Source organism: Triturus cristatus, chromosome 12 (assembly GCF_964204655.1).
Source record: "Triturus cristatus chromosome 12, aTriCri1.1, whole genome shotgun sequence".
Classification (NCBI taxonomy): domain Eukaryota; kingdom Metazoa; phylum Chordata; class Amphibia; order Caudata; family Salamandridae; genus Triturus; species Triturus cristatus.
In genome coordinates this window covers 714209815-714353993 of record NC_140595.1, presented here as the reverse complement: position 1 = coordinate 714353993, position 144179 = coordinate 714209815, and positions in this window count along the sequence as shown.

Sequence of the window (144179 nt, the reverse complement as noted above, 5' to 3'; positions counted from 1 at the left end):
CAGAATCTGCACAGCACCTTTAAACCCTGCCAGTGAATTCATGCTACTGTGCCCTTACAAATGCCGGTGACACACAACAAACACACATGTACCTACCCCCTTCCGGCTGCTGCTTCGCCTGTAGGCGCCTCTCCAGGTCTGGAAAGACCACCGGCAGCACACGCCTGTGGAGGTGGTTCAGACGGCGGCGGCCGCGGTTCTTGTGGCTCTCAGGTGAGTCCCCCAGCAGGAGCCGTGCAATCCTCCGCGTCCAGCACCGGATATCCTGCCAGCGTTTCCTCACCTGGGACAGGCTCCGCCTCCGACCATCCACACCCCTCACTGCACTGACGGCGGTCAGCCAGATCTGCTCCTTGGCAGTGGCGCCTACCTGTGAGGAAGAACAAGTGACACCACATCAATACACCAGCCACATGTCACAGAGAGACATATGAGTACAAATTAGCTGGATACAACAAGGCATGTCATGCAGTCAACGCATTGCACCTTTGTCATAGGGACATCATGCCCTGGTGAGGGAAAAAGCAGTACGTGCCATAGTGGGTACACAGGTGGAATGATGGCAATGTCACAATCAATGATCAAGGCTCACACTGTGCATCACACCCACCCCTCCTGTCTCAGGGCACTGCTGTTAGTGATAGGCCCCCACCCCTCCTGTCTCAGGGCACTGCTGTGAGTGATAGGCCCCCACCCCTCCTGTCTCAGGGCACTGCTGTGAGTGATAGGGCCCCACCCCTCCTGTCTCAGGGCACTGCTGGGAGACATCAGGCACCCCCCCCTGGTACCCCTCCGACAGTACATGGCATGTATGTCACACCAGGACACAATGCCTGAAGTCACAGTCACAACAGAGGGAGAGTCTGTGGCAGTGGCCTATGCACTCACCTGATACCCTGGTCGGCCATACAGCATGGAGTACTGTGGGAGGATCACATCCAGCAGAGCCATGTTCTCCTCCAGGGTGAATGGCTGTGTCCTCTCCACAGCCCTTGACATGGTTCCAGGGAATCAGTTGCAGCAGCTGGGTCGACGAATGCAAAGATGTGCAGGCAAGTACTCCCTCATGGGACCTGGCTGCCTTATATGTGCCCTTCTGCCCAGTCTCATGCACAGGAGTACAGAGTGATTGGTCACTCACATTTGCATCCTATGTTTCCACCAATCCCTTCAAACCTAGCAGTCTGTGGGTTCTCTATCGGTTTCATTTTCCTGCATGATGTCAGCCCCACAAACACATTGCAACAAAGTAGAAGAATTCCAACTGACTTCTGCTGTGCACCTTCCAGAACAAATTCGAAATTTGAACGTGGTCTCCATGACAACCAGCATGCATGTAGGCCTTAATACTTGTCCCCTATGTAATTTGGAGCATCACACACAGGTACGGTGCGTTTCGGGGCCCTAGGGCACCCCAAATGCATGGCAACGGCCCGTACATGCATGCCTACGTTCACAATCACTATGGGTCTGCACGCGTATGCGTACTCGTAGTGGTACGGCCCGTACACTCGCATGTACGCTCACTATCACTACGAGTACGCATATGCGTGCAGACCCATAGTGATAGTGAGCGTAGATGCGTGTGTACGGTCCGTACCACTACGGGTACGCATACGCGTGCAGACCCATAGTGATAGTGAGCGTAGATGCGTGTGTACGGTCCGTACCACTACGGGTACGCATACGCGTGCAGACCCATAGTGATAGGGCCGTACACACGCATCTACGCTCACTATCACTATGGGTCTGCACGCGTATGCGTACCCGTAGTGGTACGGACGATACAAATGCCTGTACGCTCGCCATCACGATGGGTACACATACGGCAGCACTCCCACAGTGATTTGGGAACATACACAGGCCCTCTTAGCAGCAGTACGGCGGTTTTTACACATCACAGTGGTGATAGGCGACACACAGGTAGGAATAGGGCGGACATACTTGTCCATGGATGGACATACTTGTCCATGGATGGACATACTTGTCCAGGAATGGACATCAAGGCATCGTCTGTGCATTACTACATGTGTGGGGCACGGGTGTGACAGGCTGTGATGTGGAACATGACTCCTGAGTGGAGAAGGCACCAGATGTATGATGAGATGTGTATAGGTGTACTGTGTGACGGTGCAATGTGTGCCAGGCATGCCCTTGACTCCTTTGACATGTGTGCATGTCGTACTGCGCACTTGGGGTGAGCGTCACTGGCATGGCATGGACACCAACACACGGAAGTGTCCCATGATGCCCGGTACAGGGGTCATGACACATGACTTGTCACTACCCACAGTGCACAATGTGACTATGTCATTTATGTGTCCTGGATTTTCATCAGGTTGATGTTCTAGCACCCTCAAAAGCTGCAGCCGTTGCAGCAACCAACATGTGTCTGTGTGTAGATTGTCATTGCACACTGTTCCGCACACCATGCCACATGTGTTATCGGATGTGAGGTGCACATGTATGCATGGGACACGGAGTAGCGTGACAAGGCCATGTCAGCATCCTCACAAGGAATGTGTGGTGAGTCATGACATGTGCTCCTTCATGGCAAGGTGTGTGGGCTGGACTAGTGTTATGTCATGTGACCTGTGGCTCCAGTGTTCCGCTACCAGTCTCTGCAATCGGCATCCTACTGCTGCTGATGTGTGGGCGTATGTCACTCCTGTCTTGCGTCTGGCTGTTCAATTGCACTGGGACACAGCTATTCCCATGGCGTGGCATGGGGAGGTTCTCAATCTCCGTGTGTAGCTGGGTCTTGGTAGGAGGGTCACCTGGCAGCCATGCGTGTCCTGGGCATGTAGCACATACCTGACTCCCTATGTGGCATGTGTGTTTTGCCAGATTTACATGTGCTCAGTAGACATGAGTTGTTGTCGTAGTGCACTCACTCTTCCTTGTCACTTCCAAATTACTGCAGAGCGCCGCCTCTTGCCCGAATAATTCCAGACTTGGCTGCCATGCAGGAGAATGACAGGATCCGGCTCTACCGCTTCACCCAACCGTTGATTCTGGAGCTGACGGCGAGACTGGCACCACACCTGCAACCGCAGCACAGGTATCCTACGGCACTGACACCACAGCTGAAGGTAATGGCTGCCCTACATTTTCTTGCCACGGGTACCTTCCAAAATACCATAGCTCATGTTGGTGGCATGTCCCAGAGCATGTTCAGTGGTGTGCTGCATGATTTCTTAGAGGCCATGTTGATTCACCTGGATGACTTCATAAAGTTCCCAACCCCTGAACAGATGACTGAGGTCAAGCGTGGATTCTATGCCCTGGGAGAGATGCCCCATGTCATTGGGTCCATAGATGGGACACATGTAGGTTTGGTACCACCACACGCACGGGAGGTGGCGTACCGCAATCGGAAGCACTACCACTCCATCAATGCCCTTGTGGTGTGTCTGTCCAACATGGTGATTTCACATGTCTGTGCTCGTTTCCCAGGATCAGCACACGATGCCTACATCATGAGGCGTAGCGGGATGCCTGATATGATGATGCAGCTGCGCAACGAACGGGCATGTGTTGTTGGTGGGTACAGTCTGTCTGTCCTGTATTCTGTATAGCCGACCAGCACGACCGCTTCGCCAGTTCTAACGATATCCATGTGCATTCCATGTAGGGGACGCTGGCTATCCCAACATGCCTTGGCTGCTCACACCTCTCCGCAACCCCATCACGCCGGCCCAGCTCCGCTACAACACCGCCCATGGCCGGACAAGGCGAGTGATAGAGAGGACGTTTGGCATGCTGAAGAGCCGATTCCGGTGCCTCCACAAGACCGGCGGCGCACTCCCATATGCCCCGGCGAAGGTTTGCAAGATCTTCATGGTCTGCTGCATGCTGCACAACATGGCAGTTGAAAGAGCTGTGCCACTCATCCTGAATCAACATGACGAGGACCATCCACCCGTGGAGGACGAAGGGCTTGGCAATGGGGCTAGTGATGTGGAGGATGTGGAGCCGCAAGAGGACATCCGGACTCGGCTCATACGCGACTTCTTTGCTTAGTGGTGAGTACCAGTGTCTGAGTGTGCACGCCTTGGTCCCCGTGTGGCATGTGTTGTGATGTGTGTCTCCACCTGCATGTATGGCACGTGAGTCAGAGGTGTGTGTGGGTGTGTCACTGGAGTGATGGTGGCAGTGATGGTAGTATTTCCCCAGTCATAATTGTGACCTAGCATGTTGTCATCCATACATGTGTCGAGTAAATGCACATGCAAGTGGCTGTGCTTTTTGTGGCTGACTTCTTGTGTGTCTCTCTTCCCCAGGTACCTGCGCATGCCATCTGCTGGTTGCATTGTTGTGGCACTGCTATTCCTCATGGACATGGCATCGTGGGCTGACTCAGCGTTACAGGCACGGACACGTTTGGAAGTCTCCATGGGGTAAGGGATGCATCTGGGGTGTATTGGGTGTGGCAGTTGTTCACGATGTGTGCACACTGCCCCTGTCGGGGTTTGGTTCATCTGCAGACATGTCGCATCCCCATGGGACACGACATGCAGCTGGGTACACCTGAATAGATGGTCTGCCTGGTTGACAGTCATCAGTGATGGGATAGTGGATTGTGATGATGGCATCAATGTGTGTGACACTGCCCTCGGACACATACGGTTAGCATTGGCTTGACATGGCGTGGGACTTCCACATCAGCGGATCTATGGTGTATGGCAGGCTCTCCGTGTGCAGCTGTGGGTATTTAGCTGTTAGCCGACGCTTGTGTGCCAGTACCATGGCTATCACGCATTTGTGCTGCAGAAGGGGGGTGCCAGTGTTGGACCCACATGTCACTCCACATGATGTGTTCATCTGTACTTCGAGTTGGCTCTGCAAACCCGAATACATGACTAATAAAGGTGTCCCTATGCCTCCAAGGTGCCTCTTCTCAGTCAATGCTGGTGTGTTGGCACGGTGCATCCTGCATGTCTGGCATGGTATTCCCTGATTGTGGCTATGTGTCAATGTGTCGAGTGGCAAGATGCACGCCGTGTGTGTGGCCTGAGACTGTGTATTGGGCATGATGTCCATGACTGCGTGGGTATTGTGACATGTGCCATCCCCATGCATCCAACGTTGGCCAGGCCCCCATTCTCTGCATCCACCGGACTCAAGCTTGCAGGACATGGTTCTGCCACCTGTCTAGACATACCTGGGTGCCCCCCAGGACACTGGACTGGATCCCTGACCTGTGCGCATGACTGTTGGTGTACTCAATGTGTGTGTCAGCACGGTTGTTCGGCCACCCCCTCAGCTGGTTGTGCCCATCACGGGTGTGTATGGTGCTCCATGTCTGTCTTGCCTAATAAACTGTGACCCATGTGTCCTGTGCCAGACTCAGGCCCCAGGGTGTGGATGGTTGAAGAGAAAAGATGACTCAGGCATGTTTAGACTTTACAACACACATGTTAGGTAATAATGCGACCAGCAGGCATCTACTCTTAATAGTGTGATTTATTATTGGGGGGGGGGGGGACAAAGTGAGGAGCTTTCCGGGATTAGGGAATCCAAAGTTCAGTAGGGGAGTTGGTGTCCTTGCCATTGGAAATCCTCAGAGTCCATGCCACAGTCTTTGTCAACATTGGTCAGCCAGTGACCAGCAGGGCCATGTGGCAGAGAATGTCTCTTCATGCTGTGATGCTGTTGCTCCAGTGGGCCAGGTGCCAGGCCAGGTGTCCTGGGAGATGGTGATGTAGCGCCGACCCTCACGGTCCTTTCCGTGGACGACCCGGCCTCCTGCGGGGAACCTCAGCAGCAGCCCGTGATGACGTCTGGGATGCTCCGTCGGATGTTTCCTCCTCCTCCTCCTGGACCCTCCCTGTGGGTGGTGATGTTCTCCGCCTTCTGGCACAGGGAGGGTCGGCCATGATGTCGGCCATCCGACGGAGTGTAGCGTGAATCCCCTCGAATGCCGTCACTTGCTCAGCCTGTCTGTCCTCCATCCTCCGTTGGTGTTCCAGTAGACAGGCATGTTGCTGGGCCTGCTGTGCCTTGATCCCCTCGAGGACGGACACAACCTGGGCCATGCCCGTGGTGTCCTCCCGGTATGTGTCCAGGATGTTACGGACATGGGACAATGCCGGATCCCCAGCCAACTGGTCAGGCTCGCGCCTCCGCCGTCCTCCACTCCCACCACCCCTGCCCACTTGCGCCTGGCCTGCCCATGTGGGCACATGGGGTCTCCGGGACCCCTGAGGGGTGGCATTGGCGTTGTCGCCTGCCTCCTCCTGGGTGCCCGGGACACCGTGTCCCTCCTGGCGAGCCTGGCTGCATTGTGGTGTTGGGGCAGGGATCCTGGGTGTCTCCTGGGATGTGGCAGGAGTGGGGGTGGTGGTTGGCACAGTTGTACCTGACGCAGGTGCTGCAGGTGGTTGGACACCAGAGGGGCCAGGTCGGTCGGGGTCGTCCGCAGAGTGGTGAGAGTGGTCGCTGCCGGTGGGATCGGGCTCCTGCAGATCCAGGTCCTGTGAGTGTTCCCCCCCAGTGTTGGGGGTGTTGGGGGGTGCACCACGACGTTGACCTGTGTGTGAGAGAGACAATGTTAATTTTGGTCCATGCAACATCCATGTTTCATCATTTTCAAAGTTGACACATTTCCTCTTGGAATTAGGATCTGTCTTGCATTCCACTCACAGTGCACTTGTGCATGGGTGTGTCCCTTGGCCACCACTTTGGCCCCTTTAACTATGTGTGGCACAGTCTTACTTGCTGCGTCAAGTGTGACTGCAGTCAGCAGTGGAGTGTGCAGGTGTGGCGAGCCATGCATTTGCGCCTTCCTTGTAGCACTGTACATGTGCACATGGAGTGGATCCACACACTTATATGATCCAGGTAGCTGTCCTTGTGCTCGTGTACAGGTTGTGACATGGCCCTGCGTTTTGGCATGGTGAAGAGGGGGGGTTCAGGCACTGGCCACCCTTTTCTACATGCACGCAGTCTACCTGCTGACGAGCAGCCATTCGCACACGCCACACGGCTAATTTGCTCTCCCTGTGTCTCGCTCCATCTCTGTCCCCCTCTCCCTCCATTTCTGTCCCCCTCTCCCTCCCTCTCTGTCCCCCTCTCCCTCCCTCTGTGTCCCCCTCTCCCTCCCTCCATGTGTCAGCCTCCTCCCTCTGTCCGTCTCCCTCCATCTCTGTCCCCCTCTCCCTCCATCTCTGTCCCCCTCTCCCTCCCTCTCAGTCCCCCTCTCCCTCCCTCTCTGTCCCCCTCTCCCTCCCTCTGTGTCCCCCTCTCCCTCCCTCCGTGTGTCAGCCTCCTCCCTCTGTCCGTCTCCCTCCATCTCTGTCCCCCTCTCCCTCCATCTCTGTCCCCCTCTCCCTCCCTCTCAGTCCCCCTCTCCCTCCCTCTCTGTCCCCCTCTCCCTCCCTCTGTGTCCCCCTCTCCCTCCCTCCGTGTGTCAGCCTCCTCCCTCTGTCCGTCTCCCTCCATCTCTGTCCCCCTCTCCCTCCATCTCTGTCCCCCTCTCCCTCCCTCTCAGTCCCCCTCTCCCTCCCTCTGTGTCCCCCTCTCCCTCCCTCCGTGTGTCACCCTCTGTCACCTCGGCCCAGCTTCCTGGGCACACACTGTTAGCAGATCTTTGAGTGGCCCTTGGCTTGTTGATGTGAGTTTGTTTCTGATCTCCAGGCACCCATTTGGTGTGATGTGTGTCTGTGCGCTGCTGCTGTGGTGGTGTGTGCTGCCACTCTTTCACAATGTTGGCTGTTCATTAGCTGCCGTCATGTGCAAACCAGTGCCTTCACCCCCATGTGTTGATGCAAGGCGTCCGGCATTTGCTGGCAAGTCATTCCTGTGTTGGGACACACTGTTTGTCTGGCTGTGACCTAGGCCATATGGGCAGAGGGCATTGTTGTCTGCTTTGGAGTCGCACTATGTGATTTTTGGTGCCCAGCCTCCCGCCATCCGGGTTACCGTGTCATGTGTTGTTGTCTTCTGTGGCCTGTGACTTGACATTGTCCAGCTGGGTGCATGGGGCATGGTGGCAGCAGTGGCATGTGCCTGCTCATGGGGTGTGGTTGAGTCATGCGATGGCTTGTGGTGGTTGCGTGCCTGTTAGTGATTTTGGTTGTGGTTGCAGTTCCCCCCATGTGAGGTGCGTTGTTTGTGTACTCACCCGGGTCTCGGAGTCCTTCTAATCCTTCGACTGCCTCCACCGGCAGTATGGCCATCACCCTCTCCTCCCAGGGATGGTACTGTACGGGTCTGCGGGAGGGCCCTCCTCCGGTGGCGTTGGCCTGGTCGTGTTCCTCCTGCCTCTTGGCTCTGACCCTCCTCCGCAGATCGTACCACCTGTTCTGGCATTCCTGCTTGGTCCTCCTGGTGTCCGCAACAGCATTCACAGCATCGACGATGGTCTGCCACATGGCTGTTTTGGCTGCCAGGCTGGTGCTTCTGACCAATGTTCCAAAGATCTGTGGCTCGACTCTGAGGATTTGATCAACAAGGACCTCCAACTCTCGGTGACTGAACTTTGGATTCTTGGTAGTGGGCATGGTGAGGGGTGTGGGTGGGGATGGTGTGGGTGTGGGGGGTGTGTGGATGTTGGGGGGGGTGTGGATGGTTGTGTGTGTGTGTGAATGTGATGAGAGGGTGTTTGTGAGGGTGGTCGTGTGAAGGTGTGCAAGTGTAAGGTGTGGTGTAGCTTGTAGTCTGGTTCTGTGGTGTCTGGCAGCAGTGAGTCTGTTGCAAAGGCTCATGGTTTGTGTGTGTGGGCCCTTTTTATTAGTCCATGGGTGGGTGTGGCAGTGTTTGAATTTTGGGTGGGTGTGTTATAAGGAGTGGTGGTGTATTGGGCCTCTGTTTGTTTTTGGCAGTTGCAGGTCAGTGATTGTGTTATTTTAGTGGTTGTTGGCCATGTTTAGTGGCTTTGTGCCTTTCGAATGGTGTATTCTTGTGTTGTTTTGTTTTATCCTGGTGTTGTAAGTGCGTTTTGAGCGTGTGTACGGTGTGTACATGGGCCATTTGGTTGTACGGTGATGTCCTTGTGTGTGGCTTTGTACGACTCGTACATGCGGTTGTGATGTTGGGGCATGGGGTGCACTCCGTACTTAGGAGGTTGTGTTGGGGGTGCGCCAGGAACTACTGGGGTGTACATAGACGGTGGTACGACACGTACTGGGGTGGGGGTACGACTGGAACGTACTGGGGTGTAGGTACACGGGGGGTATGACACGTACTGGGGTGGGGGGGTGTACATTGACGGTGGTACGACACGTACTGGGGTGGGGGTACGATTGGAACGTACTGGGGTGTAGGTACACGGGGGGTATGACACGTACTGGGGTGGGGGTGGGGCTCGAACGTACTGGGGTGTACATAGACGGTGGTACGACACGTACTGGGGTGGGGGTACGACTTGAACGTACTGGGGTGTACCTAGACGGGTGGGGGTATACATACACGGGGGGTACGTGTCGGACGTACGGGGGCTGGGGGGAGTGTTGGGCGCGTATGCGGGCACATGTCTCCATGGTTGCTATTGGAGTTCGGTGCAGACGGTGTTTTTTCCATACGGTTGTACGCTCGGATGCACGGGATGGATCGTGATTCCTCGGTCGGACTTGGCTTTTCACGTTTGTAAGGTAAATCGTCCGAGGACGTGTCGGACACATTTTCCGACCCGAGGACGTGTGGGGAATGATTCCCAGTGCGGTTCATATGGACTTTTTACCATGCGAATCGTGATTGCCAGTTCGTACGGCACTTGTACTATTCGTACGGTAAAAAGACCCGATACGAGTCGTACGGGGACATTTTTTACCGGATCGTGATCGGCACCTAAGTGTAGAATATGCCACTAACATAAGTTTTGCACATCAAATAAAACTTCTAACAGCCCTAGCTTATGTACCAACCACAGATGTTGCAGAACATTACAATCTTTTATTAGAAAGTCCATTCTACAAACAAAATGAAGTAAAGTTATCTCCCCTGTTAGATTATTTTGAGGATACCTGGGTGGGGAGACTACACAGATCAGGCCATAGACGTCAGCCCAAGTTCCAAATACCTTGGTGGAATGTATATGTAAGTACACTCAACCAACAAGGCAAAACTAACAACGCCGTCGAGGGCTGGCATAATGCATTCCTAACTTCTACTGGGAGAACAACTCCAACACTACAAAAACTACTAAGTGCCATACAAAAGGAACAAAGTTTCCAAGAATTAAGAATGCAACAATCTGTCCTACAATTAAAACCAAAACAGTCTAGACAAACTACTCAAATGTATAATTACCTACAACAACAGGTACAGCTATACCCATCCACAAGAGGACTTGAGTACTTAAATATAATAGCTCAAACTCTCTTCTAAACCCTTTCCTAAATATTAACCCACAATTCTACTAAAACAACTATCACAACATAAATAAACCACTTTATTATATCACATATTTAATTATGTGGTCTAAAATATATAAATCAATTATATGGACATATATTTAGACAACATAATTAAACAAACCAAGTACACAACAACAATATTAAGGTGCCGATTACGATCCGGTAAAAACCGGGTACGAACCGTCGGTCGGAGCGCATTCTCCGTCCGACTCGTACCCGGTTGTAAAACATTACAAACATGGAATTACGATTCGCACGGAAACACCATTTCCGTACGAATCGTAAAAAACACCGACCGACGAAAATATGCATACGAATGTGATCCGGGAATGCTGCGACGTGATGTTGGGACGCTTCTAGGCAGCGTTTCACGACCCAGGAATTACGATTCGAACCGACAGCAGTCCGGACGGCAATATTTTCACGGCACCCAAAAAGTGCCGCAAATGCGAAGTACGGCGCGAAACGACCAGAGTAGGTGGCCCGGTAAGCGACGTACCCCCCCAGCCCCCGCATGTACGCGCCGTACCCCCCCCAGCCCCCGCATGTACGCGCCGTACCCCCCCAGCCCCCGCATGTACGCGTCGTACCCCCCCCCAGCCCCCGCATGTACGTGTCGAACCCCCCCAGCCCCCGCATGTACGTGTCCAACCTCCCGTGTATGTACACCAGAGTACGTGTCGAACCCCCCTGTGTATGTACACCCGAGTACGTGTCGAACCCCCCTGTGTATGTACACCCGAGTACGTTCGAGTCGTACCCCCTCCCGTGTATGTACGGTGCGTACCCCCAGCACGTAGCACTGGAGGTACGCACCGTATATACACGGGTGGGGGTACGACTCGAACGTACTCGGGTGTACATACACGGGGGGTTCGACACGTACTCGGGTGTACATACACGGGGGGTTCAACACGTACTCGGGTGTACATACACGGGGGGGTTCGACACGTACTCGGGTGTACATACACGGGGGGGTTTGACACGTACTCGGGTGTACATACACGGGGGGTTCGACACGTACTCGGGTGTACATACACGGGGGGGTTCGACACATACTCGGGTGTACATACACGGGAGGGTTCGACACGTACTCGGGTGTACATACACGGGGGGGTTCGACACGTACTCGGGTGTACATACACGGGGGGTTCGACACGTACTCGGGTGTACATACACGGGGGGGTTCGACACGTACTCGGGTGTACATACACGGGGGTTCGACACGTACTCGGGTGTACATACACGGGGGGTTCGACACGTACTCGGGTGTACATACACGGGGGGGTTGACACGTACTCGGGTGTACATACACAGGGGGGTTCGACACGTACTCGGGTGTACATACACGGGGGGGTTCGACACGTACTCGGGTGTACATACACGGGAGGGTTCGACACGTACTCGGGTGTACATACACGGGGGGGTTCGACACGTACTCGGGTGTACATACACGGGGGGGTTTGACACGTACTCGGGTGTACATACACGGGGGGGTTCGACACGTACTCGGGTGTACATACACGGGGGGTTCGACACGTACTCGGGTGTACATACACGGGGGGGTTCGACACGTACTCGGGTGTACATACACGGGGGGGTTCGACACGTACTCGGGTGTACATACACGGGGGTTCGACACGTACTCGGGTGTACATACACGGGGGGGTTCGACACGTACTCGGGTGTACATACACGGGGGGGTTCGACACGTACTCGGGTGTACATACACGGGGGGTTCGACACGTACTCGGGTGTACATACACGGGGGGTTCGACACGTACTCGGGTGTACATACACGGGGGGGTTCGACACGTACTCGGGTGTACATACACGGGGGGGTTCGACACGTACTCGGGTGTACATACACGGGGGGTTCGACACGTACTCGGGTGTACATACACGGGGGGTTCGACACGTACTCGGGTGTACATACACGGGGGGGTTCGACACGTACTCGGGTGTACATACACGGGGGGTTCGACACGTACATGCGGGGGCTGGGCGGGGTACGGCGCGTACATGCGGGGGCTGGGGGGGGGTACGGCGCGTACATGCGGGGGCAGGGGGGCGTACGGCGCGTACATGCGGGGGCTGGGGTGGGGGTACGGCGCGTACATGCGGGGGCAGGGGGGGTACGGCGCGTACATGCGGGGGCTGGGGGGGTACGGCGCGTACATGCGGGGGCTGGGGGGGGTTCGGCGCGTACATGCGGGGGCTGGGGGGGGTACGGCACGTACCGGGCACCTGTTTGGACGTCTCCATGGTTGTTATAGGAGTTCGGTGCGGACGGTCTTTTAACCATACGGTTGTACATTCGGACGCCCGGGACGGATCGTGATTCCCCGGTCGGACTTCGCTTTTCACGTTTGTACGGTAAATCGTACGAGGACGTGTCGGACACTTTTTCCGACCCGAGGACGTGTGGGGAATTATTCCCAATGCGATTCGTATGGTCTTTTTCCCATGCGAATCGTGATTGCCAGTTCGTACGGCACTTGTACGATTCGTACGGTAAAAAGACCGGATACGAGTCGCACGGGGAATTTTTTTACCGGATCGTGATCGGCACCTAAATATATAAGGTTTGGCCACCAACAATAAAAATATTTAAATGAACTTACCTGTGTAGTTGCTCCAATGGGATAATAACATTCCTTCCAAATAAATCCAGGGAGTTCAAAATCCATAGGTATCCAAAACAAAATCCCAATAAAATGTAAAAATACAACTGTTTATCGAAAACAACGTCTACTCAAAAAAACGACTATCCATTAACCATAAAAATCCCGAAAAATATTAAAAAGGAAAATAACCGCTCCTGGAAACCCGAACAATAAAGGAAGTGTAAAATAAACATTAGTAAACACAACTAATACACACTTCCTTTAAAAAAATATAATGTGTTTGAATCCGACGAAAATATCTTCTCCGTAAAACCTACAAAAGAGAAACAAACATTCCCACCCACCCACAAACACACAAAACGCACCTAAAAACATCACTACAAACGTTATTCAAACACTATAAAACTTTAACACACCGAAATAACAAAACACTAACAAAGCCACAAACACGGAACACAACGTAAATTATAAAACCGTATACAAACTATTACTAACACCCTAACTTCTAAAACATCAATCAATACACACTTATTACAACATTACTACTTCCACAAAACACTTAAAACTATTTAATAATAAAGAAAATAACTCTTACCTTCTCAAACGCGAAACAGCTCCGGACTGCGACCTGGATTCGACCAAAATAACCCAAAACAACAGCGAGCGGTTACAAAATAAAAGACCCAAACAAACATAACAACTAAAAAAATACCAATAAATGGCCTAACTATTTATTTAACATTACACATTACTTTAAAAATTAGTAAAACATTAGAATAAAATACTCAAAAAGAATACCTAATTTTTGTCTGTATGTGAAAATTATTTAACGTATAAAAATAAATATAATAAATAAAATATTTTTATTAATATATCAATAAAACAGTATATATTAACAAAATAAATAGATGAACATGATATAATTAATATAATGTATCTACAACATACCAAAAAAATATTTAAAAAAATACATATTCTAAAATGTAAACAATTTCAATATTAAATATATAATATAAATATTAATAATTAAAATATATTAGTCATATATTTCAAAACATACAATTTATTATAAATTCAAATAAATTATAAAAAATTTCCGAGTACACAATATAAATTTATAAATATTATACAGCTATAAAAATCTGATTTTTAAATTTTTATTTATTTTGTGTGTTCATATATTCATGTCCAAAATATACATTAAACAAATATATATCCATTATAAAAAAATTATAACTATAATACAAATGTTAAATATTAATTATTTTATTACATGTTTATTTCAATAATTTAATTATTAGAATATGCGTAATAATAAACAAAATTTTCTCTCGAATGAATATACATTCCAACAACTATAAAATAAATATTATTTTCCTTTCTACTATTTAAAAAAAAAAATTGGAATTTGCATTCTAATATAACTTCTATCTTTTATCCAACCAAAACTAAAATCTACAGATTTTTTGTAAATTAAATCCAATAAATTTAACTATTCCTATTCAACTCTATAATTAATTCTAATATTTGCTATTTACCAAACTTAATTAACATACTACTCCCACTACATACTGAACTTAATTAATTTACTATTCTCAGTCCAATCTATATTTAATTAGGGTAGATGCTGGACACTGAACTTAAATAATTTACTATTCCCACTCTAGTCTATATTTAATTAAGATAAGTGCTGGACACTGAACATAATTAATTTACTATTCTCACTCCAACCTATATTAAATTAGAGTAGGTGCTGGATACTGAACTTAATTAATTTACTATTCCCACTCCACTCTATATTTAATTAAGAAAACTGCTGGACACTGAACTTAATTAATTTACCATTCTCACTCCAACCTATATTAAATTAGGGTAGGTGCTGGACACTGAACTACATTAATTTACTATTCCCACTCCAGTCTATATTAAATTAAAATAAGTGCTGGACACTGAACTTAATTAATTTACTATTCTCACTCCAACCTATATTTAATTAGAGTATGTGCTGGACACTGAACTTAATTAATTTACTATTCTCACTCCAACCTATATTTAATTAGAGTATGTGCTGGACACTGAACTGAATTAATTTACTATTCCCACTCCAATCTATATTTAATTAAGATAAGTGCTGGACACTGAACTTAATTAGTTTACTATTCTCACTCCAAACTATATTAAATTACAGTAGGTGCTGGACAATGAACTTAATTAATTTACTATTCCCACTCCACTCTATATTTAATTAAGATAAGTGCTGGACACTGAACTTAATTAATTTACTATTCTCACTCCAACCTATATTAAATTAGGGTAGGTGCTGGACACTGAACTAAATTAATTTACTATTCCCACTCCAGTCTATATTAAATTAAAATAAGTGCTGGACACTGAACTTAATTAATTTACTATTCTCACTCCAACCTATATTTAATTAGAGTATGTGCTGGACACTGAACTTAATTAATTTACTATTCTCACTCCAACCTATATTTAATTAGAGTATGTGCTGGACACTGAACTGAATTAATTTACTATTCCCACTCCAATCTATATTTAATTAAGATAAGTGCTGGACACTGAACTTAATTAATGTACTATTCTCACTCCAAACTATATTAAATTACAGTAGGTGCTGGACAATGAACTTAATTAATTTACTATTCCCACTCCACTCTATATTTAATTAAGATAAGTGCTGGACACTGAACTTAATTAATTTACTATTCTCACTCCAACCTATATTAAATTAGGGTAGGTGCTGGACACTGAACTAAATTAATTTACTATTCCCACTCCAGTCTATATTAAATTAAAATAAGTGCTGGACACTGAACTTAATTAATTTACTATTCTCACTCCAACCTATATTTAATTAGAGTATGTGCTGGACACTGAACTTAATTAATTTACTATTCTCACTCCAACCTATATTTAATTAGAGTATGTGCTGGACACTGAACTGAATTAATTTACTATTCCCACTCCAATCTATATTTAATTAAGATAAGTGCTGGACACTGAACTTAATTAATTTACTATTCTCACTCCAAACTATATTAAATTACAGTAGGTGCTGGACAATGAACTTAATTAATTTACTATTCCCACTCCACTCTATATTTAATTAAGATAAGTGCTGGACACTGAACTTAATTAATTTACTATTCTCACTCCAACCTATATTAAATTAGGGTAGGTGCTGGACACTGAACTAAATTAATTTACTATTCCCACTCCAGTCTATATTAAATTAAAATAAGTGCTGGACACTGAACTTAATTAATTTACTATTCGCACTCCAACCTATATTTAATTAGAGTATGTGCTGGACACTGAACTTAATTAATTTACTATTCTCACTCCAACCTATATTTAATTAGAGTATGTGCTGGACACTGAACTGAATTAATTTACTATTCCCACTCCAATCTATATTTAATTAAGATAAGTGCTGGACACTGAACTTAATTAATGTACTATTCTCACTCCAAACTATATTACATTACAGTAGGTGCTGGACAATGAACTTAATTAATTTACTATTCCCACTCCACTCTATATTTAATTAAGATAAGTGCTGGACACTGAACTTAATTAATTTACTATTCTCACTCCAACCTATATTAAATCAGGGTAGATGCTGGACACTGAACTAAATTAATTTACTATTCCCACTCCAGTCTATATAAAATTTAAATAAGTGCTGGACACTGAACTTAATTAATTTCCTATTCTCACTCCAACCTATATTTAATTATAGTATGTGCTGGACACTGAACTGAATTAATTTACTATTCCCACTCCAATCTATATTTAATGAAGATAAGTGCTGGACACTGAACTTAATTAATTTACTATTCTCACTGCAAACTATATTAAATTACAGTAGGTGCTGGACAATGAACTTAATTAATTTACTATTCCCACTCCAGTCTATATTTAATTAAGATAAGTGCTGGACACTGAACTTAATTAATTGACTATTCTCACTCCAACCTATATTAAATTAGGGTAGGTGCTGGACACTGAACTAAATTAATTTACTATTCCCACTCCAATCTATATTTAATTAAGATAAGTGCTGGACACTGAACTTAATTAATTTTGCTATTCTCACTCCAAACTATATTAAATTACACTAAGTGCTGGACAATGAACTTAATTAATTTACTATTCCTACTCCAGTCTATATTTCATTAAGATAAGTGCTGGACAGTGAACTTAATTAATTTAATATTCTGACTGAAATCTATATTTAATTATGGGATTTGTTAAATTCTAAAATATATTTAAATTTTCTAAATATTTTTTTTTTTAATTAAAAAATATATAAACATTTTAAATTAACTTCCCACCCTTATCCCCTATAACCCAACATTCCGCTCCTAAAATTATTTGTAACATTCTAAATTAAAGTTACAATTTCTAATTTTTTTAAAAAAAAATTAACAAATATATAAACATTTTTAAAACACTTCCCACCCTTATCCCCTATTAACCAATATCCCACTCCTAAAATTATTAGTAAAATTCTTAATTTATTTTACAATTTTTAATTTTTTTTTTTTTTAAATTAACAAATATATAAACATTTTTAAAACACTTCCCACCCTTATCCCCTATCAACCAACATGCCGCTCCGAAATATATTTGTAAAATTCGAAATTTTATTTACAATTTATAAATATTTTTAATAAAAAATTAACAAATATATAAACATTTTTAAAAAACTTCCCACCCTTATCCCCTATAAACCAACATCCCGCTCCTAAATTTTTTTCTAAAATTCTAAATTTAATTTACAATTTCTAAATAAATTTAAAAAATTTTTAAACAATTTATAAACATTTTTAAAACACTTCCCACCCTTATCCCCTATAAACCAACATCCCGCTCCTAACATTTTATTTAAAATTCTACATTTAATTTACAATTTCTAAATTATTATTGTTTTTAAATTAAACAATATATAAACATTTTTAAAACACTTCCCACCCTTATCCCCTATAAACCAACATCCCGCTCCTAAAATTATTTCTAAAATTCTAAATTTAATTTACAATTTCTAAATAAATTTAAAAAAAATTCAAACAATATATAAACATTTTTAATACACTTCCCACCCTTATCCCCTATAAACCAACATCCCGCTCCTAATTTTTTTTTCAAAATTCTCAATTTAATTTACAATTTCTAAAAATTTATTTTTAAAAATGTACAAATATATAAACATTTTTAAAACACTTCCCACCCTTATCCCCTATAAACCAACATCCCGCTCCTAAAATTATTTTTAATATTCGAAATTTAATTTACAATTTCAAACTAAATTTAAAAAAAATTCAAACAATATATAAACATTTTTAATACACTTCCCACCCTTATCCCCTATAAACCAACATCCCGCTCCTAAAAATATTTTTAAAATTCTAAATTTAATTTACAATTTCTAATAATTTATTTTTAAAAATTTACAAATATATAAACATTTTTAAAACACTTCCCAACCTTATCCCCTATAAACCAACATCCCGCTCCTAAAATTCTTTTTAAAATTCTACATTATGGTGCCGATTACGATCCGGTAAAAAATTTCCCCGTGCGACTCGTATCCGGTCTTTTTACCGTACGAATCGTACAAGTGCCGTACGAACTGGCAATCACGATTCGCATGGTAAAAAGTCCATACGAACCGCATTGGGAATCATTCCCCACACGTCCTCGGGTCGGAAAATGTGTCCGACACGTCCTCGGACGATTTACCGTACAAACGTGAAAAGTCAAGTCCGACCGTGGAATCACGATCCATCCCGTGCGTCCGAGGTCACAACCGGATGGAAAAAACACCGTCCGCACCGAACTCCCATAGCAACCATGGAGACGTGCCCGCATACGCGCCGACCCCCCCCAGCCCCCGTACGTACGCGCCGACCCCCCCCAGCCCCCGTACGTACACGCCGACCCCCCCCAGTCCCCGTACGTACGCGCCGACCCCCCCCCAGCCACCGTACATACGCACCGACCCCCCCCAGCCCCCGTACGTACGCGCCGACCCCCCCCAGCCCCCGTAAGTACGCGCCGAACCCCCCTGTATGTACACCCGTGTACGTGTCGAACCCCCGTGTACGTTCGATTCGAACCCCCCGTGTACGTTCGAGTCGAACCCCCCGTGTACGTTCGAGTCGAACCCCCACCCGTGTACGTTCGAGTCGAACCCCCCGTGTACGTTCGAGTCGAACCCCCCCGTGTACGTTCGAGTCGAACCCCCACCCGTGTACGTTCGAGTCGAACCCCCCGTGTACGTTCGAGTCGAACCCCCACCCGTGTATGTACGGTGCGTACCCCCACCCGCGTACGTACAGGGGCTGGGGGGAGTCGGCGCGTACGTACGGGGGCTGGGGGGGGTCGGCGCGTACGTACGGGGGCTGGGGGGGGTACGGTGCGTACATGCAGGGGCTGGGGGGGTACGGTGCGTACATGCGGGGGCTGGGGGGGGTACGGTGCGTACATGCGGGGGCTGGGGGGGGGTACGGCGCTTACCGGGCCACCTACTCTGGTCATTTCGCGCCGTACTTCGCATTTGCGGCACTTTTTGGGTGCCGTGAAAATGTTGCCGTCTGGACTGCTGTCGGTTCGAATCGTAATTCCTGGGTCGTGAAACGCTGCCTGAAAGCGTACCGACGTCACGTCGCAGCATTCCCGGATCACATTCGTATGTATATTTTCGTTGGTCGGTGTTTTTTACGATTCGTACGGAAATGGTGTTTCCGTGCGAATCGTAATTCCATGTTTGTGAAGTTTTACGACCGGGTACGAGTCGGACGGGGAAAACGCTCCGACCGACGGTTCGTACCCGGTTTTTACCGGATCGTAATCGGCACCTTAATTTACAATTTCTAAATTATTTATTTTTTTAAATTAAACAATCTATAAACATTTTTAATACACTTCCCACCCTTATCCCCTATAAACCAACATCCCGCTCCTAAAATTAAATATACATTTCACATTTTAAATAAAACTTACTAATTAAATTTTACAATATATAAAAAAAATTAATTAACTTTTTTAAAACACTCCCCACCCTTATCCCCTATAACCCAACATCCCGCCCCTAAAACAATATAAATATTTCTCATATTATATACATTTTAACTATTTATACAAACAACTTCAAAATATTTACTAAACACACAATGACGATATTTTCACATGTCGATATTATTACTAACGATATTACTTACTTCGACATATAAGTAAAAAAAAAAAAAAACAATATTTTTCACATCGATATTAGCTATTTCGATATTTTGTATATTCGATATTTTTGACTCGATATTTATGTTCCTCGATATTAAAAAGTCGATATATAGACTGCTCACCTATTTCCATACCAAGCGCCTCTTCAGTTCGCGCATCCCCTTTACATACAACATGAATATGCCAAAACACTCTTCTGTTGTGTCAGCACAGAATGAGTAACATAACGTGTTCCTCTGTTCCTTTGGTGAAGCGTTTGATGATTACATGCCCAACATCACGGAACACTGCCCACGTTGGAGGTAGGACTTCCCACCTCTGAAATAGAACCAATATGGTGCGCTTGCACCCAGCGTTTAAGAAATAATGATATAAGCAAAATCAAGTTTGTGCTCTTGCACTCAGCATTAGGAAATCTGTTGAAATTGGAACCACGGAGGTGTGGCTTGCACACCGCGTCAGACAATGCCTCCGTTGGCGAAACGAAACATCAAGATCCCCCAGAAGGTGGTGACTACGTCACCCTTACCGCCCTTCACGCAAGGTCCAACCGGATCAGACTCCTGGACGAGGTTATCTCTGCAGCGTCTCATCGGTGCTCAGAATTCGCAGCACCGAGCGATGCCTCCGCCCAGCCTTAAGACTTCTGGGTAGGCGCATCATTATCCTGCGCGTGCGCCTACCCGGAAGTTCGTCTGGGATTTGTAGTTTATTCGGGCGATATCGCGCGTGCCATGACGTCCTCCGCCGCGCTCGGAGAACATGACAGGGACCCGGAAAGATTGCCTTTTTGGAGGATGACAGAATACCTAAAATTCTTGCTAGAGCTCTGAGAAAAATTAGGGAGCTTTGAAGAGTTTGAAGAATCTCAGACTTTATGGCTTTGACTCTTGATAAAGAACGGTGAAGAGTGGCGCTTGAAGAATTTATTATAAATCCTAAGAATTCTATCTGCAGTGATGGAGATAATATTAACTTTTCTTTGTTGATAAGAAAACCCAATTCTGATAGAATAAAACAAGTGAGCTGTAGTTGGGATTGAAGAGTCTGTAGGTTTTGACACATCAGAAATATAGGGACTCAATAGATAAGAAAGATCCCTCGAGGTCTGAGGTATGCAACTACTGGTGTCATTCATTTTGTAAAGCACCATGGTGCTGAAGAAAGACCAAAAGGAAGGGCGGAGAAACAATATGGTGCCGATCACGATCCGGTAAAAAATTCCCCCGTGCGACTCGTATCGGGTCTTTTTACCGTACGAATCGTCCAAGTGCCGTACGAACTGGCAATCACGATTCGCATGGTAAAAAGTCCATACGACCCGCACCGGGAATCATTCCCCACACGTCCTCGGGTCGGAAAATGTGTCCGACACGTCCTCGGACGATTTACCTTACAAACGTAAAAATCCAAGTCCGACCGAGGAATCACGATCCATCCCGTGCGTCCGAGCCTACAACCGTATGGAAAAAACACCGTCCGCACCGAACACCAATAGCAACCATGGAGACATGTGCCCGCATACGCGCCCAACACTCCCCCCAGCCCCCGTACGTCCGACACGTACCCCCCGTATATGTATACCCCCACCCGTCTATGTACACCCCAGTACGTTCCAGTCGTACCCCCACCCCAGTACGTGTCGTACCACCGTCTATGTACACCCCCCCACCCCTGTACGTGTCGTACCACCGTCTATGTACACCCCCCCACCCCTGTACGTGTCGTACCACCGTCTATGAACACCCCAGTACGTTCCAGTCGTACCCCCACCCCAGTACGTGTCGTACCACCGTCTATGTACACCCCCCCACCCCTGTACGTGTCGTACCACCGTCTATGTACACCCCCCCACCCCTGTACGTGTCGTACCACCGTCTATGAACACCCCAGTACGTTCCAGTCGTACCCCCACCCCAGTACGTGTCGTACCACCGTCAATGTACACCCCCCACCCCTGTACGTGTCGTACCACCGTCTATGTACACCCCCCCACCCCTGTACGTGTCGTACCACCGTCTATGAACACCCCAGTACGTTCCAGTCGTACCCCCACCCCAGTACGTGTCGTACCACCGTCAATGTACACCCCCCACCCCTGTACGTGTCGTACCACCGTCTATGTACACCCCCCCACCCCTGTACGTGTCGTACCACCGTCTATGAACACCCCAGTACGTTCCAGTCGTACCCCCACCCCAGTACGTGTCGTACCACCGTCAATGTACACCCCCCCACCCCTGTACGTGTCGTACCACCGTCTATGTACACCCCCCCACCCCTGTACGTGTCGTACCACCGCCCATGTACACCCCAGTACGTTCCAGTCGTACCCCCACCCCAGTACGTGTCGTACCACCGTCAATGTACACCCCCCACCCCTGTACGTGTCGTACCACCGTCTATGTACACCCCCCCACCCCTGTACGTGTCGTACCACCGTCTATGAACACCCCAGTACGTTCCAGTCGTACCCCCACCCCAGTACGTGTCGTACCACCGTCAATGTACACCTCCACCCCTGTACGTGTCGTACCACCGTCTATGTACACCCCCCCACCCCTGTACGTGTCGTACCACCGTCTATGAACACCCCAGTACGTTCCAGTCGTACCCCCACCCCAGTACGTGTCGTACCACCGTCAATGTACACCCCCCACCCCTGTACGTGTCGTACCACCGTCTATGTACACCCCCCCACCCCTGTACGTGTCGTACCACCGTCTATGAACACCCCAGTACGTTCCAGTCGTACCCCCACCCCAGTACGTGTCGTACCACCGTCAATGTACACCCCCCACCCCTGTACGTGTCGTACCACCGTCAATGTACACCCCCCCACCCCTGTACGTGTCGTACCACCGTCTATGTACACCCCCCCACCCCTGTACGTGTCGTACCACCGCCCATGTACACCCCAGTACGTTCCAGTCGTACCCCCACCCCAGTACGTGTCGTACCACCGTCAATGTACACCCCCCACCCCTGTACGTGTCGTACCACCGTCTATGTACACCCCCCACCCCTGTACGTGTCGTACCACCGTCTATGTACACCCCCCACCCCTGTACGTGTCGTACCACCGTCTATGTACACCCCCCCACCCCTGTACGTGTCGTACCACCGTCTATGAACACCCCAGTACGTTCCAGTCGTACCCCCACCCCAGTACGTTCCTGGCGCACCCCCAACACAACCTTCTAAGTACGGAGCGCACCCCATGCCCCAACATCACAACCGCATGTACGAGTCGTACAAAGCCACACACAAGGACCAAATCGTACAACCAAATGGCCCATGTACACACCGTACACACGCTCAAAACGCACGTACACAACAAGGACAAAACAAAACAACTCAACAATACACCATTCGCAAGGCACACAGCCACTAAACATGGCCAACAACCACTAAAATAACACAATCACTGACCTGCAACTGTCAAAAACAAACAGAGGCCCAATACACCACCACTCCTTATAACACACCCACCCAAAATTCAAACACTGCCACACCCACCCATGGACCAATAAAAAGGGCCCACACACACAAACCATGAGCCTTTGCAACAGACCCACTGCTGCCAGACACCACAGAACCAGACTACAAGCGACACCACATCTTACACTTGCACACCTTCACACGACCACCCTCACAAACACCCTCTCATCACATTCACACACACACACAACCATCCACACCCCCCCCCAACATCCACACACCCCCCACACCCACACCATCCCCACCCACACCCCTCACCATGCCCACTACCAAGAATCCAAAGTTCAGTCACCGAGAGTTGGAGGTCCTTGTTGATCAAATCCTCAGAGTCGAGCCACAGATCTTTGGAACATTGGTCAGAAGCACCAGCCAGGCAGCCAAAACAGCCATGTGGCAGACCATCGTCGATGCTGTGAATGCTGTTGCGGACACCAGGAGGACCAAGCAGGATTGCCAGAACAGGTGGTACGATCTGCGGAGGAGGGTCAGAGCCAAGAGACAGGAGGAACACGACCAGGCCAACGCCACCGGAGGAGGGCCCTCCCGCAGACCCGTACAGTACCATCCCTGGGAGGAGAGGGTGATGGCCATACTGCCGGTGGAGGCAGTTGAAGGAGTAGAAGGACTCCGAGACCCGGGTGAGTACACAAACAACGCACCTCACATGGGGGGAACTGCAACCACAACCAAAATTAATAACAGGCACGCAAACACCACAAGCCATCGCATTACTCAACCACACTCCATGAGCAGGCACATGCCACTGCTGCCACCATGCCCCATGCACCCAGCTGGACAATGTCAAGTCACAGGCCACAGAAGACAACAACACATGACACGGTAACCCGGATGGCGGGAGTGTGGGCACCAAGAATCACATAGTGCGACTCCAAAGCAGACAACAATGCCCTCTGCCCATATGGCCTAGGTCACAGCCAGACAAACACTGTGTCCCAACACAGGAATGACTTGCCAGCAAATGGCGGATGCCTTGCATCAACACATGGGGGTGAAGGCACTGTTTTGCACATGCCAGCAGCTAATGAACAGCCAACAGTGTGAAAGAGTGGCAGCACACACCACCACAGCAGCAGCGCACAGACACACAGCAGACAAAATGGGTGCCTGGAGATCAGAAACAAACTCACATCAACAGGCCAAGGGCCACTCAAAGATCTGCTAACAGTGTGTGCCCAGGAAGCTGGGCCAAGGTGACAGAGGGTGACACACGGAGGGAGGGAGAGGGGGACACAGAGGGAGGGAGAGGGGGACTGAGAGGGAGGGAGACACAGGAAGATGGACAGAGGGAGGAGGCTGACACACAGAGGGAGGGAGAGGGGGACAGAGAGGGAGGGAGAGGGGGACACAGAGGGAGGGAGACACAGGAAGATGGACAGAGGGAGGAGGCTGACACACAGAGGGAGGGAGAGGGGGACACAGAGGGAGGGAGACACAGGAAGATGGACAGAGGGAGGAGGCTGACACACAGAGGGAGGGAGAGGGGGACACAGAGGGAGGGAGACACAGGAAGATGGACAGAGGGAGGAGGCTGACACACAGAGGGAGGGAGAGGGGGACACAGAGGGAGGGAGAGGGGGACAGAGAGGGAGGGGGACACAGGGAGATGGACAGAGGGAGGAGGCTGACACACAGAGGGAGGGAGAGGGGGACAGAGAGGGAGGGAGAGGGGGACAGAGAGGGAGGGAGAGGGGGACAGAGAGGGAGGGAGAGGGGGACAGAGAAGGAGGGAGACACAGGGAGAGCAAATCAGTCCTTTGGTGTGTGGGAATGTCTGCTCGTCAGCAGGTGGACTGCGTGCATGTAGACAAGGGTGCCCAGTGCCAGAACCCCCCCTCTTCATCATGGCAAAACGCAGGGCCATGTCACAACCTGTACACGAGCACAAGGACAGCCACCTGCATCATATGAGTGTGTGGATCCACTCCATGTGCACATGTACAGTGCTACAAGGAAGGCGCAAACGCATAGCTCGGCACACATGCACACTCCACTGCTGACTGCAGTCACACTTGACGCAGCAAGTAAGACTGTGTCACACATAGTTAAAGGGGCCAAATTGGTGCCCAAGGGACACACACATGCACAAGTGCACTGTGAGTGGAATGCAAGACAGATCCTAATTCCAAGAGGAAATGTGCCAACTTTGTAACGGATGCAACATGGATGTTGCATGGATCAAAAGTAACATTGTCTCTCTCACACACAGGTCAACGTCGTGCTGCACCCCCCAACACTGGGGGGGAACACTCACAGGACCCGGATCTGCAGGAGACCGATCCCACCGGCAGCGACCACTCTCACCACTCTGCGGACGACCCCGACCGACCTGGCCCCTCTGGTGTCCAACCACCTGCAGCACCTGCGTCAGGTACAACCGTGCCAACCACCACCCCCACTCCTGCCACATCCCAGGAGACACCCAGGATCCCTGCCCCAACACCACAATGCAGCCAGGCTCGCCAGGAGGGACACGGTGTCCCGGGCACCCAGGAGGAGGCAGGCGACAACGCCAATGCCACCCCTCAGGGGTCCCGGAGACCCCATGTGCCCACAAGTGCAGGCCAGACGCAAGTGGGCAGGGGTGGTGGGAGTGGAGAGCGGCGGAGGCGCGAGCCTGACCAGTTGGCTGGGGATCCGGTATTTTCACATGTCCGTAACATCCTGGACTCATACCGGCAGGACACCACGGGCATGGCCCAGGTTGTGTCCGTCCTCGAGGGGATCAAGGTCCAGCAGGCCCAGCAACATGCGGAGCTAATAGCCTGTCTACAGCTACACCAACGGAGGATGGAGGACAGACAGGCTGAGCAAGTGACGGCATCCCAGGGGATTCACGCTGAACTCCGTCGGATGGCCGACACCATGGCCGACCCTCCCTGTGCCAGAAGGCGGAGAACATCACCACCCACAGGGAGGGATCATGAGGAGGAGGAGGAAACATCCGACGGAGCATCCCAGACGTCGTCACGGCCTGCTGCTGAGGTTCCCCGCAGGAAGCCGGGTCGTCCACGGAAAGGACCGTGAGGGTGGCTGCTACATCACCATCTCCCAGGACACCTGGCCTGGCACCTGGCCCACTGGAGCAACAGCATCACAGCATCAAGAGACATTCTCTGCCACATGGCCCTGCTGGTCACTGGCTGACCAATGTTGACAAAGACTGTGGCATGGACTCTGAGGATTTCCAATGGCAAGGACACCAACTCCCCTACTGAACTTTGGATTCCCTAATCCCGGAAAGGCCCTCACTTGGCCCCCCCCCCCAATAATAAATCACACTATTAAGAGTAGATGCCTGCTGGTAGCATTATTACCTAACATGTGTCTTGTACAGTCTAAACATGCCTGAGTCATCTGTTCACTTCAACCATCCACACCCTGGGGCCTGAGTCTGGCACAGGACACATGGGTCACAGTTTTCTAGGCAAGACAGACATGGAGCACCATACACACCCGTGATGGTCAGAACCAGCTGAGGGGGTGGCCGAACAACCGTGCTGACAGACACATTGAGTACAGCAACAGTCATGCGCAGAGGTCAGGGATCCTGGCCCGTGTCCTGGGGGGCACCCAGGTACGTGTAGACAGGTGGCAGAACCATGTCCTGCAAGCTTGAGTCCGGTGGATGCAGAGAATGGGGTCATGGACAACGTTGGATGCATGGGGATGGCACATGTCACAATACCCACACAGTCATGGACATCATGCCCATTACACAGTCTCAGCACACACACACAGCTTGCATCTTGCCACTCGACACATTGACACATAGCCACAATCAGGGAATACCATGCCAGACATGCAGGATGCACCGTGCCAACACACCAGCATTGACTGAGAAGAGGCACCTTGGAGGCATAGGGACATCTTTAATAGTCATGTGTTTGGGATTGCAGAGGCAACTTGAAGTACACATGAACACATCATGTGGAGTAACATGTGGCTCCAACACTGGCACCCCACTCTGCAGCACAAATGCGTGATAGCCATGGAACTGGCACACAAGTGTCGGATAATAGCTAAATACCCACAGCTGCTCACGGAGAGCCTGCCATACACCATACATCCGCTGATGTGGAAGTCCCACGCCATGTCAAGACAATGTTAACCGTATGTGTCCGAGGGCAGTGTCACACACATTGATGCCTTCATCACAATCCACCATCCCATCACTGATGACTGACAACCAGGCAGCCCATCTATTCAGGTGTACCCAGCTGCATGTCGTGTCCCATGGGGATGCCACATGTCTGCAGAGGACCCAAACCCCGACCGGGGCAGTGTGCACACATCGTGAACAACTGCCACACCCAATACACCCCAGATGCATCCCTTACCCCATGGAGACTTCCAAACGTGTCCGTGCCTGTAACGCTGAGTCAGCCCACGATGCCATGTCCATGAGGAATAGCAGTGCCACAACAATGCAACCAGCAAACGGCATGCGCAGGTACCTGGGGAAGAGAGACACACAAGAAGTCAGCCACAAGAAGCACAGCCACTTGCATGTGCATGTACTCGACACATGTATGTATGACAACATGCTAGGTCACAATTATGTCTGGGGAAATACTACCATCACTGCCACCATCACTCCAGTGACACACCCACACACACCTCTGACCCACGTGCCATACATGCAGGTGGAGACACACATCACAACGCATGCCACACGTGGACCAATGCGTGCACACTCAGACCCTGGTACTCACCACTAAGCAAAGAAGTCGCGTATGAGCCGAGTCCGGATGTCCTCTTGAGGCTCCACATCCTCCACATCACTAGCCCCATTGCCAAGCCCTTCGTCCTCCACGGGTGGATGGTCCTCGTCATCTTGATCCAGGATGAGGGGCACAGCTCTTTCAACTGCCATGTTGTGCAGCATGCAGCAGACCATGAAGATCTTGCAGACCTTCGCCGGGGCATATGGGAGTGCGCCGCCGGTCTTGTGGAGGCACCGGAATCGGCTCTTCAGCATGCCAAACGTCCTCTCTATCACTCGCCTTGTCCGGCCATGGGCGGTGTTGTAGCGGAGCTGGGCCGGCGTGATGGGGTTGCGGAGAGGTGTCAGCAGCCAAGGCATGTTGGGATAGCCAGCGTCCCCTAAATGGAAAGCACATGGATATCGTTAGAACTGGCGAAGCGGTAGTGCTGCTCGGCCAAACAGAATACAGGACAGACAGACTGTACCCACCAACAACACATGCACGTTCGTTGCGCAGCTGCATCATCATATCAGGCATCCCGCTACGCCTCATGATGTAGGCATCGTGTGCTGATCCTGGAAAACGAGCACAGACATGTGAAATCACCATGTTGGACAGACACACCACAAGGGCATTGATGGAGTGGTAGTGCTTCCGATTGCGGTACGCCACCTCCCGTGCGTGTGGTGGTACCAAACCTACATGTGTCCCATCTATGGACCCAATGACATGGGGCATCCCTCCCAGGGCATAGAAACCACGTTTGACCTCAGTCATCTGTTCAGGGGTTGGGAACTTGATGAAGTCATCCAGGTGAATCAACATGGCCTCCAAGAAATCATGCAGCACACCGCTGAACATGCTCTGGGACATGCCACCAACATGGGCTATGGTATATTGGAAGGTACCCGTGGCAAGGAAATGTAGGGCAGCCATTACCTTCAGCTGGGGTGTCAGTGCCGTAGGATACCTGTGCTGCGGTTGCAGGTGTGGTGCCAGTCTCGCCGTCAGCTCCAGAATCAACGGTTGGGTGAAGCGGTAGAGCCGGATCCTGTCATTCTCCTGCATGGTGGCCAAGTCTGGAATTCTTCGGGCAACAGGAGGCGCTCTGCAGTAATTTGGAAGTGACAAGGAAGAGTGAGTGCACTACGAGAACAACTCATGTCTACTGAGCACATGTAAATCTGCCAATACACACATGCCACATAGGGAGTCAGGCATGTGCTACATGCCCAGGACACGTATGGATGCAAGGTGACACTCCTTCCAAGACCCAGCTACACACGGTGATTGAGAACCTCCCCATGCCACGCCATGGGAATAGCTGTGTCCCAGTGCAAGTGAACAGCCCGACGCAAGACAGAAGTGACATACACACACACATCAGCAGAAGTAGGATGCCGATTGTAGAGACTGGTAGCGGAACACCGGAGCCACAGGTCACATGACATTACACTAGGCCTGCCCACACACCTTGCCATGAAGGTGCACATGTCATGACTCACCACACATTCCTTGTGAGGATGCTGACATGGCCTTGTCACGCTACTCCGTGTCCCATGCATACATGTGCACCTCACATCAGATACCACATGTGGCATGGTGTGCGGAACAGTGTGCAATGACAATCTACACACAGACACATGTTGGTTGCTGCAACGGCTGCAGCTTTTGAGGGTGCTACAACATCAACCTGATGTAAATCCCGGACACATAAATGACATAGTCACATTGTGCACTGTGGGTAGTGACAAGTCAGGTGTCATGACCCCTGTACCGGGCATCATGGGACACTTCCGTGTGTTGGTGTCCGTGCCATGCCAGTGACGCTCACCCCAAGTGCGCAGTACGACATGCACACATGTCAAAGGAGTCAAGGGCATGCCTGGCACACATTGCACCCTCACACAGTACACCTGTACACATCTCATCATACATCTGGTGCCTCCTCCACTCAGGAGGCATGTTCCTCATCACAGCCTGTCACACCTGTGCCCCACACATGTAGTAATGCACAGACGATGCCTTGATGTCCATTCCTGGACAAGTATGTCCATCCATGGACAAGTATGTCCGCCCTATTCCTACCTGTGTGTCGACTATCACCACAGTGATGTGTACAAACCGGCGTACTGCTGCTAAGAGGGCCTGTGTATGTTCCCCAATCACTGTGGGAGTGCTGCCGTATGTGTACCCATCGTGATGGCGAGCGTACAGGCATTTGTACGGTCCGTACCACAACGAGTACGCATACGCGTGCAGACCCATAGTGATAGTGAGCGTACATGCGAGTGTACGGCCCTCTCACTATGGGTCTGCACGCGTATGCGTACTCGTTGTGGTACGGACCGTACAAATGCCTGTACGCTCACTATCACTATGGTTCTGCACGCGTATGCGTACTCGTTGTGGTACGGACCGTACACTCGCATCTACGCTCACTATCACTATGGGTCTGCACGCGTATGCGTACACGTAGTGGTACGGACCGTACAAATGCCTGTACGCTCACTATCACTATGGTTCTGCACGCGTATGCGTACACGTAGTGGTACGGACCGTACACTCGCATCTACGCTCACTATCACTATGGTTCTGCACGCGTATGCGTACTCGTTGTGGTACGGACCGTACACTCGCATCTACGCTCACTATCACTATGGGTCTGCACGCGTATGCGTACACGTAGTGGTACGGACCGTACAAATGCCTGTGCGCTCACTATCACTATGGGTCTGCACGCGTATGCGTACTCGTTGTGGTACGGACCGTACACTCGCATCTACGCTCACTATCACTATGGGTCTGCACGCGTATGCGTACACGTAGTGGTACGGACCGTACACTCGCATGTACGCTCACTAACACTACGGGTACACAGACCCATAGTGATAGTGAGCGTACAGGCATTTGTACGGTCCGTACCACGACGAGTACGCATACGCGTGCAGAACCATAGTGATAGTGAGCGTACAGGCATTTGTACGGTCCGTACCACTACGTGTACGCATACGCGTGCAGACCCATAGTGATAGTGAGCGTACATGCGTGTGTACGGTCCGTACCACTACGTGTACGCATACGCGTGCAGACCCATAGTGATTTTGAACGTCGGCATGCATGTACGGGCCGTTGCCATGCATTTGGGGTGCCCTAGGGCCCGGAAACGCACCATACCTGTGTGTGATTCTCCTAATTACATAGGGGACAAGTATTAAGGCCTACATGCATGCTGGTTGTCATGGCGACCAGGTTCAAATTTCGATTTTGTTCTGGAAGGTGCACAGCAGAAGTCAGTTGGAATTCTTCTACTTTGTTGCAATGTGTTTGTGGGGCTGACATCATGCAGGAGAATGAAACCGATAGAGAACCCACAGACTGCTAGGTTTGAAGGGATTGGTGGAAACATAGGATGCAAATGTGAGTGACCAATCACTCTGTACTCCTGTGCATGAGACTGGGCAGAAGGCCACATATAAGGCAGCCAGGTCCCATGAGGGATTACTTGCCTGCACATCTTTGCATTTGTCGACCAAGCTGCTGCTACTGATTCCCTGGAACCATGTCAAGGGCTGTGGAGAGGACACAGCCATTCACCCTGGAGGAGAACATGGCTCTGCTGGATGTGATCCTCCCACAGTACCCCATGCTGTATGGGCGACCAGGGTATCAGGTGAGTGCATAGGCCACTGCCACAGACTGTCCCTATGTTGTGACTGTGTCTTCAGGCATTGTGACCCGGTGTGACACACATGCCATGTACTGTCGGGGGGGTACCAGGGGGGGGGTGCCTGATGTCTCCCAGCAGTGCCCTGAGACAGGAGGGGTGTGTGCAGAGTCCTCCCAGCAGTGCCCTGAGACAGGAGGGGTGGGGACCTATCACTAACAGCAGTGCCCTGAGACAGGAGGGGTGGGTGTGGAGTCCTCCCAGCAGTGCCCTGAGACAGGAGGGGTGGGTGTGGAGTCCTCCCAGCAGTGCCCTGAGACAGGAGGGGTGGGGACCTATCACTAACAGCAGTGCCCTGAGACAGGAGGGGTGGGTGTGGAGTCCTCCCAGCAGTGCCCTGAGACAGGAGGGGTGGGGACCTATCACTAACAGCAGTGCCCTGAGACAGGAGGGGTGGGTGTGGAGTCCTCCCAGCAGTGCCCTGAGACAGGAGGGGTGGGGACCTATCACTAACAGCAGTGCCCTGAGACAGGAGGGGTGGGTGTGGAGTCCTCCCAGCAGTGCCCTGAGACAGGAGGGGTGGGTGTGATGCACAGTGTGAGCCTTGATCATTGATTGTGACATTGCCATCATTCCACCTGAGTACCCACTATGGCACGTACTGCCTTTTCCCTCACCAGAGGATGATGTCCCTATGACAGAGGTGCAATGCGTTGTCTGCATTACATGCCATGTAGTAACCAGCTATTATGTTCACATATGTCTCTCTGTGACATGTGGCTGGTGTATTGATGTGGTGTCACTTGTACTTCCTCACAGGTAGGCGCCTCTGCCAAGGAGCAGATCTGGCTGACCGCCGTCAGTGCCGTGAGGCGTGTGGATGGTCGGAGGCGGAGCCTGTCCCAGGTGAGGAAACGCTGGCAGGATATCCGGTGCTGGACGCGGAGGATTGCACGGCTCCTGCTGGGGGACTCACCTGAGAGCCACAAGAACCGCGGCCGCCGCCGTCTGACCCACCTCCACAGGCGTGTGCTGCCGGTGGTCTTTCCAGACCTGGAGAGGCGCTTACAGGCGATGCAGCAGGCGGAAGGGGGTAGGTACATGTGCGTTTGTTGTGTGTCACCGGCATTTGTAAGGGCACAGTGGCATTAATTCACTGGCAGGGTTTAAAGGTGCTGTGCCCATCCAGTTTGCCCAAGTGTAGCGCTGCGCCCCTGCCACCCTTCCCCTCCTTGCAATGTGTTCCCTGGTCTGTGTGTAGTCACTCCTTCACAAGGTAATGTAGGCTGGCGCTTTGTCCACGAGAACAATGACTGTAGCATCATGGGTGGTGGTGGTGGGTAACAGGTTGTGGGACCTTGCCTGTGAACTGTCAAGTTCACTGCATGTGGGTTCCATGTCAGTTGGCACTGATGCTGGCTCCAGACATGGGAGTTGGTCTCTCATGTGTCATGCCTTACAGCGCGCATGTCCTATGTAGTGGCCTGTGACATGATGTGCATGAGTGTGCGCTACGCATAGTGCAGGGATGGTGACGTGTGTAGCAGTCATTCCCATTCAGCCATTCAGTAGCATGTAGTTGCGTGCCCAATACTGTCCCCTGGGGCACCTTATCCTCAGTGTTGTTTGTGTCATCATCAACGTGGACACTCTCACTGTCTACAGCGTAGGTTGTGCTCTGTGCCATTGTCCCCTGTCACCATGTATATAGACGTGCTATTATGTACAGGTGTCCACTGTGCAGCCTGACCTGATTGTCCCTCTTCATACTCACAGTTGCCAGTGCCTGTGTGTCTTGTTATACTCATCTGAGGATGGGCACTGGTACCTCATTATTTGTACAGGCGCACCTTTGCTGTTTTGCGTCCAATCTAGCCTTTTGCCTGCCACTGTGTTTATCACCCAGACTATGAGATGTTGGTGCCACCTGTGTCTCAGCAATTAGCATCGTGTGGGGGTTGCTTGGGGCGGGCAATGCCTATGTGTCAAATCCTGATTCCTAATTGCTGGGTCTGGACAGTGTGTGATGTTACTGGACACACACGCAAGGTGCAGTGACCGAGTTATGTTGGGCATGTTTGCAGCATTACCTATGCAGCATGTGTCTCAAGTTCATGGATATTGTCCCTGGTCATAGGTATTTTCACAAACGCTGTGTGGTGCAGAGGCAGTGCAGGATTGTCCCCAGGGCCTGGGTGCTATGTCAGACTCCGTTTCCTGTCATCAGCTATTGTCTCATGCTCTCCATGGTATTTCAGTGGCATGGTGGCTCAACCAACTGTGTTTCATGCCCTACATCGGTACCTTGTTTTGCAGATGTTAGGGATCTGCCTCTTCAGGCTATGCAATGTTGACTATGTAGATTGGACTCATGTGACAGATGTGTACAGGTGTCTGATTAATTTCTGTCTCTCCACCCTGCCCACAGCATCGTCGGGGGACACAGAGGGAGACATGGACACGGACCAGGCGGAGGGACCGAGCACCAGTGGCAGCCGTGACATCGGGGCTGGCACATCGAGTGGGACAGAGGCGGAGGATAGTGTGGCCGAGGACCTGTCGACTGGCACATCAGACTACGAAGCTGACAGGTCCGAGGAGGATGTCTCAGAGTTGGCGGAGGCTGCACCAGCAGCTGACAGTGGAACAACACCTGCCACCGCCCCCTCAGTTCCCACCAACCGCCTCCCACTTGCTCGTGTCCCTTCCCAGCGTGCCCGGTCACCGCATGTCTCCTTCCTGCCAGGCACCGCACCCCCTGCCCCTGTCTCCACTGCTGCCGCCAATGCTGAGTCCATGGACATCCAGCGGCAAATGCAGGTTGGTCAGGCTGCGATCCTGAATGTACTCCATTCCCACGGGAAAACCCTCACCAACATCGAGGCATTCTTGGAGGGCATTCATTCTTTGCAGGCTGAGCAACGCAACTTGCTGAGGTCCCTAGACTCCACACTGACTGCAGCAGTGGGTCTCCTGCAGCGCGACCTCCCCCCACCTACCCCTGCCCCATCCACACTTCCCACTTCCATGCCTGTCCCACGTACACCCAGACGTCGGCATGCACCCACCACAACAGACACAGGCACCACACCAGCAGGGAAGGTCCACCGCACTCCTCCTGACACGCACACACAGGGTGAGATAGGCACACCCACTGGGTCGGGGGGCAAACGTGTGACACGCAGCCAGAGTGGGAGTCCGCATTCCACACAATCCACTCCCTCCAAATCCCCTCCCCTCAGCTCTCCTGGCCACATCTCCCCCAAGGACTCCTTCATGGCCGCTCTGTCCCTGAGCCCCACAGTTACGCCACCACGCAAGCGGTCAAGGAAGTCCTCGGTCAGGGTGGTTGAGTCTCCCCCCCTGTCTCCACCCTCCCCCGGTGGCGCTGCAACCCATCCCTCTGAACCCCCCCCCTCCTTGGGGCCTGAGGTCACTTCGGGTGCAGGGGACTCCCTGGAGGACCTTGCTAAGGTGTGTAGTGCCATCCTGGCCTCCGCCTTTGGCCATGACACACCCCCTGTGGTTGAGTCCTCCATCCCTGCACCCACAACGCCGCCCCTTTGCCCTGATGTCCCTGCGGTGCCTGTTGCTTCCCCCCCCCCTGATGCCCTCACCAGTATGGAAGACGATGGCATTTGACTGTGCAGGCAAGGTAGGGGACACACATCCCACTGTGTCCCCCATGCAGCTGGGAATAATTGACTGCCCTATGGCCTTTGTTGACTTTGAACTGCCGTTGATCCACGGACATTGTGCTCATGCTGATTAAAGCTTATTTTTTTTTCATTATCACACTCCTGCTATGGTGGTATTGGTGTTGGTGGGGCTGCTACATTGTTTTGGGTGGTGTTTAAGGCTTTGGGTGTGTGGGATTTGTAGTAGTGTTCTGCTCTTTGGGGCCACCCTAGGATCTGTGTGCCATCACAAGGTGTTGGCTAACTTCCTTAGGTCATGTCAGCAGTTACTGCATGGTTCAATTGTCCCAGGGTGTATTCCTTCCTCTGTGTACCCAGTTTCTTCCCTGCAGGGTGTTCCCAATGTTTAGCGCAGAGCTGTGTGTACATGAGCTGTGTGTGTGACGGAGCCCTTCTACTTTGGCCATGCATGCATGGCCATGTCTCCACCTGCAACAATCGTGGCATCCTTGGTGATCACTGTACTTGTGTGTGGAGTCAGTTGACATGAGTTCATGGGGACATGTTCCCTTGTAGGCAGTATGGATGTGGGTAATTGTGGCATCACACACATGTGTTACACCCCTCCTGGGTGTGGACACTGCTGGGAGGACTCTGCACCCACCCCTCCTGGGTCTGGACACTGCTGGGAGGACTCTGCACACACCCCTCCTGTCTCTGGGCACTGCTGGGAGGTGTCTGCACCCACCCCTCCTGGGTCTGGACACTGCTGGGAGGACTCTGCACCCACCCCTCCTGTCTCTGGGCACTGCTGGGAGGACTCACCACCCACCCCTCCTGGGTCTGGACACTGCTGGGAGGACTCTGCACCCACCCCTCCTGTCTCAGGGCACTGCTGGGTGGACTCTGCACACACACCTCCGATTTCTGGATATGTGCGCTTGGCACATACACGGTGGGGTTACGCACACTGCATTAGAGGTGAGGGTACGTGTCTACTGACACTGGTGTGGTGGGGGTACGCTCCGTACGTCCGCGGGTGTGGGTACGGGTCGTACTTACACTGTTGGGCAGGGGGGTACGCTCCTTGCATTCGTGGGTGGGGGTTCGAGTCGTACTTACACTGTTGGCATGGGTGGTACGCTCCGTACGTCCGCGGGTGGGGGTACGGGTCGTACTTACACTGTTGGGCTGGGGGTACGCTCCGTGCGTCCGCGGGTGGGGGTACGGGTCGTACTTACACTGTTGGGCTGGGGGTACGCTCCGTACGTCCGCGGGTGGGGGTACGGGTCGTACTTACACTGTTGGGCAGGGGGGTACGCTCCTTGCATTCGCGGGTGGGGGTACGGGTCGTACTTACACTGTTGGGCAGGGGGGTACGCTCCTTGCATTCGCGGGTGGGGGTACGGGTCGTACTTACACTGTTGGGCTGGGGGTACGCTCCGTACGTCCGCGGGTGGGGGTACGGGTCGTACTTACACTGTTGGGCTGGGGGTACGCTCCGTACGTCCGCGGGTGTGGGTACGGGTCGTACTTACACTGTTGGGCAGGGGGGTACGCTCCTTGCATTCGTGGGTGGGGGTTCGAGTCGTACTTACACTGTTGGCATGGGGGGTACGCTCCATGCATACGCGGGTGGGGGTACGGGTCGTACTTACACTGTTGGGCAGGGGGGTACGCTCCTTGCATTCGCGGGTGGGGGTACGGGTCGTACTTACACTGTTGGGCTGGGGGTACGCTCCGTACGTCCGCGGGTGGGGGTACGGGTCGTACTTACACTGTTGGGCTGGGGGTACGCTCCGTACGTCCGCGGGTGGGGGTACGGGTCGTACTTACACTGTTGGGCTGGGGGTACGCTCCGTATGTCCGCGGGTGGGGGTACGGGTCGTACTTACACTGTTGGGCTGGGGGTACGCTCCGTACGTCCGCGGGTGGGGGTACGGGTCGTACTTACACTGTTGGGCTGGGGGTACGCTCCGTACGTCCGCGGGTGGGGGTACGGGTCGTACTTACACTGTTGGGCAGGGGGGTACGCTCCTTGCATACGGGGTGGGGGTAGGGTCCGTACATATCCGTCCCCACGCTATGTGATGTTTGTGCGGCCCGTACCCAGGCCTTTGCCACGTGGGTGCGATCCGTCCCGCCATTGTTGGGGTGACGTGTGTGGGCGTGGTCCGACTCGTACCCACGCTCTTCAGGCGTGGGTACGGGACGTACCTGTCTGGTTGTGTTGCCGGTTCGCGTGGTGACGGACTTCCGTTGTGGCGGTCGCTGGATTATCAGGACACGCCCCCACCCCCTCGTGGTGACCAGGGCATGGGAGTCAGGTATGTCCAGGCCATGTGTAGTGTGTCACTCATGTGGTTGTTTTGTGGCCTGCCCTGGTAGTGCCATCCCCACCCCACCCCACTTTCCCCCCTCCCTTAGTTATTCTGACCTTCTGCGGCGTCTGCGTCGTAACCTGTAGAGGAGGTGTACTGCTATGAGGGCAGGGATGACTCGTAGGTTCGGGTCCATGTCTGTCCGTCGCGTACTGGTACTCCTTGCTCGCGTCGTCCTGTCGCGTACGGGTCCTCCTTGATCGCGTCGTCCTGTCGCGTACGGGTCCTCCTTGGTGGCGTCGTCCTGTGTGTCCGTCACGTACTGGTCCTCCTTGTTCGCGTCGCCGTCTGTCCGTCGCGTACTGGTGGTCCTTGTTCGCGTCGTCCTGATTTTCCGGCAGTTTTTGGGTGCCGCAAAATATTCACCGTGCGGGGTTACGTCGGTGCGAATCGTGATTCCTGGGTCGTGAATGGCTGGCTGCGTGCGTCCCGACGTCAGGTCGGCGCTTTCCCGGATCGCATTGGTAGGTGTTTTTTGTTCGGTCGGTCTTTTTTACGATTCGTACGGTAATGGTGTACCCGTGCGAATCGTAATTCCATGTTTGTATATTTTGACGACCGGGTACGCGTCGGACGGAGAATATGCTCCGTCCGACGGTTCGTACCCGGTTTTTACCGGATTGTGATCGGCACCTATGTCTGGACCTGCCATTGAAATTGAAGACATTTTCCGCAGCTGTAATGGATGGGAATTGTAAGGTATGCATCCTAGAGATCTATCCTGACCATCCAGTCATGCTGATGTCAGGAATCCATGCGGTGAAGAATAGTTTCCATTTTGAAATGGCGGTATACCAAAAGTGATTGAATAGTCTGAGATTGATGACGGGTCTCAAATTTTTGTTTTTCTTTTAAACTAAAATGATGGAACTGAAGTGTTGTTTTGCACGTTTTTGTAGTAAAGTCTGTATTTCTTGTAAGATCATGTTTTCTCTGGAAAACTTTGAAGGAGGAGAAAACATAGCTTGGAAAGGCTTTGCTGAGAGGTCTAGAACATAACCTTGTATTGTGTTTAAAATCCAAGGGTCTGATGTTAACGTTTGCCACTTTGTTAGATAATATAACAGGCGACCCCTTCCAGAGGTTGGCCAGAACAAAGACTTACCTGTCTGTGCATTAACTCTAAAGCTCATCTGTCTCCTACCTCGATAACCTCTGCCTCTTTTGGGAATAGAATTGAGACTTGTAATCTTAATAGGAGGAGTAGTAGGAGTTATTGTTGTTGTAGGAGCCTCTGTAACCCTGGTGGCGGTACTTACGGCTGGTAAAGTGGCTCCTGCTTCTACCTGCCCTTGCAAAAACCCATTGGAAAAATGCCTTTTTAAGGGATTGATGTGACTTATCAATAAAAGTTAAAGCAATACCATATTTACTGAGCTCTCTTATAAAAGAGTCATAAAAGCAAAATTTCTTCCGTCCTGATACATGGGTTTAAAGAAGCCAAACTAGCACACTTAGGATCCATGTTGAGTAGAAGACCCTTCCCCCTTTCATAGGTAATGGTGGAGTTAGCATTGCCTAACAGGTTCTCTGAATCCATAACGATACTTCCAGATCCACAGAATCATTTTCCAATCTAGCTGCTTCTGCTATATCAAAGATGCTTGCCATTGGCCCAATAATATCAAGCAGCTTTTCCTGGCCGGTAGACCAGGCTTTGTCCAAACCTTTGCGGTGTTGTTTTCCAAACTTGGTAAAGAAAGTGAGTAATGTAGGGTAAATTGTGGGAGTGGAAGTAATATTAGAGGGTAACGAAGCCCTAGGACATTCTGATTTCAGTTTGGTTCTGGTTTATTTGTCTAAGGCTAAGGACAGTCTAGAAGAAATGTAATTTTCAACATGTTCAGCAGGAGACCATTCAGTTGAGTTAGTATGGAGTATAAGACCAGGATCAAACCTAGGGATGCTTCTCCGTCTAAGATATTTCTTGCCACAGAGAGATCGGAGGGAGAGGACAGAAGTTTGGATTTTTTGGAAGGAGTGAAGGAAAAGTATCAAAGGTCTCAAAATTCTCTTTATCGTCATCAGTGTCCTTATCCCCCATATCGTCAAATGTATACATAATTTGAGAAATTATAACATTTAATGAGTTTTTGTGTGTATTTTTTATTTTAACTTTGCTTTAGAAGGTGTCTTAGAATTCCCCTCCTTGATTGGAGGCCTGGGATGAACGACCTCATCCATGTGTGAGGAAACCTCGATAGTCAATAGTGCAACTTGGGGAGAGGAAGAGTCTGAATGCACCTTCTTTGACAACTTAGGTAATGCAGTGGCATTGTGTTTCTGCTATATGCGCAACATAGGTGTTAAATGTCTTTTGCATAATATTAACTACAGAATGTTCAATTTGTTTGCCATTTTAGTCATAGAGACTGTCACAGCCCATTCAACAGAGGAATCGATACATTAATTGAAATAATTTTTAAAAGTTTCCCCACCCTTGTCATTATCCTGGGAAATGGGAGAACTGTCAAGCTCCATGTTAAAAGAACAACCAAAATCAGCAGATCAATAAAGAAACCAGAAAGAAGGGTGTTAAAAGTATAGGAGTGCGTGGAACCAGCCGGTTGCTCCCAAAGGGCGTGTATGTACAGGAAGAAAGTGAGGGAGCCTCGAGCATCTGAGAGAAAGCCATGCCCCCGGAGAGTGGCTAACAGGCAGTGAGAGGAGACCTCGGACCGAAGCTGCAGAGAGGTGCGTGTTTCCCCAGATATCATAATTACCGGCACTAAGAACCCCGCTGCAGGTGGCACAAACAGCACAGAAGGCCCTAAACAGCAGGGAGGCACAACAATAGAACGTTGCAGAAACAAAGCAACGAGTGACACAAATTAATGACTGTGCCACAGATATGGCGAACGTGTGTCGAGTGCAGCAAGGAAGTCTGTCGAGGGTGTACGAGACGCCTGGAAGGACAGCAATGACAATGGGCCAAAATAGTAAGGCTAGGAACTATACACATACTATTTAAGGCAAATATACATAATGATAACCAACATATCAAGTAACAGAAATATATTTAAGGTACTTATTTTGACTGCGAGCAGCAAGAATAGAGAGGGCTGTTCGCAGTCATGCAGACTGATATGGATGTTACTGTTACCCCATTGGTCGGTAGTCATTCTGTTTGTTATCCCATTGGCTAGTCTTTCCTATGCCCTATGGGATTTGTAGTTTTGTTTGAGTTTCTTGACTGCTGCTATTAATAAAATGCAAGATTAGACAAGCATAATAGGAGCCTCTGGTATTGCAATAAAATTGAACCTAGAGACATATCACTTGTATCTTATCCCGTGTTATGAAAAAGCACATGTATGGAGTTGAAGAACCAGAACCTTTTGGACCTGTCGGCGCAGGGTACGCCTTAATCTCCTGGGTTTCTCCTGCTCAGCTACACAGAGACACGGGACACTCTGTTAGGCGTTAGAAGATCAGATTTATTAGCTGCAGCTAGTACAGTTGTCCCAGAAGTACACAAGGTAGGTTCTCAGGAGACTGCCACTTCACTCTGTGGCGCACAAACTTTTATACCATATAGATACTATATACATTAACCAAGTATACACCCAGCAAATACAAGAAAGAGCCAATAAGGAAAGTTGGAAAATAGGACAGAACCAATAGGAGAGATTTGAAAACAAAAGTGTCAGATGACTCGAAGAAACCTTTCCTCCAACTGTGTTTGTCACCCCTCCCTCAAACTAATTTATTAACGGATTTGTAACAAACTTGCAGGTGGCGAGATGCGTTTGTGTGTGTTGGAGGACAGTTGTGAAACGAGAGAATGCTAGCAGAGGACAGTGAAGGCCAGACGAAAAGATAAAGTCGGAAGAGAATAGTGTGAACCAACAGATAGTTGAGACGGGGATTAGAAAAACCAGACAGGGATTAGTGTACTCGGCCAGACCTAACACCAGCTTTGCAAATAGAGGCAGAAAGACCATTTTAACACGAAGCTGCAGAAAAAGCAAAATAGACTTTGTTCGGCGTGCTGCCTGAGTGATGGCAACACAAAATGGCGGCAGAACACAAGATGGCGTGTCGCTTCGATCACGATCGAAAATCGAAGTTCCTCAGAGTAGGTGGTCAGCCTGGCTAGTTCAGTTAGTAGCGCACAAAACTCTTAATGTCAGGGTCATGGGCTGGGCACATGGACATTATTTTTTTACAGTTTACATATAGTTTTGATATTTCTTGTTTGTCATTGTTTATTAAAGCGTGCATGACTCCTAGATTTATGAGGTTATGGTATCTCAAAATGGAGAATCTTAAATATGAGGAATAAGAAAAGTAATGTCACGGAGCAGATGGAATCTGCGGGCAAAGCAGAATGTATTCTAGTACAGACAGCCTCCAGCCCGTGTCACCACTGCTAGCTGCTTGACTTAGAGGTATGAAATGAAGCCCTTTATCTTCCAGGCACCGATGCAGAATAGAAAGTAAACCTTGCACTATTCAAGGAGAGTGGGAATGGTAAATATGACAATAATAGTGTATTTATACATGAAATTAGTAGCACTGTTGAACGTGGATCCGTGTTTACGAGTATGTAATGTCCAGAAGAACATCCACGGAAAGTGGGTGAAGAACTGTGGGTAAGGTTGTGCAAGTGCCTGATGGGACAAGGGCACAGAAGAGAAATCACAGAATGTAGAGTGTTAAAAGCAATGAACTGGAAATATAAAGGCAGACATCATGACACTGAGCTGTGGACTGGCCTTTTATCTTGGTGGAATAGAAGCAGGCCCATAACCAGAAGTGGATTTTTTTGGGGCGTGTCCCTTTGCTATTAGCAAACATTAAAACCTTTCTCTTTTAATGCATTCTTTCCCAAATACTGGTTACACTACCAAATACCAACCACGTGAATACCGGGATACAAGAGCATCGAGGACATAATATTTAAAGGTAAGTGCCAATAGGGAAGTATAGATTTACGACTCCTAACTCCACATTTGCATACCTTGAATGTATATAAATTTCATAGATACACTTATGTGGAGCATGGTATAGAAATACTATACTGACTTACCTGCCAATATATTCTATTCAATATTCTGTCCTTGATATTCTGTGCCATCGATATTCTGGTTTCAATATTAAGGTGCACACCGTGTGATTCTATGTGAAGGAATACCTGAATTTTCTAAGATACATACTACATCATACGCAATCATCTTTTCACAGTCCAAATTTAAATCCTATCAATTTGTTGGGATTTAAAGTAGAATAATGCAAAGTTGTAAAGAAGGCTGACTCACAGCTCTGTGGATTTTCTAAGCTGTGCAAGCTTTTTGTAATACTAAGTTTATCAAGTTATTATTTATAATTGTTTTAAAAATAAGAATACACTGACCTCTGCTCAGAACCCTCCCTCCGCACCTCTTACCTGTTGGTGAATGTCCAACCTTCAAACTCACATTTGTTTTGCTGAAGCGTGTCCTAGCTGGGACATTTTGCATCAGGAAATCATCACACCTGAAAGGCCCAAAAGGATATATACTTCCTCACATACATTTAGTAAATTCATCTGCTTCTTAAGCATGGAGTTTCCAAATTCTGAACAACTTTGTAATTGAGGTTTTAGTTTGACTCACCACTAGTTTTAAATAACCTTACAGACAGCTGAGAAATTAGCGGGAAACAGTGTGTTTTAAACATTTTAGGGATGCAACTGGGGTGAAAATTAAATAGAATTTAAATGTCATTTCCCATGGGAAGTTGGTTCTACAATGAATTACACTATAATGTTGATACAAAAGATGGATAGTTAAATAACATTTCATCAAAACTACATAGTCATGAAGAAGGCTCCGGCATTGGCATACACACCTCATAGTTGAAGGCAAGTTCTGCAAAAATTGTGGTAGAAATGGAGACCATTGTTAGAAATTTACCTTCAAGACAGGTAGGCATGGTAGATGATTGTGCGAGCCAAGGATGGCTCCATTTGAGGCCTGTGGCCTGAATAAGGACACTAGCAGCAGCACTGTCTCCAATGCTCTGAGTGGTGGTTTCACAGTTTGAAACTAGGACCCTACTCTGTGATATTATCTCTGTTTGATGCTGCTTGCATGCTACCTCCCATTTGGATGGTGCAGAGTCCTCCTCTTCGGGAATTATGGACATTTTCCACTCTTTGACATGCAGTAGACGTCTTGCATAGAATCCTCAAGATGGCACCCTCTATGTGGCTAACAAATCTTGGATTAGCATGGTCATTTTTGAGTGGTGAATGCAGAAAACATTTAAGCCTGCCATGTGTACTAGAAATAGAAACAATTCTTGCAGAGAGAATGTTTGGCATGAGGCCTGCATGGAGTTTGTGTTGTTCCACTATGCAGAACTCTGAAAAGTGACTTAAAAACTCTGCTGCGCTACGCAGAGTTCTACATGTGGCGGAGTGCGTGCCAATTCCTGTCTCTCCTGCTCTAACTTTTTCTATTTACTCTCCTTTCTCTTAATCTTCTTTCCTTTTCTAGAACATCTGCTCTCTATATTCTCTTTTATCTTCTTTGTGGTTCTAAATATCTTTTATTCTCTCTCTAGCCCTCTTCTTTTGTGAACGTGATTTCCACAGCCTACGCAACATTCACACTACCTGTGTGTGCACCCTACACACTGCTTGCCACAATATGGTGTATTGTTTTCCCAACGGGATTTCCAGAGCCTACGCAACCTTGCCGCAATACTGTGCACCGTTGTTCTGCGGAAGTGATTTCCATGGCCTACGCAACATTCAAACTCCCTGCCTGTGCACCATACAGACTGCTTACACTAAGACCACAGTGTTCCTACTATATCCTCTTATACAATTATTCTGTTTTTTCCCCCTATGCCTTTCAACTCAGTCACAAAATGGCTGCCAACACTTCCTATTTTCAACAGTTCACAGCCAATGAGCCGGACGCTCGTGCTCGTAACACCTCAGCCAATCAGATGTCAGAATTCTCAAATATCGATATCTGTAAATTTTGATATTCCTCTAAAACGTCTGAACGGACTTACCCCATTTAAACAAAGGCGTGCTTTCTGGAACAAGACCTCTCTCCATGCCAAATGTGGCATAATTCCGTTCAGCAGTTTGACCTATAGCCTTGTCTAAAGTTTCCTATGGAAATTGCATGGAGAAAACACGTTTGGGGACGCCCTTTTTTTCATCCCCCCCCCTTGATGAATCACCCCCAAACTTTCAACATAGGAGCTGATATGAAAAGAGAAGTTTTTGGGAAATTTTCATAAACATTTGTCAAACAGCGCCAAAGTTATAAGCAAATCAAAAAACGCTTTTCCTATGGAAACGTTGTCCTAACTATAACTATCTACTGGCGACTGCCAGTAGATAATATATATTAAATATATTATCTACTGGCGGTCGCCAGTAGATAGTTATAGTTACAACCTAGTTTCCATACTTTGGCGCCGGTTGACGAATCATCGCGAAATTTTAAAAACTAATGGGGCGCTCCGCTCAGCTCCTACCCTGAAAGTCTCGGGGTGATTCGTCAAGCGGGGGCCGAGAAAAAGGGGGTGTCCCAAAACGCGTTTTCCCCATGCATTTTTCCATAGGACCTTTAGTCGTAGCTACAGCCCGAACGGCTGAAGAGAATTACGTGAAATTTGTCAGAGAGGTAGCCATAAGGTCAAGGAAGTGCCTTTTGCAGGTCTGGTTTAAATCTGTTCAGTATTTCCTGAGAAAATAGCATTTAAAAGCATATCAATATCTATACGCGCGCACCGTGCACGCACGGTGCGCGCACCCTGCCGTGCGCGAGCCGAATTCTGATTGTTTGTTAGATGTCGGTAAACATTCGAATCGGTCGAAACCAGGAAGTGTCGGCCGCCATTTTGTCTCTCGCAGTCTGAGGGGGTGAAAAAAAAGGTGGAGAACGTGAAAAGGGGGCAGAGTGGACAGTTCCTGACCCCCTAGCCTTGGTCAGGGGGTCACAGAAGGACCCCCAAGGGAGAAAACATTTTTTTTTATTTTTTTTTAAATCACGAGGTGCGTGTACCGCGCGCGCACGGCACGCACTGCGAACCGTGGGTGCTCGGTGCGCGAAGTGCACCGAGCGCCCACAGAGCGCGCACGGTGCGGGCACCGGGCGATTTAAAAAAAAATAAAAAATTTCACGGTGGTGCGCGCACAGTGAAAAACCTGAAAAAAAAAATTAATAAATACATAACTTAGCATTTAAAAAAACGTACAAATTCACTGAAAAAACCATAGGTTTCACACACGTTATAGTTACGAATTAGCAATTAAAAAACCTTGCAAATTCACTTAAAATACCATAGGTTTCACACATGTTATAGTTAGCTGGACATTTCACTCGTAAAAAAACAATGAAATTCCCCCGTTATAGTTAGTGCAGGCAACTATAACTCACGCGACCGCAATCCTCTGCTGATGACGTCAGATATCACATCACTGATGACATAAGTGTCTTTATGAAAAATAAATATTTGTAATATATGTATAGCTAAAGATTAATGGAAGAAGACATGGGTAAATAAGTGTCTAAATACAGTGATGTAATAGCTGACGTCATCAGCAGAGGATTGCGGTCGCGTGAGTTATAGTTGCCTGCACTAACTATAACGGGGGAATTTCATTGGTTTTTTACGAGTGAAATGTCCATATATTCTTCCATTAATCTTTAGCTATACATATATTACAAATATTTATTTTTCAGAAAGACACATCTGTAATCAGTGATGTAATATCTGACGTCATCAGCAGAGCTAACTATAACTCAGGCCCCCGCAATACACTGTTGATGACATCACACATTACATCACTCAAGACATGGTCAGTGACATCACTGATGACATCTCAAATGACATCACTGATGACATCATCCACTTAATCTCTGATGCACCTACTCACACCCTAATAAAACCTTTCATACACCCACTCTAAAATACAGACTACCATTCTCAAAACCTTAAACACACCAATACCAGTTAGTACATACCCACTCAATGATTCCTAGGTCTACACACACATCCACTCACTCACCCACTCACTCACCCATACTGTCACTCATACATGCAGTCACTCATTAATACAGCCACTATTATATGCACTCATACACACATATAGACACTCACACACCGCCACTCACCCATAGAGTTTCTCACACACCTAGTCAGTCACCCAAAGATTCAATAACAATGCCATTTACTCACCTATACAGTTATACACACACCACCTCACTTATTCATACAGATACTAACACATACTTATTCTCTTATACAATCACTGACCCAAGCACGCACTCATCCATACATCCACTCTAACAATCACTCACTCTCACATAAGTCATTTATATACTCCAAAACTCACATATACTGCCATTCACATATGCAGTTACTCACACATATACCACTGAGACATCCTCTCACTCACCAATGCAGCCATATGCACACTCACTCATCAATACAGCCCCTCACAGATGCACTCATGAGTCCATACACTCAGTGAATCACCCACTCACGCATCCATGCAGATGGTCACACAACACACAGGCACTCAGGCACCCATACAGGTATTCTGACAACCAATCAATAACTAGGGGTGGGCGGAATTTGCGGAATTAACCTTCGCAAATTATCGCGAGAATGTTTAAAATTATCGCAAACAAGCAGAAATATCGCGAAGATGCGGAAGTTTTTTTCCGGCATGTTCGCGAGATTTTCTGCATGGTTGCGGGTCGCCAACTTACCCATGTGGTTGCTTGCGGGCGCGGCCATCTTGTTTTGAGTTGTTCTCGCGGTGCATGATCGCGAGAAGAAAGACGTGATCGCGCGACGCATGACGTCACTGCGGGCGCGAACTGTCGCGAGACAGCGCAAATGGCTAAAAACAATACAACATCTCATGGAGAACGCGACCGGATCAAGAAAACTTGTCGGCGAACGCAGGGATTCAGGTAAGGCGATCGCGCGCGCGCGAGAATGTATCATTTTACAGCGCGAGCAAGAAACAAATTATCGCCAAGCTGCGGAAACCGGAATTTTTGACATTTTCGCGCTCTCCGCGGAACGCAAAAATGTCAAATTATCGCAATTTCCGCGAACGGAACGAAATTTTTGCCCAGGCCTATCAATAACCCATATAGACACTCATGTACCTATTCACCAACCCCCTACACACCAACAGACAGGCTGATATAGACTTTCACACAGATTATTCACTCACCCATACATTCACCCAGACACATATAATCACTCACTTATACAGTCAGTCACACACTGACTGAATCATCATATATATATCACATTCTTAAACATTTTAGAAACACTCACAATCACTGGATGATGTAATCAGTGATTTAATTTGAGATGTCATGAGTGATGTCACTGACAATGTGATGAGTGATGTAATATGTGATGTCCATCAGCAGTGCATTGCAGGGGCATGAGTTATAGTTAGCTCAGCTAACTATAACGGCAGAATTTATCTGGTTTTGTCCGAGTGAAATATCAGACTAACTATAACGTCCCTGAAACCTGTGGTTTTTTCAGTGAATATCTAACGTTTTTTAAATGCTAATTTCTCACTATAACGTTCCTGAAACGTGTTTTTTTAGTGAATTTTATAGATATATGTATTGAATGTCCTTTCACTCTTACAAGGAAGGAATCAGCACTCATGTTGTAGTTTGGAAGTATTTAATCTGCAAAGGACGAGTTCCACGCGTTTCTGCTCGTCCGAACCTTGATAATGATACCAGATGTCTTTGTAGCTTCCTTATTTAAATGTACAAATGCCTCCAGTTGCCAACATTAACAAAGAACTACATATTACAGTAATCCAAAAAGCTGGCGGCCATATTGGCCTGGTTACAATGCGAAAATTCAGGAATTCATACAATAAAGAAAAGAAAACAAGTTTGATATGCACACACTATCATTTCAGCATATCTTGTCTGTGACCTCTGTACCTGTATGTTCGTCAACGTGACTTGTTCATAATAAACATACTTACGATTGCAAATATCAACATAAACAATGGACTGCACATTTTTTTAAAGTGAAAGGCTATCTGCCACATTGATCTGGACACTTTGCGTATTATAATGGTTTTTACACAAAAGAAAAGAAAAAAAGGGGTGTTAATATACACACACTATCACTAAATAAAGTTCTAGCAATTACAGTTCCATTCCATTCACAGCTCATTTGAGATCTCATGAGTGATGTCATTAGTGATATCACTGACCATGTCATGAATGATGTAATATCTGAGGTCAGAAGCAGTGCATTGCGGGGGCGTAAGTTATAGTTAGATCAAGTAACTATAACTGCTGAATTTCACTAGTGTTGTACGAGTGAACTCTGAGTCTAAGTATAACGTCCCTGTAATCTTTGTTTTTTCAGTGAATTTCTAGGTTTTATTTTACGTTAAGTAAGATGCCTATCACAATGGATAGTGGGGGGTTCAAAGCAGGGCCTGGCCTGGCATTGTGCTGCCCCAACCAAGCTTGCAGCTCCTGCCTCCCCTCCTCCTTGCCATCCACTGTCCACGTCCATGCCCCAACTCCCTCATTAGAGCACTTTGTGGCCGTTGTTCTGCCACTGGCCTTCCCACCTTCTCTGAACAGTTAGCTTGCTGCCCCATCCACTTACTCCCTACCCTCTGTTGTTTGAATCCATGCACTAGCCTCAACCCCCCTGCCATGCATGGTCTAATGTGCTGCCACTACCCTCCATTTAGCATGATGTCTCAGTCCACTCTCCCTGCCCTCCATTTCCCAATTATATGCCCAATCATTGACCTTCTGCTTCGCCTCTGTGCTTAGCTTGCTACCCCTACTCTCTTTTCCTGCCCTCTGATGTCTGTGCGCATGCCCCTGCTCCATCCTTTTTCTGTTCTGTTGAGCTGCCACTCCCCTCCCACCTGCCTAGCATTGTTAGATGACTGCAACATGTCTCTGCCACCTACACCCTGCCTTTCTAAATACCATGCCCCTATCCCCTTCCTCCTGTCCTCCATTGTCCATTTTACTGCCACATCCTTCTGCCCTCCCTGGTCTGTTGTGCTGCAACTGCTCTTCTTGCCTGCCCTGCGTGGTCTGTTTTGAGGCCCCTTCCCCTGAACTCTCTTGTCTTTGCCCTGCTCCTACCCCTCCCTTCTATCCTCCATAGTCTTTTGTGCATGCCTCATCCTTCTTGCCCATCATGGCCATTGTCCTGCCACTAACCTTCCTGTTTGCCATGCATGGTCTTCTGTGCTGCCACGGCTCCTCCCACCTTCTCTATGTGGTCAGTTAGCTACCCCTGACCCCTCCACCTTCCTTCCATGCTCTGTGTGTTTGTCATTATAGTCTCACTGTTGCCCTCCATAGTGTGTTGTGCTTCTAGTGCCCATCCTGCCTGACCTCTATGGTCAGCTTGCTGCTCCTGCCCTGCCCCCTTGCCCCCTTGCCCTCTTCCCTCTGTTTTCCTTGTATAGACCCCTATTCCCTCCCTCCTTGCTTGTCTGTTCCATTGTAACGCCCCTGATCCCTCCCTCATGCCATTTATGGTCCGTTATGCTGAAGCTTTCTCTCCTGTTGGTCCATTATGGTCAGCTTGCTGCCATTGCATCTTTCTCCTCTGTTCTCTGTTATCTATGTGCATGGTCCTGTCCCCTCCCTATTGCTTTCCATTGATTGTTGTGCTGCACTGCCGTCCCACATGCCCCATGTGGTATAGTGTGCTGCTGCAAACCCTGATGCCTGCCCTGTAAGGTCAGTTTGGTGCACCTGTCCATGTCCCTCCTGACCTCTGTAATTGGAGTCCATGTCCCTACCCCAATTCCTCCAGCCTTCCATGATCCAATGTACCATACTTGCTAATATTTTGAACTTGGTAAGAGGGAGATTTTGAAAATAAACTGGGGAATTGGTTTCCTCCATTGACTTACATTGAAAAAGAGGAGCTTGTAGACAGGAGTCAGATAAAATAAAGCCCATTTGGGCTTAAAAACATTGTGCTTTTCCTGGCTGAATCTGGTCTGTTGGAAAATATGGTTGTACTACCACTGCCTCTTCCTTCTGCCCACAATGGTCTATTATATTGCAACAGCCTCTCTTGCCTGTCCCGCATTGTTGGTTTGTTGCCCCTGCCCCCTTTCCACTGCCCTCCATAGTCTTTTGTGCTGCCACTGCCCTTCCTGCCTGCCCTGTGTGGTCAAATTGTCACCTCTGCACCCTCCTACCTGCCTTCAATTTTCCGAGTACATGCCTCTAACCGTTGTCTCTAAACAGTATTCTAATGAACAACTAGATTACTAACATTCTATATTCATTACAGTGTGGCACAACCTGATGTCATCTTGATGTAATCAAAACTATAATACCTAAATCATTTCCTTTAGAAAGTATAGAAATGAGAAGGTTTTATGTGCATCGAAATTATGGTTAGTGCTCTAAAAAACCAAAATGAGGACATATTTTCTGGGTCCCCAAATAGCGACAAAGCACTTTTAAATTATTTCTTATCTTTATGGGTTTTTTTCCAATTGACCACTTGATTAAATGTTTTACTTCTAGAGCTGCAGACTTTGCAACTTGGGAACCAGGTTGGAGTTTCTGCTTCAGTTTAACATTTTGCGATTCTGGTCAAATCTCTTAATCTCCCCATGCCTACAACCAAAATGAAGTTATCCTTGTCTGATATAACCAATGCTCACATAAAGCACTCCAATGCCTGACCAGTCTGCTCTATATAAAACTTCAAAAAAATAAAAAATAAAAAGTGTTTTCCACACTTCTGTCATTGGGCCATACGTGAGCTGCATCTGGGTGATATATGTGCTACATTTGGGCTCCTTTTTCTCTGGTGGACATCTTCGGAGACTTCATTTCACTTCAATAAACTTTATTCGATCTGATTTAGAAACATAGATCATAAAGGAGTACATAAAACAGTAAATCCTCTTTCTTAATACAATACAATGAGAATTAATTTAAACCAGTAGGTAAAAAGGGTGTTACAAAGCCCGACTCAGAGCAACTTCAGTTTAACAGAAAAGTATGGTTCAATGTTTCGCAAGATCAATCTCAAGTACTTCTTGCAAAATACACAGAAAGAAGACGCGATGGAGAAGGATGGAAGTCAGATGACGCCGCCGATAAGGTAAGGTTATTCAAAAATTGCTTTTTTAATGTATTTAATACTGTGGGCGGGAGGCGGGTGGGAGGCAGGCAGGAGGCGGGATGTGCGTAACAGAACTATGCTGAGAGTGTGGAGATTGGTTTCATCTCCGTGCCTCTCTGCGTAGGTCCCTTATGCACATTACGCCCACCCTTAATATTTGTGCTACATTTGGGCTCTTTTTTCTCTGGTGGCTATCTTGGGAGACTTATTTGTTATGAAGTTTCCTAATTTTCTCATTTGCTGCAGTCTCCTCAGTAGGAAATGCCTTCAGTTTTTTACTTTGATTCCATCAAGAAGGCATTCAGATGTGTCACACATTTGCCATACATTCAGAATTGTAACACTCTAGTTGCTCATTATATCACTGTAGTAAAGCTATTGCTCACCAGGGAGTTAATTGGAAGTCTGGTGCTGGTATTGAAAGTGCATGTTTCAGTGTGCATGTCAGAATGTTTTAATGAACTAGAAGAGGATTTGAGAAGTCTCTTAAAATGTGCCCTAATATTTCTTTCGGCAGCACTAATCATAATTTCTATGGCAGAATGAACCCCCTCCTTTTGTTCCTTTTTAAATTATATGTTTTAAGTGTTACTGAGAATGTCAGACTTCATTCTCATATGTCTGAGAAAGATAATGTGAATTTTACAGAAAATATGCTCTCATTTTAGCTTCTGGAGCACCTTCCAAACCTCTATGGGAAAAGCATGAGAAAATAGTTTTCTCTCAAACATGACCCATGATATCCCAGCAGAAGGCTTTTTCACAGGGTAAAATCACTTAGAACACACCACAATTACTAAAATTAGTATGGTACCATCAACCAAGGATTTATAATGTAACTAAAGTCTGTTATCACAATTTATACGATCTCCTTTTGGTGACCCTCAAAACCTTCCATTCGCTACAATGCAATTTAATGGGGTGCTTTCATGTATAGTGGTCCCAAAATGGCTGCCAACACTTCTTGGATGAAGTGCTGACAGCCAATTAGATCTCACAATGTAATGTGTATTTAGGCTCCGCCCAGATATATACATTTCTTTTTCCTTTAATATTTAAAAAACAAATTAATGGATTTAGACCATTTAAGGCAAAGAGTGCACTCTGGATCAAGAGCTACCTTTCTGCCAAATTTGATGTTATTCCGTTCGGCAGTTCAGGCTGTAGCCGCAACAAAAGTTTCCTATGGAAATTAACATCGAGAAAACACATTTTGGGACTCCCCTTTTTTCTCGGCCCCCGCTTGACGAATCACATTGCAACTTTCAAGACAGGACCTGACCGGAGCACCCCATTAGTTTTAAAAATTTCGTGAAGGTTCATCAAAGGGCGCCAAAGATATTGGCAAAAGAAAAAATGCTTTTTGAATAGAAACAAGGTCCTAACCATAACTACATCCTGGCGACCGACAGCAGGTAATATAAATATATATATTAGTCCGAACTGCTGAATGGAATTACACCAAATTTGGCAAAAAGGTAGCTCTTGGTTCAGAAAGCGCCCTTTTTTTAATGGTGTAAATCCGTTCAGTAGTTGCTGAGCAAATAAAAAAATAAAAATATCAATATCTGAGCACCGAGGAGAAGTTGCGACTCCCGGGCACGAGCTTCACTCTGACTGTCTGCCAACACTCCAAACGAGGAAATGTTGGCAGCCATCTTGTTAGTCGGTAACCGAGTCACAAGAAAAGAGTTAAAACAAGGTGAAAAACAAGAAAAGGGGGCAGGGTACAAACACCCTGACCCCCTAGGCCTGCTCAGGGGGTCCCACAAGGACCCCCAGGGCCAAAGAAAGCATTTCTTTAAAAAAACAATCTGCCGAATTCACACTGGGTGCGCAAATCCAAATGACAAAATAAAAAATAGATGAAGCTGGGGCTCCCGGGTGGGCTAGGTCCTGGGGGCCTGCTAAATTATGTTGCGGGGGCCCCCGCAGCCCCGGGGACCGCCACCTCCCCGGGGCATAATGCAATAAGGGCAGGGGTGCCTCGCAGGACCCTCCAAGCCCTGGGGCTTTCTTAAAATTAGGGTTGAGGGCCTCACATGCCCCACCAAGCCCTGGGGCCCACCACCTCCGCAGAGCTTTGAATATAATTAGTGTGGGGGGCTCGAGCCCCCCCACACTGCCCCAGGGACCACCACCTCCCGGGGCTATATAAATTAAGGGAGGGGGCCTCACGGCCCCGCTCCTGGAGCCTTTGATGGCCCTGGGGACCGCCACCCCCTAAGGCCAGCTCCTGCAATGTCCCGGGGTGCCCACCCCCAGGTCATTGCTGATTGCTATCGCAGGGTGGTAGCACACCTCTCGCCCTGCCATAGCAAACACTGCTTTGGTTTTTGGAAGTGAGCTTCCAAAACCAAAGCAGAATTGCTTTTGCACAAGGATAGCTGCATGTCAGCAGCTCCCGTTGTGCAAAAGAAATGCCGGATCCCACAGCAGACAGGGAGCCGGCGGGACCGCGGGGGCATTGGGGCTCCCCTCACCGTCCCCAACGGTGAGGCCAGGCTCCGAGAGATGGGGTCCCCAGGGCCAGAAATGGCCCGGGAGGGGGCCCATCGGCACCCTCCAAATATTTAAATAATTACATTTAAAAAAGTCTGGCCATGCCCCGGGGGATGGAGTCCCCGGGTCCGAAATTGTCCTCGGGAGGGGGGCCACTCAGCCCCCATCCTGATTTTTTCAAAACAAATTTTATAAAAAAGGTTCAGGCCCTGGGGGATGATGTCCCCAGGGCCCCAAAAATGGAAAAGAAGGTGGGCCACTCAGCCCCCTTTGTAAATAAAAATACTTTTTTAAAAGCCAGCATCTCACCGTAGGCCACGCCCCCTTTCTCCACCACTCTGCAAACGCGCCCCCTGAAGGATAAAAATATACTGCAAAGGGATCATCCATGTCCTATATGTATTGCTAGCTCTTCCCCACTGTTGAGCCCATATGGAATTTTAGTATTGAGCTTAATTATGTATTTGGATTCGGTGATGCGTAATAGTTTCTCTCTGTCCCCACCTCTAGGATGTTGTACTGTTGTGTGTAGATTTAGATTCCGTATATAGGTTTCCTGATTTATGCCCTTATATGAGTACAATTCATATTGCCCTTATTTAGGCATAGAAAATCCAGCCCTTATTTAGGCATTGTCCATGCTAACCAAATACACGCATGGTCTTCTACATTCATCAATCCACGTCACAACGAGTTCTTGGAAAACCAGACTCTTAAGCCTTTAGGAATTTCCCTTGCTTGGATATTGATTTCTCCAAGAACACATTTAGAATGCATGAACATCTATTCCTTAGGGGTTCATTCATGACGTTTCGATGCCCGACTTTTACGTCAATACAGGCATTCCTAAACACCTTCAAGGTATAAATATACCTGCACTTGCCCTGGCAAACCACGGTTCCGGTACGGTCCAGTTCGACTGCCTTCTTGCGGTTCACAACAGCAAGTTTGGAAGGAGATCGAGTTCCTGCCTTATGCACTGACCAGACGCTGTCATCCTCCTTGCAGAGAATCCAGCTCCAGTGTTTCTGACTCCCCTTGCGGGGTGTTAGATATCGAGTCCTGGAAAGAGATTCCAACCTCACACATTCTAAGGTATGGAGCAGACTAGAACTTAGAGAAACTTTTGGCAACTCTTGGCAAAACTAAAACTATAGCTAGCTATACTTTAGAAAACAGCACCTACTTCTTACCTCATACAACACTTAGGTTAGGTATACTGGGGTAGAACTATTTAGAAGCATCAGATGAGTATTCACATTTTAGCCTGTTATTTATGTATGTATTTTATGAATATATGTCATATCTACAAACCATGCTATTGCAGTATTATTTTATCTTACTGCTAACTCTGTACATATTGTACTTCGCATCCTGTCTTACGATTGTAGCAATTCATATCTCTTGCATGAGAAATAAGACTGTTCAATAAACCCTTTTCATTGAAACGCCCATCTCTCTATTTCTGTGCAACTCTGTAGAAACGAAGCATGCACGATTGACTGAGTAAAACTGTTATCTAATGTTTCCACGGTTCTGAGATTGTTCCGACTCTATGGGAAACAAAGTTGTCATGTTATGCGGTTGTCTGAAACTAATCCCTTCTTGTATATTCAAGAAGTTTCTAGTGACCTCTTGAGTTAGCTGGTACACAAGTAATTAAGTTTAATGTACTCGATAGAGACATACTGACCTCAGTCCTATGTCAAAACTATAGTGTATATTATTCCAATACGCAGAGCCTATCAGGGTTATAGGAACTACACTACAGTACGATTCTATCCACCCTGAAGAAAACAATGAGATTACTGATGCTTTGATGTTTCTCCTGAAAATGTCTAGCGACAGGGAAGCTGAAATCTCCATTGGACACTGCCCTCATATGTTGTAAAATTCGGGTCTTGAACTGTAGCTTCGTACTGCCGATATATCTGAGGCCGCATGGGCACTTTAAGGCACAAATGACAAAATCACTGGTACAGGTTATAAACTTGGTGATTTGTTTGGTCTTACCATTGCCTATACTGTATTTCTTCCTGCTACTGCTGTACCTGCAGGCTTTGCACGTGTTACACTTGACAAAACCTCTGGTGGTTCCTAGCCATACATATAGGACATGGATGATCACTTTGCAGTACATTTCCATCCTTCAGTCTCAGAATGTAATATCACCAGTATTCCTGTTTTTAATCACTTTCACATTTTATTAAGGGGACATGGAGCATGGGTTGAGTTGTACGAAGCACTATCATATAAACTACCAGCAATTGATCAGTGGCATGCTCTTATGTGAATTATATTGGTCTTGCATTCCACTATATGTAGTTATCACGTGAATTTTAATGTGATTTAATCTCCTGTGCATCAATTTTTTATTATCCCCTTATCATTTACTATTACTGATTCTTTTTGCACTGTAATTCACACCACCGTTCACCATACCACAATATGCTGTGCACCTGATTCCACTCATGGTTGTCGCTGAATACAGAATATCCGGGAAATGAATTAATTGTCAACCCCCTTCAAAATGGTATATTGCAGGAATGGCATGCATAGAGGGTACATTACCCAGGCTTGTTTAATCATGATTATTATGTGCTTTTATATGGACTATGGAGTTGGATTTTATTCATGAGTTCTCGGGTACATTACCCTAAATTTGATTAAATCAACTAAGTATAGTTTTCTATACATCATTTATTGTTTGGGGTCCATTACCCGTGATGACAAAGTGTTGATTTCACGACAGTCTGTCCAAATGCGGATCGATGATTAGCTGTCAGTTCTGCAATCGCATTAGATACGAATATATGAATATATTCTGACACATGATTTTAAAATATCCACCATGTATTTATTTTTATGTTGCAATGATTAAGATATTTATTTGTTTATTTGAAACTTTATTGCACATATAACAATATGAATGCATTCGCAGTATGTCTTCACTTTCCATTAACGGTGCTCCCGTATTTCTATGGGAGATTGCGCACAGGTCACATACTTGAGAAAGGCTTAGCAGAAACGCGTTGTTTTTGGACACAATAAATCTTTTGTGCTGTCCTTTGGTGTGCCGCTTATTTCTTTTGGGATTGCCCAGAGAGATTTACTACATATTCATTAGTGGTTGGTGCTGCCGCTGCTGGCACCTGTGTCGTATATAGGAGGATTGGCTAAGGGCTGCAACTTTCCCAGTATTGATACAAGCCGTTCCCGCCGCTCCTGAACTAATCACCTGGTAAAGAAACTGAATGGGTAAGCGGGCGAATTGGGGGTGGTTGGCTGGCTGTCTAGATTCCTTGTCGGAGGGTGGGGGTTCAACACAACTCCTCCACCTGTCCACATAACCGCATACGCTGCCGCTTGATTGTCTTTTCATCGGAGCTGACACAGCGATCCAGCTACAAGAGGCTGAGGACACCTAAGGACCGGTGTTAATACCTGACCACGCTCAAATTCCGCCTTTAACTCACTGTGAGTTATTGAAAATCCAGGCTTGTGGTGACATTCATCCTGGCTGAACAACAAGCTGCATGATGGCAAATGCAGTTTTCCATCCCAAACTGTACGAGTGGCTCCGGAGCATATTTGAGTCAGGTGTGCTCCCGTCATTGTGAAGGGAGGAGTGACTATTTAAAGATGCTTGAACAGCAAACCCAGACACTCGAGGCATTTGAAAAAGGTTTTATACCGAAACTCGTCATGCCAGAAAGCAGTGGCGTAACGAAACTTGAGGGGGCCCCCCTACAAAGCACATGGAGGGGGCCCCCCCTTCCCCGGCGGAACAGCCCACCATCTACCACTTTGCCCTACCGCTCAGAAATCTAGCATATTTTGATTTGAAACCTCCAACATTGAAATGAAATGCCTCTATATTGTCTTTCTCTAAGTTACAATGAGAAAGTGGGAAACTCTCTTAACATGCAAGCTAAGCCATTTGTATCAATACTGTTAAAAACTGATTATTTAACTGAGGCAGCAATCAGAACAATGCCAAGATCAGTCTTCTCAAATTAAATAGTGCTCCTGCGCGCACGGCCTCCCCAAGTCCCCATGAATTAAACTGTGCACACACGCCACGGTGACGGCCTCTAGGCCTCCGAGTCTTCCCTCTCTTTCTGTCTCGCTCCTCCGCTAGTGAAAACCTAGACTTCAAGAAACGGGTATTACCCTCTCTTTACCCCTTTCGTTTATTTACTCCCCTGTGAAATGGATCCAAAAAAGAAAAACATTTTTGCTGGAAACGTTGTATTTTTCTGACACAAGTGCAGCCTCAGGGTGGAGAGAAATAAAACATTCCAATTGTGAAAAATAAATAACTAATTAAAGCAAGACAGACTGGTTTCAAGGTGGCCAGATTGATTTACACCTAAACACATTAGCGCCACTTTACAGTGTTTGCCAGTGAAGTGATACTTTTGTTTTCTCCTCTCTCTTTGAACAACATTGTTTTCCCTGTGTGGGAAAGTGCACCTTGCCTGGAGGTACTGAAATACCTGCTTGATGGGTGAATTGGAAAACAAAGGGGCATATTAGCAACGCTTTGCGATAAATATCGCAAAGCGCGCTTAGCGTCAATTTGTTTACCGCTGGCTATCGCTGGTTTTTATTGCGGAGATAGCGCATTATTAGCAACACGTAGGCGATAAAAAAAACAGCGATAGCGGTGAAATGACTGATCATCGCTGGACATCCATTGATGAAATTTCTGCGATAGTGAAATCCTTGGTAATAAGCTAAGGTGGTCTCAGCCTGACAATCCACCTCCCATTGAAAAGATGTCTAAGTTAGGTTTCAATCAGGCATTAGCAACCAGCGATAATCGCGGTTAGTGCGACTTTTTTTATCGCAACGCGGGCATTGATAATAGGGGGAAGTTGTGATTACGACTGTTTCCATTTAGTTTTAGTGAGGAACACCTACTTTGCATGTTATTAGCGATAAATATCGCTGACAAGCAAAGTGGCAAAAAAACCGGACACTATTGCCAGTAAACTGTCTCTAACAGCTGTTAGCGACAGCTTGCTAATAGGGCGATAAAAATATCGCCGCTTTAGCGGCAAAAAGTGCCGCTAAAGCGGCAATATTGCCCTTGATAATATGCCCCAAAATGTGTACAGTGACTGAGTGTTACCGAATGTGGTCTTTTTAAACCATACTGCTTATGTTTTGAAAAGATATAAGCAATGGGTCTGAAACAGGTCCCTTCCGGGCCCTGTAGTCATGGCCTTACCTTTTCATGCAAAATCACTCATTAATTCCAGAATAATGAGTGTAAAAGGAAAAATGTAACCATGTTGTTCCTGCTTACATTTGACATGCTTTACTTAATCTTGCATTCCCTATGAGTGTATGCTTTTTCTAGGATGTTAATTTTTTTTAGGCAGCATATTGCTCTTGTCTAGTGTGTAATTAGAATTGAGTCACATCCAGGTGTTTATAGCGGGTCAGTGCAGTGCAAGTTTCTCTAAGTGGGGCAGTATGGTGTTAAGTGGGGGAGAGGATGTGGCGCTATGGTCAGAGCTGCTGAAGTGGAACTGGTGAACCAGGTTCAGCCTTAATGACCAGGCTCCCAGACCACTCTCCTGAGGGAGCACATTCCTGTGCTACACCTTAGAAGGCGCCGCAAGATCTTAAAAGCCCCGGTGTCTTAGCAACAGCAGGTGGACCCTATCGGTGCCAAGTGTGGATTAACCTTGAAGGCCTGTCCACCACTATCCATGAAGTTCACCTCCAGTCTTGGGGACAGACCTATGAAGCAGCACACCATAGAGTGGCAGTGACTCTGTCACTGAGGTCACAGGACCCTTGAGCAGGGTGGCTCTAGGGCAGTGCGACCGCACTGGGCGCTATCTTCAGGTGGGGGCGTCGTGTTTGTAAGTATAATATGGTTTTAAAAGCACTTGCTGCCTCCTTCCTGGCCTCCAACATTTTTGTGCAACAATAAAAATGTCTTGATAATTCCAGTGATTAATGTTCTTAGTAGAGAGAGATGGTGCTTTGTCTAGTGGAAGGTTTGACTCATGAAAAGAAATGGCCGAGGTGTAATGTGCATGCTGCTAAGAACATGTGCCATGCAGATCACAAAGTGCACATAATGTGAATAGGTCAGTGGGTCACTGCTTTTGTCAGAAAGACCCTATTGTTAATTGCAGTTAATAAGTTAAAATCCTAACATAGAACAGTGAGCTATTAACTGTCATTTAAGAGCTGCATGCAAACTCCAAGGTATAAATTAGAGCGTTATGTTTTTTTCCCCAGTCTTCGATTATCCTAATGTTGCAAAAAAAGGATTCATTTGGGTAGAAATCAATTCTGATTATTAAAGAGAACCCCCAACCATGGTATTATGTTTTTAATTCTGAGTTTGTGTTTCTGCAGACCAATCACTATTAAACTATGCTGCCTACTAGTATGGTTGTCATGTGACTCCTACACTTTGTAGTCCTTTGTCTTATGTAACATTTCCTACACAGTGATTTACACACATATGAATGATTGTCTCTGTGTAATATGTGTGATGTAAAGTGCTCTGACACCCTACACTGGTATTAGTGGTGCTGTACATTTTCTGATACTTTATTATTTTGAAATTTGTACACATGCTAACAGTCTCTGCAAAGATTTTTCCTTATTAGTACTAGTGGAACGTACAACTGCAGCAATGAGAAAGGTGACCAGTCACCTTTGCAAAGGGCCCTCCACTTCACAGCAGCACAAGTCACATTTTTTTTGCAACTTTTGATGTGTTTGAGCTATAAACAATTTACTAGTTAAAATCGTCAGATTATGCAGCAGATGATGTATTATGTGGCAAATATGTCAAAGCCATAGTTATGTGGAAAACATTTGCAAACTAGGATATTTTGCCATTCATGTTTGAACTGCTCTTGTGGAAAAAGGGAGGAGAAGTGCTGATGACAGAAACTCCATGGCTGGGAGACAAATGGCTTGCGATTCCACTTTTAAGGATATTTGGGACATTCTGTGATTGGAAACGTATCCCACTTTGTGAATGTATTTTAATGTCAATAACACATATTTAACATAAAATAAACATGTGTATCTATTGGTTAAATTAAATAATGTAATAAGCTGTAACCGGTTAGTGAAATGGGAAACGAATACAAAAAAATGGGATATTTTGCTCTTTCTGCCCCACCTCTCACTCCGCCCACTGACCCAATCCATTGGTTATTCCCGCCCTCTGATTCTCCTCCCACAGTTTCCCTACTTTTTTCCCACCACTTCGACCACTGCCTGGCACTAACATGCATTAGAGACAACTGTGGGCTTTTACCACTGGGTCTCTTAGAGAATGACACCTCAGGTCCATACACCGGGGCTACACAGCACGTTTTTGGGTTCTCCGCACACCGTGTTTGCTATTTGATGCCAGACTTCTGCAGCTTGTGTTGAGGAAGTTACACATCCCCTTGTGCTTGTATAAAACATAGCTGCCAAATGGCATTGGCACCATGTCGTGTCCATTCGTAGCTTTTATCCAGCAACACTTTGCATGCTGGAATGTTTAACCCCTTACTTAGATGGTCACAGCACAACTCCCAGAATGCAAGGCGTTGTTGGCTTAAAATCCACGCCTGGCTGGCGGTGTCACTCGTGACGATAGAGCCATTTGGAGGCAATGGTGAATCTGTAATTTAGCAGGCATGTCTATACTCTTAGTAAATTGTAAATACCGCCAGTGTTGACACACTGAGGTCTGAGGCCTCTGTTTGTTATGAAGTAAGGCCCAGTCTGGTGGTTCAGGTCAGTCCTTGTGAAGGAAGCTGCTGAACTTGTTTTTACCATGCACTTTGAAAGTATTTTCACCTTGATGCAAGAAGAAAGTTGGATTGTTTTACAAAACATGCTTGATTTTTGTATATTGCTGGACTGGTGATTGCTTTATTTTGCACTTTGAAAGTATTTGCACTTTTTCTTTTGCTTTACCAACTACAGTTTGAATAGATTGTCATTAGGTACTTGCTGATATGGTTTGTTTTTATTCTACATGCAGTGTTATTTATGGTGTTGCTTGCACTTGTCTGTAATACGTGTACCTTAAATCTTGTATTTAGCATTGTTTACACTACAGAAATGATAAATTAGAACAGACAAACATCTGCATCAATGTTCTGAAGCATCCAAACAGTTTTCTTCCTCAGCCTTGTTTGCCTGCCTGTTTTGCAGTGCTTACTAACAAAGACATTATGATTAAAATTGCTTCCTCAGTTCACATTATTATCATGCACAACCCTTGACAGTCGCTAGTGTGTGGCATGCAGATAATTCACCAGTCTATTTCTCTTGACTTTTGCAGGATACTGAGTTATAGTTTGTGTACTTCTCATGTTTATTGTCAGTCAAGTTTTTATGGGATTGCAGGTTTGGGTTGGTCTTTCAAACTTTCAAGGTATTGTCAATTCTAATTCAGACCCTTCATAGTTGTTCTTTGTTCTTCAGCCAAAGGCAGTTCCTGAGACAATAGGATCACTCCTTGGCATTGTTCTGATTGCTGCCTCAGTTAAATAATCAGTTTTTGACAGTATTGATACAAATGGCTTAGCTTGCATGTTAAGAGTGTTTCCCACTTTCTCATTGTAACTTAGAGAAAGACAATACAGAGGCATTTCATTTCAATGTTGGAGGTTTCAAATCAAAATATGCTAGATTTCTGGGCGGTAGGGCGAAGTGGTAGAGGGTGGGCCTTGCCGCCGGGGGAGGGGGGGCCCCCTCCATGTGCTTTGCAGGGGGGCCCCCTCAAGTTTCGTTACACCACTGGTAGAGCCACATATTTTATTGAAGGGACTGTGGGGAGCTGATCAGACCGGAGCCCTCGTTGCAGAAGGTTCTCTGTGGTGGCTGCCTCAAAAGGGAGACAGAGATTCACCAATTCACATTATGGTTATCTCCAGGGAAAATAACTCATGCCCTAAAGTAACTATAACTCGCTCCCCCACCATGCACAGTTTTCTTATCGATAATTTTAATTTTATTGGAAAATGTTGCAGTGGTATTATCAATGATGTCATAGACGATGTCATGACTGATGTAATATGCAGGATAATTAGCAGTGGATGGCGGGTGTGTCAGTTATAGTTACCTTAGGGCACGAGCTATAGTTACTTGAGATAACAAAAAATAGAGCTGGTGAATTTTTGTGGTTGGTAGAGTTTAAATCATTACATTGCTTTGAACATGTCACCTAACTATATCATTCTTTTAACCTTTGTTTTTGTGTGAGAATTTGTAGTTTTTTTTTAATGTGAAGTAATATTTTCTTACCATAGGTAAAGCCAACCCCCCTCCGTGCACTGCCTTCAGCCATGCACATCGGGGGGTTGACCATAGGGCCTGCGCCCACCCCCGCAGGCAGCTGTCGCCATGCTGTGCATGGCATCCGGTCATGCACAGCAGTGGATTGGCCGCAGGGTCTGGCTTATTGCCAGGTCTCTGGCCAACCCTCACTGAAGTAGCCAGCACCCCTGCAAGAAGCCAACCCTACATGTTGGCCTCACGCCTAGCAATCAACTTCACACAGGTAGCCACCCAGAGGCAACCAAACATGCATGGCCTTTGGTCGTGCTCGGGGTTGACCGCAGAGCCTGACGTGCAGCCAGACCCTGCATCCAACTTCCAGCAGACAGCCAACACCTCACTGCTCAGTAGGACACCCCATGGCCAAATAGAATAAAAAAGGGGGGAAGGGCCATAAAATTCTTCTCCCTGAGCTTTATTAGGCCCCCGAGATCCCATCCCCTGGCGTCACATAATATTATGAAGGGTAAGGATGCCGCATGGTCCACCTATCAGAGTGACCCCATCCCCCGGGACACTTCAAAGCTATAGGTGGGTGTGTCGGTGCCCTCTCAGGGGACCAAACAACCATCTAGAGCAAGGAGGGGAACCCCAGGGCTGCCGTGGACCCAGCCTTCTCCGAACGGGAGCAAGCAGTGCTCCCGCTAGGAATGAGCAGCTGTTTCCTGCTTGCTCACAAAGCAAAATAGAAGTCTATTCCCAGCCGGTAGGACCATGTTTAAATCTCCTGCCATACAGGAGAAGACTTGCATGTTTGCTTCCGTCTGGCAAGAGATTTAAAAATGCTCCCACAGTTGTGTGGTATAAAACAACAATGTCTCATTGGGTAACAATAAACTAGTAAATTATAATAACTTAATTGGAAAGTAAAAAGAACATATGGCACCTGAAAGTGTTAATGTGGATATATTTTCAAAAACTTTAAAAAGACTTTGAAAGCAGCAACAACACTACTTGAAGAGTCTGTATTACATGCATAGTGAACATATAGTGCTTGTGAAAGAACACTGAATGGAGCACGTGAAACATGTGGATGTGAAATTAGAAAACAAGAAGCAGAAATTATTCATTAAATATTATACATTAATATTCATTGGTTCAATGTTAGCTTTTCATGAAGGGAAAGCCAAATTGAGGGGAAGGGAATGCCAAATTAAAGGGAAGGCCAAATGTGAGCATGACTGTTCACATTAACGATTTGCAGGTGCCAAGTGCACCAGCCGGTCCCACTGCAGGATGTCCAAATAATTCTGGAAAGTAAAGAGCAGCTATGGTTGCTGTGGTAAAGGCTCATGGGCACTTGCAGAATGAATCACAATTGGAATGCCCATTCACCCATAGTGAGCGCAAAGTACTAATTGATAGGAGTAAGCAAGTTTATTTCCATGCATAGAGGGTGGATGAGAGGCAATATAAATTAGTAACAGGTAAAGTGATGCAATGTATACAAGTTAAAGAACAATAGAAAGTAGTTGATTAAAGGCTTTGTGTATCTTTATTTCAAGTACGCTTGGTTTGCATCCTTTGGAAACAGCCAAAGCGTTTTGCCCAAACAAGGGCTTCTTCAGGGATCTAATGGCATACAATGTACAAGTGTTTTAAAAAATCATAGCACAAAGACCACAATGTTTGGTGTGTGAGTTGAAGAGGAGTTCAGAAAGGAGAGTAAAGCATAGAGCAGAAAGGAAATGAGGGAGGAATAAGGATGTGACTTGGACATACGTAATCCTAGGTGAAGAGTGAAGTGAGAAAAAAAGTCTGTACGGTGAGAACGCAGTGAGAGGAGAAAGCAAGAATGGTAGTGAGAGTGAGAGAAAGAAAAAGCCACTCATATTGTTAAGTTAGGCGGCCTTTGAAGATGGTTATTTGAACGGCACAGGATTCAACTGCACGTGGGAAATTCCTTGAGGGAATTAATGAACATATTGAAATTATACAAAGACATGCATTGCTCAAGGCCACTTGTTTCTAAGCACCAGAAGTTTGGCAGTCACGTAGCTGGGTGAGGACAATCACCAACTCACCAAACTGCATGTGGGGAAATTCCTTGATCGAATAAGGGTCATATTGTAATTAAGGCTCCCTGTTTTCCATTTTTACTGATTTTTACAGATAAATACAGACAGAAAATATTTCTTTTCTTATCTGTATTTATTTTTTTATTTTTTTTTTTTTTAAAGTTTTTATTGAACAATAATTCGATTACAAGCACGGGCCTAGAACCACCAGGGCCGGCCGCTAAGTACAGAATAAAATATACATTTATCAAAGCTGCAGTCGGTTCCCGGGGCTCGGCCCCGTAGTGACTCCGGATAGTTCTAAAGGAACAGGAGACTTAAGTCCAACAAACACAAAAAACTAAAAGAAAAAACAAAAGGCGAGGCATAAAGACAAACAGTGCAGGTCAGGCTTCCTCCGGGGAACTCCAGTTCAGACCATTAAGCAGCACGCGAAAGGAAGGAGTACCGGGAGGCTGGGGACGGGGGGGGGGGCCAAGGGAAACGAACGTCCATATGTAGTCATTCCAAAAGGTGCCCGGAACCGTCAAGGGTCAGGGGGACATGGCGATATCGGTGTCCACCAGGGGGGGCGTACAGATACCCCCGCGATATGCATTCCATTGCCCCCAGATTCTGCCCCATGCCCCCGGCTTACCACGGGCAACATACACAGTCTTCTCCCTGAACATACACCAGTCCATATTCTCCTTCCATACTGACACGGTGGGCGGCCGCTGGGCACCCCAAAGCTGCGCTATATCTCTCTTGGCAATCATGTTCCCCAGGGCCGCCCACCGAGTCTGAGCTGCGCTATAATCATTGGGCTCCCACACATTCAGGACACAGCGACGCACCTCCGGCAGCAGCACAACCCCAGTGACCTGTCCCATAACCGTATGTACCCGGCGCCAGTAGTCCGCCACCTCGCGGCACTCCCACAGGATATGGAGAAAGGTGGCGCTGAGCCCACAACCCCGCTTACAGAGCCCATCATCGGAATATCCCATCGAGACTAAGCGAGGACCCGTCACATACACCCGGTGAAGAATCTTAAGCTGTACCAACCGGAGACGGGCCGGAATGGCGACCTCCTTGGGGGACGACAGTGCAGACTGCCAGTCCTCGTCGTCCAATTCCACCCCATCCCCCGTCCAAGCCTCCCGAAGGCGCACCAAGAGGTCAGCCCGATGATTAATCAGTTTCTTATAAATTAAAGAAATAGTACTGTCAGGGACATGTCCGTCAAGTATGCGGTCCTCGAGGGGCGAAGAAACCGGGATCTTGGTCCCCTCTCCAAAGACTGAAAGCAGGGCGTGTCGAACTTGGGCATAGCGGAAGAACTCCCTGTCCGTAAGCTCATATTCGGCCTGAAGAGCCGCGAAAGTCTTAACCGCGCCCTTATGCCACAGGTCTCCCACTTTGCTGATACCAATCGTATCCCACTGGTCAAACCCCTTCGTAGTCCAGAGGCTCCCCAGGCGATCGGAGGCAAACAAAGGAGTAGCACATGTCAGTCGCTCACTCCAGCCCGTGGCCGCAGTGGCAGCCCTCCAGGTCCGCACCGCAATCTTAGTAGGACCCGTAAGGGTCCGGCCAGCCGAGCGGGAGTAAAGCGCCCTGTTATAGTCCCCGCCGGGAAGCAGGAACTTGTCCATCTCATACGCCGGATTCAGGCCAGGCGCATACGTGGCATGGTTGATGGCCGAAAGCTGCGCGGCCCAATAATACCTGCGAATGTCGGGAAGCGCGATGCCCCCGTCGTACCAGGGGAGAGTAAGCTTAGCAAGAGCAATACGCACCCGCCCGTCCCACACCAATCTCCTCTGCAGGCTCTCCACCTCCCGAAAGTAGGCCACTGGGATGACGTCGAAGGAATTCTGGAGTGCATAGAGGAACCTGGGAAGGGACATCATTTTGAACAGCGCGGCCCGACCCAGCGGGGACAGGGGCAGCCTGCACCACCGGGCCATGTCCTCCCGCAATCGCCGAAGCGGACGCAGGAGATTCTGCTCATAGCGAGCCACCGGGTCCAGCGAAACGTATATCCCCAGGTACTTAAAGCCGCTCAGAGATACCTGGATCGGAAGCCGAGGCGGCAGGAGAGGAGGACCACCGGAGATCGGATAGACGCAGGATTTAGACCAATTGATCGTGAGGCCCGAATTATTCCCAAAGGAAGTCAAAACGTCAAAGAGGACGTTGAGCGACTGCCGCGGTGAGGTGAGATATAGGAGAATATCGTCCGCATACAGCGAAACCCGATCCTCAAAGCCCGGGGCCCACCGGATCCCTCTAAGCGAGGGCTCCCAGCGGAGCCAAGCCGCGAGTGGCTCCAGGGCGAGAGCAAAGAGCAAAGGGGACAACGGGCATCCCTGCCTCGTGCCCCTGCCGAGGGCAAAGGGCCGAGAGACCCGCCCATTCACCACCACCTGAGCCATGGGTCCCGTGTAAAGAAGCTTCACCCAGCCAATAAATCCTTCCCCAAAGCCAAACTTAGCCAAGACAGCCCAGAGGAATGGCCACTCGATGGTGTCAAAAGCCATCGTGGCATCCAGAGAAACCAGCACGGCCGGTTCGGAGAGGAGCTCCGCCCTGGCAAGGGCGCCGTGAAGACGCCGCAAGTTAAGAGCGGTGTTACGATGCGGGATGAATCCGCATTGGTCCGGATGAATAAGATCGCACACGACGCTCAACAGACGATTGGCAAGGACTTTCGCCAGGACCTTAGGCTCCGCATTTAGCAGTGAAATAGGCCGGTAAGAAGTACAGCGGTCTCGCGGCTTGTCCTCCTTGGGGATAACGACTATCGTGGCCAAACGCTGGTCGGCCGGGAGGGAACCCGCCGCCAGAGACTCACGGAACATGCGACTGAGGAAGGGCGCAAGCTTGTCAGGGCGCAATTTATATAGCTCAATGGGCAGACCGTTGGGACCCATAGCCTTGCCCGAGCGAAGGGAGCGGATCGCGGTCGCTATTTCATCCGCCGACAAGGGGGCGTCCAGCCGCTCACGGTCTTCAACGGACAGGCCGGGCAAGGCGATATCCCTCAAAAGAAGGCGAGAGTCGTCCTCATCCCTGTCAGTCACTGGGGAGTACACAGCCCGGAGGTGGTCGGCAAAACATTCCACAATCTCGTCAGGCTCCGTCACACACACACCATCCGCAGCACGCAACTCCGGGACCACACGATTCACTCTCTCCTTCCTGTCCAGCCACGCGATCAACTTTCCCGCCTTGTCCCCGGCATCGTACAGTCGACCCTGCTGCTCCCTATACATAGTTTTGGCCGCGTCAGTGACCAGGGACCTATACTCAAACTGTTTCAGGCTGAGGGCATGAAGCCCGTCCGGAGTGACATTCGCCTCCAAGGCCGACTCCAGCCCCACGATGTCAGTCTCCAGCCTCACCACTGCCTCACTCTTGACCCTCTTAGCCACCACTATCTGGGAAAGGGCGTGTCCGCGGATCACGGTTTTAAAGGCTTCCCACAGGGACATTGCAGACGACACCGACCCCTCGTTATCCAGGAAGTATTGGTCCATAGCCTTGACCAGGCTGTCACGAGTCGTAGGGTCTCGCAGGTACCATGGGTTAATGGGAGCGATCCGCCCTGCAGACCGCGGCCCGGTGTCGAAAAGAAGCCACAGCGGAGAATGGTCGGAGATACCCCGCGCCAGGTGCCTGACCTCACGAATCCGACCAGTCTGCGCCGCGGGCATAAGGAAGTAGTCTAACCTAGAGAGACTCCCATGCGCCCCCGAGTGAAAGGTGAATTGACATTGGGTCGGATGCATTAATCTCCAACTATCCACCAGGCCGAGGGTATCCAGCATCCCACCCAGCCATGCCTGGGCAGCGGGGAGGGTCCTTGGTGGGTGACGATCCAGTTCACCCGAAACCACAGAATTAAAGTCCCCGCCCATGAGCAGGAGGCTGTCCGGAAGGTCAAGCAGCATTCGACCCAAGTCAGTGAAGGTGGAGTTCTGGAGGCCCGGGGGGACGTAAACTGAAACCAGGGCAAGGGGCTGCCCCTCCCACCTCCCAATCAAGCACACATAGCGCCCTCTGTCATCCGAGACTATCTTAGTGATCTCCACCGGAAGTGAGGTTCGCAGGAGAATGCCCACCCCCCTGGAACCAGTTGTGAAACCAGAATGGGCCACGAGGCGGTATCCCCCCCTGTTCATTGCATGACAAACATTACCAACCAGATGCGTCTCCTGGAGAAACACCACATCAGGAGTCAAACGACGCAAATATTGCAGTACTACACCCCGCTTGATACGGTCCCCCAACCCATTGACGTTCCATGACATAAGCCTCAACCCGTCCCCCCCCATCCCCCCCAATAGATCAAGGGTCCCCCAGCCTGCAGCACAGTTCCCAAATGTGGACAAAAATCAGTACCTCGCCCTGTAAACAAAAAACACACAGCAAAACAACCCCACCTCCCCCCCAACCCCACCCCAGGACCAACTCCCCCCACCCTGCACCCCTGCGGGCCAAAAAACCCCCCCAACTTGCAGTGTGCCTGTCGCCCCTCTAACCCCATTCTACGAAAAGACCCCAGAGGAGGTAAGGGACCCGTCCCCGCCCGCCCCCCTCACTGGTCCTGGTTAAACACAATATGCAAGTGAAATAAGACCCGACTGTACAGTGCAAAACGGCAAAGTCAAGGACCAAAAGTCATTCTAAAGGGGACCCGTCACCCGCGGTGCCCGCAGAGGGTCATCTGTATTTATTTTTAAATGTGAATAAAAACGGAAATTGGGTTGCTTTTTGAGTGATTCTAAATTCTGTCTGCCATGACTGCCAGGCCAATAGATGTGTAGATTGATAGATAAGGGGATAAAAAAAGGAATTTTAGTAAAGAGTCTTTACAGCAGTAGATAGGCACAAGGTTGATACTGAAATTTGTATATTTTCACATAAGTTCACTGATTTATCTTCTGTGGGTGTTCACAGCACTAAAACCTGGCAGATATTCAAGCATGAGTGCAGATTTATTGGTGAAATAAATATGGAAATGTACTAATTTCAGCTTAATTTTTCCAGAAAACCCCAAATAAATATGGGTAAATATAGATAAAATTTGCAAAAAATAAATATGGATGAATACAGAAGGAAATGGCATAAAAATAGATACCATAAAACCGGGAATCCTAATTGTAATTAATCCATTGCGTAAGGCCCCATGTTTCTAACCTCATCGGAGCTTCTATTGTGTATAAAATGCTGGTGGCTTAGTGGAGTAAAGCATCCACTGCGGGGGCCTGGGTTCGACCTCAGTTATAGGATCAAACCCCCGCTGGGTTTACCCAGCCTTCCGTTCTTCTGAGGTAATTTATAGTGAGTGGGGTATCAATAAACCACTCACCAAGCTTTAGCCAAATGACCACTTGCGCAACAAGGGTCGATGGTGATTTCAAAGGGCATAGGACGTTTAAGGGCAAAGGCAACGTTGAGCAAAAATGTTTTGTATCATTAATTACAAGGTTACTAGAAGGTAGGCCAAAACACGGCAGGCCTTGGATTCTGGTGGAGGGCAAATAATTCTGGGGATAAACCAAGTGAATGAGGTCCAATTGCTGGTTTAAGCAACAAGGGTCACAGTGGGTTAGCACGTAGTGGGGGACCTCCCCTCCCCTTCCCCATATGGGGTCAAAGTGTCATGCAGGTGAATATTCTTACACGTTCCAGCAAAAGTACCATGTATGGGGAGCTTAGTAGTTACCGCAGCCAGCATAGGTGTATCACAAGACGGAACAGGGTACACATGATTTGCTGAGGCCTTAATTGATGCAAAGTCAGAGCAGTTCATATCACACCACAGAGGCCGAAGATGAGGCTATGTTCCCGGACAGAATATGCTAACATTTTATTTATTGGCACTGGGATCGGTGCTTGCAATCCCCTTCCATTTTGCAGTCAGAAACAGAAAATGTAAAGAAATATCTGTGAATGGACTGGGCAAACGCAGCAGTTAAGAAAGCAAAAGATTAAGCAATGTTGTGTAATCCTGAAGGGTGAAGGAAGCAACAATTTATACAGAGCAAAACAAATCAAGATACTTACTTACTGGCAGATGCACAAAAGACAAATATTCACTGAAACCGGATTGACACATTTTAACTTGTTTGGTATAGTCTTATCAATAAAACGGCTTGTGGAAATGTAATTTTCATTTCAACAGAAATGTGCTAAACGAGCGAGTGTTACAGGTTGCCCGCCTTACCGCCATTGTAGCTCGGCGGGTTGTGGAAGCTTGTCATCCTAAAGTATGCTGTGGTTCAAAAGTTTTGGGGAAACACTGGGATAGAACAATAAGGCCACAGTTATTAGAAAACATTGAGCATCCCCACAATTTACGAAAGGGCAAGAAACCTGTCCATATGGTTCCCCCCCTGTTCTCTCCATCCCAAAAGCTCTGCCATCCACTGCCTGCATTCTGGTATACTTTAGCAGAGGATTGGCACTGGGCTAGTTACGCTAGGGTGAGGACATCAGCATAGCGACACAGCTTCTAAATGTCGTTGGCAGGCTGTGGTGGGTGTGCAGGTAATAAGGACAAGAAATGAAGCAGAAAAATAGGGGTGCAGGCCCCCCCGATCACACTAAGATGGTATAGGTTAGGATTCGCAATGCTATAGGCGTTGCATTTACCCATATGGGGCAGAAGGTCACATTGGCAGGAAACTATGTAAATAGAGTTGTTTTTTGAGTAGGTTTTCCTTTGGGCCATTTCTATAGAAGATGCGCACTCTGAAACATGAGTGTATGGGTACAGGATCCTGCATTTAAGCCCAAAAAAAGCCGTTATTCAGCCAGGTGGGTTGCGTTAGTTTGTCATTCCAAAAGGTGTGCTGTTACTCCAATAGTGTTGAAAAATATGGGTTTGGAGCACAAAGGATGATAATTACAAGAACATATTTTGCATTCATGTTTAAGAAGGTGCAGAGAAATTTGCTCATATATTTTACTCCATATTCTCAAATCCAAAAGCATTAAAAAACCTTTGGGCACTCTGGTATACCTTTAGCAAAAGCTGTCTATGGTCTTCATACGCTGGGGTGGGGACAACAGCATGGCGACACAGCATCTGAAGATCGCAGTCAAACCAATGGGTTTTGCAGGCAATAAGGACATGAAAGGTGGCAGAATATTGCGAGTACCCTTTGGGGTCCTCAGGCGTCTCGCCTGGGGTTACCTTTGTCTTGGTTTAGGTGAGGAGGCTCACCTAGCATCCTCGTAAGGACATGAAACTGCTTAAATTCGATAAATGTCATATGACTACTATGAGGGGACCAAGCCTAAGGTGCTAGCTCTGGCAAGAGGGGTGCCATCAGTCACAAGTCTTCACCCTGTACCCACCCAATGACCTTCTCCAGGGGGTCCATATTTCACTTGCTGGTGCGGCACATGGTTATCAGTTTAAACCCTCAAATGTGGGACATGCCAAGTGGGGGGTGTAAACAAGGGCTTAGTCAACCCCCAAATGTAACTGCACATACTTGCACACAGTGCATAACAGATTATATCACCCAGAACTGTGGTTATGAAGAGAGCGGTAGTTTTAAATTCTCCATGGGGTAATATTTCTAACCGGCGCTGTACTCCCATACAATTGGAGATCAGCGGGTAGAGATAAGGGTATTGTGTTGGACACAAACAAAAACTTGTTAACCAATATACTGATGGCCTTGACGCTGAACTCTACTATGCTTACCAGCGTATCTGGAAATCAGGACCTAGGCGGTGAGGGACAAATACAGGGCTCAGCCAACCCCTATTCAGAAGGCCCAGATTGGCATTAGACAATGACTGATATATGCCAACTCCCTGGGGTATTTGGAGGAGGACGGGGTTCACCTGCCAAAGGTGGGCATGGCCTTGTTCTTGTTGAACCCGGGAGAAGCTCTGGTAACAGTGGGTTGTAAGTGAAGAAAGTTGCCTGTCTAGGTGGGAGGACTCAGGATGTGACGTCTGCCACATCCAGAGCATCAGGAGGCTGAATGGTACCTAGTGGTACCCTGTTCAGGAGCACAATATGAGTGCCTATGTCAAATCCCAGGAGTCCTTACAGCAGGACCCTGGATAAAATCGACGGCACTCCGCTAATCCTTCGGGCGGTTGTAAGCCTGAGCAACCTGAGGCTATCCTTGCAAAGCTCCGCCCCCAAAATGGCATGAGTAAAGTGATGGACTGGTGGTCCACGGTATTTAAGGGGGATAATCGCCACATAAATGGTGGCACCGATTGGGTTAGCCGGTGCAGTTTGGCTCATCAGGTGGGCAGGGCAGCTTAGTTTAGTCACTGCTGCCTGCCCCTGGATCGCCCGTAAGTTAACCCACCACTCTGGCATACTCCTTGTATGTAATAAACCTGCAGCAATCTGTTTTCCAATAAACCTGTTTTGTGTGATTATTTATTGCAGTACATGCTATGTTCATCGAGCGTGGGGAGGTTGTCTATATATGCACTATGATGGATGGCTCTGGGGAACAAAACATAAGGCAATGCTCAATGCGGATCTGCCTCTGGTATAACGAAGGCAGAAGTAATGACACATCCAAAACTACACTGACCTGTGGAGCATCTGAATCATCCTACAGGTGGTATTCTGAATAAATCAGGTGTAGCATTCCACTGGCAGGGGAAAGGCCTAGTGGGGGACAATAAAAATGACTGTAATGCAGGGCTAGCGTTAGGCACACAAGAACTTGTCAAAGAAGATGGTCCTGATCGAAGAGGCAGAGAACCCGGGGGGACTAAAATGATTAAAGAGACTCCAGAAATGGAAAACTGAAGGCTGGCTTTTCAAGGGAAAAAATGCAGCACAGAAGCCATAAGAGAATATGTAATCTGGTGAAATGAGGCAGCCAATACTACATAGAAAGTATATACCAAAAAACAACAAATGAATAACCAAATGGTTAGCTACAAATTCACTTCATTGGTCATTTCGTGGGGCACTGAAGGAAAAAATACAATATAAAATTATAAAATTGTGGTGCAGAACAACATATCATTCATGGAAATTATATTATGCAGGGATACTCATAGATAAATGGGATAGAGGTAATTCATGTAGCAACGATACGGTTCCACTCATCTCATCAAGGGTATTGAAGCCATTATTGACTGAGTCACAATGACAGATCCGGCAACATTTTCAGCATAGTACTAGCTCAATATATTTGTACTCCGAAAAAAAACCTCAATATTTTGTCTGTGCACTCTACTTTGCCACGCCGAATGAGGAGGATATCATCAGTGTAGCATCACCAAAAAGTGATCTGGTTATGAAATGGACTGTTGTTTGAAATAATTTTGGTTTCCTCTAGATTGGCAATGTAAAGGATGGCTAAAGATGGGGCAAAGCAAGTACCTATCGATACTCATTGTTTCTGGTGGTAAAATGTATCTTTGTACAGAAAATAGTTGTGCATTAAGAGTTCCACAACAAATACTGTGGGGATTCATGTGTGTTTGGGTCTTGAGTTAAGTAAATTATGAAGGACTGTAATACCTTCCGTTGTGGGATGTTGGTGTACAGTGATTCAATGTCCAGTTCCCACCATAAGATCTGGTTCAGAGTTTAAGTCTTTGTCCTACATATGACAGATTAGCTCCAAAATATCTCTCATAAAAGTACTTGTGAGAGGGACAAATTCCTTGAAATGGAGTCTATATATTTGCTCAAGGGTTCAAGAGTGGAACTGCATCCAGAAACAATGGGTCATCCAGGGGGGTTCAGCAAATCTTTATGTATTTTTAGTGAAACATAAATAGCCAGAGTGTGTGGATGGATATTATTAAGGAAGCAATGCTCTTTGATTGTGAAGATATCTTTTTCCATGGCCATATTTGTGACTCTAGTGATTTGTGCATAGATTTCTGGTAGGAGATCAGATGGTAATAGGCAATAGTCATCATTCTTGGATAGTTGTCTTAGTATTTCCACGCTGTACTTATCTGAGTTTATGATCACAATTCTGCTGCCTTTATCAGCGGACTTGATGATCAGGTCATGGTTGGATTTTAAAGATTCAGGGGCTTCTTTTTCACAAAAAAGTTGTAACAGCCATATTCAAAATTTTGTTTCATTTGCATCACCTCTTGGAGGACCAAGTTCTCAAAAATCAAGATTTCAGGTGTCATGTTGGAAGATGGTGGCTAAAAGGTAGAGGGAGGATGGAAGCATGATCGGTGTGTAATGTGGTTGTTGGGTCTTTTTGAAAAAAGTTGCCAAAGTCTAATATGTCTGAAGAATGAGTAAGTCTTTGTGCAGGTCAAAGAAGCCACTATGGTCTACAGGGACAAAGGACAAATCCTTACTCAAAATATTGATTACCTGGGTTCACAAAACATGGCCATGGGGTTAAAGATCAGAATAGTTTGTGTTAAGGAATTCTGGTCCCTGTTGAGGGAGTTTATTGTGGATATCCCCAATGGTAAAATTTCCTGCAGAATTTTCGTTCTCTCAGATAAATTTTGTCTTCCTCTCCTCCTGCCACAGCCATGACCTCTCCCTAATAAAATGAGCTGCATGGGGAGGTCGTCAGTTGGGTTTAGAAGATGAACTAGTACCTTCACTTGGCCCGGATTCAATGGATGAGTTATTTGAAGACTCCATAAAAAGTCACTGACTTGTGGTTTTTACATCTGCCCCACAGCCGACCCCTGAGATTGTGGAATGGAGTGTCGTAAAATGTGTCACTCAGTTAGGGATATGTTTTTCCTTGCTATAATTCTTAATATCTTTTTTAATTTTGTTGATCTTTTTGTTTTACAAAGCAAACCCAAGGAGATGATGGACGGAGTGCTGAAACCTTTCAAACACTCACCCCAGTCACAGATCTGGGTTGAATCCATCATCTTTCTTTGGCTCACTTCACCAGCACAGTTCAGACCCAGCCATATGCAAATCAGTCTTGACCCTGTACTTATGGGAACACTCTAGCCCAAACTCCCAAGCAAGGTCTACCCTGGAACAGAAACAAGTATCCTGGGACTGGTTTCGGGGTAACACCCCTCATCAGACAGGCTAGCTTGAATCCAGTGGCCAAATGAGCAAGGGACCACATCTGGGCATACCCTGCCAAATTAGGACGAACAAAGAAAACACAAGGAGATAAAGTGCGGAGCGCTGAAGCTTTTCAGACACTCACCCCCAGTCACAGATCTGGGTTGAATCCATCATTGTGCTTTATCTCACTTAACCATCCCAGTTCAGACCCAGCCATATGAAAATCAGTCTTTAACCTGTTCATCAAGGGAACAGTCCAGTACAAACCGCCAAGTCAGTTCTTCCCTGGACCGTAAACAAGCATCCTGGGACTGGTTTCAGGATAATACCCCTTATCAGAAAGGCTAGCTTGAATCCAGTGGCAAAGTGAGCAGGGTATCCACGTCTGGGCAAACTACCCCCAGATTAGGATGAACAAAGCAAACCCAAGGAGATGATGGACTCATCACTAAAACTTTTCATACCCTCACCCCCTTATTGTTTAACCCCTTCAGCGCGGCGCGGATTCCCGCGCCACGCTGAAGGTTCGTTGCGCGGGCGGGCTCATGACGGAACGGTTCCGTCATGAGCACAGCCCAACCGACGCTCATGACGGAACCGTTCAGTCATGAGCGTCGAAGGGGTTAATGGTATTGAATGTGGCTATGGTGTTGTTTATCTTACCCTTTAGATAGTTTGGGATCTGCCAAGGAATCATTCTCAAGGATTGTTTTTTTCAGTTCTGCAATCTCTTTCAACTCATTTTGGCTGTGTTCCAGAGTGATATCAACACTCAAAACCATTCAATGCCTTAATGTGGGAAACTGGTATTTTGCTGACCACCCCCGTTTTTTTGCCTGGGTTTTGATGCAACTTTGACTGAGGAGTACTGGATCCCTGCTAACCAGGTTCCCTGTACAAGTGTTCTTTCCCTAAAATTGTTCCACAATTTGGCACAACTTCAGCCCAATTGTAAGTACCTAGTAAATTGTACCTCTGGTACCTAGGGCCTTGGAACTGAAGAGGGTCCACCAGGGCTGCAGCATGAAATGTGCCCCACTAGGAATGACTCACCAAGACCATGCAAACTGTCATTGCAGGCTGCGTGTCTTGGTGTAGAGAAAACTGAAGAGTCGACATAACATGCATCCTTGTGTGCCATGCCCACAGACACTGCCTAAGGTATAAGTGACAAAAGGCACACAATTGATGGACGTAATGCAGAACAAACATTCACCCCCAGTCAAGAGATCTGGGTTAAATCATCCATCATTCTTTTGACCTGGCCAAATGCAAATCAGTCTTGAGCCTGTGCCTCATGGGAACAGTCCAACCCGAACTGCTAAGCCAGGTCCTCCCTGGACCGGAAACAAGCACCAAGTTCAGCGAAGACATCGCAGACCTCGTCAACCCTCACGCACTCTCATCCACCGACTACATCCTCCTAGGAGACCTCAACTTTCACCTGGAGAACCTCACCGACAACAACTCCACCGCCCTACTGGACAACCTCGCCAACCTGGGACTGAAACAGCTAGTCAACACCCCCACCCACTACGCCGGACACACGCTCGACCCCATCTTCTCCTCCAGCAAACACATCACCTTCAGCCACACCACCGAACTCACCTGGTCGGACCATAGCTGTGTGCACTTCAGCTTCAAGAAGACCACCATGCACCACCACACCCAGCAACCACCAAGAAGACACTGGAATCGTATCACCACTGAACAGCTCACATCATCCCTCTCCCAGAACAAACCCACCAACACCACCGACCCCAACGAAGCCGCCAACAACCTCACAAGCTGGATCTCCGACTGCGCCAACCTCCTGGCCCCCCTGAAGACTCAAGCCAACACCAACAACCACAAGAAAAACTCCTGGTTCACCCCCGACCTCAAGGACTCCAAGAAAGAATGCCGTGCCCGCGAGAAGAAGTGGCGCCTCAACCAGACCGAGGAGAACATGTCAGCTCTCAAGGACGCCACCTGCCAACACCACCAACACCTCCACGCCGCACGAAAAACAGCCTACCAGAACAGACTTGACAACAACGCCCACAACAGCAAGGAACTATTTGGCATCGTCAAAGAGCTCTCCAACCCAGACTCAGAAAACAACCCCATCCCTCCCTCACAAGACCTCTGCGACTCCCTCGCAACCTTCTTCCCCCACAAGATCACCGATATATAAAACAGCTTCACGACCACCAACGCGAACCCCCCCCCCCCGGAACCCGCCACCGACATCACCACCATCCTCACCTGGAGCCCAACCACCACCGAGGAGACCACCCGCGTCATGAACTCGATCCACTCCGGATCCCCATCGGACCCCTGCCCGCACCACATCTACAACAAGGCCGACATCATCGCACCGCACCTCCGAGACGTCATCAACGCCTCCCTCACCACCGCCACCTTCCCGGAGAGCTGGAAACACACAGAGCTCAACGCCCTCTTGAAGAAACCCACAGCAGACCCCACCGAACTCAAAAACTTCCGTCCCATCTCTCTCCTACCGTTCCCCGCCAAAGTGATTGAGAAAATCGTCAACGCTCAACTCACCAGCGCCCTGGACACCAACGACTCCCTCGACCCCACACAGTTCGGTTTCAGGGCCAACCACAGCACCGAAACCGCCCTCATTGCAGCCACGGACGACATCAGAGCCCTGACCGACAAGGGAGAAACCGTGGCCCTCATACTCCTGGACCTCTCTGCAGCCTTCGACACGGTCTGCCACCGCACCCTGATACGCCGCCTCAGCAACACCGGCATCAGAGGCAAGGCCCTGAAATGGATCGTCTCCTTCCTCTCCGGAAGGACTCAGAGAGTCCGCCTGCCCCCCTTCAGATCCACAGCCACGGAGATCATCTGCAGCGTACCTCAAGGATCCTCCCTCAGCCCCACTCTCTTCAACGTCTACATGACCCCCCTGGCGAACATCGCACGCAAACACGGACTCGACCTCATATCCTAAGCCGACGACACCCAGCTCATCTTATCCCTCACCGACAACCCCACCTCAGCAAGGACCAGACTACATGACGGCATGAAGGAAGTAGCGAACTGGATGACAGACAGCCGGCTGAAACTGAACACAGATAAGACGGAGGTCCTCATCCTCGGCCCTACTCCCACCGCATGGGACGACTCCTGGTGGCCCCCCGCCCTAGGCAGCACTCCCCAACCCACCGACCACGCACGCAACCTTGGCTTCATCCTGGACTCATCCCTCTCCATGACCAGACAGGTTAACTCGGTGACCTCGGCATGCTTCAACACCCTCCGCATGCTCCGCAAAATCTTCCGCTGGATCCCCACCGACACCAGGAAGACCGTCACCCACGCCCTCGTCACCAGCCGCTTGGACTACAGGAACACTCTGTACGCCGGCATCACCACCAAGCTGCAGAGGAAACTTCAGTGGATCCAGAACGCTGCCGCACGACTCATCCTGGACATACCCCGCCACCACCACATCTCCGGACACCTGAAGAGACTCCATTGGCTCCCAGTCAACAAGAGGATCACCTTCAGACTCCTCACCCACGCACACAAAGCCCTTCACAACCTCGGACCCAAACTCATCAACAACCGCGTCTCCTTCTACACTCCTCCGCGCACTCTACGCTCTACCGGACAGGCCCTGGCAGTCGTACCCCGCATCCGCAAAGCCACCGCCGGAGGAAGATCCTTCTCTTTCCTGGCAGGGAAGACCTGGAACTCTCTGCCCAGCCACCTTCGCGCCATACCTGATCACCTCTCCTTCAGAAGACAGCTCAAGACCTGGCTCTTCGAGCACTGACCCCCCCCCCCCCCCCACCAGCGCCTTGAGACCCTTTATGGGTGAGTAGCGCGCTTTATAAATGCGAATGATTGATTGATAGGACCGGTTTCGGGGTTTCACCCCTCTTCAGCCAGGATAGCTTGAATCCAGTGGCACAGTGAGCCCGGGAGCCACGTCTGGGCATACCCGGCGCACTTAGTGCGAGGAAGCAAAAGACACACAATTGAGGGACAGAATGCAGAACAAATCAAAACATCCACCCCCAGTCAAGAGATCTGGGTTAAATCCAGAATTCTTTTGCTCACCGTGTCACCCCAGTTTAGACCTGGCCATATGCAAATCAGTCATGACCCTGTGCCTCATGGGAACAGTCCAGCCTGAACTGCTAAGCCAGGTCCTCCCTGGACCGGAAACAAGCATCCTAGGACCAGTTTCGGGGTTTCACCCCTCTTCAGCCAGGATAGCTTGAATCCAGTGGCACAGTGAGCCCGGGACCCACGTCTGGGCATACTCAGCGCACTTAGGGCTAGGAAGCAAAAGACACACAATTGATGGGACAGAATGCAGAAAAAATCAAAACATTCCCCCCCAGTCAAGAGATCTGGGTTAAATTCATCACTCTTTTGCTCACCATGCCACCACAGTTTAGACCTGGCCATATGCAAATCAGTCTTGACCCTGTGCCTCATAGGAACAGTCCAGCCCAAACTGCTAAGCCAGGTTCTCCCTGGACCGGAAAGAAGCATCCTAGGACCGGTTTCAGGGTTTCACCCTTCTTCAGCCAGGATCACTTGAACCCAGTGGCACAGTGAGCCCGGGACACACGTCTGGGCATACCCGGCACACTTAGGGCGAGGAAGCATAAGACACACAATTGATGGAAGGAATGCAGAACAAATCAAAACATTCACCCCCAGTCAAGAGATCTGGGTTAAATCCATCATTCTTTAGCTCACCATGTCACCCCAGTTTAGACCTGGCCATATGCAAATCAGTCTTGACCCTGTGCTTCATGAGAACAGTCCAGCCCCAACTGCTCAGCCAGGTCCTCCCTGGACCGGAAACAAGCATCCTAGGACTGGTTTTGGGGTTTCACCCCTCTTCAGCCAAGATAGCTTGATTCCAGAGGCAGTCCTGAAAAGGGCACTTCTAAGCAGACAACTGCTTCTTCTAAAAAGAAGTGGGATAATAAAGAACAACATTTTAAAGGAAACAGTTCTCAATCCCGAGGTAGATCTCCTCCACAGGAGCACTCTGACGAGAGGTACAACCTTAGCAATAGGGATAATACTAGGAAATCTGACAGGTATCAGGAAACTGATACATGTTCCTCTCGTTCCTTTCAGGGTTCGATGAAAACCTCAGAGAGAGAAGGACGGTCACATCACAAAGAAGAGCGTACAAAGTCCAGTGACAAGCAGCACGATCAAGACTATACTTCCAAAAAAGAAGAAAAGCTAAAATCAAACCTTAGTTTAAACAGAAGAAAGTTGCAGGCCTGAAGATCAGACATGCCCAGAATTCTGAGGACACAACTTCTGAACAGGGAATGGGCTCAGACGATGCTAGACAGTGCAACAGAAGTAACAATTGCTCGCCAGAACCTGATGTAATTTCTGGTGACAGCGGACTTGAATGATTACATCAAGGTGGAAACACCAGATTCGAGGGTGAGTCTCCCACATACGTTACATGAAATAACACTCCAGATGGAGGGGACAAGCCCAGGAAAGTTAAAGGTCTCTTTTGGGAGAACCTGTCATCTGGTTATGACATCCTATTAGCTGAACAAGATTGGCCGCCAACATTCGTTATGGAGTGCCCTAGGGAAGAAAATATAATTTTTCCAGCTTTCTCCAAGCTCGTTCCCATTCATATCAAACACACATATGCACAGGAGTGCGCAGTTCCCCTAGCTCCAGCATTATACAAAAATCATACCGGATGGAATGAGGATTCAACCCACCACGTGATCCTGTTAAAAGTTTCACCAAATGTACAGAGACAATATCCAATAAAGCAAGAAGCTAAAAAACAGGTCAGGGATATCTTAGATCAACGTGAATATCAAGGGGTCATTGAAACAAGCACCTCACCAATGAACAATCCTTTGTTTCTGGTAATGAAACCGGACAACTCATATTGTCTAGTTTTAGACTACAGACATTTAAACACATGGACAAAGGCATTTGCTGTCCAAAATGCACACAGTGCCCCATTAATAAATAACATTGAGCGGAATAAATACAAAACTGCACTTGATAACTCAAATTGAGTTTTCTCCCAAAATATAGCACCTGAAAGCAGGTATTTGACTGCATTCTCATCGTTGGGGTCTCAACAACAATTTTGTCACCTCCCTCAAGGGTATAAGAACAGCCCGGGGGTATTTCAGCAAGAGTAACTGAGTAACTTCTATTTTGATGAGGAAGCATTGTCCTATGTGCATGATATTTATCTGACAGACGACGACTTAAAAAGGCACTTGACAAGGGTGAACACCATCATTATGGGATTCACCTCTGAGGACTACAAATTTATTTTAAAAAATCAAAAATTGCCCACCTCAATGTCCTGTTTCTAGGATATGAGCTTTCAAGTGAAGGGAAAAGTCTGGCAGCTAACATTTTAGAAAAGTGTGCTTTGCTCCAACCTCCAAAATCATTAAAAAATCTACAATCCATACTGGGATTCCTAACTTTCGGCAGAACATACATTTTGGATTACGTGGAAAGAGTAAAACCTTTCTACGACTTAATAAAACCTGACTTTTCAGTTTGACAATGGACACAGTAACACACCAGCATCCTACATTCCCTAAAAGCTGACATGATAGCTTCAAAACACTTACAGATGCGGGTAAACATACATGACTTAGTGATTCATATAATAGCGGGTCAAATTCGGGTACACCAACTTAACCTTCAATGAAGACAAAACAGTACCAATCACTTACTAATCACACCTGTACACAAATGCAGAAATACGTTTCACTTCAACAGAGAAAATACTGACAACAGTTCAGACCGCTGTAGCAAGAGAAAAAGCATAATTATCATAACCCCAGTACCAGCTTTAGAAGCTGTTACAAACGCTAGCATTCCAAACGCAAAAGCCTTACATCCGAGATGGATACAATGGGCTAATTCTCTCACTGCAATGGATGTTGATACAGATTTGATCCATGTCTAATTAAACACACAAACATTTCTGCAATACGAACAAGAACACCCTCTACCAAATGAAATCTTGTCTCTAGATCAGTATGAATACATAATTTACACTAATGGATCTGCTCAACCGGTCATAGGGAGTAAGCAACAATAAAGCACAGCATGTACTATCCTTAAAGGTCGCATATGGGATGGAAAGTTCCATCCAAGTTGCATCAAAATGCAATCTCTAGGAGATTGCAAGGCACAGTTGGCAGAGTTAAAAGCATTGATACTGGCACTGGTGAATACGGATCACTAATTCCCCACACTGATAGTGTGATTCATTTTACAGTTTTCAATAATACAATGAATTTTTACTTCCTTGGGAATATAAAATGCTACGGGAACAGGTAGTTCAATTGAGAAATAAACTACCATGGGCTCACGCGATTCATACACTGTGTCATCAATGTGATTTCGTTCACATTGAAGGGAATTCATTGTCTGATGAAGCCGTAAAGGAGGCTGTCTGCACAGCTTCCGCAGCTGCAATCCCTCGTTCAAAAAAGAGGATAGACGGTGAGATTATGGTTGCTGTCATTGCTTCACGCAAAGGCAGCTCACCTAAGAAGTTTCCATTCAAGTACTCCTACAAGTTAGATGCAAACAACATTCCATATGCACAGATTCCTGGAGTGGGGGACAGAGTAATACCAAATATGGATTGTAGGTAAAGTTTGATTATTGCAGCACAGGAAGGATTGCGCTCTGTGCACACAGGTGTTACAGCAACTATTTAATTATTGGAACAACGCTATTGGTGGCCTGGTCTAACAAAGCAAACTAAAGACTATGGGGGTTATTATGATGGCGGGCGGATTGCCACTGCCCAGTCGGTGGTGGCGATCTGCCTGCCATCACAACCACATTTACCCCCGCCATATTACCATGGCGGGGGGGTACCGCGGCAGACAGAAATTCCATCCGCCGCTTTTCTGCCAGTCGGCAATCATTATGATTGCCGGCCGGACGGAGCTCAGGCATAATATGGTGGCAGTGCCTGGAAGGCACCGCCATTTATATTATGATGACTGGTGGTAAAGGCCTTTCCATGGCGGTGATGCTGCCATGAAAAGGCTGGCGGGGATTGCTTTGGGGGCCGTTGTGTGCCCTGGGGGGGTTGGGGCTGCACTTGGGGGTACTTATGGTACCCCCCTTCATTGTCATGCACAAGGTGGCAGGCACAACGCAGTGCCTGCCAGGTTGTGCATGGCAATGCACAGCATGCCTCTTTGGCATTGGGGTGGGCCCCAATGTTGAAGATGTGGAATGTGACCGCCAGGGTGGTGGTCGCATCCTAATTGGCAGTGCGGGACCGCCGTACCACTGGCGGCTGGTCCCAGCACTGCTAGGGTGGTGGGCAGACCAAAGTCCACCCGCCATCCTAATGGGGCCCTAAGTCTTGAAATGTGACAACTGCTAGCAGATGTAATGCTCCACCATAACACTCCTGGAACAGACATCATTATTAAAATCAGACAAACCACTCGCTTGTTTGCATCTTGACCACTGCAGCCCCTTACAAGCTGATGGGGCTTACATTTATATCTTGTTGGCAGTGGATTCATGCTCAAGTTTCCTATGGGTTTGGCCTCAGCTCTCGGCTGACGCTCAAACTGTTATCAAAGATTTGCGAGTCTTTATAGAGACATACACAGTTGGCGTGTTACATTTTGATCATGGCATGACGTTTAGCTCTTGACCTTACAAAGAGACCATGGAAAGTATGGGCGTAGCATTGCGGTACTCCTTTCCGTACCAATCTGAGTGAAATTCAGTTGTGGAAAGGAAAAAACAGAACCTAAAGCAATCTTTAACAGCTAGGGTATTCGGCAAGAGCAATAGTTTGGTCAATCACATATATGGGGTACAGCAAGCTCTCAATAACCAGCCAAGAAGTTCTCTAGGGGGTGTCACTCCTTACGAGGTCCTATTTGGGATGAGAATGTGGGTACCTGATCTTGATTGTGAAGGCGCAATGGCGGATGAGAAACCATTTGATATCCATGATCGTTTGGCTGTTTTACAGGATCTAAATGAATCCAGGACACAACAAAGTAACATCCACCTGAAACAGACCGGCACTGGGGAAGTCAAGGCAGTCATGGCAAGACCTGTCTGGATCCCAAAAGTCGGGGATCTGGTCAGAGAGAAAATAGCGGATAAAAAAGAATTTGGACCATCATACAGAAAGCCTGTACCTGTCCTACCGATTCAAGGAACAAGAATTGTACTTCTACCGCCTCTTGCCAGGAAAAAGGAGAAAAGATTTGTCTCAATAGAATTAATCAAACCACACTATGTGGCTGATACTAAGCAGTAGGCCTCGTGGACTCCACAGTAGCAGACTCTCTCTTCAAGAAGTTCAAACGGAAAGACTCATCACGTTCGAAGAGTCACCAATACGGAATGAAGAACCGTGCAATAATGGTATGGAACTCGTTCCTCTTGAACCAGAAGTCCAACTTCAAAATGAAACTCAAATTAACAAACAAGTTGCAATTAGACCAAATACAGACGCCTACGTCAACATGCCGCGACAAGAGAAAAATGCGATTTCAACAAATCCCGATGCAATTCCTACAATTGGTCGAAATGCTTCTGGCTACTTCATGAATTTCGATACCTTTTTCTTGGATCCAAGTGAACCAGAAACAATGCCAGCCCAACAAACACGCAAGCAACAAATCAAGGACTTTCTGCACTTTCTCAAAAAGACTTACCTGGTATCGCCTTGGGTAGAACTCCAGGTAATTACTGGGATACTGTTCTTTCTTTTCTGGCTAGGCTTAGTTATAAGTTTTAGCATGCTTATTAATGGATGATACCTTCAACAAAGCTCTGCTGCCCAAAAAGTTAATTTGAATCTGAAGCCACATCCGTTCTCACATCGTGAAGAAGGAGACTTGTCATTAGTGAACATTACAGCAGTTCCTATACTGGACGATATAGTTTGAGATAAGATTGATTTTGACATATTCGGTCCTACTGAACTTTCAAAGATTTCTCTTGTATTGAAAATGTAATTGAGTGATATCATTACCTCCAGTACATTTTCTGATGATTGGGACTCTGAAACTGTTAATAACATGTTGTCTGATTTAGAGAAAAATGCCGCATTTCCAAACACTGAAATGCTAGAAAGTACTTCAGACTATGACACTTTGCACTATTACCAACATTATTGTCATCATTTCTTGCACAAATCTATATCGCCTAGAAATGTTTTTGAGCACCACCAGTGGGAACATTTGCACAGAAATTCTCATATTTTTCAGGGTTTAACAGTTCTGACCCAATGTCATTTTATTATAAAGTTACACCAACATCAGCACTGAAAATTATGTTAAGAAAAAACCAAAAAGATTTACTCTGCTTGCTTTCTTGCCCAAATGTCTGAACAGGGTTTTGACCTATGGAAGGACACAATAGACTTAAAATCAGTCTGGGGTTCTAGGGACTGGCAAGTGCAGGGAACAGAAGTGCTATTTAGAGCATGCCTCATTCCACAGCAGATGATATTTCTAAATGACACCGTGCAACAGACTTCCTGTCTTGGACTAGACAAGAACAAGGACCTTAACACACCTCGGTTTCCAACACCATCACAGATGGAGGTGTGGCAAAATTCAACTTCAAAGGAAGGGGCAACAATAGATGACATTTTACAGTACAATAGATCATACCCAACTTGGAAAGAATGGTTGGTTTGGCCCTTAGACATGAACAGATGTCAGAAAAGATTCTGGGGTACCAACGAAGGGTTCAGTATCCATAGGCCAGACCCACATTATGTACAAAGAGAACACCCAGGGGTAGTGACATCCTTCAGTGTTGGGAAGTTGTGAATTGATTGGCGAGAAACCTCAACACTCACAGAAGTGAAACAGCACTTCTCCTTACTCACAAAAGACATAGATCTTAGGGATTTTTTACTATGTCCCAGGAAACACCGTCAGAAACGTTTCATATATGCCGCCATTTATGCTGCCTATAGTGAAATTTGGAAAATATCCCAACAAGAGGCCGCAGAGAGAATACGGGAAATAGACCTTATTAACTTAGAGAAGGCGTTAGCTGTAGCTGAAAATGAGTAACAACTTTGACCTCCAGGATATATGCCTTAGGCAACATGTTATCTTCTGCGATCGACATACTGGAACAAGATTTGACCATATTACAACACGGTTAATCTCAGTTAAGTTCTATTATGTTGTCAAACGTTGCAAACATTGGGTACAGGGTAAGTGCCTTGATGTTTTATCAACAGTAGGTCTCTGTTTTCTAAATACAATCTAACAGATAAACAGGTAGAAATGGCACAAAATGGATCAAAATATACAATGTTGCGTATTGAAAAATTGGACAGATTACCATTTATGGTAGCGGAATCTCCTTCAACGAAATGGCTAATCCATGGCCACATAGCTCTACCGGTCACTACTTTTCAGTTTTAATATTGCCTTGAGCAAAGGCAGGCATGCAAATATGAAAACATGGGTAAGGAATAAATTAAGGAATCTTGGGAGTTATGATACAGATTACGATGCCGGAGTGGGGATTGAGAAGTGTTTCTAAGCGGTACAAAATGCAAGACCACTTTCATATGCCAGGATATTTCCCTGCACCAAGCTTTTAATGGTTCAGTAGAGAACTTGTCCTACCACATGAAAGGGACTCCAGCGGCCGTGATTGCTCTGGTATTCAGGCTGCTCTCGAATGGGAGTTACTTGATGCTGAATAGTCAAGGTTGCTGTGGAATGCTTCCGGGCATTGCATATCTGGTCACTGTGAACTCCAGGGTTACTTGCTGTATGCAAGTATTGTTTCTCCCTATGATTACAGTCAGAGTGGTGCCATTATGGCCTTCATTGAATGTTTCCTTTTTTCAATTTGATACTTTGAGCAGACTGAAAGCCATGCTTTTACAGCAAACCGGGCCTTTAACCTCCGCCCGAGAGACCTTTGATCTTCAAATCGCAAGGACCTTGACGGAGATACAGGAACTTACACGTACAAACTGTCCCTTTCATTTTGCAGAAATTGTGGGTCTTATCTTTAATACGTCTGATATGAGTGGTATTGTACACCTATTTAAAACCATAGGGTCAGGATTTCTAAGCACCTTTCAGACAATCTTAGGAGTTATTCCAAATTTTATACACTCCGTATTGGGAAGCATTTTTGGAGGTCCTCAGCTGATCCTGCTCTCTATAGCAGGAATCCTGATTGTTATTTTCCTACTACGCAATTGACGGCCCAATCACCAACAGAATGGCAAAAGCACTCCTGTAGCGCAAATACCATGAGCGCATGGTACAACATCTGGGCATACCTCGCCTACGGGAACTGAGAGCCTCTTGGTTCCTATCATTTAGACCAGTCTGGATGAACTGCATCTTACCTGTTCTTCGATGCCTGTTTTGCGGAGAAGAATGAGGGTTGGATCTCTGTCCGACACTTGCATCAGACACCCCTACGAACTTGAACACCAGGCTGGAATCCGTGAGGTCCCATATTCAGCAATGTCCCTAGCGTATTCCTATATTGATGGCTGAATACCTTGAGAACCTGCAGGTGCCTTTTGCTACAACTGGGTTGAGCATTAGCTTTTCCACTAGCGCTCAGGTATCTATTACAGCACCAGCTGCCATCGCACCAGCTATTGACAGTTCTGAATATCATTTGTGCTCTATTGACGTACTCTGCGAGGTGTTACAGGGACCGTTCTCTGCAGCGGCAAGGAACAACGATGTTGCATCTCCCAGCCAGGACAATTAATCTATAATTGGCTCATTGTGTGCTGGGAAAGAATTCATATTTTTCCTTTTGGTTTAAAAACTCAACTAAATTTGGAACATTTCCTAAAATTGACACTTTTGCTGAAAAAGCATGGCCTTCTGACGCTTGTAGCAGTTCGACTTATATAAACAAAATCAATTAGGACTTTGGCATAAGTGACAATTCCAAAAACTAATTTTCGAAGAATTTTTTTTCCACCTCATAGACTATTTTTAAATGATTTTAAAGACAATGTTTTTATGAGGCTCACTGATAACTTTATGCGCTGCTACCTAATAAAGAGAGTAGTTCGCTAACATTTTTAATATTGACTATTCGGAAGAGCAGTTGGTGTTATGTTCAAGATAGCTGCCCTAATATAGGCCCAGGTAATATCATACACCTTCACCTACATTACCTCCCTTACACTGCACAGTAACAAGCCTTTCATGGTTGAACCTTTACTTATTTCTAGTCCTGGGCACAGAAAGAGAGTTTTTCCCTGAACAATAGTGTCCTATATCTACATCAATAGACTCACACAGTATGAATGAATATTTATAAGGGCTCTTGGAAACCAGGCAGGGGCTACACCACCTACATAATATCTACGTACAAGGTTTATCCCATAAGTCATCCTCAAATCCAACAATGGCTAATACAAGAAACAAGGGACAAAGGAAACCTAGATACTTTCTGTATAAATCCAGCACATCTTACTAGTATTAGTCAGAGGGAACCGAGACTTCCAGCCGACACACTGACCAGAAGTCGCTGAGGCTCCTGCATGCAGACGCTCCAGCGGGGTGTCCAACTCGAGACCAGGACGGGGTCCCTTACTCTCTTGCTTCATGTAATGGGGTTAGATTAAATCCTAGAGGGATTCTTGGCTTCAGACCTACTCGCATGCTATGTACACTTCGGTACATCTAGATAGGCATCGTAGGAGTACGCACACTTTTATCATGCATTTTATATTCATATATGTATTCATGATTATTGCAAAATGGTAGAACTGTACTATCTTTTTATTTTTACTGTACTGCTAATCATATATATCTACTACTGTCTAACAGTTGTTGCAGCACATCTATTTTACACTAGAAGTACAACTGTGCAATAAATTCCTATTGTAACACACCCGACTGTTTCTTCTGTGTAACTCTCTGAGACCGAATAAGTGAGCACAAGTGACTGAGCGAAAAGTATTATATTGTTTCCAAGATCCGGGGATCAGGGTTGTCATGTTCTGAGGTTGCCAGGAACTATTTTCTCCCCGATAAGAGGAGATTCTAGTGGCACTGTGAGCTAGCTAAAACAGAAAGGCTAACATTCTCGGTGGGGGTGCTCAGAGCCAGTCTGCCACCAAGCCCACAGTTTATGTTATCTGGAACGCGCAGATCTTGTATAGGATAGATAGGATCTACACGACAACAGTGATGCAGGTTACTTCTGCTAAATCTATATTGTCCGTCACAGTAAATTCTTGACAATGTTTAAATATTTTCTACAGCAACTGATTTTGACTGCAACTGGTTTATGCAACATTTTAAAAACACACTTGCATGCTGTTTTTAGTGCTTAAATCTTATATAATGAAACTTGTTACTGTCATTGACTCTTTGCCTGTGGATCAAGCCAGGTTACCCTGAACATCGCGGGAAGAACGGCGAGGAGGCTGACCTTACGGGACTGTGAGGTCCAGGGTGCACGCCTCCAACCTTGCACAGCACACCTGGAACCTCTTCCCTGCACCGCCTCCAACCAATCCCGCGCCTCACGGCCCCCGCTTCGCGGGAGCCGATCGAAGGCGCTGAACATTTAATTGCTGCCCTTGGACGAGTGAGCTGGGACTGTCATTGACTCTTTGCCTGTGGATCAAGCCAGGTTACCCTGAACATCGCGGGAAGAACGGCGAGGAGGCTGACCTTACGGGACTGCGAGGTCCAGGGTGCACGCCTCCAACCTTGCACAGCACACCTGGAACCTCTTCCCTGCACTGCCTCCAACCAATCCCGCGCCTCGCGGCCCCCGCTTCGCGGGAGCCGCTCGAAGGCGCTGAACATTTAATTGCTGCCCTTGGACGAGTGAGCTGGGACTGTCATTGACTCTTTGCCTGTGGATCAAGCCAGGTTACCCTGAACATCGCGGGAAGAACGGCGAGGAGGCTGACCTTACGGGACTGCGAGGTCCAGGGTGCACGCCTCCAACCTTGCACAGCACACCTGGAACCTCTTCCCTGTACCGCCTCCTATACGCCCCCTTATCTATATTAAGGTCCCCGCCCACACGCGCTAGCGGTACGCGCGCGGTCGCAGCTCGGGCGAAGACCGGGCAAAGAGCGGGCCCTCTGAGGCCCTCTGAGACACGAAGAGACCGGGCCGAGGGAATTCCCTGGAGTTTCCAGTAACTGTGAGTTGTGTGTTCATTATTTTGAGTATTACCATGGCCGAGACTGCGTCTATTAATGCACCCATTATAATTGGTACCCTAACTAAAGGAACACTGGACGATTATTTTAAAAAGGCTGTTGCGGCCTCGGCTAAGGAGACTACGCTCGCCGAACGCAGGGCTGAGCGACGTCGCTCCATTGAGTGTATTAAAAATAGGATACCTTTGGATAATACGTCTCCTACATATCAGTCTCATATTATGCTAGGCTCTCCTACTCTCACGCAGGAGGCATTAGCCATTGACAATGTTCCTGTGCTGCTCAGAACTATTGATCCTACATCCGACAATCTTATCTGTTCGCTCAGCACAACTGATCTACACCTTTCCAGTTCTAGTACTTCTACCAAGGAAACGGACATTGTCACTATTTCATCCCAACCCAAGGCTAAGGCCTCTAGCAAGAAGGTCGGGAGGGCGCTGACGCCTAAAGCTTCAAGGCCCCCTCCCTCCAAAAGAAGAAAGAGGCTAGGTGATAAACCAAGAGACAAGATTAAACACACTGACTTTGGCAAAGGTCCCATCCACAATCCAGGTATAACATCTCGGTCAAAGGTTACAATCACGTCACCATCAACACATGCCAAGGCCACAACATCTTCTACCACTCTGGAACCCCCCCCTTCTGATTTGACCTGTTCTCCGTTGCCCTTGCCCAATGCAGGTCCGATGCTTCCATACCTCGAGGGCATGGAGCAACTGATAAGGTCATTTGTTCTACCCATCATCGAACGATTAAAAAATATAGAGCATCGCCTAGGGGACTTAGAATCTTTAATTATAAAACACCCGGGGCTATGTAAAGATCTTGTACACCCATTCTTGCCCCCTCCTGCCGTATTAGTTCCAACTCTTACTTACACCAGGAAAAACGACATGGGTAGCTCTAATTACCAGCATAGGGCCAAGTCCCCTAATACCGCAGCTCATCAACACCATGGTCAAAGTAATGTGGGTGAACAAACAAAGGAAGTAATAAATAACACCATAGAAATGATTTCAAATGAGAGGGGTGGGAATCAGCAACTAGCTAGGGCAAGAGACCAACCTGGCCACCTAGTTGACCTACCCCCAGAGGCGGTTCCATATGTGGTAGTGCTCACAGAAGTCCCGCCCCTGGTAATGGGCAAAACTGAAGGCTTCTTTGAATTAAAAAACAAGACCATGCATTGGCTTAGGTCAAATAGACCTCTCTCTCCTAACATCAATGGGGAGATACTACATGTCCGGAGACTTACTTGGTTAGGGCGTAGAACCAAGGACCTTCCAGGGGACGTAATTATTATTAACTTCAGAGACCCCAGAGCAGTCAACTACATCTTAGACTACCCTCTGCGCAATATCTGTGGGTCCATAAATCCCCGTGATTTGTCTTACTTTTACCCAAGACCTGTAGTCTCCTATAATGTGTATCCCAGGGCCCCAGTACGAATGATGACACACCCCCACACTTTTTCTGTAACCTCTGTTCCCCCTGTTAAACATTGTAATACCTACGCATCCACAATTGCGACACATGGGAATGCACCAGACTGGGTTACGATGCGCCCTGGGAGTCACAGACACGGCCCATGGAAGACGAACCAAGGCCCACCATTTACTCCCCTTGAAGTCGCAAACAGATTCGGGGTCTTATCAGGAGTTGATGAGTGCGACTGACATAGGAGTTTTCTCCATCATGGGCTTAGCACCCTGGTATTACAGGCCGGGGACATGGATCTGATTCCCAAGTCGCAGATTATTTGCCCACAACACTCTACCACTTCTGGGCTCCCACCACTTGAGTTCCATACAGCGCCCCATGAACATGCTCGAGTATTCGCAGATGAAACAACAGTAAAGGCGCAGGATGGTTGTCCGGCAGGACAGATTGTTCTGACACAGGGTTTCTCATCCAAGGTACGGGATAATGTGGGGGATTGTGCCCTTTCACGGCCGGCAGAAAGTACTTTGCCTGAGACCCCAACGACCGTATGTAGGGCCGCGAGGTCACTGGAAATACTATCATGGAATGTGGCAGGGCTACTTAATAAGTTGGATAATAGTGATTGGGAAAACTTTGTCAAAGAATATGACATATGCATGTTTCAAGAGACGTGGGCCAGAGAAAACCATTGTTACCCTGGGTTCGCAACTTTCAATGTCCCAGCCAGATGGGGTGGGAAGGGACGCCCGTCTGGAGGCTTATCAATATGGATCGCTAGCCACCTAGGCTGCATGGCTGAGATGGTAGAAACCAACTCATCCGACATCCTGTGTGTGGCATTGCGTTGGCCCACTGGGACGGGCCTGACCTTGGTAAATATATATTCTAGACCGACTGGAATAGCGGCAACCTCAAGGACAATGGAGGACTTAATGATTTTTCTCGATTCCCTCATTGGTCCAGAAACATTACTGGTTGGAGGGGATTTTAATATCCAGTTCGAACCACTCCCGATTCATCTGGACGGGATTAGCAGTGAAGAGGATGACCTCTGGGAAATCCCAAGCATTGTGGGACCGCCAGTTAGGTCATCGTCACCTCTCCTACTGCAAGTTTTAACACTGTCTCTGGCAAACTCACTTAGAGCTTGCAATGGTAGGTTCCAAGGGGATATCCCGCCGCAACCAACTTTTAACAGACCAGGCCAGGAGTCTCGGATAGATTATATAATGTTCAAACTCAAGGATTGGAAATTGGTTTTAGACTTTAAAATAGTCCCTAGGTCAGACAGCGACCACAATCCCTTAATCCTTTCATTAGCCGCGGATGGTTTTCTAAAGGGTGCCGTTTTAGGAAACAGAGTATCTGCCCCCAGTCTCACCTTATCCAGTAATAGGCGAAGAATAAGGTGGGACAAACTGCTAGAGAAACCAACTTGCTTAAGGAGCATATATGAGCAAGTGGCATTAGCCCTTGAAAAAGTGGAAAGTTTCCTCTCCCAATTGCCCTCGCAAGACGGTGGTTGCCCCCTTGAGGACATTCACCAGACCCTCTGTGACAATCTAGCCGAGGTATTGAACCCTGTGGTTCTGGACAGGAAAGTGAGGAGAGAAAGAGCCTCATGGTTCAATGCCACCTGTAGGGGAGCTAAGAAAGACCTCCTCCGAGCGTTTAAAAACAAGGAGGCCCCCTCGGTAATTAGGGAAAAGAGGGTGGCTTACAAGCTTCTCCTTGAAAACGCCAAGATCGACTGGGACTGGGAGAATTGGGCAGAAATTACAACTACCCTTAAAACCAGAGACTCAAGGAAATTTTGGCATATAGTCAAACATGGCTCAGCGGAACCTGTTATGGCTATAGAGGGCAACATTGCGCCTGAAGTTTGGGAGGAACACTTTACATCGCTCTATTGTAGGACCGAGATAGACAAAATAGGAAACCAGGCCGGGACCCTAGTCGCCACAATCATGGAGAATTCCACTGAGATGGAAGATTTCAACTTGGAGGAATTGGAAACGGCAATTACTCACCTTTCCTCAGGAAAAGCCCCAGGCCTTGACAAGCTCCCAGGAGACCTCTTAAAGCATGAGGTAAAAATTTGGGCACCATACCTCCTGGTATTGTTTAATGCTATCATCCATGGGATGGCGGTCCCTCCAACGTGGCTCGGGGCGGAGATTGTGCCCATTTTTAAAAGGGGTTCACCTCTGCTCCCCGCCAATTATAGACCGATCAGTCTGATAGACGTTCCACAGAAGCTTTTCGCGAGGCTTCTGTTGGATCGACTATTGGACTGGATCGAAGAAAGGGACATTTTAAGTCCCTTTCAGGCTGGGTTTCGCCAGAAGACCTCCACCATAGACCAGGTCTTTAGGCTGTCCCTTATACACTGGAAAACAATACAGCTGGAGGGTGGCAGTCTCTATACTGTATTTGTGGACCTAAGGGCAGCCTTTGACCTCGTCCCACGCGGTAAGCTCTGGGAAGTGCTGGCGAATGCCGGGGTGCCAGCTGATCTCCTGACCATGATCATCCGCCTCCACACAAACACCTATGCTCGTGTGAGGTGTGGTAGACATGGAGAATTGTCAAATAAGTTTCCCGTTGACAGAGGGGTAAGACAGGGGTGCGTACTTGCACCAACCCTGTTCTGCCTCTTTGTCAACGGTGTCATTGATCACCTCAATGGGGTCCCCAATTCAGATGTCCCGAAGTTGGCGGGAAGGAGGGTTCCAGCTATTATGTTTGCGGATGATACCCTCCTTCTCTCCAAGTCACCGATGGGAATCCAGCGTGTGCTGGATGGATTTGGGGACTTCTGTAGGGAGCATGGACTCGAGATCAATACCCTAAAGACTACATTTATGGCCTTCAATCCGCCACCCAGGCTTTGCCGCATCCCACGTATAGGGAATAACATACTTGAACGAGTAAACACCTTTGAATATCTTGGTGTAACCCTTAACGAGGAATTGGGGTGGGGTCCACACCAGGAGAAAGCCAGGATGAAATTAGTGCAACATACCAGTGGAATATTAAGGATGATAGGGAGGAATAGGTCGACCCTCAAACCTATAGGCCCACCCCTTCATATTTATAGAGTACAAGCCAGAGGAGCAGTCACATATGGCAGCGAACTATGGGGTCACAAAGTCCTGGACAGCTTGGGAAAGGAGGAGAACAGTTTTCTTAGGCGTTTAGTAGCTCTTCCTCGGAGTACACCCCTAGTGCCTCTAAGACTTGACCTAGGCATTAGACCCCTGGAGGAAGAGTTGGCGCTTCGTCCCGTGATCTATTGGCGTAGATTATGGACGGTGCCTGAACTGATTCACTATAGACAGGGTCTACAGGAAGTTCTTGGCCTCCTAAATGCGGGGAACATTGACTGGCTTAAGTTTGTAAGGAATAGTTTGGTGAGCCTGGGTCTAGATGCACTTTGGAACGACCCTGAGAATGCCTGCTCCAAGCTTCCCAAAAAAGCTCTTACCAAACTGTACTATGATTCCAAGGCTCCCTTACTTCGACCGTCAAAATCTTTAGGGTCCTTAACACATCAATTCCTTTACACGAAGACCACATATAGTTTTGAACTGGTCCTTGACAATGTTTACCCTGCAATAATCAGGAAGCTCTTTTTGCAATGGAGGCATGGATCCTTGCCAATTTGTGCTCTTACTAGCCGTTGGTCCGCGCCGACATCCAGTATTTGCCCGGCATGCAGTGTAAGCGACGAAACCGAGCTACATTTAATATTCTTCTGCCCGGGCTATACTGAGGCGCGCAGGAAATGGATCATTCCCGTTTGTAGGAATCTGGGTTTTAACAGATGTCATGAAGCCTTTAGAATTCTCAAAAGCGAAATGGCTGCACACATTGTGTTTGCTGTGGCAAAATTTCTGGGGGCTCTATGGCACAAACGGAAGCGGTACTTAAATATGTCATCATGATTTGTTTTGTACCCTGCTATAAAGGCACATGATTACATGTAATTGACAGGAATCTAGCCATGCGGCTGTACCACTAACTTGTAACCACTTTTATCCATTGTTCTTAAATGTTTTTATATTCATTTTATGTACTTTTATGGAGATTCTCCGAAATAAAGTTTTTTTGACTTGACTTGTTATTTTTTAAAATATGTCTCGGATTTAATCTTGAGTGTGTGTCTCTTTTATTGCCTATATCAAATGCTTAGCACTACCCTCTGATAAGCCTAACTGCTCACCCACTCTACCACAAATAGAGCATTATTATTATCTAATTTTTCCTCTGTCTACCAATCTGGGTCTCATTGGACTCTCTGTAAAGTGTACTGAATGTTAGTGCACTATAGAGCGAGCCAGCTTCCCACATTTGAGCATGTGGTGGCTAACTGACTGAATCCAGAGCACAACTTGGAGTCATCTGTGAAAATTGCCAGTGTGTTTCTAATTTGTAAACCAAGTGTATAACCCCTGCTTTTAAATGGTCTGTAAACATGCAAGCTTGGAGATGGGTATGGACTTGTTTCTTCTTCAGTTTTTCTAGTCTATCTAGTAAGGCTTGAGAAATGTTGGCCATGGAAGTTGCAGTTATAGAGGAACTAGAGAGTAAAGAATGGCCACTGATGATTTTGTTGATATGGTCGTCCGAATAGTTTGGAACTTCCCTAGAGGACATAATGTGGTACTAATCCAGCATTAAAGCCCAAAGTAGGAGGTGATCAAAATGCTGATTAGCCAAAGGAAATCTCTCGCAGTTCACTGACTGCTCATTACAATGATACAAACAACTACAAGAGACCCAGTTGAGACCTGGATGAATTATAGTATTGAACAACAATGTCTCACTGGGTAACAATAAAACAATTAAATTATGATAAGTTAATTATAAAGAAAAAGAACATACAGCACCAAGAAATGTTAATACGGATATATTCGCAAAAGCTTTAACAAGGCTTTGCGAGCGGCATTGACACTATTTGAAGACTGTGTATTACGTGCATAGTGAACACACAGTGCTTGTAAAAGATCACTGAACGGCGCACGTGAAACATGTGGATGTGAAATGAGAATCATGTCATAAATCACAATCCGTAAATCCACTGACATTTGTCAATTGCTTTTCAAGCTTCGCAAATTAATGTCATCATCAGGACAATAAGTACACAAGAAAATGATTGCAGCCTGAAGAATAAAGAGAGACAAAGATTTAAAAGCAGGTCCACAGAAAAGCTGGACCACCAAATATAAATGTGTGGGCTGTATTGTAGGTACCTGAAGAATATCCAGGCAAACCACAAGGTAAATAGAGAAGATAAGGCTACAATTAGCTGGGAAATTAGCAAAAAATCTAGACTATTTGCCCTTAAACTACTCCGTCAAAGAGTAAGGTACATCGAAACACTCATAGTAAGAGTGGATGTTACCAGTGTGCCCAGGCTTGGAACATACATTTGCTTATTAGGCATCAAGGATTGGGAAATATTTCTACATGAAGGAAAGACCAAATCAATCCACAGCATGAGCAGGACTGCTCATATTAAGGTGCCAGGTGTGGCAGCCAGTCGCACCGCAGGATGTAGAAATAGTTCTGGAAAGGATAGAACAACAATGGATTCTATGGTAGAAGCACCAATGTGGTTGCAGAATTGCTCACATTGGGAATGAACACTCACCGATAGTGAGTTCCAAGTCCTAATTGAGAGGAATAAGCAAGTCGCTTTCCATAGGAAGCCTAAGGTGGGGACATGTATGACTGCACGTGCCGCAAGAATGAAGGATAGAGCTGGGGAACGAGGTATGGAACAATGATTAATGCGGATCAGCATCTGAGAGGGAAACATCCATTACAACAAAGTCATTACAACGACCTACCTTTACAACGCAACTGTTACAACGCAATTGCCTTTACATCACATGCCATTACAATGCATGTCACTACAACGCTTGCCATCACTACGCATACCATTACAACGCATGCAATTACAATGCATTATAAGGTAAGTAATAACGTTTTTTTAGTACTAGGGTGGGTATGGATTTTGGGGTACATGGGAATAGTAATTTTTACCTCTACACTATCCAACACTTAGTAATTTCTATCCCTACACTATCCAACACTTAACTTACTTTTGCGCTCACTGGAGTGGGAATAGTAATTTTTACCCCTATAGTATCCAACACTTACCCTATTGGTGCCCTTGTAGGTATTATGCGTTGTAATGGTATGTGTTGTAATGGTATGCGTTGTAATGGTAGTTTTTTTAAATGCGTTGTAATGGCATGTGTTGTAAAATCATGCAATGTAATGGTAGTTGCTATGTAAAGACTGTGTTGTAAAAGCATGCGTTGTAATTGCATGCGTTGTAACATCATATATTCCATCTGAGATATAGAAGGCAGAAGTAATGGCACAGCCCAAAGCACACTGACCTGTGGAGCATCTGAATCATCCTACAGGTGGGATCCTGAATGAATCATGTGTGGCAAGTCACGGGCAGGGGAAAAGCCTCGAAGGGAGCAGTGAAAAGGAGCCTGCTGCATGGCTAGAGAAAAGAACACTAGAACGCAGAGGAGGCAGGTCTTTTGGATTTCCAGCAGCTAAAGTTTGGAAACAACTGCCGCTGGATCTTAGGATGCAGCTTTCAGAAGTGTCGTTCCATAGAAAATTAAAAACATGGTTCTTTAGGTCATCCCAGGTAGACTCTGCTTAGGTAAATTTCGGACCTGGAAGTTTCACCAGGAGGAAGAATTCCTAGCGCGGGGACACTGGATTAACCAGGCACTCTACAAACTACTAATCTAATCTAATCTCCCATTAACGTGCCAGGTGTGCCAGCCGGTCACACTGAGGATGTAGAAATAATTCTGGAAAGAAAAGAACAACAATGGATTGAATTATTGAAGCACCCAGATGCTTGTAGAATTGATCACATTGGGAATGAACACTCACCTATAGTGATTGCTAAGTCCTAATTAAGAAGAGGAAGCAAGTTGCTTTCCATAGGAAGCCCAAGGGAGGGGAATGCCCGACTGCACTTACCGCAAGAATGAAGGTGGGCTCTAGAGGACAAGACATGAGACAATGCTAAATGTGAAACGGCCTCTGGGATATAGAACGCAGAAGTAATGGCACAACCCAAAAGCACACTGACCTGTAGAGCATCTGAATCATCCTACAGGTGGGAGCCTGAATGACCGTACGGCGTTGCTAGTGTAAGGAATACTAGGATGCCGCCACATCAAAGGAGACAGTCCTGGTCGGAGAACCAGAGACCCCTGGAGGACTAGAATGATTAAAAAGACACATTTGGCACAAGCAGTGAAAAACGAAAGGGTACCGATTCAAGGTTAAAAAAAAAAGCATAAAATCTCCCGATAGAGGACTGATATGAATTAACGACAAAAAAGACTACTGTCCAAATAAGAGGGCATACAATCTGGTGAATTAAGCCCATAAATACTACATCGAAATTAGAAAAGATAGCAAGTGGATAATCAAATGGTTGGCCATAGATTGACATAAATTTTTATCGCGTAGTGCACACAAGGAAAAGATGGAATATAAATCATAAAACTATGGCCAGGGGGACATATCATTCATGGAAAACATATTATTCAGGGATACTCTTAGGAAGTTCTTGTAGCAACCATACTGTTTCACTCATCAAGAGCATTGTGGACGTTATTAATGGATTCACAATGACAGATCCAGTGACATTTGCAGTGCAGAAGTAGCTGCATGAGGTCAACACCCCTTACTTGGAGGCAAGGTTGGTCGATTCACTGCTAGTTAAAGTCATTATGGGTGGTGAAATGGGGCACCAATGGAGCATTTTCAACCTTACACCTGATCCAACTTTTATGTTAAATAATACAGACCATGACCATCTTCATTTTTTGTCCAATATGAACCAAGTCACAGGGACAGCTGATAGCGTATATGACATTGGAAGACTAGCAATTGCTAAATTTTTAATGGAGAAGTATTTGTGTCAGTTCTGAAGGACCATCGCATTCCTTCCGTGGCATGCGGAGAAGCCGGTAAGTGCGCAGTGGAGCTGGACCCTCTTCACTGCAGCAGCTTCGTGTAGCAGCTCTGTGTCGGCCTTAGTGGCCGTGTTCCACCATCTTAGGTCCTGTCAGCGGTCTCCGCAGTTCAGGTTCTTCTGCGGTCACGGCTGATATATGAACTGCTCCGCAGAGTGCACCGTTTCTTCAGATGTGGTGTCCGTCTGTTTCAAAGAGCTGGGGCTACATTGGTGGCTTGTAAATGCCGTTGACAGCCTCCAGGTGACGGAGCCGATGTGGATCACGTCTGATTGGTCATCTTGCGCGGCCACGCCCCCCAACTTGCGTGGACACGCTCAACTCTTCCGTGGCCACACCCCCACACTATTGTTAAATGATTTTAAAGACAATGTGGTAGATTTACAAGCCCCTTGCGCCACTTTTGCATCACTTTTAACATGGGAAAATTGACACAAAAGTGGCGCAAGGGGCTTGTAAATCTGCCCCAATGTTTTTATGAGGCTCACTGATAATTTCATGGGCTGCTACCTAGTAAATAGAGTAGTTTGCTAGCATTTTATTATTGTTGACTATTCGGATGAGGAGTGGGTGTTATGTTCCATATAGGTACCCTAATATAGGCCCAGGTAATATCATACGCCTTCACCTACATTACCTCGCTTAAACTACACAGTAACGAGACTTTTAGGGTTAAACCTTTATCTAGTTCTAGTTCTGGGCGCAGAAGGAGGGTTTTTCCCTGAACAATAGTGTCCTATAACTTCATCAATTGACTCACACAGTATGAATGAATATTCATAAGGGTTCTTGGAAAGCAGTCAGAGGGGAAAACCACCTACATCATATCTACGTACAAGGTTCATCCCATATGTCATCCTCAAATCCAACAAAAGCTAATACAAAAAACAATGGACAAAGGAACCCTAGATACTTTCTGTATAAATACAACACATCGTACTAGTGATAGTCAGAGGGAACCGAGACTTCCAGCCGACACACTGACCAGAAGACGCTGAGGCACCTGCATGCAAGGCACCTGCATGCAAACGCTCAAGGTGACAGTGGTCCAACACATCCCTCGCGGGGTGTCCAGCTCGAGACCAGGACAGGGCCCACACTCTATCACTTCAGGTAGTGGAGTTAGAAAAATCCTAGAGGGATTCTTGGCTTCACACCTATCCACATGCTAGGTACACTTAGGTACATCTAGATAGGCATCGTAGGAGCATACTCTCTTTTTTCTTGCATTTTATATTCATGTATGTATTCCTGATTTTTGCAAGATGGTACAGCTGTACTATTCTTATATATTTACTGTGCTGCTAATCATATATATCTGCTACTGTATAACGGTTGTTGCAGCACATCTATTTTACACTAGAAGTACAACTGTGCAATAAAGCTTATTATAACACGCACAACTGTTTCTTCTGTGTAACTCTCTGAGACCGAATAATTGAGCACAAGTGACTGAGCGAAAAGTAGTATATTGCTACTAGAATCCTGGGGGATCAGGGTTGTCATGTTCTGAGGTTGCCAGAAACTATTCTCAACCCGATAAGAGGAGATTCTAGTGGCACTGTGAGCCAGCTAAAACAGAAAGGCTAACATTATCGGTGGGGGTGCTCAGAGCCAGTCTGCCACCAAGCCCACAGTTTATGTCATCCGGAACACGCAGATCCTGTATAGGATAGATAGGAACTACATGACTACAGTGAAACAGGTTAGTTCTGCTAAAACTATATTGTCCGTCACAGTAAATTCTTGACGATGTTTAATTATTTTCTACTGCAACTGATTTATACAACATTTTAAAAATGCATTTGCATGCTGTTTTTAGTGCTTAAATCTTATATAATGAAACTTGTTATTTTTAAAAATTTGTTTTGGATTCATACTTGAGTGTGTGTCTCTTTTATTTAGTGCGTACATCAAATGCTTAGCACTACCCTCTGATAATCCTAACTGCTCACCCACTCTACCACAAATAGAGCATTAATATTGTCTACTTTTGCCTCTGTATACCAATCTAGGTCTCATTGGACTCTCTGTAAAGTGTACTTCATTTTCGTGCACTATATAGAGAGCCAGCTTCCTACACTTGAGCATGTGTTGGCTAAATGACTGTATCCAGAGCAGAACTTGGAATCATCTGTGAAAATTGCTTGTGTGTTTCTAATTTGCAAACCAAGTGTATAAACCCTGCTTTTAAATAGTCTGTAAACATGCGAGCTTGGAGATGGGTATGGACTTGTTTCTTCTTCAGTTTTTCTAGAAAATCTAGTAAGGCTTGGGAAATGTTGGCCATGGCAGATGCAGTTATAGAGGAACTAGAGAGTAAAGAATGCCCACTGATGATTTTGTTGATATGGTTGTCCGAATAGTTTGGAACTTCCCTAAAGGACTTGGGGCCATATCATCAAGGAACGGCAATAACATTATCGCCGCGAAACTGCCGCTAAAGCGGCGATAATGGGCTTGATGATATGCCCTTGTGAATTCCCATAGAAGCCCAGGTTCACACCAGAACCTGGGCTTCTATGGGAATTCACAAGGGCATATGATCAAGCCCATTATCGCTGCTTTAGCGGTAGTTTCCTGCAGCTAAATAGGCGATAATGTTATCGCCGTTCCTTGATAATATGGCCCATAATGTGCTACTAATCCTGCATTAAAGCCCAAAGTAGGAGGTGATCAAAATGCTGATTAGCCAAAGGAAATCTGTCGCAGTTCAATGACTGCTCATTACAGTGATATAAACAACAAGAAGAGACCCAATTGAGACCTGGATGAATTATAGTATCAAACAACAATGTCTCACTGGGTAACAATAAAACAATGAATTTATGATAACTTAATTATGAAGAAAAAAATAACATACATTTTCAAAACGACGCAGCGTTTTGGTGAACAAAAGATTACTTCATCACCTTCTTCAGGACAACAATAACAAAAAGGATTTTTTTTCTCTAAAAGATTTTGTACAAAGTTCATCATGTTACATCGCTAATTGTTTCTATACCTAATATATATGTTCATTTGTTTTCACCAAACTTTTTTTATATATAAGTATGATCCTAAAATTTCTTCAATTGCCCCTTGTGCCATGAAGATATCTGATAAAAATTGCCAACAAAGAAAATTGGCAGAAGCCAGAAGAAAATTGGTGAAATGTGCCTAAACTTTTAGTTTTTCAATCCTGTAAAACCCGGGTACAAATGGTCGTACGGAGCGTATTCTCCGTACGACTCGTATCCGGGAAATCCACCGTACAAACCAGCCAGTACGATTTGTACAGAAATATCATTTCTGTACGATTCGTACAAAACACCGTATGGCTAAAAAATACCTACTATTCTGATCCTGGACAGCACGTACGCGATGTCCGTACGGAGTCAGGCAGCGTTTTACTGACCAGCAAGTACGATTCGTCCCTACGTCATTCCGCACAGCAATTTTTTTACGGCAGCTAAAAAAAGCCGGAAACCTCAGTTCGACGCAAAAAAGGAGCCACGGTATGCGACGGACAGACATGGACCCCATCCTACGTGTCATCCCGGCCCTCCTAGCCTACGACCTGGTGCACCGAACGCGACGCACATGCCGCAGACGGTTAGAACAACACCCATGGGTCAAGAGGGGGTGAGGGGCATGAGACATACCCCCTACCCAAATTAAAACATACAATATGGAGGAAATACATTACCTCCAGGGTCTGGTCACTTCGGGGGGTGTGTCCACCAATCCCTGCGTACCGCAACCATGGAAGTGGATGTGTACGCGTACCCCTACGGCACCACTACAATGGTGATATGGACCGTACCCACGCTCTGAGGGCGTGTGTACGGTCCGTACCACGCGTACCCCTAGGTCACCTCTACAATGGTGGTGCGGACCGTACCCACGCCCTCAGAGCGTGGGTATGGTCCGTACCACACGTACCCCTACGTCACCACTACAATGGTGGTACGGACTGTACCCACGCTCTGAGGGTGTGGGTACGGTCCGTACTACCATTGTAGTGGTGATGTAGGGGTACACGTGGTATGGACCGTACACACGCCCTCAGAGCGTGTGTACGGACCGTACCACCATTGTAGTAGTGACGTAGGGGTATGCGTGGTACGGACCGTACACACGCCCTCAGAGCGTGGGTACAGTCCGTACCACCATTGTAGTGGTGACATAGGGGTATGCGTGGTACGGACCGTACCCACGCTCTGAGGGCATGGGTATGGTCCATACCACGCGTATCCCTACGTCACCACTACAATGGTGGTACGGACCGTACTCACGCCCTCAGAGCGTGGGTACGGTCCGTACCACCATTGTAGTGGTGACGTAGGGGTACGCGTGGTACGGACCGTACACACCCTATGAATGCCGGGGTACGGTCCGTATCATCCGTACCCCTACGGCCCCAGTACATTTTGGAAACAAGGCGTGCACACGCCACAAATGTTGGCTTACGGCCTGGTGCAGCATATTACCAGTATATTGGGCTGTGTGTATGCCCAGGACAGCAGTGTACTGCACCAAGGGGGCGGGTGGCTGCATAGGATTCCCAGCAGTGGACAGACATGTGAGGGGTGGGTGCAGAGGAATACCAGCAGTGGACAGAGACATGGGTGTGGGTGCCTATCACTCCCAGCAGTGGACAGAGACATGAGGTGGGTGCCTATCACTTCCAGCAGTGGACAGAGACATGGGGGTGGGTGCTTATCACTCCCAGCAGTGGACAGAGACATGGAGGTAGGTGCAGAGGAATACCAGCAGTGGACAGAGACATGGGTGTGGGTGCCTTTCACTCCCAGCAGTGGACAGAGACATGGGTGTGGGTGCCTATCACTCCCAGCAGTGGACAGAGACATGGGGGTGGGTGCCTATCACTCCCAGCAGTGGACAGAGACATGGGTGTGGGTGCCTATCACTCCCAGCAGTGGACAGAGACATGGGGGTGGGTGCAGAGGAATACCAGCAGTGGACAGAGACATGGGTGTGGGTGCCTATCACTCCCAGCAGTGGACAGAGACATGGGGGTAGGTGCAGAGAAATACCAGCAGTGGACAGATACATGGGTGTGGGTGCCTATCACTCCCAGCAGTGGACAGAGACATGGGTGTGGGTGCCTATCACTCCCAGCAGCGGACAGAGACATGGGGGTGGGTGCAGAGGAATACCAGCAGTGGACAGAGACATGGGTGTGGGTGCCTATCACTCCCAGCAGTGGACAGAGACATGGGGGTGGGTGCCTATCACTCCCAGCAGTGGACAGAGACATGGGTGTGGGTGCCTATCACTCCCAGCAGTGGTTAGAGACATGGGTGTGGGTGCCTATCACTCCCAGCAGCGGACAGAGACATGGGGGTGGGTGCAGAGGAATACCAGCAGTGGACAGAGACATGGGTGTGGGTGCCTATCACTCCCAGCAGTGCACAGATACATGGGTGTGGGTGCCTATCATTCCCAGCAGTGGCAGAGACATGGGGGTGGGTGCAGAGGAATATCAGCAGTGGACAGAGACATGGGTGTGGGTGCCTATCACTCCCAGCAGTGGACAGAGACATGGGTGTGGATGCCTATCACTCCCAGCAGTGGACAGAGACATGGGGGTGGGTGCCTATCACTCCCAGCAGTGGACAGAGACATGGGGGTGTGGACATCATTATCAGATGACCACAACTCCATGGGTGTATGTACGCATCCCTAATTTTCAACTATGTTGATAGTGCCATAACAACACATCACTGACAGCAGTGTCCCACTCCCAGGAGGATGGATGTCTTTCCCCCACTGCATGACACACCACATGTGGGTGTGAGGACAAATGATACATGCATACCCACCCCGGCGGATGCAGCACAATACACACACTGAGATCATGCCACAAGACTGTATAGTCATTGCAATGCTTACTAAACTAAGAGAGCCAAAGGGATCACACACTGTCACGCACATCCCAGGACTGATAGGAATGTACAGGTGCTGGGACAGCCACCAAGATGTTGTCTCTCGTGGAAGGAATAGGGTGGAGTTCCCACAGATACAATGCCCACAATTATGAGTCAGGTGCCCAAATACCCTGCAGAACAAGTACCATATGTGTGCTAGGCTGGGATTACACACATGCATAGTGCTGAAAAGGGAGAATTTCGCCATGAAGGCATTTCAACATACTCAATACACAAGTACAGTGACTAGCAAGGATGGCACAGACGATGCAGCCGGAGACATTGCTGAGCAGGCATGGCCATAGTTGAAGGGATCCGTCACCAACAAAGGAAATGTAGACACAGGTCAGCACAACAATTGTGCAACTCTCTGCAGGGAAGATGTCAGGTGCCACAGAGGAAGGAACACTCCTTGGTACAATGTCTCAAAACACAAATAACACACACGACCAAACATACTTTGCAGAGACCTTGTGATGGCACGCAGATACCATGGTCCACCTCATGACCATCAGACTAGAACATTTCTCAGAAACATAACACATTACCACAACACCAGCTCCTGGAGCATCAGCACCAACATCAATACCTGAAATTCAATAGTGTTCAAAGTAAAAAGAAAATGCTTTATTCAGCATAAAACAAAATTTTGGAAATAACAATATATACTAAGGCCAATGGCCAGTCCAGAATAGAAGTCCTTGGGGGGACACATGGGCACGCATCTCCCCTAGCTTGCCTGCACAGTGGATCCCTCAGGTTCATCGACCGGGGGAGGGGGGGGTGACATCATGTGGGGAAGGACCAGGCACTGCAGGGACAGGAGGTGTAAGGGTAGGTGTGGTGGGTGCAGGGCTGGACGCCTCCACCACAGGGGGTTGGGCAGCGCCAAAGGTGGAGGTGAGCTCGGCTGCACACTTCTGCCAGGTCGTCCAGAGTATCCCCTGCACCGGAAGAAGCCACAGGCACAAAGGAGGGGGGGGGTCCGAGGGATGGGGTGCAGCGCTTCTGGAGGAGGGGGTGGACATGGGAGGGACTCAATTGCCCTGCCCGTGGAGTCCCTTGCCCGCTTGCGGGGTGGTGACACAGTGGGGCTAAGGGCCAGCACAGACATGTAGCTTTTCTTGTCTGACTGTGTGGCAGGGGAGCCAAGGGGAGTGCTTTTGGAGGTCCTGGGTCGTGAGGCATGCGGACTCAGACTGTGGCTGCGTGTATGTCTGTGTGCCCCAGACCCAGTGGGTGTGCCTTTATCCCCCTGAGTTTGCGTGCCAGGAGGTGTGTGCTTGCCCTTACTTGGTGGTGTGCTGCCTGTGTCTGGTGGGGTGCCTGCTTGGGAATGTCTGGGTGTGCATGGGACAGGTATGGGAGTGGGAAGTGTGGCTGAGGCTGGGGTAGGGGGGGGACGAAGCACTGCAGGAGACTCACTGCTGCCATCAGTGAAGAGTCCATGGACCGCAGCAACATCCGTTGCTCAGACATCGTTGCTGACATGCCCTCCATTAATGACACCATCTGTGTCAGCAGTCTGGTGTGGCCATGGAGGACATTCAGCATCGATGTCTGCCCAACCTGCAACTGCCACTGAATGTCCACAGACTCTGCAGTGAGGGCAGCAGGGTTGACAGGGGCAGGGGGTGCGGTGCCTGGCTCGAAGGAGACATGGTGGTGTTACTCCCCAGTTGGTTGACGCACCATGCCAAAAACTTGTTTGAGAAATATACTGAGAAGCTAGTGTCTGGGAACAGTTGAGCACAGCAATACTATGAAGTCATGCCACCTCTTGTTTACCGGGAATGAAACAGTATTGGTGCACCCAAGGCTAAATACCAGACCTCAATGCTAAAGGTGTCCCCACACTCAGGGACCTGTAAGTACTTTGGAAACCCAAACTAAATACATTTTGATCCCTTGGGAATCACACTACTCGACATGTTTAGAATGTGTGAATGTGCCACTTTGTGAACAGAACACACATGTGCCTGTATAAAAGAAGTCTCACAAGGAGGTGCACACAAAACTACATTTACCCAGTCATTGTATAAGCTGCCAGCCTTATTCAAAGAAGCCACTGTTAGAAAGAAATGGTGTTTCAGAAAGTACATATACATGGGACCATGGCGGTCTGGATGACTTGACACTCGTAAGTTGGTATCACCAACAACCAAGGACTTACCCAAATTCCACCACACTGTGGGAACATGGATATGTATAATCTGAAAAACAGTCTTATTCGAACTGTGCCTTTCTTTAATATGTGCCAGCGTGTTCCCTGAAAGTGTAAAGGTGGTTTCTTATGCACTTCCTTGGGAGACATCGGTCATGCAGGCACATTATTGTCCTTCACAACAAAACATCAAACTCAAGCATTGAAAACATGAAGACATGTTGACAATTGTAGTGAGGGCCAAGGTACAATATTTTTTGACTAACAACTTGAATCATGCCACCTGTCACATGGCCATCCGTACCATGATGACACAGTTGGCAACACATCTGACCCACTGCCTGTCATGTGGAGTGGTACACATGTCTGAACACAGGCCAATGCATAAGCTAATGGGCCTGCAGTTGTGTTGGAATAAGGCATACCTGCAGTGAGTAGACACCCTCATGGCAAGCCAGAATGTCCACACAGATGTCAGCACACAAAGACAAAACTAAGTAGCATCTGGACCACACACTGGTGCCAAAAATGGATGAGCAGGAATTGTGTTTTTAAACTATTGACACATGCTGCAAAGCACAAACATTAAACCCTGCACAACATGACTGGGTCACTGCATGTTGAATGTCTGTCCAGACAATTATCACAAACAGGTCAGACCTGGCAAGAAGACATAAGGTTTGGATATGTAGGCCTCGCCCGCACAAACCCCCCCATACCTGAGACAATGTGATTGAGACAGATCAAGAAGTGACACCTCTTAATCAGCGTTTACAAAAATGTGCATCAGGAATTCCCAAATGTACTCCACATCACCTCGTGAGGCTGCCAACAAATATTTGTGACAAACAACCATCAACAGATAGTTGTGAATAGACACACAGGCATTGCCCAGTGTGAGTATGTACAAGCCAAATGGGGTCTCCCTGTACAGTGGACACATGTAGCACACTTTAGATAAATACAAATGAGGCCAGGGAACAATGCCACAGATGCCAACCTGTGCTGAACACACAGAGAATGGGCACAGTGCGGGATGACACACATGATTGCGAGGCAAGGGTGTCTCAGGGGACTGTAGTGGGCACACTGCTCCATAGTCCTGGAATGATCTGACTGTAACATGAGCAACCGACCTGGCAATATGCATATCTCCCACTCATGCACATCATGTCTGAGGCCACAACATCGGTCATGCATGCTGCAAGTGTGTTCATTTGAAAACTCACACTCCTATGTTGAGATTCATCATCAGTGCCAAAAAATATGGACCCCCAAATGACTGAACAGGACAGGGCACAGGCAAGGTACCAACACATGTCACAGACCACTCCAACACATGATGCAGAAAGCAATATGCACTTGGATTAACAGGCATCATAGATGACCATGTGCAATAGTGATTGCACACAGACCAGGGAACACATGTCAAGGAGGGGAAGGGAGGAATAACAGCACCGGTTGACTTGGGGGAACAGGATATGCACTGCACATATAAACCCTGGCAGTGTATCCAGGCGACTGAGCACTTCCAAAAGCTGGTGACACACACATGTACCTACCCCCTCCTTGCTGCTGTCTCTCCTGGAACTGCCTATCCATGTCAGGGAAGACCACTGCCAGGACATGCTTCATCTGGTGGGTCAGGCGTCGGCGCCCGCCATGGGGGCGTGGAGGTTAGTGCCCCAGCTGGACCCGGGCGATCCTCCGGGTCCAGCACTGGTTGTCCTGCCACCGTTTTCGGACTTGGGCTAGGCGCCGACTGCGACCCTCCGCCGATCTCACGGCCCTGACAGCCCGCTTCCAGATCACGCCCTTCTCGTAGGCAGTTACCTGTGAGGATGACAAAGTGAGACAACATCACTACACCTGCTCCATGTCAGAGAGACACACATTTGAACCTCTTTGATATGTTGAACAGGGCATAGGATGCTGCCAAGGAATAGCATCTTTGTCAGATGGACATTGTCCTCTGTGGAAGCCCCAATGCACTGCATGGCATTGAAAGTACACAGGTGGCATGAGGGTTGCGACACACTCCATGATCATGGCACACACAGTGCATCACAAGCAACACCAGGCTGATGGACAGCACCTCCAAGCAGTTACATGCCCCAGGCCACTGACGCAACCTCAGCAGAGTACAGAGACACACACAGGCACATATCAATCACCTGGCATTGGCAACAGTGGATACAAACCTCAATCTGCACATGTGCCACTTTCCTGTTGGGTGTCACAGGTGTGGGGCTAGCTCAGCAAGTCAGACACACAGCACGGCTTACTTCTCACATCAGATGGGTAGAGCTGTAGCCTCCTCCATGCAGCTGTGGTGCAACACTTCACATAGACGCTCACCCACATGACAAAGAACATTCACACACATCAATGTCCAGGGGGCGTACACATCACTTGAACACTCTCACCACAGCTCCACTAAACTCACACACATCTGTGGGTACAGTCATCTGTCACACCGGGGGGACCACTGAAATACCTCAGGACTATAGACCAAAAATGCCACAAAGGATTAGCCAGGCTGAATGTGTCATGCACTATGCAGTGAATGTCACAGTAAGCACAATGCAAGTGAGGAGTGCACACATGAACTACATCATGCTCTGCATGAGAGACATAATCCATTCCCCCCCTGGGACCCACTCTAAACAACATTGCATGTCTGTCACACCTGGACACAATGCCAGAAGTGACAGTCACAAAAAAGGTGCACAGTCAAAGGTAGTGGAGTCAGCACTCACCAGCTCCCCTGGTCTCCCATACAGGCTGGGGTACTGTGGGAGGATGACATCCAGCAATGCCTCATTCTCCTCCTGGGTGAATGGCTGGGCCCTCTCCACAGACCTTGACATGGTGCCAGAGGAAGCACAGACAGCAGCAGTGTTGTCAACAGGAAAGTTGTGCAAGCAAGTGCCCTCTCATGGGTTCTGGCTGACTTATATCTGTCTTGCTGAGGGGCATTCATTTGGAAGAATACATAGTGATTGGTCAGATTTATTCACATCTTACGTTTACTCCAATCCCTTTCCATATATGGTATGCGTTATATATGAATTCGTTGTAATAGCACCTTACAACTAATAACACTATATCGCGTTGTAACAGTATTCGTTATAACAACACGCGTTGTAAAGGTATTTGCATTGTAAAAATTGCGTTGTAAAGGCATGCGTTGTAATAGTATGCGTTGTAACGTCATACATCCTAATTTTACTATCACGGTCTCCCCCTCCCAGATAGCTTTCTTGGATTTGACTATCAAAATTACACAGGGTAATCTCACTACCACTATGTTTAGGAAAGGCACTGACCACAACAGTCTGCTTCACTTCAACAGTCACCATCCGAAATCTCTCAAAGAAAATTTGCTCTTCGGACAATTTCTGAGAGTGAGGAGGAACTGTAGTACGCTGGATGAATATAAAAGTGAATCAGCTATTCTTGCCCAAAATCTGATTCAGAGAGAATACCCACAGAGGAGCATTACACTCTCAAAAAAACGAGCACGGAAAAATCACAGAGAAGGTCTCTTGGAACATAAAATCAAAAATAGTCCGGATGTACTGACTTGTATAACCACGTTTACACCTGCATCTAACCAGTTGACTAAAGTGTTGAAAAAGCACTGGAACATACTAAACACAGGCTCTATGAACATCGAACTACCCCGGTTTGCATACAGACATTCTAAGAACATCAAAGACATGATTATTAAAACCAGACCTAAATCAAAAGAAAAAACCCTACAGACTACACTGTGGCAGTTACCCATGGTGAAAGGACACTATCCATGTGGAGGATGCAGTGCATGTGCTTTTACATCCATACACAAGACCATAACACTCAATACTACCTTTATCTGGAAAATGAGAGCACACACCAACTGTAATACTGCTAACTGTATTTATCTCTTAATTTGCCCCTGTGATCTCTATCATATAGGGATGACAAGACGCCCTATCAAATTACGCATCACAGAACACCGCAGCAATTTTCGCTGCCTCAAGAGTAACACCAAGATATGTACCCATTTCCTCGAATACAAACACTCACCAGACTCAGTTAAATGGTTGATCCTAGAAGCGAATCCCAACACGACCAAACAGAGTCTTTTCGCGAAAGAACAGCGATGGATACATCACTTATCTTCCGATACCAATGGTCTGAACGATGAGATCCCCTGGGGCTCAATCAAGATTTAAACTTTTGATCAATACTGTTCGATACTGATCATACTGTTTATCTGTGAACTGGCCTGAACTATGAGTGTCCATTGAGCCCAACAAAGGTCCAATCTGCCCGGTGAACAATAGTGGTCGTTAATGATCATATTGATTACCTGTGGAATGGTGACGTCCTTCTCATTCTCCTTTGTTATATATGACATATATCCCTTACAACCCTCATATTGACCGTGGGTTGACTTCTAACTTTCTATCTAACATTGTCCGAATTACAGACATTAACCATTATCCATATGACGTGATTCTTTCTTCAAACTGATATGACATGGTTTTTTCATTGAACACTCTCGATGCAATTCATTTTGTGAAGCAAATATATTGTGAACTCTATTCCAAGATGTCTGCCATACACACATCTATCAATTAAGGACTTGGCCACATCTTTCATTATCATTTATGTGATACAAATACAAGAAAAAACTTTACACTACGTCGTTTTTCTCATACGAAATACACTCCCCGGTCCAGTAGCGGTGATTTGGTATTTGTGATAATCGTTATGTCTAGAGCCGGTTCTATGGACCAGAGCTTTACAAATACCTATTCAAAATGGCTGCCATGCAAGTTTGCATTGGTAATGGGTGGGGCCATTAACCCCACCTCTTGTCACATGACATTAGGTTTTACATAAGTCCTTCGTTACTCTTCACCACGCTACCTCCCGGACTCGGTGGAGAGGGTAGGTCACAACGAGCTGTATGAGGAAGAAAAATGTGAGTAACGGATTTAATTTATTAAGCAACATATGTAGTACGCTTGTTAAACGGCAGACGGGTATTCCCATCCTTGATTTGGTATCCGCATAACATCAACAATTACCACTATTGTTTCGGTAACTTAACAATAAAGTTTTGTTTTTACAAAAAAGTGAACAACTTGTGCAGTACGCGCGCCACGGCAGAAGGATATTCCCATCCATCCTCGCAGTGGCATTTAGGTAACTTTACAACAAAGCCTGGTTTTACAAATAAGAGCTCCTAGCCGGACCCGTAATGGAGAAATTCCTGAACCCTCCTCTTTACTACGGACATGTTACGTGGTGCGTGGTGAGCAATCGACATGGAACGTGACCAGAAAATAATCTGCTTCTGCGATCGTACATGGGACTGAGCAGGGCACATGATTACATATCACAGTGCACCTATGCCTACACATATTCATTTAGTCCCGAAACCTCACCTTTCACTGACATATCTTATGGCACTGTAAATCAGCGTATAAACTAATAAGCTAGGTGCCTCTTAGTGACCATAAGGCACTTCAAATCAGTGGTGATACTATATAGTATGATGACTTCAAGATATATAAGTTCACTATTGACTTTTTCCATATCACTGTGATGAGCCACACTGTTGTCTCCTGCTCCTCGATCACTTCCCTGACAACCTCATACTGTTTGCTTCATTGCTCTCTCTACTGTTTTACATGAACTGCTAGAACAGTCTGAACGATTGAATTATGCTTAAACCCCCCCCCCCCTTTTTTTTGGCACAGTCCTAATTATTGAGGAATCTACACTCATGTACAGCCCACCGAGTACTGTTGATGTCTGGACAATGACTGAATAGGGTGAGTTACGCTTGTGTTTTTGCTGCTTTTAACAGGATTTCCACAATGGTGAGTAGTCACGTTAGCTCACCATGGGGATCCACCACTATTTGTTTTCAAATACTGATGTATCTCGCGACACATCAGTTATCACCACTTTTGAATTAAGTTAAGAGTGTGAGTCACACTGAAGGCTTCCTTTCCAACCGTTCAGTACAATATATACCCATGGATGTGTTTTGATATACCTTTTTTCATTTCAGGTAGTTCCCGACGCAAACAGGTATTTTGTTTGAAAACAACATCTAGGTTGACAGAAACCCTAACATAAATAGTTTTTTTAAATGTAGATAGATTGTGCTATAGGTCCTGACGAATCGCGAGTATACTTACTCAAAGCGAGAAACATGTTGACCCATTTTCTATAAATACATGACACTCTGATACGAGACATTACACTCTAATAAGTGCCATGTTTGCACGCTTTTAATTAGGGTAGGAGGCCCCCAGAATAAAACTTAATTCCATCAGGCACTCCTAACCTTATTTTAACTCACTATAATACATCTACATTATCCAGGCCCCACACCCGCACTTCACCGTACGGCAGTTGGATAAAAGATCTCCGCCAAAGTGCCCCTTTTTAAGGGAGCTCGTTGGGCATTGCACCGCTGGCCCGACGAGGAGCAGCCCATATGATGAAGCATGACACCTGAAAGGGGGTGTGAGGGCATTAAAATCCAACATATGGATTTCCAACCATGAACACATGGTGTATTCAGTTGGATCCAGCCTTCGTGTTGACTTCACCTACTCTATTTCTGAGGAACTGTAGGAACACCTTTTTGTAATCAGTTTAAAACCATAACCATTAGGCCACAAGTGACTCTTTGCTATGTCAGAGCAAAACATAACTGTGACATTTGACCCTGACAGATGCTGGCTGCGAAATTACACAGAACGATTGGGACATGACAGCCCATGCTGTCATAACCCAAATACACACATGAACCATATATTCTGGGACTGCCAAATATGGGATGAGGTGTGCACCCTTCTCTCGGCTGCAACTGGCCGCCAAGAGTTAAACAGATTAGAAAGCTATGTCCTGGGGCTGCTCAAGCATCCTAAATCTGGTAGAGCAGTAAGCACATTTTTGAACAGCCCACTCTGGCATCTGGACAAACACTGACTCCCAAAGGGGCAATAGAGTGTTTCTGCTATCCTCCCATAGAGGCATTTAGGAGTTTTTCCCCAATTGTGGTTTACCTGTAGTCTGTCCCTTGTAGGCTGGGTAGAAAGTCCACTAGACACAAGGGATTTTACACTATGGTAAAAACAAAAAAGGGGTTGGGGGCATCCCACAGTTGCACTGGGCCATGGCTCACCCAAAAAGGGGCAAAAAAGTATTTCTGTACCCTCATGGGCAGTTTGTGGGTTTGACCCCAATTTGCCCACCAGGGAGGCAGAGAGCTCACTATACACCACTGAAAAAATGGGCCCAATTGAAAAGAATAGGTGGGGCGATAAAAATACTACCACACTTGTGCGGCTGGGCCTAACACACGTAACAGGAACAGATCAAACTAGGGACAAGACAATAGTTTCTCTGCATGGTCCCTGGTTTGATAAGTTCCCGTTGTGGGTGCTGGGCTCAGCACACAGTGGGGTACTGTTATTAACAGGAGAAGCGTGGGACCGCTGCATGATAGGAATTCTTGGATTCCTGCAGATTCTGGAACTTGTTGGTAAGAAAAGGTAGGCGATTCACGTAAGCTAGACCACCTTGCACTCCTCTGGGTGTCTCATTTTCTGAAATGTTTGGGTTTGGTAGGCTTCCCTGGGTGGCGGCTGAGACCAGGAATATGCGCTGGTCATACAGGTGTGGGGGAGGGGGTGCCACAGCACTTCTAAGTAATAACCCTGCTGGATTTCAGAAGGTTAATGAGCAAAAAAGATGCCTTTAACCTTTATATTAATCTTGTCCCATTTGCTGTGGGTTCAGAACAGGTCAAATGTCAGGCTACAGCTTTTGCCAAATTGCTATTTATTTTTTAAGATGGAAGGAGATTGGTGTTTACTCTTCTTTCTCTGACTGTGAAGTTAGACAATATTGTGAACTAACTATTTGAAAGTCTTCTAGGGCACAGAGAGTCTGAAAGGAAAGGTTGCAGGATGTCAGTTTTTTCCGATTTAAATACCTGTAAATGAACTGTACAAATATTTCACAATATATCAGCAGTTAGGAAAACGCAAATGAAGCACTTTTGTTTTATTCTGAAGTGTGATGGAAACAAAGAGTTTATTAGAAACAAAATAAATCAAGACACTTTACTTCGTGATGTGCAAATGATAAATGTTTGCTGAAACCTGATTACCACACAGTATCATATGTGTTCTATATAGTTTTATCAGTAAAACTGCGTTAGTGCGAATTTTGTGGCCATTTCAATGGAAAATGTGTTGTGTGAGAATGACATTGTTCTACCACACCACGCTTTAGTAATATATTTGTCAGGCACAGATCTTATGCGCCTGCTTCATGGGCCAAAACAGGTGTTCCTGGGTTCACACTACAACTCCCAGAAGTCTTTCACATGGGAGGGGCTGGAGAGTATTTTAGGCCATTGATGCACGTTAGCGGCGTGCGTAATTCTATGATCTGATCGGGTGTTGGAACAGTGTGGGTGCATTGTTCGGCGACTTTATCCTCTTTTGTTTTCCTGTTTGCTGTGGAATACCTCCAGTCAGTCACCATCAGAGAAGTCCTGCCGGTGTGGGGGATTCCAATTTCCAGCGCACGGCGTCATACTGAAACCGCAGACGGTGGTTTGCAGGCTCTCTCGGTGAGAGCCGTTCTAGGGCATTGAGACAAGGTAGCTGAAGGCTGCTGGCGGCGCACGCTGGATGAGTGTGTTCCATATTCTTTGGTTAGTTCTGGAGACAGTGTTGCAAGGGATTTCCCGCAGTGTCTTTGCTTCCTGTTGTGGCTCGGGCTCGAGTTACAGGTATTGCAGGAGCGGAGTTTGAAATCCTGCCTTTCCGGGACCCGCATTACATGAGGTACAATTTTGGGTTACAGAGGTAAAGACTTCATTTTGCACTATCTCTGTTAAAACTTATTTTATTTTATCCAGCCCTATACTTATGGGATATCATTTGATCTTGGGACATGGTAACTGGAATCAAGTCTACATATTGGTTCGGAGAGGTTGCAACTCATGCCTGCTTTATGACGAAAGGAGATATACAATCCTGAACTTATATTCATCATTGTGAACTATTGATTATTGACATTCAGTTCATCTACTCAGTAGAAGAGTAATTCTACTTAATTCTTGTTTTCTTTTCTTCTGTTGGATGGGAATGTATGAAGGGTACGTATGATTACTGAGTGACTTATTGTCACCGGTGTGCAAGAGGGAAGAACGTACTAATGGCCTATGTTTTGTTGTTGTAGGTATGTTGCTTTTTCCATGATAAGAGCAGTATCTTTCTTGGATTATAGAGAGGAACACCGCGTCTACTTGGTTCTTGTTATCAGGTACTGGTCACATTAGTGAGACTAACCGAGAGTAGATAGTGTTATTAAACTTGTAGTAATTTTGTGTGTTTCTGTCTGCAGGTATGCCGTTCCCCGCTGTTCCTACCCTAATTCCCATCCCTCGCTTGATCGCCTCAATACTCTGTGTTACAAGGTCAGAGTTGGGGATGTCAAGAGGTGGACCCCTTTGTGCATCGCCCGGATTCTGAGGAGTTCCTGGGACCGTAACAATATTTGCCACAATGTGCTCCAAAATGCACCACTAACTACATACCACACCGTTACCACTCTCATGCTAGAAGAGCCTAGCTCATTTGCCAACATTTGTTCTTGGTGTGAATCTTGGGTTTTTCACAGTCCGTATAACTTCAGTGATAAAACAATGATCAAGCAGCACTCCCATTCCAAAAACTTTTCCAGCATCACTGAGCCCAGGTACAAAATCAACAGCTACGCACATTGCAAAACAAGAAGTTTGTTTTTTAGTTTTAACATATATGATGTTGATGATGTATTTTGGAGGCTTTCCTGTCTCACACAATAGGCCCACCAACACATGTGGTATACCATTTATATCTGGACAAGTGGGGGAACGCTGCATGGTAGGAAATTTGTGTATCCCCATAGATTCTGCAACTTTCTCTCACAGAAATGTGAGGAAAATGTTTTTTTTTTGCCCGTTTGATGTTTGAAAGGCATTGTGGGTAAGAAAAAAATAGAGGTATCCATGCTAATCAGACCACCATGTACTCCTTTGTGTGTGGTGTTTTCAGGAATGTCTGTGTTTGGTAGGTTTCCCTGGGTGGTGGCCAAGTCCATGTCTAAAATCAGCAGCTTCCAACATTGCTAAAAAAGGGGCATTTTTGAGTGGATGAATTTGACATGGTCACCTTGTATTTAAGAGACATTCCTGCTGTGGGCTCTAGGCCCATTCACACAAGTAGGATGTCATTTTTATGAAGAATAATATGTAAATACTGGGTGGTAGGAAATGTGTGGATCCTTACAGATTCCAAAACTTTCTCTTACAAAAATGTAGGAAAAATGTGTGTTTTTGCCAGAGTTTGACTTCAGATGGACATTGTGGCTAAGAAATGGACATGGCATCCATACAAGTCCGACCACACTAGACACCCCTGGGTGTCTGGTTTTCAGAAATGTCTGTGTTTAGTATGTTTCCGTGAGTAGTGGCTGAGCCCAGGCCCAACATCCACAGCTATTCAGGTTTTTTAAAAAAGTTGGTTTCAAGTGAAGAAAATTGATGTGTCCATGTTGTGTTTTGGAGCTTTTCCTGTCTGAGCACAAGGCACACCCACAAAAGTGGGATACTGCTTTGATACGGACAAGTGTGGCAACACTGGGTGGTTGGAAATGTATGGATCCCTGCATATTCCAGATATTCTCTCACATAAAAATGAGAAACAGTGTGATTTTTGCCAATGGTTAAGGTTTGAAAGGCATTATGGGTAAGAACACAGAATGGGATCAATGCGTGGCATGCCACTTTAGACTCCCCTGGATATCTAGTTTTTTAGAAAATCCTGGTCTTGGTAGGTTTTCCTGGGTGGCAGATGAGTCCAGACCCAAGATCCACAGCTATCCAAAATATTAAAAAATTGGTTGGTTTTGAGTGGATAAATGTATTCTGTCCATTTTGCGTTTTGGGGCTTTCCTGTCATGTCCTTCCCTACATCACCAAACTGAGCCATTTTTCTATTATTTTTTCATTTTTCCACTTCCTGTTTTGGAGAGTTTTGTGTCGCAGTAGATAGGCCCAGCCACACAAGTGGGGTACAATTTGTATTGAAAAGTGTGTGGGAACACTGGATGGTAGGAATTTGATGAATCTCCACAGCTTCCAGAACTCTCTCTCAGAGAACTCTGAGGAAAAAAGTTTTTTTAGCCAAAGTTTGCGGTTTACAAGACCTTCTGGGTAAAACAATATTGTAAGATCCATACAAGTCGCACCACCCTGAATGCCCCCCTAAGTGTCTAGTTTTCAGAAATGTCTGGGTTTGGTAGGTTTTCTTTGGTGGCAGCTAAGCTGTGGGACCCAATTCCGCAGCCCGTCACATTGTAAAGAAAAGATTGATTTTGCTGTGTGAAATGCGATATCTCCAACCCCACCCGTGTATGTACACCCCTGTACGTGTCGAACCCCCGTGTATGTACACCCCTGTACGTGTCGAACCCCCGTGTATGTACACCCCTGTACGTTCGAGTCGTACTCCCACCCGTGTATGTACACCCCTGTACGTGTCGAACCCCACCCGTGTAAGTACACCCCTGTACGTGTCGAACCCCCCGTGTATGTACACCCCTGTACGTGTCGAACCCCCCCGTGTATGTACACCCCTGTACGTTCGAGTTGTACCCCCACCCGTGTATGTACACTCCTGTACGTGTCAAACCCCACCCGTGTATGTACACCCCTGTACGTGTCGAACCCCCCGTGTATGTACACCCCTGTACGTGTCGAACCCCCCCGTGTATGTACACCCCTGTACGTGTCGAACCCCCCTGTGTATGTACACCCCTGTACGTTCGAGTCGTACCCCCACCCGTGTATGTACGGTGCATACCCCCACCGCGTAACACGGGGGGTTCGACACGTACAGGGGTGTACATACACGGGTGGGGTTCGACACGTACAGGGGTGTACATACACGGGGGGGTTCGACACGTACAGGGGTGAACATACACGGGTGGGGGTACGACTCGAACGTACAGGGGTGTACATACACGGGGGGTTCGACACGTACAGGGGTGTACATACACAGGTGGGGTTCGACATGTACAGGGGTGTACATACACGGGGGGTTCGACACGTACAGGGGTGTACATACACGGGTGGGGGTACGACTCGAACGTACAGGGGTGTACATACACGGGGGTTCGACACGTACAGGGGTGTACATACACGGGGGTTCGACACGTACAGGGGTGTACATACACGGGTGGGGGTACGACTCGAACGTACAGGGGTGTACATACACGGGTGGGGGTACGACTCAAACGTACAGGGGTGTACATACACGGGGGGTTTAGCGCGTACTCACGGGGGCTGGGGGGGTACGGCGCGTACTCACGGGGGCTGGGAGGGGTACGGCGCGTACCGGGCCCCCTATTCTGGTCGTTTTGCGGCGTACTTTGCTTTTCCGGCACTTTTTGGGTACCGTAAAAATATTGCCGTCCGGACTGCTGTCGGTTCGAATCGTACTTCCTGGGTCATGAAACGCTGCCTGACAGCGTCCCGACATCACGTCGGGGCATTCCCGGATCACATTCGTATGTATATTTTCGTCGGACGGTGTTTTTTACGATTCGTACGGAAATGGTGTTTCCGTGCGAATCGCACTTCCATGTTTGTAAAGTTTTACAACCGGGTACGAGTCGGACGGAGAAAACGCTCCGACCGACGGTTCGTACCCGGTTTTTCCAGGATCGTAATCGGCACCTATATGTTGTTGTTTACCACATGGTCCACCCTTTTACGATTTTAACAAATCAAACAAAAGTATTTTTCAACCACAATGGAAGGCAGAGAAAGCGTGACGAAAATGTTGTGCACTTCTTGCAGTAGCAAGTTACTGGCAGTGCATAATCCGAGTCACACAAGACCAGTCCCTGCCATCTGAAGACCACAGAGGAATCGGGTTTTTGCATGCAGGAATCAGGAGGTGGGAGATTAGCCTTGAAATCGATAGTCTACTCCCTGCGTCGGGAGGGTTGGCATGTATGCGTTTGTCAATACAGTTTTTAGAAAAAAATAATATGCTTTCTTGCACAGCACTTTTCTCCCATTCCCCTTCCCGCCACAAAAAAACGATATTTTAGCAATTTCCTCAATTTCCTCCAAGGGAATCTATAAACTCTGGGTACCTCTAGAGTCCTCAGGATGTTTGAAGAAAGGATATAATTTTAGCACGGATAGCTTTTGTGGAAAAAAAAGTTATGAAGGTTTGAGCGCGAACTACCCAACGTTAACAAAAAGTATGCTTGGTACCAAGGGAGGAAAGGCCTACCAACTAAATTCTTAACTGGTACTCTCTGTCAAGATATTACAGTTTTGGGCAAGTTTTACATTGTTTTCTCACAGCACTGACTGCTGAACTATCGTAGCTGCTTTGGATTTATTTTTCCGTGTTATCGGTTAAGGGATAAAAGGTAGGGTGACCAGACATTTGAGTTTGTATTGATTAGCTTCACCCTTTTAAAGGGTTTACTTGGTCCAAGTACACTTTGGTGAATAAGTTATCTTCCCTTTTCCCTCCCTCCCTCTTTTCTCTCCTTTTGCTTTTCAGAGAGTTCATTACATACTCTACATATCTAGGCCTAATGTATGCCCTATGGTTTTGGATTTTTATAAAATAGGAGGTGAGAATAAAAAACATTTACCTGATTTTTGGAAAACTCATGTGATGAGATTTTGTAATTGCATGTACATTGACTTGTCCGTGATGGTACAGTTTGGGATATTGTTGTGCTTTTTGATATCAGGAGTATTGTCAGATATCACTTGCGGGCGATATTTTTCACACAGTCTTTCTTATATATGTTGTTGTATTTCGCCTCAATGTTTTTAAAATGTTCTTTATATGTCTTTTATATGTTTGCTTTGTGAAACATTTAGTATACTCTCTTTCTGAGTCACACATATTTATGTGAAAGATTATTTTGTGAATTGCTTTTTCACCTTTGTTCTATATGGTATTTGTACTATTCCATGTTTTCTTTTTTTTTTTAAAAGAACTTTCTTCGTTATTGTAGAGTCTTTTGGGTCATCTAACACTATTTATATATGTATATTTGTTTATTTTATTTTGTTATCTTTGTGTAATGTCATATTTATGTTGTCCTTTGTCTATAATGTTACAGCCCTGATGAAGTTCCCTCTGGCAAAGAATCGGGAACGAAACGCGTTGGCTGTGTGCCAGTTCTGAGAGATTTATTGAATAAAAGGACTTTAGTATGGAATAACTGCTTACGCTGCCTCATTGACTTCGGAACGAGTGCATCTTCCAATTTCTTGTTTGATTTTGGCTTTCAATTGACACCCCTGGACGGCGGGTGCGGCAAGAGATTGCACCATCACACGAATTGGTAGTACATATGGACTGGAAGTGCTTGGCCTTGGTTTGCCGCTTGTTCTTTCTTCTTTAGGGTGACCAGAAGTCCCGGTTTTCCAGGGACAGTCGCGGTTTTCGACGGACTGTCCCGGTGTCCCGACACTTTTCTCCATTTTAAATACATGTCCCGGTTTTTGGGACAAAGGTCAAGTATTTCAGCTAAGAAGGAGTAAAATGTTTGCTCTCCTTTCACAGGTGCCCCTGAAGAATGAAAAAAAAGTAATTTATCTGTTGGCAACACAGGATGAGGTCGGCTGCATGATCTCAGCAGAGGGGAGACAGCGTGAGGAGGGCAGGGGGCTCAGGGTGGAGGTCCTGTCATAACTAATATTAAATGTAGCCTTGTAAATGTTTGTGTGTATATGTATATATATATTCCAACAACAGAGTTGCCCACAAACAGAAGGGCCCACACAGTTGAGTATTGCTGATATTTTTAATGAAGGCTGCCGTGAAGATCACAGAGACATTGCCACACGAATAAAACAAAGTCCAGCCGACGCGTTTCGTGCTGTCGCACTTCTTCCTGGGCTGAGGACTAGAAGCTCTGGGCACGCATTAGCAGTTTTTCCAGCACCTGTGATAAATACTAATCCCTGCCCCAGTGGGCGTGGCCACTCCCATGGCCTGCTGGGATCCGTAGTGCCTTCGTATTCCTCAATGAGTTGCCATGCGTTCCAAAGTCAGAGTTATCTGCAATTAATACCTCAGTGGGTTGTGGTGCAGTCCCCAGACTTAACAACGACATCTTACTGCCTGCATTAACAGCTCCTGTCCCTCATGCTGTTACGCCGGTTGGCGTTACCGCGGGGCTGCTTTGAAGCAGCGGGGCTCCTTCAGCGGCTTGGGCCAGTCGCTAAAATTCCAACAACAGAGTTGCCCACAAACAGAAGGGCCCACACAGGTGAGTATTGCTGATATCTTTAATGAAGGCTGCCGTGAAGATCACAGAGACATTGCCACACGAATAAAACAAAGTCCAGCCGACGCGTTTCGTGCTGTCGCACTTCTTCCTGGGCTGTGGACTAGAAGCTCTGAGCACGCATTAGCAGTTTTTCCAGCACCTGTGATAAATACTAATTCCTGCCCCAGTGGGCGTGGCCACTCCCGTGGCCTGCTGGGATCCGTAGTGCCTTCGTATTCCTCAATGAGTCGCCATGCGAAGGGACTACGAATCCCAGCAGGCCATGGGAGTGGCCAAGCCCGCTGGGGCAGGGATTAGTATTTATCACAGGTGCTGGAGAAACTGCTAATGCGAGCCCAGGAAGAAGTGCAACAGCACGAACGCATCAGCTGGACTTTGTTTTATTCGTGTGGCAATGTCTCTGTGATCTTCACGGCAGCCTTCATTAAAGATATCAGCAATACTCACCTGTGTGGGCCCTTCTGTTTGTGGGCAACTCTGTTGTTGGAATGTATATATATATATATATATATATATATACGCATATATATGCATATAAAATATATATAGATATATGTATATATATATACATACACACATACATTTACAAGGCTACACAAAAACCAGGACAGGCCAGATATACAAGTGAGAGTAAAGGCTGTAGTCCTACTTTTATTTCTGTACTAGCCCGGCTTTTGGTTCTCAAAATCTGGTAAGCCTAATAAAAGGGACATATTCATTCTTTTATTTCTAGAGTCAGAAAGAAGAAAACGACGTTCAGCTCATTTCGGGCCAGCCACTGACGACGATATAACGTGCTGCTGCTCTCCAATAGAGGGCGCTCCAACATCTACGAAGATATGCTCAGCTCTACCCTACCTAATGATTTTGTAAAGAAAAGCAACATTATTTACGTGAGGCAAGGTTCAGACACCCACATGTATAAGTGCAACTGCACTGACTGGCTCTGCGTTAAGGACAACTACATCTCGTATAACTAAACTGAGATTAGAAAAATAAGATTACGACCCCCTGAGAACAAATTGTATATAAAAACGATCTTTCAATAGGGCGAATTATTGCAGTTTATATGGAATTGAGAAGACTTTTTGTCTTTGACAGCTTCAGAGTGAGGAGAAGGTGGGGGCTGAATAGAGCAGAATGTGTAACAGAAATTGGAGACAGATTCTGACCTTGAGGCCAGTAAAGGTGGGGGACTAAAAAAGGAGCAGAACACAGGCACTGCTTAGAAAGCTTCTCTGACATAGCATCTGTGTAATGCCTACAGCCGGAGAGCCTTGAGGGCCAGGAGTAGATAAAAAAAAAACAGATGGCTGGCAGCCCAGGCTCAAGCCGCGGCTGAGGGGCTATTTTTAGCTTCTCTGATAAGACAGGGCAGCTGAGAAATGAAAGTCGAGAAACATTTCCTTTGTTCGATTCTGTGCAAGACCAGTGCCCCAAAGAAATGTCTATGGAAGAACTGTTGTTTTATTTTGTAGCAAATGTTACATTGCTTCTAGACAAAAAGTAAAATGATGCTCTTGCTTGAAATTTTAAGGGCTATATGCCTATATAAAAACGATTTTCAAATTCAGACAATTTTAAATTGTGGCCCAAAGCTGCCACCAGTTGGATTGGCAAAATGATCCAAAGGTTACAAGTATGAGAAGACACATGAGATATGCGCCTTCAAATAGGAAATGAGGGTACATTGTGTTGAAATAGATGCATAACACCTTTTCAAAAAGAAATGTTCGTGTGTTTTTCATTTTTGAATATTTTTTCTGGTCCTATGTGTCAGAAATAACGCAGTCAGTCCAGCTGACAGCTGCTCATCATTAGGATGAGCTTCTGTCAGATGGGGGGTGGGTACAATTATGATCTGTACACTGGCATCTTAACACTTGAAATGCCTGTTTTAAATAAGGACTGCCACCCCAGAGTGACAACTCTGCCTTTTAGAATGTTGTAAATAGGCTTTCACAAATGTGGCTCGGTATTTAGGGTCATGAGAAAATATCTGACAGGATTTCCTTTTTAAAGTTTGCTTTAGTAAGCTCATTCTTGTAAATGGTGGCGCCAAAAGTTGACATGTTTTTAAATTAGGCTATTGGGTTTGGGCTTCTGAAGGGAGGAGTTTGAATATGAAAGGCGAGGGATGCAGTTTATTGTATAGGTGGAAATTATTGCAGAATGACTGGTTTCTTTAGCAGATAAATTATTAATTATTAATTATCAACATTAATAAATGTTCTTAAACTTGGTTTTCCAAATATTTAGGAAGCTTAGTATTCCTATTAGGGCCTCCTAGCATTAATATTGACTTCAGGTTGGTGTAGGTTCACATAATAGGGACATTTGCATATGAGATGTCATTTGGTCAGCCTATGAGCTCACACAATGGGGTTTGTACATTTGTTAGAAGGATTTCTCGCCATTTCAAATACGCTGTGCATCTCCTATAATTTTGCTTACGCCCAGTTGCTACACACAGGGTTTGATAGTGTTTGACAGCAGTGAAATCTGTTTCAGATTTCCTCCTGTCAAAAAGGGGGGAAGGAGGAGAATATTGGCTTCCTGAGGAGAATATTGGCTTCCTGCTGGCCCCTGAGGAGGTTCGCTTCCCGCTAGCTCCTTAGAAATTAAGCCCCTTAGAAATTAGCCCCCTTAGAAATTAAGCCGAGGAAATAGGTATGTTGCTTTCCCCTTTTCTCATGTTTTATTGTGATCTTTCAGGGGAATTAGTTGTGGGCACCGGAACGTATTCAATTGATTTCTGTTTTTTATCACAGCCCAAGACACAAAAGGAGGTACGTGCATTCATTGGCCTCACTTCATATTGCAGGCAGTGGATTCCCCAGTATGCTTACATAGCCAAGCCCCTAATACAGTTGACGACACAGGAGGCAGCTTCTACTAATGTCCTCCCTTGGACACAAGAACACACTGTGGCATTTGAAGAATTAAAAAGAGCTTTATGTCAAGCACCAGTTTTAGCGATCCCTGATTACAACAAATCTTTTATGCTTTTTGTGACAGAGCGGGATGGAACAGCACTATCTGTCCTAACACAAGATCATGCAGGAAAACACAAGCCCTGTGCTTATTTTTCTAGTACATTGGACCCAGTAGCACAGGCTTTGCCTGCGTGCCTAAAATCTGTTGCAGCAACAGCCTTAGCCATAAGACAAAGTGACTCAATAGTGCTGGGCCACCCCCTGACAGTACAAGTACCGCACGCAGTAGAGGTTCTCTTGAATCGAACACAAACCCAACACCTGACTGTAGCGAGACTGACAGGTTATGAGTTGACGTTATTTCAACCACACATAGAGATCAGACGATGCAACATACTGAATCCTGCTACTCTTTTGCCCTCCAGTACAGAAAACGTTTCCCCACATGACTGTGTTGAAGTGATACATACCGTGACTAAACCAGGACAAGACTTGACAGATGTTGCACTCCCAGACCCTGACCTAACACTCTATGTTGACGGCTCATGCATGAGGACGGGGGCGGGAGAATTAGTGGCAGCGTATGCAGTGACCACTGCTACTGAAATCATAGAGACTAAAAGAATAGACATACTGTCAGCACAAGCAGCAGAGCTCATCGCTCTGACACAAGCATGCATAAGAGCTAAGCACTTGAGAGTAAACATTTACACCGATTCACAATACGCATTCGGGGTAGTTCATGACTTCGGAGTACTGTGGAGAGAAAGAGGTTTCTTGACCTCTCACGGGGCCAAGATACAGCATGGCCCCCTTATACAAGCCCTTCTGGAAGCGATACATTTGCCGACAGCCATAGCTATCCTGAAATGCAAAGCACTTACTAAAGCCACAGATACCATTTCTCAAGGCAATGATCTGGCAGACCGAACAGCTAAACAGACAGCTCAGACCCCACTAGACATGACAAAATCACAGGTACCATCAATGACCGAAGCCATGACAGTCAGGGATCCTTCCAAGGATGTACAAGACATACAGACACATGCTACTCTAGACGAATTAAAAAAATGGTCGGAACAAGGAGGGGTACTGACTGATCAGGGTTGGATGACTAAGGGCAAAACAACACGGTTTCTTCCTGATGCGATGGTACAAGTGATCATAAATACCGCACATAGTCCTGCACACTTAGGAGAGAAAGCAATGCTAGACAGCTTACAGAATATATGGTTCAACAAGCACCTGCGTGCAGCAGCGAAACAAAAGGTCAGAACCTGTATGATCTGTTGCCAATTCAATCCAGGTAAAGGCATTCCGATGGAACAAGGTGGATTCCATCCACCTGACCACCCTTTTGAAGTCCTCCAGATGGATTATATCCAAATGAACAGATGTAGAGGTTACAAATATGTCCTGGTAGTAGTATGTTCACTATCAAGATGGACAGAGGCCTATCCAGTTCCTGATTATACTGCTGTAACTACCGCCAGACAATTGGTGCGAGAATTTTTCCCACGTTATGGATTACCGCGTGTCGTATATTCCGACAACGGTCAGCCTTTCTCCTCTGAACTCATGAAACAGGTGTCCCTTCTGTTAGGGTATACCTGGAAGTTCCATTGCGTATGACATCCTGAGGCAGCAGGCCTTGTAGAAAGACACAATCAGACCTTAAAGATAAAACTGGCAAAGATTTGCGCAGACAAAGGTATAGATTGGATGGTAGCCCTGCCGGTTGACCTCTTTTACATGCGAATGGTAGCCCATTCTAGAACAGGTTTATCTCCCTATGAAGTGGTCTTTGGTAGACCACCGAATATGTGGGGCACTCCAATGCCTAAAAAGATCACTGATGTTGATAGTAACATGCTGACAGATTACCTGGCTTCCTTGATGTCTGCACTACTCTCTTGTCGTTCGCAGGTTGCTGCCGCCTTCCCTAACAACACCCAGGTCAAAGAACATTCCCTCGCTCCTGGGGATTATGTTTTAATAAGGATCTTTGATAGAACGAGCCCTCTTGAGCCGAGGTGGAAGACGCCCAAGTTGGTATTATTAACCACGAGGACCGCTGTTAAAGTCGAAGGACGGAAAGGATGGGTTCGTCTTCATCATTGTAAACGCTACTTCGGGAATAACGATTCTTTTAAAAAGGACACAAACTTTTCAGACTTTGAGCCCCCTTTACTAGAGGAGACTCCCCAGCAGGAGTACAAAGCTAAACTTCGATCTAAAAAGTCAGAACCTGTTTGATCAATTAAGTCCACTAGGTGGTGAAGCGGTTGAACATGTATTCTGGCTTGCATAAGATCTCGAACAATCATAATGAGAAAAAGAGCAAGATGAAAAGCAAATACTGTAAAATATTACGTGGTAGATGTATAGTGACTTTGATTTTTCTATTTCTTCTGTGTATCACGATAATATGTATCAGCTTAATACTACATGCTATTTTTCCTCCTATTGCTTCAGTCTTACACTCTTCCACTAATGATACCATAAAGCACACATTTAGTGATCTGCCATCCCATGAGCTATCGTATCGACTTGCCTTATGCAACAATACCTTTATTCAGATGCTGCACCATTCACATCAGACTAGCAATGCTACAGACTGCTGGGTCTGTGGCCGACTTCCCCCGTATCAGAAGGTGAAGGGAGTGTTGCCTCTTTTCCCTTTTCCGTTCTCCCATAATGGTTCTTGCGGAGCATGGTTTGCCTCAATGACATCCATCAACGGTGATGCCAAAGAATGTCAAGACAAGGAGTGTAGAGGTGACTGGGTATGGGGTAACTTGAATAAAGTCATGAATGAAGCATGTTTCCCAGATGAAGAAGGTCTTCCCCAAAGGAAAGGTACAGATCTAGAAAATGAAGAGTATCTGCAAGGAAATGCGACCCTTGACTTTATAGTGTTGAATGTCAAGCCCATACACAATTTAGGTCCATCCTCAATTACAGTCCTGCCAGTAAAAGGGAACTTGTGTGTCAGAAAAGAAGGCTCAGTACATTTGGGGCACAGCGAGTGTAATACTATACTAGTGTTTAAAGACAAAGGAAAGTCCTATTTCAGAGCATCACGACACACCTACTTTATTTGTGGCCAGACATCCTATGTGCAACTGCCCTTAGACTGGGGTGGGACATGCTACATATCATTTCTTTTACCACCCGTTTTCTTGGCCCCATCGAACTATCATCAAAATCTCCAACTAGCACTTATCAGACACAGACGAGGGCTCGATGCCTCTGGCATTGACCAGACTGAAACAGCTTGGGAGCAATATACAGATTTCAACAAAGGATTCTTTTTCTTCATAGGTCCTGTCCAGAATAGTAAACTTATCCGCAGGCTAACAAGGATTCTAGAAACAGTTGCTAATGAGACTGCATCAGCCCTGGGGAACTTGACCCAGGAACAGTCTGCTATGAGAATGGTCGTTCTTCAGAATCGTCTTGTTCTTGACGTCATCCTGGCGGATAGGCGCGGGGCCTGTAGGGTCATCGGTTCCAGCTGTTGCGTTTTCATTCCTAATAACGCACCGTCTGTATACAAAGCAATAACAAGGCTCCACAAGATTGCCCAAAGCATACACCAAGACCCAGGCACGTGGACTTGGTCCAGTTGGCTCTGGGGAGTAATATCGGCATGGGGATGGAAAGTGTTGACCGTCTGTGGATTAATACTACTGATGATATTCAGTTGTTGCCTATGTCTGCAGTGTGGCCCGGCCATTTGCGGCCTGTGTGCTACTGCATGTGTTCCACATCCCCATTTACAAAGCATTGAAAATGGTAAAATAATGCTGCAAGAACAGATTGACTGTCTCATGAGAATAGATGTGACATGAAGGGTCCACTAGGGGACAAGGAGGGAATGAGGAAATTAAAATATCATGAGGCCTATGTGTCCCCGTGTGTTCCCCGTCACTCATATGCACATGCATGTAACCTATGCATTTCCCCTCCATGGCCTGTCTATCATGATGCTTATGCTATAACGTGGCCTGCCATCATCCAGTCTCCCATGAGAGAAATGACAAACCTGCATTGAGGCCTACACGTTTTGCATCATGTTTTCCTGTACTCGTGGCATTTCATGAAAGCCCATTTTTGTGGCTCAGCCAGAGCCGAAAAGAGGTTTCAGGCCTCAGAACGCTGAAAGCTGCAGCTGCGTATCCTTGGCCTTGCACACTTGGGCCTCAGCCAAAGGGGCCCTGTCCGAGGTGCCGAGACAGTATTGAGCACGGTTATCTGCTTACTCCTACTGAAACCACATTCCTGCCTGGAGAAGGAGGAATAAACACCACCCGTCTGCGAAGGAGAAAGCCTAGCCTTTCTGTCTCTTTTTGTGTGATTGCAAAGCTCACGTCAGTGAAAAGCCCATAGCCCCATGTAAGGCCCACGCAGTAAATGAAGAAATAGATGCCACATTGGCTCTTGGTGATGGGCAACCTATGTCACAAATCAGTCCCTGCCCCAGACTTTAGATATCAGATAATACAAGATGTGCTGGTCGTCCTGACACTGAAGGCCTCACTTCCAGACTCCCCGGTTGCACAGCAACCCTTCCCCACGTCAGTTACACGTCATGCTCGAGTTGAGCACAAGTAAGGCAAAGTTCCAGTAAAGTTCCAGCTGATCACGCAACCCCCTCCAGGCATCCACCCACCTATGACACTCACCTATTATCATCAAGTGGACGCCCACCTTCACGCCTACTTACACACCCACATGCTCTTATCTCATTCTCTCTTGCTCCGCCTGAAGCACTCCTGCTTACGTATATTATTACAATGTATATATACTGTACTCTGTGAATAAAGTTTGAGAATGTTCTGAGAAGACCCTTCCTGATCCCTTGTGGTGATGGAACTATTCTCCCTATAACTCGAGTTATTGGAATAAAGCCCTTTTGAACCTGATACCACAGACTCAGCCTCTTGCTTTATGCATGATCATATTGATATTATAGAAATTCTGAGCGCGTAATATTTTATTTACGACATTAATGGCGCCCGAACAGGGACAAATCTCCTTCCCCATGCCCCGGAGATGAAGGTCCAGTTTTGCCCCCTTCCACAGCCGTGACGGACTTCAAGTGTACACGTCGCGGGTTTTCCCGCCAACTCCCTCAGGCCAACGAAGGAGACGGACTGCGACCAGGCATCCATACGAGGCGGTGAGGATTGCGGATCGTCCCGACCCAGAGCCCACCCTGCGAGAGAGCTGTGTCTGAGGTTTCTAGAGATCCACCTAAGATACGCCATTCCCTGCGCAGCGTCAAGTGTCCGAGGCCTTCAAGTTCAAGTTCAAGTTCTGCTTCCCGGTGAGTTTTTCATGGGGGTTGCAATAAAGACGGGTTCATTTAATGAACACGGTAAAGACGTGTCTCACTTGTGAGACCGGTATGTTCAAGAGCATGCATCAAGAATTAAAGAATTAAAGAATTAAAGTCCAAGTTTTCAGGTGCACCGATATAACTGTATGAATGTTATTGTCTTAGCCAGGTTCAGTTAGGTTTGAATGTGTCAGGTTTTTATGTAAGTTTGTTTCATTGTGGTTTTTCGTTTTTTTGTTCATTGTGATTTTTGTTTTTGGTTACATTCCAACATGCCGTTAATTTCGAAACTGCGTAAGATATGTACCAGAAAAGGTGTACTAGAGGAACCAGTTAACATTCCGCCTAGAGACACACCTGGACATTTCATGTACTGTAAGCATGGTTTAGATGCTGTGTTGTTTTTAGAACTATGGGTGGATTACACGAAGGATTTAGAGACAAAGTATAGATGGCCCATCACCGGAACGTGGGATGCGGAATGCATCATGAAGGTAGAGGAAGATCTATGGAAGAGAAAATCTAGACCTGCTCAGAAGGATGCCATTGAGTTTTGGCGCAAGGAGTCACATAGAAGAACAGAGTAAGTGTTCCACAAAGCAGAGAGAAGTAGACAGGAGTCTGAAAAAGCCAAAGAAAAGAAATTACAGGAGGAAGGGGAGCGGGTAAAAAGAGAGCAGGCTGAAAGAGAAAGAAATACTGTCGTTGCTGGTATTTATCCCGTCCTTTCAGAGGAACTAGCAAGAGTGGCCCCAGTAGAAAGACCCGTTAGAGTGCCACCGCAAGTACCCCGAAAAATAAGACCAACAGCATCCGAAGCGTTTGTTACCACCTACCTAGAGGAATCCCCACCAGCATACCTAGACGGATCTTTCCCTGCAACCCCAAACAGGCCCAGCTCCAGGAGTAGATGGATAGGTAACGACCAGCCCCTCACCCCGACCGAAAATGAATTAGCACGGTCAGCGACCCTGTGGGTGTCCCAAAATGATACATATAATAATGATATAGTAGCTCAAATGTTCTTGAGCCTCCCACCAAAAGAACAGCGCATAGCTGGTGTTTACATGGTCCAACATTTGATTACGTTGTCAAAAGGAAATTGAGAGGGGTGTAGCTAGAGAAAGAGCAACACCTGTGATTTGATGACACTCCTAATGTACAAAGTGTTAACGAAAAATAATTAGTGATCGGTTAAGAGTTTAGCTTGAGAAAAAAATTGTGGGTATTTCGAATTTGCAAGTTGTTCAAGAATACAGGTTTGTGTTCTTGGTGGTTCAGTGAGCCAATGTGCTGGGTCCAGACGGTTGTGGGTCCTGATTCACGCTGAACATGCAGAGACTCCCACCTATTAGAGGTTGATAAAATAAGTACGTTATGTGCTGTACATTATTCACAGTGAGCGTTTCTACTAAACTGAGATTAGAAAAATAAGATTACGACCCCCTGAGAACAAATTGTATATAAAAACGATCTTTCAATAGGGCGAATTATTGCAGTTTATATGGAATTGAGAAGACTTTTTGTCTTTGACAGCTTCAGAGTGAGGAGAAGGTGGGGGCTGAATAGAGCAGAATGTGTAACAGAAATCGGAGACAGATTCTGACCTTGAAGCCAGTAAAGGTGGGGGCCTAAAAAAGGAGCAGAACACAGGCACTGCTTAGAAAGCTTCTCTGACATAGCATCTGTGTAATGCCTACAGCCGGAGAGCCTTGAGGGCCAGGAGTAGATAAAAAAAAAACAGATGGCTGGCAGCCCAGGCTCAAGCCGCGGCTGAGGGGCTATTTTTAGCTTCTCTGATAAGACAGGGCAGCTGAGAAATGAAAGTCGAGAAACATTTCCTTTGTTCGATTCTGTGCAAGACCAGTGCCCCGAGGAAATGTCTATGGAAGAACTGTTGTTTTATTTTTTAGCAAATGTTACATTGCTTCTAGACAAAAAGTAAAATGATGCTCTTGCTTGAAATTTTAAGGGCTATATGCCTATATAAAAACGATTTTCAAATTCAGACAATTTTAAATTGTGGCCCAAAGCTGCCACCAGTTGGATTGGCAAAATGATCCAAAGGTTACAAGTATGAGAAGACACATGAGATATGCGCCTTCAAATAGGAAATGAGGGTACATTGTGTTGAAATAGATGCATAACACCTTTTCAAAAAGAAATGTTCGTGTGTTTTTCATTTTTGAATATTTTTTCTGGTCCTATGTGTCAGAAATAACGCAGTCAGTCCAGCTGACAGCTGCTCATCATTAGGATGAGCTTCTGTCAGATGGGGGGTGGGTACAATTATGATCTGTACACTGGCATCTTAACACTTGAAATGCCTGTTTTAAATAAGGACTGCCACCCCAGAGTGACAACTCTGCCTTTTAGAATGTTGTAAATAGGCTTTCACAAATGTGGCTCGGTATTTAGGGTCATGAGAAAATATCTGACAGGATTTCCTTTTTAAAGTTTGCTTTAGTAAGCTCATTCTTGTAAATGGTGGCGCCAAAAGTTGACATGTTTTTAAATTAGGCTATTGGGTTTGGGCTTCTGAAGGGAGGAGTTTGAATATGAAAGGCGAGGGATGCAGTTTATTGTATAGGTGGAAATTATTGCAGAATGACTGGTTTCTTTAGCAGATAAATTATTAATTATTAATTATCAACATTAATAAATGTTCTTAAACTTGGTTTTCCAAATATTTAGGAAGCTTAGTATTCCTATTAGGGCCTCCTAGCATTAATATTGACTTCAGGTTGGTGTAGGTTCACATAATAGGGACATTTGCATATGAGATGTCATTTGGCCAGCCTATGAGCTCACACAATGGGGTTTGTACATTTGTTAGAAGGATTTCTCGCCATTTCAAATACGCTGTGCATCTCCTATAATTTTGCTTACGCCCAGTTGCTACACACAGGGTTTGATAGTGTTTGACAGCAGTGAAATCTGTTTCAGATTTCCTCCTGTCAAAAAGGGGGGAAGGAGGAGAATATTGGCTTCCTGAGGAGAATATTGGCTTCCTGCTGGCCCCTGAGGAGGTTCGCTTCCCGCTAGCCCCTTGGAAATTAAGCCCCTTAGAAATTAGCCCCCTTAGAAATTAAGCCGAGGAAATAGGTATGTTGCTTTCCCCTTTTCTCATGTTTTATTGTGATCTTTCAGGGGAATTAGGTGTGGGCACCGGAACGTATTCAATTGATTTCTGGTTTTTATCACAGCCCAAGACACAAAAGGAGGTACGTGCATTCATTGGCCTCACTTCATATTGCAGGCAGTGGATTCCCCAGTATGCTTACATAGCCAAGCCCCTAATACAGTTGACGACACAGGAGGCAGCTTCTACTAATGTCCTCCCTTGGACACAAGAACACACTGTGGCATTTGAAGAATTAAAAAGAGCTTTATGTCAAGCACCAGTTTTAGCGATCCCTGATTACAACAAATCTTTTATGCTTTTTGTGACAGAGCGGGATGGAACAGCACTATCTGTCCTAACACAAGATCATGCAGGAAAACACAAGCCCTGTGCTTATTTTTCTAGTACATTGGACCCAGTAGCACAGGCTTTGCCTGCGTGCCTAAAATCTGTTGCAGCAACAGCCTTAGCCATAAGACAAAGTGACTCAATAGTGCTGGGCCACCCCCTGACAGTACAAGTACCGCACGCAGTAGAGGTTCTCTTGAATCGAACACAAACCCAACACCTGACTGTAGCGAGACTGACAGGTTATGAGTTGACGTTATTTCAACCACACATAGAGATCAGACGATGCAACATACTGAATCCTGCTACTCTTTTGCCCTCCAGTACAGAAAACGTTTCCCCACATGACTGTGTTGAAGTGATACATACCGTGACTAAACCAAGACAAGACTTGACAGATGTTGCACTCCCAGACCCTGACCTAACACTCTATGTTGACGGCTCATGCATGAGGACGGGGGCGGGAGAATTAGTGGCAGCGTATGCAGTGACCACTGCTACTGAAATCATAGAGACTAAAAGAATAGACATACTGTCAGCACAAGCAGCAGAGCTCATCGCTCTGACACAAGCATGCATAAGAGCTAAGCACTTGAGAGTAAACATTTACACCGATTCACAATACGCATTCGGGGTAGTTCATGACTTCGGAGTACTGTGGAGAGAAAGAGGTTTCTTGACCTCTCACGGGGCCAAGATACAGCATGGCCCCCTTATACAAGCCCTTCTGGAAGCGATACATTTGCCGACAGCCATAGCTATCCTGAAATGCAAAGCACATACTAAAGCCACAGATACCATTTCTCAAGGCAATGATCTGGCAGACCGAACAGCTAAACAGACAGCTCAGACCCCACTAGACATGACAAAATCACAGGTACCATCAATGACCAAAGCCATGACAGTCAGGGATCCTTCCAAGGATGTACAAGACATACAGACACATGCTACTCTAGACGAATTAAAAAAATGGTCGGAACAAGGAGGGGTACTGACTGATCAGGGTTGGATGACTAAGGGCAAAACAACATGGTTTCTTCCTGATGTGATGGTACAAGTGATCATAAATACCGCACATAGTCCTGCACACTTAGGAGAGAAAGCAATGCTAGACAGCTTACAGAATATATGGTTCAACAAGCACCTGCGTGCAGCAGCGAAACAAAAGGTCAGAACCTGTATGATCTGTTGCCAATTCAATCCAGGTAAAGGCATTCCGATGGAACAAGGTGGATTCCATCCACCTGACCACCCTTTTGAAGTCCTCCAGATGGATTATATCCAAATGAACAGATGTAGAGGTTACAAATATGTCCTGGTAGTAGTATGTTTACTATCAAGATGGACAGAGGCCTATCCAGTTCCTGATTATACTGCTGTAACTACCGCCAGACAATTGGTGCGAGAATTTTTCCCACGTTATGGATTACCGCGTGTCGTATATTCCGACAACGGTCAGCCTTTCTCCTCTGAACTCATGAAACAGGTGTCCCTTCTGTTAGGGTATACCTGGAAGTTCCATTGCGTACGACATCCTGAGGCAGCAGGCCTTGTAGAAAGACACAATCAGACCTTAAAGATAAAACTGGCAAAGATTTGTGCAGACAAAGGTGTAGATTGGATGGTAGCCCTGCCGGTTGCCCTCTTTTACATGCGAATGGTAGCCCATTCTAGAACAGGTTTATCTCCCTATGAAGTGGTCTTTGGTAGACCACCGAATATGTGGGGCACTCCAATGCCTAAAAAGATCACTGATGTTGATAGTAACATGCTGACAGATTACCTGGCTTCCTTGATGTCTGCACTACTCTCTTGTCGTTCGCAGGTTGCTGCCGCCTTCCCTGACAACACCCAGGTCAAAGAACATTCCCTCGCTCCTGGGGATTATGTTTTAATAAGGATCTTTGATAGAACGAGCCCTTTTGAGCCGAGGTGGAAGACGCCCAAGTTGGTATTATTTACCACGAGGACCGCTGTTAAAGTCGAAGGACGGAAAGGATGGGTTTGTCTTCATCATTGTAAACGCTACTTCGGGAATAACGATTCTTTTAAAAAGGACACAAACTTTTCAGACTTTGAGCCCCCTTTACTAGAGGAGACTCCCCAGCAGGAGTACAAAGCTAAACTTCGATCTAAAAAGTCAGAACCTGTTTGATCAATTAAGTCCACTAGGTGGTGAAGCGGTTGAACATGTATTCTGGCTTGCATAAGATCTCGAACAATCATAATGAGAAAAAGAGCAAGATGAAAAGCAAATACTGTAAAATATTACGTGGTAGATGTATAGTGACTTTGATTTTTCTATTTCTTCTGTGTATCACGATAATATGTATCAGCTTAATACTACATGCTATTTTTCCTCCTATTGCTTCACTCTTCCACTCTTCCACTAATGATACCATAAAGCACACATTTAGTGATCTGCCATCCCATGAGCTATCCTATCGACTTGCCTTACGCAACAATACCTTTATTCAGATGCTGCACCATTCACATCAGACTAGCAATGCTACAGACTGCTGGGTCTGTGGCCCAACTTCCCCCGTATCAGAAGGTGAAGGGAGTGTTGCCTCTTTTCCCTTTTCCGTTCTCCCATAATGGTTCTTGCGGAGCATGGTTTGCCTTAATGACATCCATCAACGGTGATGCCAAAGAATGTCAAGACAAGGAGTGTAGAGGTGACTGGGTATGGGGTAACTTGAATAAAGTCATGAATGAAGCATGTTTCCCAGATGAAGAAGGTCTTCCCCAAAGGAAAGGTACAGATCTAGAAAATGAAGAGTATCTGCAAGGAAATGCGACCCTTGACTTTATAGTGTTGAATGTCAAGCCCATACACAATTTAGGTCCATCCTCAATTACAGTCCTGCCAGTAAAAGGGAACTTGTGTGTCAGAAAAGAAGGCTCAGTACATTTGGGGCACAGCGAGTGTAATACTATACTAGTGTTTAAAGACAAAGGAAAGTCCTATTTCAGAGCATCACGACACACCTACTTTATTTGTGGCCAGACATCCTATGTGCAACTGCCCTTAGACTGGGGTGGGACATGCTACATATCATTTCTTTTACCACCCGTTTTCTTGGCCCCATCGAACTATCATCAAAATCTCCAACTAGCACTTATCAGACACAGACGAGGGCTCGATGCCTCTGGCATTGACCAGACTGAAACAGCTTGGGAGCAATATACAGATTTCAACAAAGGATTCTTTTTCTTCATAGGTCCCGTCCAGAATAGTAAACTTATACGCAGGCTAACAAGGATTCTAGAAACAGTTGCTAATGAGACTGCATCAGCCCTGGGGAACTTGACCCAGGAACAGTCTGCTATGAGAATGGTCGTTCTTCAGAATCGTCTTGTTCTTGACGTCATCCTGGCGGATAGGCGCGGGGCCTGTAGGGTCATCGGTTCCAGCTGTTGCGTTTTCATTCCTAATAACGCACCGTCTGTATACAAAGCAATAACAAGGCTCCACAAGATTGCCCAAAGCATGCACCAAGACCCAGGCACGTGGACTTGGTCCAGTTGGCTCTGGGGAGTAATATCGGCATGGGGATGGAAAGTGTTGACCGTCTGTGTATTAATACTACTGATGATATTCAGTTGTTGCCTATGTCTGCAGTGTGGCCCGGCCATTTGCGGCCTGTGTGCTACTGCATGTGTCCCACATCCCCATTTACAAAGCATTGAAAATGGAAAAATAATGCTGCAAGAACAGATTGACTGTCTAATGAGAATAGATATGACATAAGGGTCCACTAGGGGACAAGGAGGGAATGAGGAAAATAAAATATCATGAGGCCTATGTGTCCCCGTGTGTTCCCCCACACTCATGTGCACATACATGTCACCTATGTATTTCCCCTCCATGGCCTGTCTATCATGATGCTTATGCTATAACGTGGCCTGCCATAATCCAGTCTCCCTTGAGAGAAACGACAAACCTGCATTGAGGCCTACACGTTTTGCATCATGTTTTCCTGTACTCGTGGCATTTCATGAAAGCCCATTTTTGTGGCTCAGCCAGAGCCGAAAAGAGGTTTCAGGCCTCAGAACGCTGAAAGCTGCAGCTGCGTATCCTTGGCCTTGCACACTTGGGCCTCAGCCAAAGGGGCCCTGTCCGAGGTGCCGAGACAGTATTGAGCACGGTTATCTGCTTACTCCTACTGAAACCACATTCCCGCCTGAAGAAGGAGATATAAACACCACCCGTCTGCGAAGGAGAAAGCCTAGCCTTTCTGTCTCTTTTTGTGTGATTGCAAAGCTCACGTCAGTGAAAAGCCCATAGCCCCATGTAAGGCCCACGCAGTAAATGAAGAAATAGATGCCACATTGGCTCTTGGTGATGGGCAACCTATGTCACAAATCAGTCCCTGCCCCAGACTTTAGATATCAGATAATACAAGATGTGCTGGTCGTCCTGACACTGAAGGCCTCACTTCCAGACTCCCCGGTTGCACAGCAACCCTTCCCCACGTCAGTTACACGTCATGCTCGAGTTGAGCACAAGTAAGGCAAAGTTCCAGTAAAGTTCCAGCTGATCACGCAACCCCCTCCAGGCATCCACCCACCTATGACACTCACCTATTATCATCAAGTGGACGCCCACCTTCACGCCTACTTACACACCCACATGCTCTTATCTCATTCTCTCTTGCTCCGCCTGAAGCACTCCTGCTTACGTATATTATTACAATGTATATATACTGTACTCTGTGAATAAAGTTTGAGAATGTTCTGAGAAGACCCTTCCTGATCCCTTGTGGTGATGGAACTATTCTCCCTATAACTCGAGTTATTGGAATAAAGCCCTTTTGAACCTGATACCACAGACTCAGCCTCTTGCTTTATGCATGATCATATTGATATTATAGAAATTCTGAGCGCGTAATATTTTATTTACGACAAACAGGTAACCAGATATTCCATCAGCATGATACTTTTTCCGTCCAATTAGCACAATACATGTATGTTTGTGTGTGATAATATACATTTTACACAGTGGCGGTTGCTACTGCGCAGTTTAGCTAGGTCACACTTTCTATAGGAATAGCATTTTTTGTGTTTTGCTAATAAATGTGGCACCATTTAATGACTCATTAGCAAACTTTCCCGAAAAATGTTTCTTTACCTCAGCTCCTTCATGGGAAGGTTTGTGCTGATCCATCAAATGGGGACCAAGAAAATAGGGCACCCCAAAACTCTATTTCTTTATGTTAATTTCTATAGGAAGCATCTGTTATTGATACAGAAAAAAGCCTGACTGGAATTACATCAAACTTGGCAAAAAATTTCAAACTTATCTCAGAAAGCATGTTTTTTTTTTTGATTTGGTGCAAATTCATTCAGTTGTTTGAGAAATTTGCTATTAAAGATATCCTTTGTTCATGAAGGGGATAAAAAAAGAAATAGATTTGGCCTGTACCTGCAGTACCAAATATCTTTTTTTCCAAAAAAGGGCCCAGTCATTGGCAAAGAGAGCTTTTTCTCCTGCTAGCCTTTTTGGTAGCACGGGACTGGTACCGGTCTCATGCAATCTGATTGGCCAGCCATAATCTGGAAGAAAATACTGTGGCAGCCAATAAAGGACTCGGACCCAAACACCTAGGAAAAAATGTTAAAAAGATCACAAGGGAGCAGGGAATCAGGATAGGGACTTGTTGGGCAGAACCCAGAGCGACTCAACTGGAACTGAAAGAGTTTTTTTCAGGCTGCTTGTACCACAGTATCCCTGCAGGAGCCACCACACAAGCTTCACCCCTACGGTAGTACGGTACTATGCAAGTTTCATTGGGTGAGGTTTGCATGATGCCACACTACAGTAGTGATGAAGCTTGTGATGCTGCTACTGCTGCAGTTCCATAGAGCCCACGAAATTTAAAAAAAAAAAATTAAACCAACTGTGGGTTGGTGCCCGCAGGATGTTGGGTGCAGTAGGCGTTCACCGCCACCAGCAGGGTTGATCGCAAGGCCTGGCCAGAGGACAGTTCCGGGGCAACCCAATGCTATGCATGGCTAAAGGTCATGGTAGCAGAGGGTTGGTTGTTGGTGTGCAGTTGGCTGTCTCCCTAGGCTAGAGGTCAGTCCCTGCAGTCAACCTCCCCTCTGTGCCCGGTCAAACGCGCAGGCCCTCCGGCCAAGCCCACACTGCACAGAAGTTGACTGAATATGATCAAAAAACACCCAGAAATTCACAGACAAAAAGCTAAGTTTAAAGAGACGTTATAGTTAGATATGGTAATAAGATCTTAGCTTACGTTAAAAAAAAAACTAGAAATTCACTGAAAAAACAAAGGTTAAAGTGACATTATAGTTAGGAGTTGAAGTTAGATAAAAACCATGATTAAAACAAACAAACAAAAAAAAAAAAACACTGAAATTCACCAATTACAGTTTACTGAGCTAACTATAACTTGCGCCCACGCCATGCACTGCTTAGGACTACACATATTACATCACTCATGACATTTTAAATTAAATCATCGATAGCATACCTGAAGACATCTCAGATGACATCATTGATACAATAATTGTGACACCGCACAGTAGGGTTTGTGGACGTGATACAATAATTGTGACACCGCACAGTAGGGTTTGTGGACGAGAAGTAATTGAACACGCTATACCTATGGACAATTTTCTATTCCCTTTAGTGGAATGACCCCCTTTAAGACTTCCCATGGCCAGCAATTTTAAGTCAAGAGGTTGACAGGGAATCTTTTGCCACTGAAAAGACACCTTCTGTGTAAAATACACTACACACATTCCTGAGAAGGGCATAATAGCGAACCACTTTAGAGCATTGCTTACAATACCAATATGGCCCTAAACAACCTAGCATACTACCCGTGGTTGACGGAAACAAGTAGTTAGTACTTCAACTATTATTGCTATAAATCCACCTACTGCGTCTAGTGGTATCACCCGTCATATGTTGAGAGGAATCTCATGCAACTGCGTATGTTGTTTCAGTACTGTGGAATTAGTGACGAACAATGGAATATATATTTCAGCAGATGACATTTCAGGCTGGAGTGATCATATGCCCAACAAATGGGTTGACTGGGATTTACTGTCGC